At 34.7% G+C, this 144,179-nt stretch overlaps 1 protein-coding gene across 8 annotated transcripts; it reads right to left on the bottom strand.

Moving 5' to 3' along the window:
- Positions 1–48,918: 48,918 nt before the first annotated feature.
- RBM26 (RNA binding motif protein 26) lies at positions 48,919–135,849 on the bottom strand. 8 transcript variants are annotated; one of them, XM_081283111.1, is made up of 22 exons: positions 134,114–135,849; positions 112,135–112,253; positions 110,456–110,592; positions 107,119–107,207; positions 106,281–106,498; positions 104,198–104,458; positions 103,207–103,446; positions 102,625–102,795; positions 102,113–102,268; positions 97,667–97,778; positions 96,446–96,605; positions 93,549–93,713; positions 92,937–93,068; positions 91,813–91,884; positions 85,226–85,351; positions 84,705–84,779; positions 83,211–83,378; positions 81,706–81,810; positions 78,309–78,509; positions 75,450–75,536; positions 60,288–60,401; positions 48,919–52,833 (listed from the first exon to the last, which is right to left on the bottom strand). In XM_081283111.1, exons 1-22 carry the CDS (start codon positions 134,182–134,184, stop codon positions 52,810–52,812), a joined length of 3,003 nt encoding a protein of 1,000 aa, XP_081139237.1. In that variant the 5' UTR covers positions 134,185–135,849; the 3' UTR covers positions 48,919–52,809. The 8 variants fall into 8 exon arrangements, with proteins under 8 accessions (XP_081139237.1, XP_081139238.1, XP_081139233.1 ...); XM_081283112.1 differs by having other exon boundaries at positions 48,919–52,830; XM_081283107.1 differs by lacking the exon at positions 48,919–52,833 and adding an exon at positions 57,743–58,592 and having other exon boundaries at positions 134,114–135,848.
- Positions 135,850–144,179: the final 8,330 nt, after the last annotated feature.

Below are 144,179 nucleotides of genomic sequence, written 5' to 3'. Positions count from 1 at the left end.
GAATTGTATTTTCACCACTCTGGAGATGAGGATAAGAGATTCTGAGACGGTAAGGAACTTGCTCATCTCATAGCTTTTAAGCCACAAAACCAGAGCCAATCCTAGATGTCTCCTGTTCCCTTGGCCAAAGCTCTTTCCTCTGTGCTGAGACAAGACGGTGGAGCTGGTGAGAACTCAGGGATGACTGGAGATTTCCTTCTGGAGACTGTTCCAGGTATATGAGGATGGGGGGAAGACAGACAAAGGGAAAGAGAGCAAGGGAAGGAGAGGGAGAGAGAAGGGGAGAGGAGCAAAGGGAAGAGGAAGGAAGGAGAATTTAGCTTCCTAGTTTCCACCTCTCCAAGCAAATCTTATGATTTATCTGCACAAAATTCTGAGCTTATTTTATAAGTAGAATGTCTGGATTCATTCAAAGGAACTATAGTTTACAAATGTGTTGGAGACTCATCTTGTGATTTGAGAGTGACTTTGGCCAAACTAAGTGTTTCATGTATTGATTTCCCTCCTCCTCTGCCTTGAACATTGCCCCTTCTGATCTGGCGCCCATCAGTAACAGAGGCACTCAGGAAACTGCATGCCCGTGGAGTTACTAAGGCCTAGTGTGTTGTGCCCCGGTGCCCTTGTAGAAGTGATAAGGGGCAGGAGGTGGGGTAGGATGGCAAAGAAAAGAAACATTCAATCCACCTTTTGCTATCTATTTCCTACGTAACTCTCAGTTTGTTTTCCTAAATCCTTGGGTAGAGAAAAAAATCCACTATTCTTTTGTTATTTTCTCAGAACCCACACTGTGTCCAGAAATATTGTTTCAGGGACCATTTGACTGAGGACATACTTTGTGAAATACAGAGACTCAGACGAGCCTAACTGCTCCTTCCATAGGGAGCTTCGGAGGTCCCATCTTAGAAACATCAAAAGATAAATTGTCAACCTTTTGATTACTGAAGTATAATAATTAGATTATATAGAAATTTTCTTAACTGTGGGGATGAACAGAGCAAAATAGCTGGTAATTGGTTTCAGCCAGAGTAAGTAATGTCCTTCTTTTTATTTACATTTGGTTTTCCTATAAACTGCCTACTGGGTTGTGTGGAACTCAGAGGCTAGCAAAAAACTGAATCCCCATCCATCAGTATTAATCTCACACTTTACCTTGGCTCCATCCATTTATCTTTCCGACACAAATTAGAAATTCAAGAGTTTTAACAAATGAGCCTGCAAATGTAAACTTATTAGGCCATATATTTTTACTACACACTGTGCAGTGCCCTCCACAAAGCTGTCCCTTCAGAGAGCATTTTCCTATTTTGTGTTATTGATGGCAGCTAACTAATCACATTTTTAATGTTGTCTTTGGGGAGGGCTGTTTGAGTGAATGTGCAAGCTAAACTACCCAGAATAAATCTACCTTATTAAATGCTTGAAATTATGTGTCTTTTACGATAAAGAAACTCCCGAGCATTGTTACATTTGCTAACCTTCTTTTCGCAGGAATCAAAAGACTGGGATTAATTAAAATAATACATCAAAACTGGGGTGTTGTACAGAATGTGTCTATGTGTGAGGAAAGGCCAAGAAAAATTGGTTAATTGGTCTCTTCATCCCTATTCACTCCCCTCCATCTAAATAGCTTTAAGTGTTGTTTTCGGAAACAAAACTACAATAATAACATGGGCTGGGGAGGAAGATTCACGGGCCTGTTTGCTAGACAATGGCTCCCCCTCACCTCTACCCCACCCCCAGGATATTCCTTCTGGTTCATGTAGAGCCTCTCTGATTAATAAAGAACTCCAAAAAAAAATTGGCTCTTAGATGTAAATATCTAAAACACAGAAAGTATAAACATATAAAGTATATTGTGAGCCCAGCTTTATTTTTCATCTAAACAAAGATGTATGATTCAGATGCCTCTGAAAAATGTCATTTTTCACAAGTATCAAAAGAAAACATCTGGCAGGTAAATGCTTCCCTCCGAGCCCAGGTCCTCCTTTCCTTTAGCTGGAGTGGGCCTCCCTCAATACTGTGTGCAATCATTTCATTATTCTGATGTGGTTTAATTACTGGCAGGTCCTTTATTACTGAGCTCAAGTGCTAATCTGAGCCCTGAGTGCATCTGCTTTCTACTTCTTTGTAAGTTTTGCACTCTCAGAAGCAAATGCAAACATAGCCACAATTCTGGCTTGTCACATAAATTTCAAGGATGAGGAATGATGCCTAAGCTTGAACAGAGGGAATGTGGATCATTTGGGAGCCAGTACTCCCAATGGCACAAGTAATGCAGAATTTGGAATCTGCATTAATCTGTACCCTTAAGGATACAAGTGGATATAATAGAAATTTATCTTTAAAAAAATGCATACAAAGTGGGAAGATATAGGAAGAATCTAATTTTTTGCAAATTATTTTCTTACTCAATTGTCCTGGTTGGGATGTCTGGCTTTTATAAAAATGGGCATTTAAATACAATAAGCACGAAGGGAGTGCATCACCCCAGTGCGCCGCGTCACTGTGCGGGAGAAAGACGAGGTGAAACAGCTGAAGGCTATCTTGTCGGGAATTTCCAGTGAAATTGAGGTACTCCAGAATCTAGTGGACGGATTTCCATCGCGCGAGGTTCGGCTGCGGGGGCTCGGTCGCGGGTGATTTCTCCGCACGGAGGGTCGCATTGCCTGATCTGCGGACCACCCCGCAGCTGGAGTCTGCGGCGCGCACTGGGAAGCGGCGAGGTGCCGGAGCGGGAGTGCAGCGATGCGGATTCTGGGGGCTTCTGCCAGTGGTGCAATGGCCGTGCTTAGTGCTGAGTTCCGGCTTTGAGACAGAGGAGAGAAGCGGTCCAGTTCGGTTCTCGACACCGGTCGGACCACGGAGGAGGACAGCAGCTGCCATCTTGGAGAGCTGATGTAATCATCCCTGTTTTCTACTGATCTCAGCTCATTCAGCTACGGAACAGGTGATTTCAGGCTGGTATTTGCCTGCGTCTCGCAGACAGATCGCTCAGGCTCAGAGCTGGAGAAACTGTGGAGAATACTCCTTGGGGCTCGCTCCTGGCAAGGCGTGCGCCGGGCTCTGAGCGGCCGGATTCTGGTTCCCCGGGCTGCTTTGGCCCAGGGCTGGGGAACCTGCGGAGACTGTGTGTTGAGGCCAGCTCCAAGTGGAGCATGCGCTGAGCTCGGGGCGGCTGGGTTCTGACCCCCGGAACAGTTTTGGCCCGGGGCTGGGGAGCCCGCGGGGACTGCGTCTTCGAGCCTGCCCCCAGCGGAGCGTGCACCAAGCTCAGAGAGCTTGGAGCGGCCGGGCTCTGGCTCCCAGGGCAGCTTTAGCCTGGGGCTGGGGAACCCGCGGGGGTCGCTCCTTGGAGCCTACTCCTAGCGGAGCGTGGCCGGGATCGGAGAGGCCGGGTTCTGGCTCCCGAAGCTGCTTTGGCCCAGGGCTGGGGAACCTGCGGTGACAGCTTCTCGGTCCAGGTCCTGCTGGGTGCTGTGGGGGCCAGGGGGGCAGAGTGGAGCTGCTGCCTGCGCCCAGAGCAGGCCAAGTGACCCGCCGGCGTGGTATCACGACACCCCAACTGCAGCTGGGGCCGAAGAGAGTAGCCGCCCACACCTAGAACAGGACCAGCGACCCGACGGCGCGGTAGCCAAGTCACCCTATTTGGAGTAGGGGCTGTGCAGAGCCGCCGTCTGAGCCTGCAAGGTAGGCAGACCTGCGACCCACTAGCAGGACAAGCCCGGTAGCCTGCCAGCATGGTGGACAAGTAGCACCGAGGCTGTCACGTCACACTGGTTGGAGTGGGGGTGGAGCAGAGCCGTCGCCCATGTCCGGAAAAGGCCCAGGGACCCGTTGGAGAGGCAGTCAGGTACCCCCACTGGGAGTGGGGCCTGAGCAGAACTGCCGCCCGAGCCCGCAAGGTAGGCAGACCGGCGACCCACCTGCGGAACAGGCCTAGAGGCCTGCCAGCATGGTAGTTACGTCACCACAATTGGAGTGGGGGCAGAGCAGAGCCGCCACCCACGCCCGCAGGGTGGGCAGACCTGCGACCAACCAGCGTGATAGACAGATCACCCTAATTAGAGGAGGAGCACAGCCACTACCCACCCTGCAAGGGAGATTTCCCAACTATACAAGAGCAATATAAATAAATAGGGGGAAAATTTCAAAAACACAACAGTTTCACCAAGCAGAAAGAAACGCGAGCAGTATGAAAAGACAAGGAAAGAAAGGACCACAAGCAATGCAGGTCAACTCAACTTTAGAAGAGGTAATAGCTGCAACAGATGGAATGTCAGATAAAGAGTTCAGGATATACATGCTTCAGATGATCTGGAGTCTCAAGGAAGACATGAGACAGCAAAATCAGACAATGAAAGATCACTTTGACAAGGAACTACAGAAACAAATCCAGGAAGTAAAAGATCAATTTCACAGGGAGATAGAGGTAATAAAAAACAAACAAATAGAAATCCTAGAAATGCAGGAAGCAATAAACCAACTTAAAAACTCAATTGAGAATACTACCAGCAGAGTAGATCACTTAGAAGATAGAACATCAAACAATGAAGACAAAGTATTTCAACTTGAAAAGAACATAGACAGCTCAGCAAGTCTGCTAAGAAACCATGAACAGAACATCCAAGAAATATGGGATAACATTAAAAGACCAAACTTAAGAGTCATTGGGATACAGGAAGGCACAGAGCTCCAAACCAAAGGAATAAACAATCTATTCAATGAAATAATACAAGAAAACTTCCCAGACTTGAAGAATGAAACAAATCCCAAATCCTAGAAGCCTACAGGACGCTGAATGTGCAAAATCATAAGAGATCCACACCTAGACACATTATAATGAAGATGTCCAACATACAGAATAAGGAGAGAATTTTAAAAGCTACAAGAGAAAGGAAGCAGATTACATTTAGGGGTAAACCAATCAGGATAACAGCTGATCTCTCAACACAGACTCTGAAAGCTAGAAGATCCTGGAATAACATATTTCAAACATTGAAAGAAAATGGGTTCCAACCAAGAATCGTGTACCCGGTGAAATTAAGCTTCAGGATGGAAGATGAAATTAAAACCTTCCACGATAAACAAAAGTTAAAAGAATTCACAGCTAGAAAACCATCTCTTCAAAAAATCCTTGGCAAATCATTACAGGAAGAGGAAATGGAAAATAACATTGAAAACCAACAGTGGGAGGTAGGACAGTAAAGGGGGGAAAGTAATCAAAGAGGAAAACAAATCAGGTTTAGTAACATTAATAAACAAATATGGCTGGAAGAACAAACCATATCTCAATAATAACCCTAAATGTTAATGGCTTAAACTCACCAATTAAGAGACACAGGCTAGTAGAATGGATCACAAAACAAGATCCAACAATATGCTGCCTACAGGAGACGCATTTGATAGGAAAAGATATACATAGACTGAAGGAGAAAGGTTGGGAAAAATCATACCACTCATATGGACTGCGGAAACAAGCAGGAGTGTCCATACTCATATCTAATAAAATAGATTTCAAGCCAAAGTTAATCAAAAGGGATAAAGAGGGACTACATACTGCTCAAGGGAACCATACACCAACAAGACATAACAATCATAAATATATATGCCCCAAACAATGGTGCAGCTATATTCATCAAGCAAACTCTTCTCAAGTTCAAGAGTCTAATAGACCACCATACAATAATCATGGGAGACTTCAACACACCTCTCTCATGACTGGATAGATCTTCCAAACAAAAGTTAAATAAGGAAACTATAGAACTCAATAACACAATTAACAACCTAGACTTAATTGACATATATAGAATATACCACCCAACATCAAGTAGTTACACTTTTTTCTCAGCAGCACATGGATCCTTCTCAAAAATAGATCATATATTATGTCACAAGGCAACTCTTAGACAATATAAAGGAGTAGAGATAATACCATGCATCTTATCTGATCATAATGGAATGAAACTGAAAATCAACGATAAAAGAAGGAAGGAAAAATCATGCATCACTTGGAGAATGAACAATAGGTTACTGAATGATCAATGGGTTTTAGAAGACATCAAGGAGGAAATTAAAAACTTCTTAGAGATAAATGAAAACACAGACACAACATATCGGAATCTATGGGACACATTGAAAGCAGTTCTAAGAGGAAAATTCATTGCTTGGAGTTGATTCCTTAAAAAAAGAAAAAAACAACAAATAAATGATCTCATACTTCATCTCAAAATCCTAGAAAAAGAAGAGAACAACAACAGCAAAAGAAGTAGAAGGCGAGAAATAATTAAAATCAGAGCTGAAATTAATGAAATTGAAACAAAAGAAACAATTGAAAAATTTGACAAAACTAAAAGTTGGTTCTTTGAAAAAATAAATAAAATCGACAGACCCTTAGCCATGCTAACAAAGAGAAGAAGAGAGAGAACCCAAATTACTAGCATTCGGTATGAAAAAGGCAATATCACAACAGACACTTCAGAAATACAGAAGATAATCAGAAATTATTTTGAATCCTTATACTCCAATAAAATAGAAGATAGTGAAGGCATAGATAAATTTCTTAAGTCATATGATCTGCCCAGATTGAGTCAGGAGGATATAGACAACCTAAACAGACCAATAACAATAGAGGAAATAGAAGAAACGATCAAAAGACTACCAACTAAGAAAAGCCCAGGACCGGATGGGTATACAGCAGAGTTTTACAAAACCTTTAAAGAGGAACTAATACCAATACTTTTCAAGCTATTTCAGGAAATAGAAAAAGAGGGAGAACTTCCAAATACATTCTACGAGGCCAACATCACCCTGATGCCTAAACCAGACAGAGACAATTCAAAGAAAGAAAACTATAGACCAATATCTCTAATGAACCTAGATGCAAAAATCCTCAATAAAATTCTGGCGAATCGAATTCAAAAACATATCAAAAAAATTATACACCATGATCAAGTAGGATTCATCCCTGGGATGCAAGGATGGTTCAATATACGGAAATCAATAAATGTTATTCACCACATCAATAGACTTAAAAATAAGAACCATATGATCATCTCGATAGATGCAGAAAAAGCATTCGACAAAGTACAGCATCCCTTTATGTTCAAAACTCTAGAAAAATTAGGGATAACAGGATCATACCTCAACATTGTAAAAGCAATCTATGATAAGCCACAGGCCAGCATCATTCTGAATGGAGAAAAATTGAAGGCATTCCCTCTAAGATCTTGTACAAGACAGGGATGCCCTCTCTCACCACTTCTGTTCAACATAGTCCTCGAAACACTGGCCAGAGCAATTAGACAGATGAAAGAAATTAAAGGCATAAAAATAGGAAAAGAAGAACTTAAATTATCACTATTTGCAGATGACATGATTCTATACCTAGCAGACCCAAAAGGGTCTACAAAGAAACTATTAGAGCTAATAAATGAATTCAGCAAAGTGGCAGGATATAAAATCAACACGCATAAATCAAAAGCATTCCTGTATATCACTGTCAAAGCCTCTGAAACGGAAATGAGGAAAAACACTCCATTCACAATATCCCCCCAAAAAATAAAATACTTGGGAATCAACCTAACAAAATAGGTGAAAGACTTATACAATGAAAACTACAGAACCCTAAAGAGAGATATAGAAGAAGACCTCAGAAGATGGAAAAATATACCCTGTTCATGGATAGGCAGAACTAACATCATCAAAATGGCGATATTACCAAAAGTTCTCTATAAGTTCAATGCAATGCCAATCAAAATCCCAACAGCATTTCTTGTAGAAATAGATAAAACAATCAGGAAATTCATATGGAATAATAAAAGACCCAGAATAGCAAAAACAGTGCTAAGCAGGAAGTGTGAATCAGGCGGTATAGCGATACCAGACTTCAAACTATACTACAGAGCAATAGTAACAAAAACAGCATGGTACTGGTACCAAAACAGGTGGGTGGACCAATGGTACAGAATAGAGGACACAGTAACCAATCCACAAAACTACAACTATCTTATATTTGATAAAGGGGCTAAAAGCATGCAATGGAGGAAGGATAGCATCTTCAACAAATGGTGCTGGGAAAACTGGAAATCCATTTGCATCAAAATGAAACTGAATCCCTTTCTCTCGCCATGCACAAAAGTTAACTCAAAATGGATCAAGGAGCTCGATATTAAATCAGAGACACGGCGTCTGATAGAAGAAAAAGTCGGCTATGATCTACATACTGTGGGGTTGGGCTCCAAATTCCTTAATAGGACACCCATAGCACAAGAGTTAATAACTAGAATCAACAAATGGGACTCACTCAAACTAAAAAGTTTTTTCTCAGCAAGAGAAACAATAAGAGAGGTAAATAGGGAGCCTACATCCTGGGAACAAATCTTTACTCCACACACTTCAGATAGAGCCCTAATATCCAGAGTATACAAAGAACTCAAAAAATTAGACAATAAGATAACAAATAACCCAATCAACACATGGACCAAGGAGCTGAACAGACACTTCTCAGAGGAGGACATACAATCAATCAACAAGTACATGAAAAAATGCTCACCATCGCTAGCAGTCAGAGAAATGCAAATCAAAACCACCCTAAGATACCATCTCACTCCAGTAAGATTGGCAGCCATTATGAAGTCAAACAACAACAAGTGCTGGAGAGGATGCGGGGAAAAGGGTACACTTGTTCATTGTTGGTGGGACTGCAAATTGGTGCAGCCAATTTGGAAAGCAGTATGGAGATTTCTTGGAAAGCTGGGAATGGAACCACCATTTGACCCAGATATTCCCCTTCTCGGTCTATTCCCTAAAGACCTAATAAGAGCATGCTACAGGGACACTGCTACATCGATGTTCATAGCAGCACAATTCACGATAGCAAGATTGTGGAACCAACCTAGATGCCCTTCAATAGATGAATGGATAAAAAAAAATGTGGCATTTATACACAATGGAGTAGTACTCTGCATTAAAAAATGACAAAATCATAGAATTTGGAGGGAAATGGATGGCATTAAAGCAGATTATGCTAAGTGAAGCTAGCCAATCCTTAAAAAACAAACGCCAAATGACTTCTTTGATATAAGGGGAGTAACCAAGGACAGGGTAGGGACGAAGAGCTTGAGAAGAAGATTAACATTAAACAGGGATGAGAGGTGGGAGGGAAAGGGAGTGAGAAGGGAAATCGCATGGAAATGGAAGGTGATCCTCAGGGTTATACAAAATTACATATAAGAGGAAAAGAGGGGTAAGAGAAGAATAATACAAGTGGAAGAAATGATTTACAGTAGAGGGGGTAGAGAGAGAAAAGGGGAGGGGAGGGGAGGGGAGGGGAAGGGGGATAATAGAGAATAGGATAGACAGCAGAATACATCAGACACTAGAATGGCAATATGTAAATCAATGGAAGTGTAACTGATGTGATACAGCAATCCGTATACGGGGTAAAAATGGGAGTTCATAACCCACTTGAATCAAACCGTGAAATATGATATATTAAGAACTATGCAATGTTTTGAACGACCAACAATTAAAAAAAAAGAAAAAAAATGGAAAAAAATAAATAAATAAATACAATAAGCACGTGCTTTTTATAGAAATTAAAGTCTGAAGCATTTCAAGATCATTTAATAGATGATTTTTGCCACCAGAGTTCTTCTCTTCTACTTACCATGGAAGAGAAGCAAAACTTGATTAGTACCTAACTAAAGTGTAATGGCTGATAAATTGTTCTTAATGTTTCAAAACTAGACAACTATGGTAAGGTTGCCTAGAATTTATTTCTTGACTGCACAGATATACTCATTTTTCTCACTGAGTCACAGGAATCAACAATTTAAGAATGTATTGGCTCTCTTTAAGTGTATTTCTTATTTATCTAAGATTAACTGTTAGATCTAGCAAAGATTCAACAAAAGAGGAGCGATGAATTAAGAAAGTCCTGGGTGATAGAGGCAGAATTCACCTTTTGCATCAGAATTTGGTATGAAAACTGTAAGAATGTGTTTATTTAGTCACTCGGCAAACATTGATTGAGCATCTACTAAGAGCCAGGCCCCGTGTCAAATTCTACAAACACAAAGATAACAAGCCTCGCCCTCTAGGAGTTACAGGAGAAAACATTTTGACAAGCAGGTAATAGAACATGGTAGGCACTGATATGGAAACAAACCAAGAATTTGGGAACTTAAATAATCACTGTAAGAAGTGTCCTTCTCTCTCAAAATTTTACCTATTAACAATGCTTAAAATATAATTATATTTGCTTTCATTGCATTCTTTGGGAAAAAAGAAAATCCATCTGCTGTTAATGTTAATGAGATCAATATTCACATTTTAAATAGAATCTTGCATTCAATTTAAAACAAGCAAAATTCAAAATCATAGAGCACTTTCTAAAAAGTTCAGTATAAACAAAATTAAATAAATATTAATTTCAAATAGCCCATCCTAGGAGATATTTACTCTTAAGAATACTACATTCAACCCTCTATTTAAATAAAGAAACTTGTAGTCAATACAATATCCATATTTACTTATAGCGTATTCCTGGATTTTCATATATTAGATTTGAATAGCAAAACCTTAGTGATAGGTCCCTAAGCAACATGAATTGTCTTTGTAGGCCCTGATTGCATGTGCTAGCATGATTAGAACAAAAGCCATTAAAAGCACTAATCCCTCTTGCCCTTGGGATCTGGTGCAACCTTTCATGGATCTGATCCCTGCTTAATCTGTCATCCTGGCTCCTGAGTAACTACATGGAACAGAAATACTGAGCATACACAGCCCCCTCTAGTTGTGTGGAACATATAATGTGAGCCTATAAGTCAATAATTTTCTTAAGTCCCTAGATTTGGGCTTCTTGTTACAGCAGCATAGCTTAACCTTCCATCAGCCTCAGTACAATGTTGTCTAGAGCAATATTTCCTTGCTCTAGACACACTTGAGCATTCAAATATCATCTTCACAATCTAATTTTAATGCATTTAATTTATTTAAAATAAGTGTATTGATTTTGAAGAAACTACACAACACATTTCCAATAAGTAGAAAATAACTGCAAAGCTATAACTCTTAGCACAAGGTGTTTCTTTATATACACATTCTTTACTATACCACCAGTATTGATCTAATGCAATTTTAGAAATACAAGTACAAAAAAGAAAGGCCTGGGCTTTGAAGTCCAATAAAATTCAGTTTGAGTTTCAGCTGTATCACCTAATCTATGTCCTTATGTAAGTTACCTAAACTCTTTGAGCCTCAAATATCTGTTTTATATAATGGAAAACTATTACATAAAAAGAATTTGATTATTAAATGATAAATGGATATGAAATGCCTGGCACATATTTTTAAGTGCATAATTCTGTGGATTTTAGTATCCTGACACACTTTTAATGTTCAGATATTAGATGTTGTTATTATTGATGCCAAAGTATCACTAGATTGTGAGCTCCCTAAGGTATTGTGTGTATTCATCTGTGAATATCTGTATCTTCCATTGTGGTCCTTTGTACAACAGAAGTGAAGTAGATGCTCATTTAAATGTTCTGCATTATCAAAAGTTTCTTACCTTATCTGTAGAGTTTATTTCCATCCCCAATTGCATATAATCAACCAGTTTGTTGGTTGTCGTGGTTCTGCTATAAATCCGCTGTGACTAGACTTTGGTCTGCTTCCAACTCATAGGCTAATCTTTACAAACTGCTGTCTTTCTTCAAAACAAAAGGAATACATATCTTTTCTTTTAGCTTGAAAATTTACTAATGATTAGCTGAATCTCAAATTTGAAGGTTTGATGAATGTAATTAGAAGAAAACTCTAGGTTTTGTTCTCAGAAACCACAAGATCATACAGTGTGAATTATAGCTCACTTTTTGTGAATACATTAGGAAACTATTTTGAGGTGTTTAAGCACTGAAAAATCTAAAATCAAGCCAACATGGTTTCAACCTTGAATCCGCAATGGACAAGTTACTAAACCTCTTTAGTCCTTTGTTTGCTCATCTGTAACATGACCTTGTTAATGGCAGTCTCTGCTTAGGGTTGTCACAAGGCTAAATGAGAGAATGAACAGAGCTTAGGTGGGTTTAGAAGAGGCCCTGGCATACAAGAAGAACTTAATATAATAAGTAGAAATGTTAGCTATTATTTCTACTTTGTACATCTAATAATTGTGATTATAAACATGTACATTCTAAGTATAAAGATTCATACTTTGAATTACTATAAACATTCAAAAAACTAAAGAGAAATCTTTAGGCATTCTATAAGTACCTCTTTTTACATTTTATTATTTCAATTCAATTTTTTGACTACCCAGGATAAGCAAAATTTTGCTGTGGTTAAAAAAAAAAAAGAAAAAAAAGAAAGTCCAACAAAAGTTTTGTAATAGGACTTACATGCTGCTTTTGTTAAAAACACTGACCCTTCACTTGATTCTGCAGACATCCAATGGGTAACTAAAAGCAGGTGGAAAAACTCTACCTCTGATTTTTATTTTATATCTGTCACCTTTTTACTTTAAACTTTGGGGCAGATTCCTGCTCAGCTCTGTACATAGACATCTAAAGCTGATAATTTTTTCCCTTCAAGCTAAAGGCATGAACATAAGAGTAATTAAGATGCTTTCATGATTGACAGGGACATCTTAATCAACAGATTGTCAACTACCAGCACTTACATGTCCTGTCACAGACCACGGGAACCTAGAAGTCTCCTGTCATTTCCCTAAACCTAAAGGAACTTGAACTTAGATTTCCATTTTTTCCTCTTCTTCTGAGTCTTTCTCCCCTGCAGTTAACTGAGGTTCTAGGGACAGTGAGCCTTGCTGGCAGATTGTTCCATGATGAAACTGCCACCCAACCCAAAATAGGACCAGTTTGCACTACAACAGTAAATGAGGTTGCTCTGCAGATGAAGAACAATCATCTCATGATGGGGAATCAAATTGCCCCTCAAGCAATAGCAACTTTCCCAGAGCCAGCAGAAGTGACAAGAACCAGATCTGAGATAATGATCAACCAGACCAGGGCCTGACCAAGATGCCCACCTTGCCAGCTATTCAGAGCCCCAGGCATCCTGGCCTTTGTTCCCCTTTCTATAAAACAACAAAGTTCTTGTCAAACCCTAGAAGAGAGATCTTAGGTCACTAAACCTCTCTAATTTTTCTGGTAGATCTTTTCCTACTTTGGCCACTCTTCATACCTTCCATTGGCTATTGGAGCAAGTAGTCATAGTTGGTCCATTGGGACCCCCAGACCCAGGGCTTTTGCCCTAACTTTAGTAACAATTTCTCACTCTCCCAGGTCTGTTGTGGGTCCAGATAACAGACAGCAGGGCAGCTGATCTCCACATGCTGGCTTCTCCCTCACCTGCTTCAGTTTCAGGGAACCTCCAGGTGACATGTCCATAGTCAATTACCATGGGAAGAAGAAGATAGAGTATTGAATCATCACTACTATGTAGTATTTCACTCAGTCACCATGGCCAAAGCATATTGCAAAGCATGCCCCCCTTAGGGCCCACAAGTGGGGAAAGCAGCCCACTCATCTGCTAGAAGAGGAGGGATATAGACATTGAGGAGAAAAAGCAATGTCTGACCCAATAGTAAATTATCATAATAATCACTCATGCAGGGTCTTTCAAGTTATAATTTTTCAAAACTCTTAATAAGAAGCTTTCATCAGGGAACTAGAAATGTAGCTCAATGGTGAAGCACTTGCCTTAGCATGCAAGAGGCCTTGGATTTGATCCTCAGAACCACACAAAAAAAAAAAAATGCAAAAAAAGCTGTCATTGCATTACAAATCAATAGAGCACACATACAAAAACCCTTAGTGGGTGCTAAATGTCTTAAAAGAAGAATCCTACAAAAATATTTTTTTTTAAATTTAGTTGTACAAGATCATGGCATTTGCAGGGAAATGGATGGCATTAGAGCAGATTATGCTAAGTTAGCCAATCCCTAAAAAACAAATGCCGAATGTCTTCTCTGATATAAGGGGGGTGACTCAAAATAGAGTAGGGAGGAAGAGCATGAGAGGAAGATTACCACTAAATAGGGAAGAGAGGTGGGAGGGAATGGGAGAGAGAAGGGGAATTGCACTGAAGATAGAAGGAGACCCTCGTCGTTATACAAAATACATGTATGATGATGTGAGGTGGAGAAAAAAAAAGAGAAATGTGTCACATTAGATTGGGTAGCAGAGGTGATGGGAGGGGAGGGGAGGTGAAGGGAGGATAGGAAGGGCAGTAGAATAAAATAGACACTAGTATTGATGTATGTATATACGTGACTGTATAACCAATGTGATTCTGCAACCTGTACACTTGGAAAAATTAGAAATTATACCCCATTTGATTCAAATGTATGATATGTCAAGATCATTGTATTGTCATGAGCAAATAATAATTTTAAAAAGATGAATGTAGAAACAAAAAAAATTAGTTGTAGATGGACAGAATGCCTTTATTTTATTTGCTTATTTATATGTGGTGCTAAGGATCAAACCCAGTGCTTCACACCTGCTAGGCAAGTGCTCTGTCACTTGTCTAAAGCCCCAGACTCAAAAACATTTTTAATTTACCCACAATTTCAGGAATTTATTTATGGTGGTTTCTTCCCCTCATCTCTACAGCTCTCTTCCTTCCATCCTAAATCTCTGTTCCCAGAAAAATTTTTTAAAAAGAAACTAATCAATGTGGGATTTAAACTCTAATTGATATGATCATATGGCTTGTTTTAGGCAGTGGAACAACCCAATAGGAAATCGCCTTCCCCACAGGAAATAGGTGTCTCTATTTTACTGATTCCTTCCAACTTTCCTCCCTTTTCTTGAAAAATAAAAACTCTCCTTAATTTTCCTACTGCTTAAGCTACTTTATAGCTTGTTTCTTCTTTCGCCATCAAACTATTGGAATGAATTCCAACCCCTGAGTCTTTTTGATCATTTTCTAATTCCTCCTTCCATGTGACTTTCATATCTCATCTCTAAATCTGTACCTCCCATCTCACTGACCCCTGCTACAGACACATTGAATTATTTGAATTTCTTACTTCACAAATCAAAACTGCATATTATTTTCACATATTATAATCCCCCCAAGCCAATTATGTTCCATAGCTTAGTTAATATTTTGCCCACATTTAAAACACCAATGAACTTTGACATCTTCTTTTCTCCTAGGCTCAAATTTTATCTGACTTCAAGTTCTTTTAATTATTTTTATGAAATGTTCCTTTTGTGTGTTCTTTTTTTTCAAATTTTCATCACTATCATGTTTGGTGTTATGTTTAGAACCTCACACCTGGACCACTGACACTATCTTCTAACTGGACTCCCTTTCTCTAGGTTTTTCTGCATCTTACAGTTTCAGCATGCCACCCGTATAATCATCCTAAAATACAACTTTTATTGTGTTAGTCTGTTACAGCTTGCCACTAGGACCATACAGCATCAACACAAATTCCTTTTACTCATTAGAACTTTTATATTTTGCATGAACTTCCTCCTAGATAAAACCAGGTTTTAGTCATTGATTTTAAGAAAAATCATCTGCTTTCTCTTTCTTTCCCCATCCATTGCCTCTACCTCGTACATGGCCTCTGGTTTTATTTTAGATAAATCCCATCTGCCATTTGCAGCCTCTTATCAGTACCTCCAAAATCCTCAGAACCATGCCTGGCTCTGTAAATGCAATAATATTTGTGTGTAAGTACTCACAAAACAGGGTTCCACAAAAATGACATTCATGTTTGGGTTATTTTTTATGGTTGTTTTGTTTGGATGCTTGTTGTTGTTTTTGTGGTACTAGGGATTGAACCCTGGGGTACCCTACTACTGAACTACATTCCCAGATCTTTTATTATTTTGAAATTGGGTCTTGCTAAGTTACTGATGCTGGCCTTGATCTTGCAATCCTCCTGTCTCAGCCTCCCAAGTCATTGAGAGTACAGGAATGTGCCACTGAACCTGGCCCAGATGTATTTTTACAGTCAATATCATGGTACTTTTGAACTGTTGAAACTAAATTTCAGAGCTTTTAAGGGCCACGTATACTCTTTACTTCCTTTAGCACTTGAGCTTGAAAACCCCACTCTGTGACATAGCTTGCTGATAACATAGTTTGTCTCATAATCGTTACCTATAATTTTTAACAAATATGTTTTGTTTATTTTTTCAACTAACTTGTAAATTTCCTAAGGTCAGCAAAATGTTACATACAATTAAAAATTTAAATAGGGAAGGAAGAGTGGAAAACACTTTGTAAGTATAATTAGCCACAGAATTTTGAAAGTCATGTGTCTTTTCCCCCAAGTCCTGCCAGCACCAAGAGCAGGAAGATATCTTAAAGCAACTCAGGTACAGAAATGGTTTTATTCACTGGAGAAAATTTATAAACATTTTTTGTCCTCTTTTTCCCCCACTTCCACCAAATGGACAGCTTTTATTTTCATATTAATTGATGGATTCCTTCGGTTTTTTACCTCGACTTAATTTGAATAGTCAAACAAAAAAATTCTATATGCAAAAGCATGCATTTGAAAGATCTTCAAATCCTAAATAAAAGAAGTAGTTGAGGGCTGGGGATGTGGCTCAAGCGGTAGCGCGCTCGCCTGGCATGCATGCGGCCCGGGTTCGATCCTCAGCACCACATACAAACAAAGATGTTGTGTCCGCCGAAAACTAAAAAATAAATATTAAAAAAAAACTCTCTCTCTTAAAGGAAAAAAAAAAGTAGTTGAAATAGGTAGGTTCAATAGAGAAAAATGAGGAATGATGGTTTTAAAGAAAAAAATACCAAACTCAGTAGAGGACACAAAAAAGAATTTCAGTTGTTTATAATGGTTTGGAGATGGGAGAGGAAAAATGCCAGTATATTTTGAGAAAATAGAAGGAATAGGAACATAGAAGTGATTGATTGAATGAATAAATGAAATACTATTATTGGGTGCTGACTGCCAGCCAAAATTTTATGCACCTTACATCACAGGAACTATGTGAGGCTGGTACAGTTGTTCTTATCTGAAAGATAGGAATCAAAGTTCATGGAATGTACCTGAGGTTACACAGCTTGTAAACAATAGCATCAGGATTCAAACTCCCATCTGAGTGTAAAATCTATATCCTTGGAACTAGCCTAACTAAGCTTAACAGAATACAATAAAAATAGTATTCTTGGTAGATGACAATTGGTATCATGCTTTAATTAATAAAGACTTGTAATTTTGAGAAATAGAACAATTCTAACAATGTCACGAGACAAACAGAGTGGAATTATTCTAATGTGAAATGAACAAGAAGAGGGATGAGTGTCGGGCTGAGAACTGCAAGACCGTGGTAGAATTTTCAACCTGAGTCCTGACTTGAGATGATACCACAAAGGCAGGAAATGCTAGCTAGCATGAGCAACACTGGAGAGGGCCGTGGCCACAGTTGACGTTGTAGGGCAGCTCAGTCTTTTGGGATGATGATTCTACAATATAATTTAAAATCCATACAGTGTCTAGGCCATGTAACACAGGAACCTCGCCTCCAAAACCTAACTCAGAGGACTACAAAGGGTAGGGGTAGCTAGGAAGGAAGCTTGAATGAACAAAATAAAGATAAGTGCATTTACTTATAAAAGAATAAAAGGAAGGACTGGGAAATGTTGCTCAGTGGTAGAGCTTTTGCCTAGCATGCCTAAGCACTGCCTAAGGGGAGGAAAACTTTGGAAAAGAATCAAAAACTAGTAATAATATAAATGGTTGGGGAAATACTAGGTAAACTATGGAACAGTATATAATACCATTAAAATGTAAATATGATTGCTTAGAAAAGGATTTAAAAATTGGTCAAATGCAAAAGTAATACATTATATGATAATTGTTTGAAGGGATAGCTATGCTTAACCTGATTTGAACATTACACTATGCATACATGGATCAAAACATCACATAGTACACTATAAATAAGCACAATTTTATGTATTAATTAAAAATTAAGAAAATCTTTAAAATTTTCAAAGTAATACATTAATCCTGAAAACACAATAGTAATACTACTAGTTTTGAGCAAATTCTCATCTAAAAAACATGTGCTAACTAATTTAGAGCTACTCTGTGAGGTATCCTTATCATCGTCTTTATGTATAAGAGAAATTTGATGGAGCTCACAGCACAGATGCCAAGGTCACACAGCTACTACTACAGACATTAGGCAGGACTTGAACCCATAGACTCCTGCTCAAAAACCCAAATTATTAGCTTCAGTGGTGATGCTACAGCCATGATTATAAAATCCATACATAACCAATACAACAATGAAATGTATGTGAATAAGAATAAGAAATCTTCCCGAAGAGGAATTACCACAATTTGTAAGTGTAATGAAAGTAGACTAGAATATTAATTAATTTTGTTCTTACTCTATATAAGGCTCTGAACTAAGAGTTTTATTAAGTAATTCTCTGATAATGGTTTCATTCAATCCTTGGAGTGGGTTGTGAGGTTTTTTTTTCTAGATTTTTGGTTAGAGACACAAAGATAATTAATATTTACCCAACCACTATTATTCACATGTAAAAATTGAAATTTGTACCATAGGCTCATAGAGACCATCATTCACAAACTAAGAAATTTAAATGACATAAAAGTAGTGAAGCATAAACACCATATAGTGGTAGTAAAATTATTCCCCTGGATGTTGAAAAACAAAAAAATTCAACTCTTAAATTCATCACATATGTTTTAAAGTAGTAAGCAATTCATTCCATAATCTAACCTCTGTGGACTAAAATGGGATTAAACATTTTAAGAGACTTGTGGACACTCAAATTTTCAAGTTAGATTTAGTTCCTCAGCATCTTAGTGGGTTGTGACAAAAAGACACATTGTTTTCTTTAGGATATGAACGTAGAAAATGAAACTTAAGTATATACTTGCTACATATTTGCGTGTATACACATTCACATATTTTCCCATTAATCCACTTCATATGACCTACTAAAAACAAATCCCAAAGGAATAAGGCAATAAATGATGCCACTTCCAACTTTTGCAAACCACAGACTGTCACTGTAATGTCACATTTCATTTTAACCCAATTTCAAGATTATCACCCTCAATTCTCAAAGGTGATTTAAGCCATATTCATCCTTAAAAGGTTTCAACTTCAGTTAATGCCAACTTGGTTGATGCTTGAACATCACATACCTAAAATATTAGAAATGAATTAATGCAGCAGAGCAGCCAAAGTTATTGTTTTAAACAAAAGACATTTTCTTGTGTGACTTCTAAAAACTGACTTTTGTCTATAGACATGCTATATTATTGCAGTAATGGGCATCAAGAAAGTACCAAGCTAATGCCTTTAAAAATAAAATAGTTTAGGTGTCTTTATAACAAACACTGGCCTGGGTTGTGCATATTACACATACAAATTTTCAAAACATTCATATTACATACTATTTAAACAGAGCTTCTGTGATGGAGTATTGTAAGCAACAAAATTATATCCATTGTTTCTAATACTATTTCAAATGAAATCATTTGAAACCTTGATTAAAAATGTATACCAGTATGTCAGGTCAGGTATTAAGGAATAGGAATATGCGTTTTATGACCCATTATGCAATTTTTGTTATTTAAGAAAGAGAAGGTAAGAAAACAAAATAGCTCATAGGTTTTAATATGACATAAAGCTTGCCACAATACCCATCCTTAAATTTCTTCTACCAAAAGGTTATATAAAGAAATAAAATTATGAAAAAAAAATGCAAGAGCACATGGAGGCATACACCAGCATTATGAAAATCAATTTAAGAAGTGCAACTACAGTTGTCTTTCCTGGGTTTTTAATTATGTGTTTGTTTGCCATGGTGGCCTAATTTAGTCCAGAAGATGAGCCAACATTAAAAGCTGGTAGGAGAGGTAAGTAATCCCCAGGGTGGGCTGCTTGTGCTCAAGAGTTTAAAAGCTACATAGACAGAGGCAGGAGCCAAGGCACATTTGAGAAGGGGGTCCACATGACAAACAGTGAAGGGCGAGCAAATCAAATTTTTCACAATTAGTTGAACAACAACTGTGACAGGTTTAGCGCTTAGCATTTTCATTTGTGTGCTCAAATTTGGTTATCTGTCCTCTTTTATGCAAATGCGATGTGACAGGAGAAGCTGGGAGCACTGGAGCAGGCCAATCACTCACAACAGGAGCTAGGGCTGCTCGGCTGAGAGGCTGGGATTAAATGGACTGAATGCTGATGGATAAATGACAGGAGCCGCGCTGAAAGCCTCATGAACTGATTTAAAACTTCTAAGGGAGGATGCTAAGAATATAATTATGCTTTATGCTCCAGCCTAAACTGTCAAAAATAAAAAGATAAAAGAAGAATATAAATTGTACCAAATGAATATTATCAGCATTCATAATTTAGCCAAACCCAATATGTTTATCCTACATTGGAAAATAGATAAGATTGCAAAGCCATGTCCTCACACCACAGGCCTTAGAACCGAAGGAAAGTTTAAACATTTACAAGCAAGCACAATAGAAAGGAATTCAAGTCACCACAGGCCTCTTTTTAAAGGGTGCCATCTCCAATAAGACAGACATCCCCTCTGCAAAGTTGGCACAGTCAGTTCATTGTCAAAAATATCTTTACTCCACTGTATTAAGAAGCCTCTATAACAAGAAACAGGTACAAAGGAGTGGCTCCTTTGATCACAGAGTCTTGAAACACAATCACCAGTACCTAAGAGACCAGAGGGACCATTTCTATGAATTTGCCCCCTGTTTCACCCACCTCTAACATTCTGTAATTGAATCAAATGCAAAGTTGTCAAAACATTCTGGACCCTGTTACCTTGTTTGCTTCACCTAGGTCTTATGATTCTATTATTGCAACAATTTCTTAATAGAATGCTTTACAGTGCTAGATTTCTTACTGGAGTCTCCTTCTGAAAACAGATATCTAAACTATTCTCAGTTCTTTTCAATATGACTTTACAATTTCTTTGTTATCACTATGTATGCACATATGCATGTGGCTTTCTGAGAAAACATCAGTGATATTAGACAAAAAGAAAAGGCCCATATATAAATATAAATATATATACATATATATACACAACACACACACACATATAAATTCATATACATAAAAGAGAGAATATAATCTTAAATCCGTTTTAGTAAAGGCAGGATACCAAACAGTACAATACAATAGGAGGAGAGGCAGAAAACAAAGGTGGTAGCAAAGGCAAACCATGCATTTTGAATTATTGTGTTGTACCCACATTCAATAAAATAAAGACATTAATGTTAAGATAATTTTCCCAGTAGCTGATGCTATTAGTTAATAGAATTTGTTTTCATTCTATAAGATCTTTGACAGGATTTGCTACTGTAGACCATCTCTTAAAATTCATAATTGTTTACCACAATATTAACCACTATAGAGACTGTCATAAAATTCACAAAACACTTATTAGTGTAAATATGTATATAAAGAAAAAGAAAAATATGAATTCCTAATGAAAGATATTTGACCTTAATGTGCTATGTAAGAAATAACCAAACTCATCCTTACCAGACTAGAATATTATAAATAAAATGTCTACTACTAAACCATTCTTGTTTTATAGAAATATACATGTATGTGTGTGCGCGTGTGTGTTATATACACCCATTTTATACAAAAAAGTGCACAAACCATAAGTGTGAACACTGTTGAAAGTTTGTAATGTAAACCAACCTGTGTAACCATTATCCTTATGAAGAAATGGAGTGTGACCAACACCACACAAGTCTGTGACAGGCCCCTTCCCAGGAACTGCGCCCTCCAATTGTAAGCATCGTTCCAAGTTTCATCACAGCAGTATGGCTCTGCCTGATTTTTTAAGATTCATACCAGTTGACTCACAAAATCTATATTCTATTGTCTGAATTGTTTTGGAGAGACGTGTCTGATTTCTTTACTCAATAATACTGAGCCTTTATTTATATTGTTGCATAAGTAGTAGTTTCTTCTTTTTCATTGCATGATAGTTCATAGTGTATACAGAATGTTCTACCATTGATGTACACTTGGGTTTCTTTCAGTTTGGGACAATTACAAATGCTGTTACAAATATTCTTGTACATTTCCTTTGCTGTAAATATATTTTCATATCTATGGAATATTTATATACCTATGAGTGGCATTTCTGAGTCTTTGGATATATATATATATTTTAATGCAAATTTTAATGAACATGATCAGTAGATCCTCCTTAACAGTCTTCTAAAGTGAACAAATTGCTTTTTATATAGTAAAGGAGTTTCACTATTCCCTATAAATTTACCTTTTAGGATACAAAAGAAAGAAAGAAAAGAAACCAGCAAGGAAAAAAATGGCCAAAATTAAATATATATACTACACACATAACTGTAAGCAAAAAAAACCAAAAACTGTGGTTAAATTGAAAATTTATGTATCCTAGCCCTGCCCCATTGTATATGAAAAGAAAGAAGTGGAGGTTTTAACTGTGGACTCTGATGCAACCTGCTGAAGGAGTTCATTAATTGTACTGGAAAATAATCACTTCTTAAAAAAGTGTGTCAGACTAAAACTAGATACATCCACCCACAAATCCTAACCTTATTTGGCAGACACAGCACTCATGCTATATCACTCAGAATATGAGATACATTTTTATTCAGGATATGAGTCATGTTTTTATTCCTCTAACATATCTGGGGTGTTTGTTTGTTTTTGTGTGTGTGAGTGTGTGTGTCTGTGTTTAGGACAGAAGACTGATTGAGCTTCTAGTTTGTAACTGTGATTTTCCAGTGAAATAAATGGACAGATACTTCACTGCTTAGCCAAAAGATGGTCCAGGCTGTTCTATAAGCTAATCATTGCTCTCTGACTCATCTGCTGCCAAATAGATATACACAGTTTTAGAAAAAAAAAATCAGCTGCAACTCTTTATCTATAGACATGCCAACACATAGAACTCAAAGTATGAGCAATAAAACTCTCTGAGCGATGTCCAGGTCTATGCCAAAGACATTTGCAATTAAGTCCATCCCACTCCTTCCTTCCATTCCTTTTCCTTCCTCCCTCCTTCCATTCCATTCCATTCCATTCCATTCCCTTCCCTTCCCTCCCTCCCTCCCTCCCTTCCTTCCTTCCTTCCTTCCTTCCTTCCTTCCCTCTCTTTCTTTCTTTTTTGAAAATTTACCAGTTTTATTATCCTGAATTTGAGAAAAGCAAAAATAAAAACAGTTGTTAGAGCAAACAATATCTGTCATACCTATCTAAACACACACATACACACACACACACAAAAGACACAGCGTTGCCAAATAGCACAGCATTGAAACAACATTTTTTAAAAAGGACTCTTTTCAAAAATTATCTAAGAATATATCCAAAAGCACTGAAGTTAACAGATTATTAGAGCGACAAAAGGAAACATACACTAATCTGGGAAGAGAATAATCTAGTCATTTTACAGAAAAAGGACCTAAATTCTAATTATATTCCTTTTTTTACATTATTCATATAATAATTTGGAGTTATAGAATTTATTAATATTTTTATATGTATATATTTAGTCATATGTGGAAATACAAAGGTACAGTACATAATAACTATAAAGTTTGGGGATATTGTTTCAGAGCACAATTAATATGTCAAACAAAACAATTTATGTATTATTATAGTATTACTTTCTTAATAGGCTATGATAACTTTTTAATAAGCAAATTAGGATTATATCCATTATCATGTGTCCATATTCATATTGGTAGTTTAATTTAATATAATTAACCACTTAATATCAGTCAGTACAAATAAAAGCTGTATACATCCATTTTTATGAAATGCTAGAATAGATGAAACTAACACGTGGAGACAAAATCAGAGCAGTGACTGCTCCTGGTCCCCAATATCTTTTAAGAGCTCATGGGAAAAGGGGGTTAGCTGTGGATCTCTTCCCTCCAAAAAGGTCCCAGTTCTGAGAATTTTCCTACTTCTCTCCAGAAATCCACGTGCTATACACAGGAAGGGTTTTTTGTTTTCTCATTTTTTTTCCTTTCATTATTTCATCACACACATTAATTAGCAGTGTTTCAAATGACTAGCACACAGTCGCCTTGTCACTCAGTGGCTTCCATATGACCTTTCTTCTGGTGACAGGCTCCTCATGCTACTTTGACTCTCGCAGGCCCCTCTCATGGCACCTTCCTGTCATTCTCCAGCATAAATTTTATTTTTTTTTAAATTTTTTTATTTGTACTTTTTAGTCATACACGACAGTAGAATATATTTTGACATACATACATGGAGTATAACTTCTCATTTTTGTGGTTGTACATGATATGGAGTTTTGATGGTCATGTATTCATGTATAAACTTAGGAAAGTTATGTCTGATTCATTCTGTCTTTCCTATTCCCATCCTCCCTCCCTTCCCTTCATTCCCCTTTGTCTAATCCACTGAGCTTCTATTCTTCCCTCCCCAATCCCTTGTTGTGGGTTAGCATCCACATATCAGAGAAAATATTTGGTTTAGTTTTTTGGGAATGGCTTATTTCACTTAGCATGATAATCTCCAGTTCCATCCATTTACAGCAAATGCCATAATTTCATTCTTCTTTATGTCTGAGTAATATTCCTTTGTGTATATATACTACATTTTCTTTATCCATTTATCTGTTGAAGGGTACCTAGCTGGTTCCATAGTTTAGCTGTTGTGAGTTGAGCTGCAATAAACATTGATGTGGTCAAGTCACTATAGTATGCTGATCTTAAGTCCTTTGGGTACATCCAGCATGAGATTTTTGTTTCAATCTCTATATCCCTAGAGAAGCTAGGTCCTCTCCTGAAAGACTCCTGACTCCTGGACCCCTTTCCAAAGCCTCACATGAATTCCAAAATGGCCCTCTAGCACCCCTGTCTCAGTACACCCTCCTTCTCTCCCTCTGATATTCCACTTTTGGTCAGCATAGTTCAGCCACTTTCCTTCAAAACTCTCCCCTGAGGACAATATCCTGGGACATATAAGTTTCCATTTGAAATGTCTCATCTCCTGTCCCAGGCAGTCAACTCACATTTCCAGACTCACATCATGTGACCACAGTTTCTCAAACAAATATCAGAATAATCATTAACACTGATACTTTCATTTTCTAGGCTCCAACTTAACCAAAATAACCATCCAAAATATAAATAAACTGTAGGTAGACATTCTGTTTTCAATAGTGTCAAAATGTTTAAATTATCTCTCAAGAACACATTTTTATTCATTATTGAACCCTCAGCTCTGCCGAAGTCCGGCTGCAGCAAAATAAACGGGGGGGGGGGGGGGGGGGGGTGGTGACGAGCAACTTGTGTACATTGATACAGCAGGAGTGGAAGCCGTTTATTGTAGGACAGGAGTGGTATATATACATTCCACACAGCTTATCTTAATTAGCATAAACTAGATACAGCGGTCAACCAATAAGAAATCTCCACACTTAATGGCTCGCTGGCATTACTTCACAAACCACTCCCTCTGGCATTTTGCCAGGTGCCATCCAGACTTGTTTACAGACTCTAACACAGCTCAGCTGTCACCTCCTCTGAGGAATCTGCAGCAAACTCCTTGAGACAAGTTAGTCATTTCATTTTCTGGGTTTCACAAAGCATAGTAGCATTTAACAGGTTGTATTATAATTACCTGCCCACACGTCTTCCTTCCCCACTGGCCGTGAACTCCACAAGAGCAAGGACTATAACTTACTCACCTTTCAATCCCCTATTTCAATTCAATTCAGCAAATATTCAACACTCAGCACTGTGTTAATTTTAAAGTTACCACTTAGTAAATATTTCATGTAGAATGAAAGTACCAAAGAAGATAAATTTACATTATCTGAAGATACTTCCAGGGACACCGAGCTCTGGGGCCCCTTCTATTCAGTGAAGTCTGTCTCTGTTCTACTCATTGAAATAAAACTTGCTTTCTATGCTTGCTTCAGCATTTCTCGGATGTTCAATTTTCACATAGAGATATGGGACTTGGCTCTGATTCTTATCCCAGATATCATATTTGGATGTCCCACCAAGACTGTTGCTGAGGCAAGCTCCTTCATAAAACACACCCCACATCTTTCTGAGGTGCATCTTTCTCTTTCTTTCTGAAGGACAATAATGGGTACCTGTCAGCTAATTAAATGCAATTAGTACAAGCCACTATTTACAAGACACTGGTGAGAGGATTCGCAGCCTAGGCAGTTCCAAATCACCTGTCTTGGTGGGTCAGACATGTTGAGTTCCGCCAACACTGTTTCTCACTGTCTTATCCAGGCTCGGAGTACATTTGGTGTGAGAACATAGTGTCTCTAAACCAGGTCTGCCTTTGGATTCATGGAGACTTATAGATCAATGAGCAACCATAAATTAAAATTTAAATTAGACATGGATACAAATACCTTTTAGTTAATGTGACTTTTAAAAATGGGTTCAATTAGATAACAGATGAAAATAAAGATGCCTTTAAAATTACTAACTCACAAGTTTTTCTCTGTGGTCAGATAATTTAATAGAGTGTTGGCTTCTATAAACTGTCTTGAATATAATATCCATTGTTTCCAGGATTTTTCTTCAACAAGGAAAAGATGGCTAGTACTGTTAACTACACTTGTCTGATATCTTGTTTTTTATAGTTAAAAATGAGTAAATTAGATTTAACATCAACGGAATTATGTATGTGTTAGAGACATCTGATTAATTTACAAAGTTAAAATGCTAAAACATCAACTACTAAGCATAAAATCAAGTATCTTAACTTCTTAAATTCCACAAGATAATATATTTAAACATTAAATGTGTTTTCATAAATTGGTAAATGGAAAAAGATTTGAGATTGTTTTGTGTCTGCATCTTCACTAAAACAAGGTTACTGAGAGTTAAGATTCTATCAGGTATAATTTATATACAAAGAGTATAAGAGGTTTCAGTTGGGATTCAATTAAAGTACTGCAAAAACAAAGTATTCTATAATATTAAAGTGGAGTAATTTGTCTAAATTTAGACATTTCATAAGGATTGTTTCAGAATGTGATTTTAAAAAGGGTCAACAGCTAGGAAAGAGACACAAGAAGGTTCTAAGTAAGGAAATATATTTTAATATGAAAAGTAGAAGAAAAAATAAATGTTTCTGGATGAGAAAGTCTTTTATGTGATAAAGTAAAAAGTTGTAGAAAATCTAAGCAAGTTACAGAAGGTTTGTGAAGGGAAAATTTCAATAAGTGTGTGTGACTAAATTGGTTATTTATAATTAGCATAATTGGTTAAAGTTATTCAAGATTTTTCCCTAATGTTGAATATTAATGTACTGATAAAAAAAATCTTACTTCTCTATGGGTTAAAGTAACAAAGATTTCTTAAAATATTAACCTGCTCTTATCTATCAAGATAATCTCTTAAGTCTGTTAAGTTTTATTCTTTAGAGAAACTAGTCTTGAAGGAATTAGGGTTTGTACAACTCTGGTTAAACAACAACTTTTATTTTAGAGTGTTACACTACATTACTGAGTCTGAATTTTTCTTTAAAAGCTAAACTTGGTAAATATAAAAACATCAGTGTAATTGTAGTATTACTACTGGCTTCTTGGTATAATAAATGTATTCATATCTTCAAAGTATACAAGTCTTTAAACTATAAGATTTAGAAGAACATTTTACCAAGCTAGTGTTCTATAAACTAAGGTTTAAAGTAAAGGTTTGGGATTATATTTCTTGGTTCATAGCTATTATAAAAACTCAATATGTTTTTATTCTTGTTAATTTAATTTTGTATTTTCCTTGTAAACTTTACCTGCTGTATTACAGAAGTACAACTTCTAATATAACAGCTGAGTTAATTTAAGATAATAGGCCATCATCTGTAGGACAGAGAAGATGTAAGGCTAAATGCCAGTACTAATACAGAAGCAATTAAATAGAGGGGGTAAGTAAATGTAATGTTGTAGACATTGAAGTTAAAACCCAGTACTCTTACTTTAAGACTGGTGAAACTGGCTTGCTGGATGTTTAAGACGAAAGCTTAGAGACTAAAGTTAAGGAAGTAAAGGGCCAAGAAGAAAATAGCCAATATTTGGTTCTTTCTTTCTGAGTCAGCTTGAACCCAGGGAACAAGGGAACTTTTCTAAGGGTTCTGTGACTCTGGGGCACATGACCTTCCAATCAGAGGGGTCACTGAGACCCTGTACTGCAGAAAGCCAACCAATGAATATGTTGCAAAAAAGGAGGAGATATTGGATATTGGAGAAGGGAGATATCTCTGATGCTTCCAAGGGAAGCCACATGGTCAAGGAGATGCTGGCTCACGCTGGCAGATGACACTAAAGGAGCTAAGAGACTGCTCTCAAGTTCCCAAAAGTGACCACCCTGAAGGAACTCAGCAACTCTTAACAATAGATAGGTACAAGGTCAATTGTTATAAAAGCAATATATATATATATATATATATATATATATATATTCAAAGTACAGCCATATCTGGACTTTTAAAAGAAAAAGAGAAAAAGACAATAATTCTTTTAATGTAACTTAAGATACATACTTGTGTTAGGCCCACCAAGATAAGTAAGATTGGAGGCTACAAAAGGAGATTTCTAGATGAGAGTGCCAGATAACTGTCAAAAGAGACTATCAGAGTCAGAGGGTTTTGTTTTTGTTTTTGTTTTTTATTTTAGTCAATTTAAGGCCTACAAATCTTCCTAACCTCCTACACATATAGACTTGATCTTTGCTTGCTAATATGATCTAGTCCCATGTGACAAAAATAAAGAGATCTTTACTAAACATAGAGGTTATGCCAATAAAAAGATATTTTACAAAAATCAGATGACATTAGATATCTTAACTACATCTTATGGGGACATCTGTGACATTATAAAAACTAAATGATAGGTTTACATTTCTGATAACTCTGGCAATGTAACTAATAGCCTTAAAGGTTTACAGTCCCAAATCCAGGCCACATCCTCCTGACCTTATTATGGATACAACTTCTTAGCTCTTGCATTTCCTGGTGAGAGATTACTGATATTCATTGATATGTTTTGTTATGCTCGAATTCAGGACCCCCAAAGACCACCAGAGACCCAAGATCGATGTAAGCAGCAAAGAGGTGTTTATTGCGAGCTAGCTCGGTCCTCCGCGTGCACACACAGCAACTGGTGACGCTGAGAGGCCCCGAGCCCAGGGTTTGCAGCATTTTTATACATTTTTGGAGAGGGCAAGGACTTCACATACATCATAGCAAATCATCACACACCGCGGGAAAATCAAATAACAGCTCTAAAACATGATTAGCACATTCACTGGCGGGAACAAGTTGGGTAGGGGTGATTGGTCAGAACAAAAGGGGTATTGGTTTGAACTGATTGGTTTGAGCCAAGAGGGGTGTACGTGCTGAACTACATGGTTTCCCAATATGTTATCAACCACCATAAACTACTGGGAGGGTCATCTGGCATCCCAGGTATTTCCCTGTCTCATGCTGATTGGTGGCTGCTAGGAGGTTGCTATGGATCTCCACCTAGCCTGACTGAGTCAGGGACACCTGGGGCAGCAGATCTCTCCTGTTATTTGTAGATAAACAACTTAGCAGGGTGGGGATGTGCCTAGGAGTGCTCTGTGGGTTTTTCCAAGGACAAAGGTCATGTCCCTTTCTTGGACAGGCTTTGCTCTGAGGTAGAGGCTGGTTTTTCATTCCCCCCTTTGTCTGGAAACTTGGGAACCAATCATGGTTCCCTCAGTTGTGGGCCTATTTGGGCAGGCTCTACATCTTGGTAAACAGTAATCCTCAGGGGACAGTCTTTAACTTCCCAAACTTACTTAAAATTGGACTCCTAGATCCAACCTGACTTGATTTACCTATCTACACTGCCTAACCATTTCTGGCTTTATTTCCCCTAATTTTAGAAACTTTATTTCTGTAAGGAGAAGGGGTGAGAAGGGGCGATGGCTCGTTCTGGCTACTTCAGGCTGAAAAGGGGTGTCGAACATGAGGGGGCTCAATGACAGGGGGGACGACGACATGGGGGACATGAGTTCCCTTTTAGAAGTCAGTTCCATTTGAGGTCTGGTTGGGGAAAAACAGGTTGTCATCTGGGGATGGGTACTTCTATGAGAGAAACAAAAACCATGAGTACTGAATAAGTGTTGCAGCAGCTGGAACATGTCATTGTACATAAGTTCCCTCACCAGGCTTTAACATCCCCAGTTACCAGGATTGTAAACATAACATTTAACTTTTAGGGTTACAGATGTCCTTCCCCTTAAGACACAGTTTAATAATTTAATGTCATCTGATCTTGCAAAATTCTTTTACTAGTATTACCTCTGTGTCTGATAGAGAAATCTTTAATTCTGTTACTTAGGGATGGATAACCATATTAGCAAACAGTAAGCCTATCTGTGTTGGTTAGAAATAAAGGCCTTAAGCTAAAACTACTCTGGCAGTTCCTTTTGATAGTTATCAGGCATTCCTGTCTGAGAATCTCTTTTGTAACCTCCAGTTTACTTATTTTTGGAAGTTACATTTAACTATTATCATCATTTAAAATGTCCAGGAACAGCTATGTTTTGGCTTTAACTGTCTTTGCTAAGTGTTTAAGATGAAGCAAGTCAAACTGACTTCTGTTTCTATCTATTGTTAACAGCCAGCTGAGTCTCCTTGGGAGTCCTTGGGGAACTCACAGCAGCTTCTCAGTTCTGCTAGTGCCATTTGCGCTAGGATGGGTCAAGGCCTTGCTTGATCATATGGCTTCCCTTGGAAGCATCAGGGACGTTTCCCTTCTCTGATAACCCTCCTCTTCACAGCAAATGCACTGACTGGCTTCCTGTCCTCCACTGGTCTCATTAATCTCCCTGATCAGGAGGTTATGTGGCCTAGAGTTGCAGAGCCCTTTGAAGAAGTCCCCTATTCCCTGACTCAGACTGACTCAGAGAGCAAGAGCCAAATTTTTAATTTTAAAACTTAATCTTAAACATCTAGCAAATAAGTTAACAGCCTTATATTAAGAGCACTGAGCTTTAATGTCTATCTCTCTATCCTATAGGTGGTAACTCCTTATCTTAAGTTAACCCAGGTTGTGAGTTCTTAAAGCAGTACCTCTTTAAAACATTAACAGGCAATCCTTAGACCATCTAAAAGCAAACTACAAAACAAAACTAACTAGGGTAAAAACATATTTAGTTTATGTAATAGCTACCTTGAATTCTGGCAGAGTTATACATTATAATCCCCTGTTTGAGATCCTGGCAATAGTGACAAAAACCTACTTTTTGGACACAACTTTAAATGTACTGAAATCTGGCCTACTTCTTTCATAGTCACTTTCACATGCAGTGAGATGGGACATAGAGCCTTATCTCAAGTAAGGTGGGGCTCTTCATAAATCTTAAATACTATAGTTCTGAAGCTGATCTTTGCTTTTTAGACATCATTTTACAAAGTCTACATAAATTGTTGCTCAAGTTTACATGAACATTAGCTAACACAACATAATATCACATCAAAAACATGAATTAAAGAAAGGCTGAAAGCTTTTAACCTTTTGTAGAAAAGTAGCAAAGTACTTTTGTGTTTTGCAATAAAACCTTTACATAGATTAGGCTCTCATTAACTTAAAAATACATTTAAATTGTATCTCAGTGTAAAAAGTAACATGGAACTTTACATAACTTATTGATAATAAGTACAGTTATGGAACACAAATGATATAAATAAATTTTCAACATGTTTTTCTTTTAAGCCTAAAATTACCATACAATTTTAGAACACCAGCTTGATATAATGCTCTTTCTAAAGCTTCTACCTTACAGAATTGTATACCTGGAAGATATGAACACATTAATGGCACCAATTACATTGATGTTTTTATATTAACCAAGTTTAGCTTTTAAAGAAATAACATAGCACAATTCTCTAAAACAACAGCACTTGTTTAACCAGCTGTTTAATTTCTTTAAGATTACTTGCTCAAAAACTTACACTTATAACCAACTTACACAGACCTTCTTTATATCACTTACTTAAACCCTCTTGATTACTTAGTCACATAGACTCTCTTATCCAGAAACACATTTTCCCTCTATTAAATCCATACCTAGAACCTTCTAGTTTCTCTTTTTATCTGTTAACTTCCTTTTGTTCACATTTTGAAACAAAACTTGTGAATTTTTGAATTTAAGCAGATTATTTCATAGACATCAACATTTTATTAGGTTTTATTTTTGAACACCGAGAAAAACTTATAAGCTTAATTTTAAAGACATCTTTACTTTTATCTGTTTACCCAATTTAAATTGAACCATTTGAATCACGTGAATCAAAGATATTTGGATCCATTTTTAAATTTTTCATGAGCGCTCCTCATCTGTCAATTGTCATATCACTGCAGGATATATGGACATACACACAGACATACCTACCGACATACAACACTTAACACAAGTGTAACACATAACACAAAAGGCCTTGCAGTTTTCTCAGGTGAAATCTCATTGCAATGTTTAAAAAAACTCCAGTTGATCAAAAATAGAACCTATCAGAAAAACATTAGCTTGTCTGTAGGATAAAAATCATGAGCTCAAAAAAAAAAAAAAAAAAAAAAAAAAAAAACATAGAATCTAAGAAAAGGCAAAAGTCCTAGAAAAAAATTGACCGGCCAGTAATTAGTAAATGCCATACAATTTACTCTTTGGTTTAATCTAGTTTGAGTTCAGGTAAAAGACACCTTTACTTTTTTTTCCTTGGGCCTCAGATCTGTCTCCTACTGAGTGCTCCAGGCTTCTTCTATTTGCATATCAATTTAAGTCCTGGCTGAGGTCCAGAAGGAACTGGGAAAACTGGAATTCTGAGCAGAAACCTCATGCCTAAGGCATTTTAACCATAAGTCACAATTTTTAGGTTTGGATGTTGGAAATTATGATAAAAGTTTAAGATACAATTTACAAAATTTCATCTTTATATCTTCCTACACTAGAAAAACTTGCTCACACAAAACTGAAAATAGGATCTTAATAATATAAAAGCTACCACAGAAGAAATTTTTTCAGGATCATTAAGCCACTTTCTTTGTTCTGAAGTTCCTAAAGTAGTATTAAGTTACATTAAATTGCCTGAAAAATTTTTAAGAGAACTACACACTACCATGTATATCCAAAATTAAGCTTTAAAAAAATTTCTAAGACTGTTGCTATGTCATTTCAATAAGCCAGACCAACCAAAGTCCCAATCCAACACTTTCTTTTCCTGAATCTTTACACAGAGGGGAACAGATACCATATCATAATTTACTATCCTTGTCCAAGTTAATGCACTGGAATACCTAGTGAAATCTTTTCAGGCTACCCAATTCAAAAATTGATGAGAAAAAATAAAGCTAAATGATTGGGAGTTACTTGCCAACTTGGAAGTAGAGTTCTTTAATTTTCTGTCCTAAGTATTTAAGTTTTCTAGCATGAACTATCTGAAATCTCAAACAATTACTTAAACCCAACTTTTAACTGTAAGATTGTGCAATGCTTTAGAAACCCATTCAGATACCAGATTGTTACAATAAAAAAAAAAAAACACATTTAGCCAAGATCATCCCCAAGAAACAATCTATAATAACCTTTAAAACAGACCGGATAAGAGAAAAATCTCCAGGTTTTTAACTTCATTTAATTATGACTCTTATCAGTGGCACCTTAGATTTCCCATGAGTGGACCAGATGTTTTCTTGAAGGGGGAGGGGGTTTGTACTTTGATCAGCCCAAATTTTTTTCTTGATTTTTTTTTCCTCTAAAAATGTCTCTCTTAGCAGCTTAAGGAACACAGCACATTTTAAACATTGGGGCGGTAAAACAGACTATTGAAAGTTATCTATGCTCCTTAGAGAACCTGGGCAGATTTTACTAATTATCTTATGTCTTTTTCAGTCCTACAACTTGAATTGCTAACATTTCTAACTTGAGAAAGAAGGGGAGCATCCAGGAGGAATGGATGTGGGGTTGGGAGTGTTGCATAGTGCTAGGAGCCATAACCAAATAATATGATGCATGGCACTTTTAGGTTGTAAGGTGACGCCAGCTAGCCATTGAGATGATATGATTATGTTAAGATTTACATTCATATGGAAATTGGACTCCTGCTGTTCACCTTGGCCTGCTACGAGACTCATGTTCCGGGACTCCTGGAGAGTTCCCATTGGTTGGGGAAGGATAGTAGGAGGGAATTCCGGGGGAGGTCCTGGGCTCCGGTTCCGGTAGACGGGGCGCGTGGGTGGACCGGTTTGCTTGCCGGGCGAGTGCGGAGTATTAGCGGCATTTTCAAAAATAAAGTTTTGTTCCTGCTTGAGTGACTCGTGATTCTGTGCCCAGCTAGACTTCGGCAGCGTAGCCCATATGGAGGCAAATGTGATTGGGGCTTTCCCTCAGTGCCATTCATCTACCGATCACCCTAGATACCCCTGAGGGCTGTCGGGAGGAGGCTCAAGAGAAAGGACCTTAGGAATACGTCTGAGGGTAGCCCAGACCAGAATTCCACAGTTGTTCCAAACTCTTTCCTCCACCTCCACGCATCCGAGGCAGACCGGGATTCAGGACACTGTGTACTCATGCCAATTGCTCTCCGGGCCCAGACAGAAAAGTTGGAAGCGGCTTTGACAGAACCCAACATGCCTGCTCTGTATTGAACAGGTGATTGAGAGCTGCCTAGGCTGGGAAACCTCTCACCCGAGTCTTGAAGAGTGGCGGCTGCAATAATTGCGTTTAAGTAGCCGTCAGGTGCCCACCTTACCTCCAGAAAGAAAGAGAGAGAAAGATGCACCTCAAACAGACATGGGGTGCGTGCACTTACCTCGGTGTAGAATCTCGGTCTGGGACAGAATTTATGACTGAAAGTTTGGCTCCCATCCCCAAAGCCAATTAATGCCAATTTAATAATGAGGACAGGGTTTTGAGAAAAGTTAAAGCGAGATATCAAAGTTCTTAGATCCCCAGCAGGCATTTCTGAACCGCAACGGGTGCACTCAGGCCAACTATGGGAAGGAAAGAAAACACTGCTTCCCTAATCTCGCTTACAATTTAGGTTAAAATCTAGCTAAAGTTATCTCCACACATCTAAGGCAGATTGGAATTTGGGACTCTGCATCGGTCCAAAGTAAAACAATGCCATCACACTTAACAGAGACACAGACAAAAACACACACACAGACACACACAAAGACATAGATTTCCTTTTCAGATTGTCAAAAAATGAGAGTGGGTGCTGGCCCCAAGCCAACTGGGGCCTTCCCTTCAGACAAAGGGATTGGGAGAGCATCCCCCTCAGATTGGGTCTGACAACTCCAGATTGGGAGATTAGTTCTCTTGCCAGGGTGTTGAGATGGAGACAGACAGGACAACAGAAACAAAAACATATAACACAAAATTCGCAGCGCGGCCACAGAATTCGCAGCGCATCGTGGATTGCTACCCAGAAACTAAAGGCTCAGGCGGACCGCGGATCCATCAGCTACAAAATACTTTACTAAATACTTCACAAAATACTTTACTACAGGCAATTCACTCAGAACCCAGAAAGGGGCACTAAGGCCAAATGTAGGGGCCAACTGAGGTGAGGCAAAGAACCTCACCCCCCCACCGGCACCAAGGCCAAATTTGGGGGCCAACAGAGGTGAGGCAAAGAACCTCACCCCCCCACTGGTGCATAGGCCTATCCACAGGTATGGCTATATACTGGACCGGTAGTCAGTGACGGGTTTGATTCAGTTGCAGTGATATCAACTTAAGACAGGAGGCTGACGCCTAGAGGTCAGTTTTCCGATGACGGGTAAGAACCATATGTTGAATTGGACATACCTAACAGGCACGGTCCCTAGCCACATTGCCTGTTGCTTAATTAAACAGAAGGGGGCAGATGCTAGGAGCCACAGCCAAATAATATGATGCATGGCACTTTTTGGTTGTAAGGTGACGCTAATCAATGTTAAGAGTTGTTGTTTGATTTTCCCCTGGTATGGAATGATTTGCTGTGTGACGTTGTGATGCATAGAGTATCCCCCCAAAACCTATAAAATCTCACTGAACAAAGGACCGAGGCTCACTCCCTGGGACCGCTGCGACGACGGGAACAGTTGTGAGTCCAGGCTCGAGCTTGCAATAAAAACTCTTGTGTGATTGCCTCAGATTCGGCTCCTGGAGGTCTATTGGGGTCCCACAAATCAGGCATTACAAGATCACCTAAGATTCCTTCCACCAGAAAACACTTTAATTTTACAGCTGGCTAATAGGAATGAATACTTTAGGGAAAACACTAGTTTTGTTCATTATATATATTTATGTTTTTTGTTCATTATATGAATTTATACATAATTGAATATGTTGTTATTATATGTAAACATAATTTACTATATTTATATTGTAAATATATTTATATAAACATACATATAATAAAAATCATACTTTATATGAAATATTCATTCCTTTTAACCAGCTATAGGTTATTATAGATATATCCCTGTGTAATATATTTTGCTATATCACTCAGAATATGAGATACATTTTTATTCAGGATATGAGTCATGTTTTTATTCCTCTAACACATCTGTGTTTGTTTGTTTTTGTGTGTGTGAGTGTGTGTGTCTGTGTTTAGGACAGAAGACTGATTGAGCTTCTAGTTTGTAACTGTGATTATATAATATATACATATGTATTTTTAAGTCAAAGTGACATACTTCTGAAAGTGTGTCATAAAAAATAGTAAATTATAGAAAAAAAACAGCCTGAAAATAGACAAAAGAAGACAAGCAAAGACCTTGGACATGGAATCACACAAAGTTTAGCCATTTGAGGATAAGAAATAAAATGAACTATTAGCAAATAACAATGACAGACTTGAGAAAAGATGTCTGATTTCTGTGGACCAAATAAAAACAGTTGCCATTGTGGACCAAATAAAAACAGTTGCCACTGACTTCTGGTTTCTATTTGGGCTAGTTGTGTTCATTTATATCATTGCGTGGTTTACAAGGGTTTACATGGTTTACAAAAATATGAAAACTAAGCACTGGCTCTTGTAACTTATATCTTTCATTTAGCTTCTTAGCATAACCAAGTCATGTCTAAAAAAAATAAGTCATGGTAATTAGAATATAAGCAAGACTCGTTTTCTATATTATTTTTGTAACTTGGCTATTGACTAATTTTTATAAATTTTCACTGTATAGGTTAAAATCATATTCCTCCACTGAAGCAGCACTGCCACCACACCAGTACAAAAGAAACAGCCAGGGAGGATTTCAGAATATAATGGTGGAATTTTTTAGACTGCTCAAATGCTATAGATAGTTATCTCTATCATTCACAATGTTGATGTATAAAAGAATATCTGTAAAAGAAAACAAGAGTTATATTAAGAAGTAAGTGTAAGCTACTGTTTTCCTTTTCAGACCATGAGCTTAAAATTCTCCAAAGAGATGGACTTGTTTCTTCCAGCTGGGGTATGAGAAAGAAACAGAGAAAGTTGAAATAAATTAAAGTCTCAGATTCCTTAGCCTCCTTTTCTTTGAGAAGAGAAACTGAAAGATATTCTCAAAGAATCAACACCCAGGATACCTCATTACCAGAAATAGACAGGCAAATGAGAAAAAGAGTAAAGAGAAAGCAGCCCCACAGTCTGAAAATAGATAAAAGAAGACAAGCAAAGGCCTTGGACATGGAATCACACAAAGTTTAGCCATTTGAGGATAAAAAATAAAATGAACTATTAGCAAATAACAATAACAGACTTTGAGAAAAGATGTCTGATTTCTGTGGACCAAGAAAAAATAGTTGCCACTGACCTCTGGTTTATATTTGGGCTACTTGTGTTCATTTGTATCACTGCATGATTTACAAAGGTAGTAGACTCACAACAGCGGCACTGTAGATGGAGACAGGGGTACCAGAGCAAGGCATCAACAATCCTCTTTTGGCAACAATCCCTGAGAGAAATGATGATGGCAGCCAAAGCAGTTATTTATCTAGTATCTCTCACACCCAGTAGGTGTCTGCAAACTATATTTCCCAGACTAACTTGACAGCTAGCTTCCAATTAACTTCTGCCAATGGAAAGCACTATTGGGAGATCTTAAGGTGGGACAGGGAAGAAAGGGAGGAAAGATGCTCCTACTTCCAGCTCTTGTGTGTATCCTTCCAGCATCTTTTATCACTTTCAGAACAACCATGTTTTGTCCCCTTAGAAGTCCAGGTACCAGTTGTGAATAAGTCCCTTTTCTATGACAGCTGTCTTCTATTCTTAGATTTTGAGAAAGCAGCAACCTCCCTCAATTACTTCTAAGCTGTTGTAAGTAACACTTATTATCCATTTAGGTAAAATGTTACATGAATTTATCACTGGGAGACAAGAAAGTAACACATCTACATGCTTTGTTGTATGTGCATAAACTGAATAAAACATGTACAACAACCAATCACTGACAGACTGAAAGAAGAAATGAAATTGTTCACAGATGCTGATGCACATCTCTTATTTACACAGTGGTTTTTCGACTAAAGAGCTACAGAGAAGTGTGGTCTTTACACAATTAATCACAATTGATTTATGTGGCAACTAATTTTTGAACCATGGTATTGGAGTGCCGGTGTTAAGTAAGGAAACCATGGTAACTAAAATTCACAAAATGACAACAGTGTAATGCAAGGACTGCCCATATTTACTTCTATTGACTCAACTATTTGGGGGTTCAAAATTTCCTTTTGAATCATAATTCATTTCTTTCAACAAATGCATCTCCAGATAGACCTGATGAATCTTTTCCTTTTTCAAACAAACTCATAATAAAGATTTTCAAGGGCTGGGGCTGTGGCTCAGTTGTAGAGTGCTTGCCTAGCATGTGTGAGGCACTGGGTTTGATTCTCAGCATCACAAAAAATAAATTAATTAATTAAATAAAGGTATTGAGTCCATCTACAACCAAAAAAATTTTTTAAAAAGATTTTCAAATAAGAAGAGAAATATGTTCCCCTTTGTTTCTCTCTTTCCTTAAACTGTTTACACCTTTGTTGGCACTCACTAAGTAAGTCATGACCATTGACCCATTTGTTTTTTAATTGTGGGCTACTCTACTCAACTGCCTTTGTTCAAGGATATACAGCCAAAGAATAGAGGTGAGTTGAGGGATCTGTAGATTGCAGTTGGTCTGGAACAAAGTTTGGATGATTATTTGCAATTCTTAACCACATCCTCCTCCAGCCCTTGTAAATATGAGAATTCATCTGGATTCCATCCTTGGCTTTTGCTCTTTGCAAGCTACATGTGCTTAGTGTGGAATCTCATCTATACATATAGTTCCCAGATCTGTATCTGCAGCCTAGACATCTCCCCGGACTTCAGAAAGCACACATCTACCTGAAGGATATTTCCACTTTGATATCCCAAAAGGCCATGAAGATCAACATTTTAGAAATAAATTCAACTCATCCTCTTATTCTACAAATCCTTTCCTAACCCTGATTTCAGGATATCTATTACATGTTCATCAACTTGATTGTTCATCACAAAGACCTAGCATTTTTAAAATACCCAATGTCCTCCCTGCTACCAATTCATACTCTTTATCATCACAATGATTGTTAAAACCTGAAAATATAATCACTCCTTACTTCCTCACTCTTATTCCTATCCTTCTGCAATTCCATTCCCTTTCTCCTTCTAAACTTTCAATAATTTCCCAATACTTCAAGATAAAGTTCAAACATTTAGCCATGCTCTGAACCTTCTTTCCAGACTCCTAGTTTCTTCTGTTTTTTAAAACACTTTACGTTCTGATCTCTTCATGCTCCTTTGCCACTCCTCTGAATAATTATTTGCATAAATTAGTATTCATGAGAAATGTTTTTTCCTAAATAAGATAGTAGAAAAGAGAATGGAATAGAGCAGAAAAGGAAAATTATGGAAGAGAAGGCAAGATGTTTGTCTACCCATGAGCTTCAGAAGTTTAGGCAGAAAAATAGAGTTGTGTTCAAAAGACAGATTCTGAACAGATGCTATCAATTGGACCCCAGAAACAAGAAACAAAGATTCACAGAGCTGGGGATAGGTCATTAACTTCTCAGATTACAGTACAGCTTTGGTGAACAGAAAATGTAGGCTAGGAAGGAATGTAGGCACCAGAAGGACTGGGTGTACCCAGTAAAGCAGTGTTCATACTAAGGCCACTATGATTGGCCAGAAAGGCCAAAAGAAGGATCCTGATGAGATTGGAAAGAAGAATGTTAGGGGCATCCTTGAAACTAGATATTCTAGGGAATTCCCAAGTAAAACTTGGAAAAATGGTAAAAGGTAGGTGATATTCAGGACTTATGCAGATGAAGATTATGCAGCAAATTATATTCTCACTAGTTGAATAGAAAACTGAAACACTCTGATGAAAACTGTCTTGCTTCAATTGTCAAAATTAAAAATAGAAGGAAATGTTTTTCCTTGTCTTGCCTCTAGTTACAATGGAGGATTTGTCTTCAGTCCTATCTAAGGGCAATCCCACTAATTGTACTTTGAGTCTTTTCTCATTCATCTTTTTGGGTACTTTAAACTATAAATATTTTCCACTCTTCATACTGGCACACATTTCAGATGGGAGACACAAACATGATTAAGGCTGGTCTCTCTTTACCCTACCTGACTTGCAAACTACTACCCTCTCTCTCTACTTCCCTTAAAAACCTTCTCAAACACAGGAAATAAAAGGGATAAAAATAGGAAAGGAAGAAGTCAAATTATCACTGTTTTCAGGTAATATGATCCTATATCTAAAAGATTAAAAAAACTCCATCAAAAGACTGCTAAAGCCAATAAACAAATTTGTCAAAGTAGCAAGTTACAAAATCAACATACAAAAATCAAACAATAACTTTCCTATATATCAACAATGAATCTGCTGAAATAGAAATCAGGAAAATAATCCCATTCACAACAGCCTCAATAAATACATACATACATATATACATACATACCTAAGAACAGATCTAACCTAGGAAGTGAAAGACCTCTACCATAAAAACTATAGAACATTAAAGAAATAAACTGAAGAATACCTCAGATGATGAAAACACTTCCCATGTTCATGGATAGGCAGAATTAATATTGTTAAAATGGCTATACTACAAAAAGCAATATACAAATTCAATGCAATCCCCATCAAAATACCAATGACATTCTTCACAGAATGAGAAAATATAGTCCTAAAATTCATTTGAAAGAATAAGAGACCTAGAATAGCCAAAGCAATTTTAAGCCAAAAAAGCAATTCTGGAGGCATCACAATCTGACTTCATATTATACTACAGAGCTATAGTAACAAAAACTGCATGGTACTGGCATAAAAACAAACATATAGACCAATGGTACAGAAAATAAGATACAGAGACAAACCCAAACAAATACAGTAATCTGATCCTTGACAAAGGTGCCAAAAACATACATTGGAGGAAAGACAGTCTTTTGAACAAATGTGCTGGGACAACTGGTTATGTATATGTAGAAGAATGAGACTAGACCCTTAGTTTCTCTCATCTGGCATGCGTGCGTGCACACACACACACACACACACACACACAAAATCAACTCAAAATGGATCAAAGAACTAGGAATTAGATCAGAAACTATGCAACTCCTAGAAGGATCAACACTCCAGCTTTTAGGCGCGGCAATGACTTTCTTAATAGGACCCCTAAAGCTCAGGAAATAATGCCAAGAATTAATAAGTGAGACAGCATCAAATTAAAAAGCTTCCACACAGCAAAGGAAACAATTAGTAATGTAAAGAAAGAACACACAGAATGGGAGAAAATCTTTGCTACCATCTCTTCCAGGATAGGATTAATATCCCAGAAGATTAGTAGCTAAAATATGTAAAGAGCTCAAAAACTTTACACCAATAAATAGATAAATAAATAAATAGGCAAATTAACTAAAGATATTTCTTAAAAGAAGAAATACAAATGGTCAACAAATACATCAAAAAGTGTTCAACATCATTAGCAATCAGGGAAATGCAAATCAAAACTACACTGAGATTTCGTCTCACACCAATCAGAATGGCAGTCATCAAAAATGCTGAAGAGAATGTGGAGAAAAAGAAACAGTTTTACACCGTTGGTGGAACTGTAAATTAGTATAACTGACATGGAACCACCATAGACCCAGCTATACTACTTCTCCATATTTACCCTAAAGAATTAAGGGTAGGGCTGTGGTTGTAGCTCAGCGGTGAGCACTTGCCTAGCATGTACAAGGCCCTGGGTTTGATCCTCAGCACCACATAAAAATAAAGATAAAAATAGATATTAAAAAAAGAATTAAGGGTAATTAATTCTTTAGGGTAGCTGGGGCTGAGGTTGTAGCTCAGTGGAAGAATGCCTGCTTAGCACATGTGAGGCGGTGGGTTCAATCCTCAGCACCACATAAAAATAAATAAATTAAATAAAAGTATTGTGTCTATCTTCAACTAAAAAACTTTTTAACAAAAGAATTAAAGGCATCTTACTATAGTGACAATATGCCCATGTTTATAGCAGAACAATTCTCAATAGCCAACTATGGAACCAGCCTAGGTGTCCACCAACAGGAGAATGGATAAAGAAAATGTGGCATATATACACAATGGAGTTTTATTCAATCATAAATAAAAATGAAATTATGTCATTTGCAGGAAAATGGATGAAATTAAATACCACCATGTTAAGCAAAATAAGTCAAACTCAGAAGGTAAGGTCATATGTTTTCTCTCATAAGCGAAAGCTCGAAAGAAAATGGAAAACAAATCTAGGGGAAATCAGTAAAAAAAAAAGAGACCAAGGGGAGGGGAAAGGGTGGGTAAAATGCTAAAGAGTAATATTGGCCAAATTGTATTGTTATATTGTGTGCAAGTACAAATATGCAACAACAAATCCCATCTATATTACAACTATAATGCACCAATAAAAAAAAAATGAGGGGAAAAGATCCCCCCAAAATAAAACACCTTGCCTATATTCTGTCTCTATAACCTTAACTTCTTTTGGCCCCCATAGCCATCATTTTAAAAACAAATAAGCGAGAGCTAGGGATGTGGCTCAAGCATTAGCGTGCTCGCCTGGCATGCATGCAGCCCGGGTTCGATCCTCAGCATCACAAACAAACAAAGATGTGTCCACCAAAAACTAAAAAAAATAAATATTAAAAAAAAGCAAAACATAAATAATAACTAAAATCAATTTCTTATCCTAAAATCTAGAGGATATTTTTGACATTTCATCTTATCTTACCTACCTTGCAACAGTTGACACTGTTTATCATTCTCATTCCAAAATCTTTTTTTGTTGTTGTTGTTGACTTTGTCCTGTAAACTCCCCTTTCCTGCTCTTCCTCCTACTTCTTTGGCTGCCCCTTCTAATTTTCCTGTGCAAAATAGGCTTACACTAGATTAAACAGAGTTTCAAACTCTATTCTTGATCTCCAGAGACTCTCATCCTTACCCATAGATTAAGATTTCCATACGAATACATCTCAAGCTTTATGTCTCCACACTACAGCCATACTGGCCTTCTTTCAGTGCTCCAAACACATCACATTTGATCCCTCTTTACTTTTGCACAAATTATCCATCAAGAATACACTTCCCTCATACTAAACTCTAGCTCAACTTTCATATCTCAACTGAACTTGTTATGAAAAGTCTTTCCTTACATCATTTTAGGTCATGTTAATTTGCTTTACACCCCCATTTGCCATTTTCCAGTCTGAGGTCTTTTTTAGGCAGCAGGTTTGTGGGACTGTTTCACTTACTAACCATAGTTATAGTGTAACCAGTGGAATAAATGAGTCTGCGGTAACTTCAGAAATTCTCAGGTATGCAAACTCAGTTTATTCCTTGTATATATTTGAAATTCTTACTCTCAAGACCACATTCTTTTCAGGGAGTACACTTCCTTCCAAAGCAATACTCTAGATTCTATATCTCCTTTGTAGCTACTTAGGTGGCTTTGTGTACCTTTTGATTTTTGTTTTTCTAAATTAAACTAATTTTGAGATCATTTTAAATTCACATGTGGTTTTAAGATACAATAGATATCCCATGTTCCCTTTACCAAGTTCCCTCTGATGGTATTATCTTGCAAAACTGTAGTACCATTACCACATCCAGAATATTGTCAGTGGTAACAGTCAAGACACAGAATACCTCCATCCTCATAAAAATCTCAGTACTCTTTCATAATCATGCCTTCTTCCCTCCATTTTCTATCACCTCCATAACCCCCTAAATTATCACTTCTATAATTTTGGCATTTCAAGGATGTTATATGAATGCAATTGCACAAGAACCATTTGAGATAGGTTTTTTTCATTATTTCTGGAGTTTCTTCCAGAGTATCAGTGGTTTGTTTATTTTTACTGAAGAGTATTATTTCATGAATGGATAAACTGGTTTAAACATTCACCCACTAAAAGATTATCTTCAGTGTTTTACTACTATAAATAAAGCTCCAATGAACAATTGTGTATAGAAATAAGTAAATGCCCAGGAGTGCAAGTTCTGATTCATACGCCAGTTGCATGTTTAGTTTAAGAACTAGGCATACTGTTTTCCAGAATAGATGTATATAACGTTTTCACAAGCAATCTAGTTTCCCTGCATCCTTGTCAGCATTTGGTATTGTCACTATTTTTCCTTTAGCCGTTATGATGAGTGTGTAGAAGCTCTTATTGTGGTCTCAACTTCTATTTCCTTAATACTAATGATGTCGAACATCTTTTTACTTATTTTCCATTTGTATATATTCTTTAGCATGTTCTACTTAGATCGGTTGCGCTGTTTTATTTATATATTCTAGATACTAGTATTTTAACATATACTAGATATGTGGCTTGAAAATATAATCTCCAATTCTGTAACTACTTTTTAAACAGTTTAATTGAACAAAGGTTTTTCCCTAATTTTGATTAAATTCATTTTATCATGCTTTTATGAATCATGCTTTTGTCTCAAGTCTTAAGAATTTGTTGCTTATCTCTAGATACCAAAGAGTTTTCTTTTTCCCTAATAGTTTTACAGTTTTAAATGATTCATTTTAATTGTTGAATAAGGTGAGACTTTGGTCTATTTTGTTTTTCGCTTAGGATGCCCAATTACTCCAGCACCATTTGTTGAAGAGTTTCTTCTTTTGGTTATTTTGTATCCTCATCAAGTCAGCTGGAGAATGAGAAGTTATACTCCATTTGTGATGTGTCAAAATGCATTGTACTGTCATGTATAACTAATTATTACAAATTTTAAAAAACTGAATAAAAGTCAGCTAGGAATTTATATGTTCATTTCTGGGCTCTGTGTTGTTGTATACCTGTGCATCTATTCCTCCATCAACAAAGAACACACTCTGGATTATAATCTGTTTTGAAATTTAATGTATTGATCCCTCCTACTTTCTTTTGTTTTAGCTGCTATTCTAATTCTTTTGCCTTTCCACTTGTGTCTACAGAAACCCATGTGGAGTTTCCATTAGGTATTTTGTTAGACTTGTACATTTGGGGGACAAAATGTTGGGTCTTCAATCCATAATAACACATCTTTCCATTTATTTCTTTTTTCTTTCATCAGCAATTTGTAGTTTCTACAAGTCATACATGGCTCATTATATTTATACCTATATCAATTTTTTTATTGTAATTTTGTCTTGTTTACTGCTAGTACAGAAAAACACAATTGATTTTAGTATGTTTATTTTTTACCTTGGAATCTTACTAAACTCATTTGCTATCTAGGATTTTGTAAACAGATGATGGTAGCTCTAAACAGGGAAAGTTTTAATTCTTCCTTTCCAATCTCTGTGGTTTTTCCTTTCCTTATTGCATTACCTAGAATTTTTAGCACTATGCTAAATTAACCAGCTGAGAGCAGACATCTTTCCTTTGTTTTTAGTCTTGGGGTAAATAGTCATTCATCATTAAGTAGAATATTAGCTGCAGTTTTGTGTGTTCTTTTTGAAGTTAAAGGATTTATCCGCTATTCCCATTTTTTTTTCAAATCAGGGATACTAAATTTTGTCCAACATTTTTTCTTTGATTGGAATGATTCTTCTTCTTTAGCCTGTTAATATGGTGGTTGATTAAATATTAAACCAGCTTTGCACCTTTTACTGTCTCGTTTTGATTTCAGTATAAGATTCATATAATGAACTGTGTAGTATTCATTCATCTTCTATTTTTTTTTCTGAGATTGTATAGAATTGTTAATTTTTCTTCAAGTCTTTGGTAGAATTCTCCAGTTAAACAATCTGGATATAAACTTTTTTGCGGGGAGGGGAGTTTTTAAATTACAAATTCAATTTCCTTAATGATGCCGAGACTAACCATCTCTTACTTTTTAAAAATAACAATCAAGTATAGTCTGAGGGTGAACAGAGGAGCCCAATAACAAAATATAATAAAAACAGCTGTGTATCTCTTCTATTGAATGCAACCTGAAAGAGAACACTAGTGCATACCAGCTGCTCTGGTTAACTGCTCAACCCCTTGTTCAGCACAGAATCTGGAAGGATGTTGTGGTAGGCCATTGCTCACAAGGCAGCCCAAAGTGTACAAATTTGGAAAGTTCCCAGGTCCAACTGGCAAAAGCAGTGACAAGAAAGTTATGTTTAAGCATAAGCAAAATTTTTAGAGGACACTGAACCTTGACAATATGGTTTATACCTTTGTGCGACAAAATAACTTGTGTTGAAGTGCTCTTGTAGCTGGGAAGATAAAAAGGCAACTTGGAGCTGGGCAGTGGTGCTTGCCTGTAGTTCTAGTTTCTGAGGCAAGAAAATCACTTTAGCTCACCATTTGAGAGAGCAACAAATGAGACCCTGTCTCAAAACAAACAATAGTATCTTGGAACTCAGATTGCTGATCACCTCTCCCTTGAGTGCTTCCCCATGAACAGGAGATCCTAAAGATAAGCTCTTGAATGCACCTTCTTCTATGAAGTTTTCATGTCTCCTACTGGTCAATAAAGTTTATCAGTTGGGGAAAAAAAAAATTGTGCTGCTTACATCCAGCTAGCCTTCAATCTAAATAGAACCTTCACAATCTAAATAGAACCTACACAATCAATCCCTTCCTCTCATCCTTGGCACCTTAGAAAGCTGTTCTTTTGTAAGCACTTTATAAAGTTGGAGGTTCTCTCCAGTGAACATCTTGACAAAAAGACCTCTTTAGGTTAACAAAAAATGGGTAAGTTTCTATAAAATGTTTAGTATATGTAGTTTTAATTCATTTAGATGCTATGAATATGGTTTGAGGACTGCCACAATGAATAAGCAAATAAACAAATCCCTGAAATCAGAAGTATCAGTTGATCTCATTAACTCCATGTCCTAAAACAAAAAAAAAAAAATCCTCAAACACACTGTATACTGTAAGAATCATGGTTCTCAGAGCACTGAATATAAAATATAATACTGTGTGACACTTTAATATCAGGTTAGACTTATAAAAAGTAAATCAAACTGTGAATTGAAGAAAATGCTGTCATCACTGTATACAATACCTCAAATACTGGAATTCATTTTATATATTGTATATTATATCCAAAATGTGCCCATTCCCATTTAAATAAAAGCATTACTATCACAAGGACAGCTTGAAAAATATAGTTTGCTGGATATAATTTTCCTATCCTTGAATTTGAATACACTATCAGGTTAATTCCGCATCACGTATGACCACAAGAATAGGATTCTAATTAGTATGTTATGCTCCATATATGTATCATATACCAAAATGCACTCTACTGTCATGTATATCTAAAAAGAAGTTATAAAAAAAAAAGAAAAATATGGTTTGCAAGAAATTTTTCTTTCCAATAGGGTGGATTTTCTTTTCAAAACCTTTTTTAATGAAAGGAAAGAAAAAAAAAAACAAAAAAGGAAAACTAGGTGGAACAATTATCTTCCCATTATCTGATTGTCTTTTATACTCCATTTCATATTTATGTGCACCAGTATGAAGAAAACACAAATATTTTTCAGGAAAAAAAAAAGCAGTTCGAGGATTAAAGTGTAGAGATTTCCTGGTTATGAATTCTTAATTGGTGACCAAATTCTTATAATATGGTATTAGAAATGGGAATTACAATCCTGATACTCCCACTATTTTATCGATTAAGATATGCCATACCTTCAACATAGACTACTCCAAAAACATTTTCTTAAAAATAAAAATGTCATAAAAAATTATTTTAAAATATGTAGTTCCAAGAAAGGACTGCTGTGGTTCACAAAATCCTGGAGACTGTATGTTGTGGAAAACATCAGTAACAGTTTCAATACTATATCACAGCTTAATTATTTTACTAATAAGCATAATATGATTTGCCATAATATAAACATGGAATAAATTCAATTGAGTTCTAAAATGTGCAAACAAACTCAACTTATGCTATTTTCAAAGTTAAATTATGATAAGTACCTACCTAGATATTTGCATGTATTATCAGCTTTGTAAATGATAAAATGCAAAATTTATCAAAAGTTTTAAAAATCAGTATGCTCTGACTAAGCAATTCTGAGGATGTATCACAAATAATCAAAGGTACAGATTTTCAAGTATATACTCATACATTCAAGAAATGGAAAGGCCTATCTACCCAAACTAAGAATTGATTCATTACATGATTCATCTACAAATGATGGACTCTTAAAGATGGTATTAACTCTGCAATAGGCTACAAAATAAACTGTATAGTCACATTTTAAAAACATCTAGTGATCATTTATAGATGAAAAGCTATTATACTACATCTTGGCCTTTTAACATTTCTAGCTTCTCTACAATGACACATACTACATATGATCTTTAAAAAGAACTAAAAAGGACAAGTTTGTTCTTTGTGGAAAAAAATATATTTGGGTTTAAATGAAGGCTAACACAATCTTCAAATACTCTAAAGGCATGAATATATACACATACATCTGCAAATATATGTGTACATATAAAATGACTATACTGTTAAAATAATTTTACCAAGATTAACAAAAGTTCTCCATTTCACAACCGTTATCTCTTTAGATTTTTTTATTGAAACAGTGAGATGAAAATGCATTTTTGCAGAGTTTTTATAATTTCCACTTGATAAAATTAAATATTAAATGAACATGCTAAACGCTGGGAAAGTAGGCCAAATCAGATCAGAAGGGAAAAAACTTCAGGTGAAAATTCAGTTAGAGAAATTTGAAAGCTTTCAATGGCCTTGGGGATTGATACTTCACTTTTAGAAATCCATGGAATTCCTCCTTTGACATCATAATAGTATTTCTATATTTATCACTCCTAAATTGTTGGCCACAAATGAATAGAGAAAACTTCCACCAGTGAAGAGGCAGAAACTAGAGAGGAAAAGGGTAATGAAAATTTATGTATGCATATGTGAGAGGAGTTATTAAGCTATCAACACATCAGAACCAAAATTAAATTAAAAAAACAAGAATGAGGGGTGAAGAGGCAAGAGAAAATGTGGAGCCATTTCTTTGTACAGACAATTTTCAGAATTCTCAACTGTTAATGCCCATTGGGTACATATCTTTCTAGATCATAATAATATAGCTGATGCAAGATGTAGGACAATTCTAAACGTTAACAACTGTTTTTAGTAAGACTATTTTATTTTAAAATTTTTGAAATATAAAAATAATAAACATTATGGATATTTAACAAACAAAACATAATTCAACTATAAATAATAAAAATGTTGACAACCCCACATAAACCATGTAATACTATAAACATTCTAAGCATACAAGAGTAGTTTCTAGTTCAAGTTTTGCCTTTTTAAGTTCAAGTTTTATTATCACTTTAAAAATAAACAAAAAGCTGCTACAGCTTAACCAATTACTTTCGCTCCACTCAAAGAGCAGGGAATATTTTTCCCCATGCCAACACACATTCATGAAATGAGATACTTATGGGCACAGGTATTAAACACTGGAACAATCCAGTCTTCAGACAAGAAAAAACTCCTTTGGTGTTTTTAGATTCAGCAGTCCACAGAAACTAAGTTAAAACAAACCACTTGTTAAAGGAAATCTTGTGCCAGACAATATGTTCTGAAGTAGTACCACTCAAAACAAGTTCAGGATTCTGAGAATCAAAAGTAAACATATATGAATGCTTTGCTGATACTTAACAATAGTATCTTAAGAACATTCACTAAGGTGCTGGAATAAAATTTGGGGACAAAACAAAAACTCTACACATCAATGCAAAACTTGTACAATGTAATAATACATCTCTTAATAACTCATCAAGTATTCTGCAAATAGTCAAGAATTACTCTGCCTACTGTTGAGTGAAAGAAGGCAACTTGAAGCAGAGTAAGATTACATAATATTTTAGTACTAGAGAAGTTTTCCAATTGACGTATGAGAAAACAGCCATGCTGAATACATTTTTTAAAATTTTAGTCAAATTAATAACCTTCTTATCAAAATAATCTTTTAGGGGAAGCTGGGCACAAATAAGTGTACAGTCATTCTGTACCATTTCCTTAAATTATGAGGTGTTTCAAATAGGCTGGGCTCTTTACTTGACTCAGCGTGAACCACTTTTATAATTATGCTGCTAGATTAGAATAAATCACAAGCAATCATAGATTAAAGCCTAGCAAAGTCTAGACAACAGGTTCAAAATGATTAATGAAAGGTTTTGTAGCACCAACGACTTTTTCCTAAGACACTTGAGGGGCCTGTATCACTTTAAAGTATTATCTTGTAAACAAGACCAAAAATATTCAGTTGATCTGTACTTTGAGCATAAATATTTATAAACTCTATTAAAAAAACAAATATAGCATGACTAGAGTGGCTAATAGTGTAAAATCTAAGTATATTGAAAAATATAAAGATATATAAAAGGCTTCCATAATGCAATCATGCAGAGGTAAACCACTTCATTCATTACATAAAAGTGATTCTGTACAGTTATCTACACATAGCTCCATGAGAATCCTATTTAAGAAAATTTAAAAAATGAGAACCTATCTTTAATCAACATATGAGGATTTAAATACATAACTGACCAACTGGATCTCACAGCAATTTTCAAAAAACACAATGATCTTAATGAGAATCAAACCATCTTGACTTTTAATTCCCACTGGCATATTCAATTTGCTTTAATTTAAAAGCAAAGGGAAAAACCATGACAAAGTTGAAGGTGGTAGTAGATGGTCCACATCCATTAAAAAAAAAAAAACAAAACTTAAGAGCAAGTAGGGTCTCTTCAGAAGATGTTCTTTGGGTTCTAATCTAGCAGCTGAACTACTACTTTAGGGGCAGAGAGTCCTTCCTTGAAAATCAAAAGTACCAAACTAATCTGGGAAAATGTTTTTGAATTCCCGGTAGCTAGCTACCTGCTAGTTTGTAAATGCGAATGCCCCCGGCCCCCTCAAAAAAGTCAAGTTTAAGAAAACAAATGCCTTGTTAATAACTATCAGAAGACTTTTCACAATATGACATTTCCCTTAACCATGCCTGTGTAACCAATGTGGATCAAAACAGATAATATTATGTATTTATTACATTCTTTTCATTTTCTATGAAGACAATCACGATGCATATTCAAGGGGAAAATAATGTAGAATAGTCAGCTTTGCACACAAAAAAAGTATGTCTGGATGAACTTAAAAAAAAATGGTGAATAGAATCAGTGTAACTTGACTTTTCTAATAAAGACTTGAGTGCTCAAATGCCTAAGAATCTATGAAGGAATACTGAGAAAAATTTTTAAAAAGAATATTGAGTGTACATGAGATTTAATCATAGTCTTGGTAATTCTAAGCCATTGTTTATAAATAATTTGTACACACATTTTTAAAAATATGGAATGCTTCACGAATTTGTGTTATCCTTGAGTATGGGCCATGCTGATCTTCTCTGTATCATTCCAATTTTAGTATATGTGCTACTGAACCAAGCACTATACACTTTTTAAAGCAGCTGAAACTATATAGTCTTTAACAATGTTAGACACATTATACTATTTCCCCTTGCTCATCTTTGATCATCTTTTGATGTTTGATTACAAGTGAAGAAAACAGGAAAAGCTGTGTAAATTGGACATTTAATAGATCTCTTTCAATATTTATAATCTACAGATCATCATTTATTACTCAAAAAGAAAATTATTCTCCTTGTTGATTTTGAAGAGCTAAGAATTAAAAAAAAATATTTGGGTAAGTGGTGCTGGCAATGAAGTATATTCATTAAGAAATGGGCAAGCATTACAGTGTGTAAAAATATCTCATTTGTTCAAAATTATTTTAAGTGACTATTGTAATCTCAGAAATATATCTTAAAACCAAGAAAAAATTAAAACCAAACTATGCTTAACTTTTTAATTCATTTTCTTCATTATAAATTGTTCATGCTAATGAACACACACAGTATCATGGCTTTATAGATTTCCCAGACACAATTCTCAATTTGGCTGAGGTTGATGTACTCATATTAGGAAACTAAGAAGCCTTGTTCCTTCTTTAAGGTGTTTAAAAAAATAGTGGCTATAATGTAAGGGGAAAAAACCTTTATGAATAAGGTCACACAGAACACACATTCAGATACTTCTGGACTCGGGTGTACTGTAAAGATAAAATGCTAATTATAGTACATGTAAACATCTATTCAGTTGATAAAGGGCAACAAAATGATAGGATGATATTATCATTAACAGTCGTCTCCGGACAGGAACAGGTCTTGCTCTTGTAGTCACAAAACTAAATTCAGGCAATGATGATCTCTCTCTGCTGAAAAAAGAGAAGACTATTAAAAAAAAACTTTGCAAGAAGCAAATAATTCTAAAAATTGAGTCACACCATAATTGATCTCCAACTTTTCTAAACATTAATCTTTTTGAGAAAGTAATCATAATCAAAGTTGCAGACAAATTACACAAAGGACTAGCTTTGGACTAAAGTGATTTTAACAAAACTTCTCTGCATCATGCTTCTTTGAAACATCAAGCTTCCAAAACTCACAGCACTATAACATGGTTCTGACTGAAATTTTCAGTTAGGAAATCTAGATCCTTATCAGGTTATATATTCATAGAGGTGTGGGTAGGCAGAGAAAAATTTTAAAAATATGAACTCCAAGGTATTTTAAATAAAAATAAAAATTTTCTTAAAAGTAATTGCAAGGTATAACTAATTTCCTTAAATTCCATTCAATTACCATTTCATTCTTTAAACACTCTGTATGGTATAAAATTCTATACTAAGTACTAAGGTCAAAAAGAAATGCATCAAAATGAGACAGTGTCTGGTATACCAAGAAAGACTAACTTTGGATGATGAGAAGAAAAGTGAATGCATGAAATAAAGAAACAGGAAGGGAGAGACTTAGGAAGGAGTAAATATAAAAATGGGATGTGAAATTAAAAGTGCTTTCAATTAATTAAGTAATGAGCACAAAATACTAACAAAGTGCAAGATATTAGGTGTTTTTCTACTAAAGAAGTATGATGTTTTCATTTGAAATTATTGACAATGGGAGTAATGTTCACCAAAATTTCTTTCTTCCTAGGACTTTTAGGTAGCTATCTTAGAAGACTGTTTCATTTGATAAGTATATAATGTCAAAGAGAAAAAAATAGAACTATTCTTTTCTAAAAATCGTATACATACCTTAGAACTAGCCAGTTCAAGATGTTAACAAAAATAAGTTTCTAATACATGGGAAAAAGAAATTTTCCTTCTGCCTTACAAATATTTTACAGTGGTGATTTAATTCTACATTAAATTTCCATTTTTAATTTATAGGATTTTATAAGTTCTGAAAGAAAGCTCAAAAAAGTGAACTAATTTAACAATCATACAGGACATCTGTTTTAAAAGGCTAGCAAACTTTTTATAAAAGGGGGAGAGGCTCATAAATACTTAGGTAAATTCTAGGAGAACTAAATCTAATTTTCTATAATTAGTCTGTTTTATGTGTAAGGGGAAAAAGAAAATATGGATGGATTAAATCTGTATGATACTCTGATACAATCATTAATATTTCAACATACCAAACAAGCAACTGCTTTTTTTTTTTTTAAAGACCTTTATGCCCAATAGTTAGTGTTCCAAATAAGACTGGAAATACAGTGCCCCAAAACCAGTTTTAGTAACAAGATGTTTTCTTCTATTAAGTTCAGCTATACTTGTTATAAGTAATCAGCTAAAACAGTGAAGCCTTGTCTTTACACTACTGGTTGTTACATTGGATTATATGACGATAAAACAAAAGTTATGGAATATTCTCCATTCCTGCATCATAGTTTCATTAAATGTATGGGCATCAATTAAATACTTAATTTTTAAAATGTTACAATTATCCAATAACACTTAAAACAACAACTGCTTAGAGACATAAAATACTGAAATATGTAAAATGACAACTCAACCATCCCTTGAGGTAATCCTAATCAATCTTTTAACCAGTAATATATAATTTTCCTGTTTTTTCTTATAAGCAGATAACCTACGTTGCCCTTAATCCTTTCCCATCCCCAACTCTGCCTGCAACAGCTCATATATGTAAAGCAAAAAACTTGTTAGTTGAATTATAGAATTTAAAAATGTTTCTACTTTTAGGTAGCATATTGTAAAAAAAAGAAAGTAAACTGAAATGAATAGAGGATTTAAATCCATATTTGCATATGAAGAGACTTTTTGCATTACAGGCAGATATTTTTATTTTTAAACCTTGAGTTTAGAAACAAAAGGAAAAGTTATAATAGGGAAATGGAAGTTGCTAGTGAATAGAGAAGTTAATTTTTACTTATTAGTAGGCTGAATGGAATTTGGGAAGTCTACATATAAAACTGTATCAAGAGATATTATATGTATTATCAAAATGACATCTAAGTTGTTTCCACTGATAAGATGATAGAAACAACAGCAACAACAGACATAAAGAATTGATTTATGTATATTAAATTGTTTTGGAACGCTAAAATAGCACCAAAGAAACTACACGTTTGAAAGGGATCTTAGAGATCATCTAGTCCAACCCCTTTCATTTTACAGACAAGGAAACAACTCTGGATAAGGTAAGAGACTTGTCTAAGGCCACAGTTAGTTGCAGAGCTGAGACCAAAAACTGTTATCTCTTAACACTTGTCCAATTTTCTATACTAGGTCACCTTTGGATATAAAAAAATTAGTGGGATGGACTAGATTGGTGATTCTCAGTATTTACAATCACATTCTCTAATAGAAACTCAAAGGCTATATTACCTCTGAAATTATAACAAATTTAACACTCCCAAATATTAATGCCTTACTAATTATTGTGGAAATTTCACTAAGACTGTAAGTATAAACCCTCTAAAGAGAAGTTTAACTGTATCCACTGTTCAGCAAAATGGTCTCAGTGACTGAAAAGACCATCAAAAGAAATTTTTGTAAAATTGATAAGAATTAACAAGGGAGGTAATTGTCACCCCATTACTGGAGATTTAAATATGCATTCATTCACTATATTATCCAACAAACATTTGAGTGCCCACATGAGCCAGGCTTTATGATAAGCAGTAGAGATAAAAAGATGAATAAGACATGGTCCCCTTCCTAGAGGAGCTTGTAACATATAAACCAGATAAATTATATTACAACATAAGTATTGTAACAGATATGAACAAAGTGCTGCATTAAAAGGGAGGGTAAAAGTATGAACTTCCTGATGACAAATAAATATATTAATTTTGTGCAGTATCTCTGAGACAAGAACTACCACATTTACTATAAACACAATCTCATGACTTATCAATAATTAGGAAAGAAGTAGTAATGTAGTTTAAATTTTTGGGGGGCTGGCACAGGTGGGGACGCCTGTAATCCCAGTTACTCGTGAGGTTGAAGCAGAAGGATCCCAAGTTTAAGGCCAGTTTCAGCAACTTAGTTTGGCCTTCAGCAACTTAGAGCTAGTCTCAAAAACAAAACAAAACAACAACAACAAAAAAAGGTAGGGGGTGGGGGTTGGGAGGAATCTGGGGATGTAGCTCAGTGGTGAAGCACTCCTGGGTTCAATCCCCAGTACTAAAAACAAAACACAAAAAGTTGGCACTGAATCAGAATGCTTATATTCAAATCTAGTCCTTCCACTCATGAGCCATGACTTTGGGCAAATCACTCCATTTCTATTAGCCTAAGTTTCCTTATCTGTAAAATGGGAATTAATGGCTACTTAAAATTAATGAATACTTTAAATAAAAGAACATGTAAAAAGTACAACACAGAGAATGAGTATTTAGAAACATACCCATAAAAATCCATAAGTAATATTTATAATTAAAACCATACTAAATGTCTATAAAAGTATAATTTCTGAACCTAATGAATGTTGGTAATATTTAATCCTCATACTGTCAGATCAAACTGAAACACACTTGTCTTCTGATTCATTTAAAGCAACATGGTTAAAACATTTAAAATTCTAGGTTACTAGGAAATTTAGGCTAGGTGTTTCTGGTTAGCTGTTTATGGGCTGAAATAAACAAAGCAGGTAATTTCAGGTACATTATAAGGGAATTTTACAGTAATTTTTGAAACATTGGGCAAAAATTTACTAATCAAATTATAAAGCCAAAAATCAGCATGGAGATTTAACTGGCCTTCGAAAGATTTACTTTCTTTATAATACCTGTTTGGTGTAAAGAGAAGAAACGTGAGCCTCTGCCAATTTGGCACCTTTCACGACTACTAAAAAGAAAAGAAAAGAAACTTACCTAATGAATCAAAATAGCACATAGTCAACATACAAAAGACTACATAAAAGTATATCATAGATATAAGTAAAGTTTTTGGTAAAGTAAGTATTTTTGACAACTGAAATCTGAGTGTGTAATTTTAAATATAAGCAACTGCAAGTCAAAACATTCCTACAAAATAGTATTACCATCAAGAAAGTACAACTTCAACCCAAAGTGTATGGGGAAGTTAAAAAAAAAAAAAAAAAAAAAAAACAGCATCCATAAGTAACTTCACTGGCAGCAGACTATGGTAGTGGTGGAATTAGTTTTTGATTATAAGGTCTCCAATATGAAAGAAAGTGATTTTTTTAAATGTGATTTTTAATATTATCTCTATAATCTCAAGAGAGGCAGAAACACTTGTAATTGAAATGATGGATTTTAAAAATAAATATAATAATCTCCTACCCCCTCATTCTACAAAGAATATATTTATTTCCTGAAAACTGCTATATCAACTTTCAAAAATCATGTTCACTTGCCAGAGAAATCCACTTAAAAATCACAATATTGTTGCAAATTTCAAAGATTTTTATACAAGTATAGGAAATGCACACTTAAAGTATCAGACTGGAACACTTACCAAACAGTGTTTTCCTAAAGTAGTATCTATAGTACATTTCTTTATTCATACATCTTCAAATGGTCAAGTTTTCTTTCATACATCCAAAATGTAAAATGATGCTTTCTTATTCACCAAATGTTAGCTCTACTTGAAGTCTGGCTCCAAACTAATCAGCCTGCTTTTAAATTTTAAGACATCTGTTGAAAATTTATAGGATGAAACCAAACTGAAGTGGTAGAATTTTAAACATTGGATTGTACATTATTGTAAAGGTATCATTAATCATTAAGAATAAGTGATTATAGCTTCTTTTGTGATAATTGGGGGGAAGGGTAGATCACCATCTGGAATGGTCTATTTTAATTTTTTATTTTCTTTTTTTTTCCTTTGTTCTTTTTCTTTCTTTTCTTTTTTCTTTCTTTTTTTTCTTTTTTTTTTAAATCAAGGAACATTGTCTTGGACTTTTTTTTTCTTTTTGTCACTTTTTCTTTTCTTTTTAAGAGACCATTCCACTTTATTTTTAACATCCAGATGCATAAGGACTCATATGTAAAGCAGTCATACACCATTATCATTAAAACCCATGTGATAAAATACATACACAAGTCCAACAAAAGGCTAATACATAGTAAAGCCTAAGCATACTACTATGTAATATTATGAATACATAACTTGGAGACTTTAGTTAGAGTACTATGTTATCTATTCATTTTGAAAACATTCATTAAGATTTTAAATGCAAATTCATTCCTTATTTGGAGTAAAACAAAATCCTCTAAATTATAACAAGTATTGGGTCATATTTTTTCAGACCTATTCATTAAATTACAAAGAACCCAAAGAATTCTGTAATGTTCAGTAGAAGTATGTAATAAAAACATTGCATATGTTCTAGTGTGATGTCTTTAGCAATTGTTTACTGAAATAAAATGCAAACATCAATCTTTCAAAATACAGGATCAGAAGGTAGTTTTCTTCTCTTTTGTCTATTTGTGAAATCCATCTTCATCACATTTTACCAAAAAATTGTTTTTACAAATATGTAAAAGTACATTAGATAATACTAATGAAACACAGGTAGAGTTCTAGCATATGCCGATCAATGATCAGTCAAATCATCTTCTCCAAGAACGAGATTCATTGTCCTCTTCTTCTTCATCATCATCTTGAAGTAATGAGTCATCCACCAAAGACTCTTCCTGAAACTTTAGGTTAAAATGTATTTAGGAATTTACCCAACAAAAAAAAAGAAAAGAAAAAAAAAAAAAGGTGACACTTTTAAACACTGATCTCTCTGAGTCGAATACAATAGGTATTTTTAAAGCTAGAACATTAAAGAAACAAAAGTAACCGTTATCCACTCAATTATTTCTATTCTGTTGCTTGCAAGAAACAAGCATCAAAGCAATACCAAATTAAGACTTTGTATATGCCATTTCTCCTGCATCTAACAAATTAAACCACCATCTGTACCTTCAAAATACTACTACTTAATACTTCTTTAAAAAAAGAAAACATTAGGCTTTTGATTCTAACTCTGAACACTAAATTAACTAATGGTTTGTAAAAATTTGACTAAATTATCTATTTCTTTTCTGCTATATGTAACAAACATTTTATAGCATTCTTTTCTTTTCCCCAATCCCTTCATAAAAGTTTCTCAGACTGCTGTTCCAGACTTTTCAAAATACCTAATACCAGGAGCTCTCCTGCTTTTCTCCCCATTCAATTCAAACTCATGGAAGGACAAAGGTATAATCTAAAACATAAAATGACAAATCATGTATATGAGTTTCAAAGTATACATTTTATTCTTTCATTTGACTATGGATATGTATAACAGCCTTGAAATGCTCTTCTAACAAAATGAAGTGCCATTATGAAAATCTAACAAAGGTAAAAAAAAGAATCATTTAGTCTCCTCACCTTACCTTTATTTCTTAACCTCTTACTTTTCCCTAAAGTTTCCTTTATGACTAGGCAAAACAGAGTTGTTTACTTTTAAAATTTTTGGTTTCAAAGTGTTCTCTCACTTCACTGTTTAAGATGCCCACACCTTTCAGTCATCATATTAATCACTATTACCCAAGAAAAATGCACTTTTCCATACCTATTCTGAAGTTTGTGGTTCTGCCTAAAATACGTTTCTCACTATATTTCCAGCTCCAGAATCTGGTTATGGAAAGCTATGTTATCACTCAGGGTCCAGCTCCACTGTCAATACCACCCTTGTATATTCTTTTGGACAGAAACAATCTCTCCTCCCTCAGGGTTTTCACAGCACGTTGTTCAAATCTTTATTCAGCATAATAAACTGCCTATTATTGTAATTAGTTTCTCATGTATCTGCCATCACCCCCCTTTCCAGATTATAAGCTCCTTGATAGGGACCGTGTCTTATTCATTCTTGTGCCTATCACAGAATCTAGCATATAGTAGGCATTCACTAATGAACTAAAACGATATGAATTACAAGAAAGCTGAAACGTTAATACAGCAATTGAATAGAATAGATATCCTAAAACTTAAAATATCACAAATTTCCTGTGGATAAAAACTAATGAATAATTATTGTCTTCTAAGAGTAAATGAAAACTAAGTGTATGTGTGTGTGCACACACAGATATTTAAATATATGTGTGCACACATACACATAAATTTAAAATATGACTTTCATATATTCTCACTTTGGATTAGTAATCAATAATCCTTGTCATGAATCCAGAAAATTTAAAGTCATCTGCATTTTTCTGATATCCCCTGTCTGGAATATGGCTCAAGAACAAAAGCTTTATGAGGAGATCACGGCCATTAAAAAAAAAAAAAAAATCACACTTTATATATATATATATATACTACGAACAATAAAGGGCAAAAATAAGTGGAAAAGAAAAACATACTTCCTCTTCATCAGGTTCAACATCTTCTGTTTCCACAGCTGAAATATTAGTTATTGGTTTATTCCATGCCAGTTTTAGATCCTGCCCTTTAAAACGAGCTCCATGAACTGCAGCCTAAAAAATTAAGAACATTGGTTTATAGAACATTAATAATTTCTGAAAAAGATAAATTTTGTAGTGCCTAATATTTAAATCAAAATAGCCAAATTCAACTGTAGATGACTATCTACTCATTTGCTTTTTTGGTTTTACTATTTATTATTATAATTTGCAATTTACTTTTTATGGTTATTTATTTCTAAAAATCACCAGACTTGTGATTCAATAAACTTTACAAAAGAATACAAGAATAATTTTTCATAACTGAGTAAAGCTATTTTACTACTGACCAATATTTGACCAGAAGAAATATATTTACAATACAATAATAGCTACTATATAAAAACAATTCCAAGGCACTTCAATTTCAAATTCTTGGCTGTAGTTTCTAAATCAATGTCTAAATTAGAATTAATAGGCTAAGTGAATTTTATTGCATTTCAATTGTTAATTTAAAAATGACATGTATAGTAACTACAAATACAAGAAAAAGTTTGCATGTATATTATCATCAAATTACATTAAATAATCACAACTACCATAAAAATGTTTGATGTATAACTGATATAAATATAAACATCTCAATAAATGAAGTGAAAACCCTGAGCTGTTCTACTGGAAAGAACAGTATTTCCTACAAAGCTTTTAGAACTCAATATTATAAAATTTGAACTAAGGAAATAGTCAAGACTAAGTACTTGCTACATAAAGTGACTGGTTTGGAAACAGGACATTCAAATTAAAGTAACATGAATGAACATAAATCAATGTTAGCAGCATATTGAAATAACTCATAGTCACAAGATTTATAGTACAATCTCAAAAGTACAGCATAATGTGAAATGTAGAAACAATTACATGTTCTGTGACTTGTGAACAGAGTTGTGTAATATTAAAGTCCCCAGGTATAAATTTTAAATCTGCACATATAAATTTATGATAAATTTAAAAGATTTTGTGCCTATTAAAATCCAGCTGCAAGTTTTTTAGTTCATGGCCTCATAAAAATGTTACAGAATTAGAATTTTTTAAAAAGTTACACAGTGCAAATAACTTCTGATTTAAGATAAAATTACATTTCCTCATCCCAATGCAAATACAATCTATATAAACATGACATTTCTTTGAAATAAACTACCAAAGTACCAAGCTAAAGTCAGAAAAGATATTTTAAAAATTTAAAGCAATTATTTCTTTTCTTTTTGGTGGTGCTAGGGATTGAACCCAGGGCCTTCTGTATGTGAGGCAAGCATTCTACCAACTGAGCTATATCCCCAGCCCCCTAAAGCAATCATTTCTACAGACTTTTAAAAAGATATGCTATAAAGTTTTCTAGGTCCTAAGTTTCACAGATGAATTCTAATAAACTTTTAAGAAACATCTACCTAAATCTCAGAGCACAAAAAAAGATGGAAACTTTCCAATTACTTTTATAAAGACCGGTAATACAGATTCCTGACAAAAATAATGCTTCTCCTAAAATTTGCAATCCAATCCTACTTTTAAAACTTGATTTAAAAAGGGAAGAGCAACAGCCAGGCGCGGTGGCACACACCTGTAATCCCAGAGTATGAGGCAGGAAGATCACTAGTTTAAAGCCAGACTCAGCAAAAGTGAAGTGCTAAGCAACTCAGTGAGACCCTGTTTCTAAATAAAATACAAAACAGGGCTGGGATGTGGCTAGTGGCTGAGGTCCCCTGAGTATAATCCTTAATACCTCCCTAAGAAAACGGGGGAAAGAGGTAGGAGGAGGAGGAGGAGAAAGGAAGAGAGAAGAGCAGATTTCAATGATTTAGCAAAGAAAAATAAAAATGAGATTTATACCAGAAATGGTTAGTTCAATGTTAGGGAGCAATACAAATGGAAGGGAGGGGGACCTTCATAGCTTAATAAATAAAAAAAGGCATGGTAAAAATCCATTTCTGATCAAAAACCTCTACAGCTTTTAATGAAACATGCAAAGTTTATATTCTATCCTAAGATAAATATCCAGCATCATTGGGCTAGGGACGTGGCTCAAGCAGTAGCACACTCGCCTGGCATGCACGTGGCACTGGGTTCAATCCTCAGCACCACATACAAATAAAGATGTTGTGTCTGCCGAAAACTAAAAAATAAATATTAAAAAATTCTCTCTCAGAACAGGTAATTTCAGGCTGCCATTCACCTGCGTCTCGCAGACAAATTACTCAGGCTTAGTGCTAAAGAACCCGCGGAAGCTGCTTCTTGGAGCCTGCTCCTATCAGAACATAAAACGAGCCCAGAGCGGCTGAATTCTGGCTCCCTGAACTGCTCTGGCCCAGGGCTAAAGAACCCGCGGAAACTGCTTCTCCATCCAGATTCTGCGGAATACTGTGGAGGCCAGAGGGGCAGAGCAGAGCCGCCGCCCGCGCCCGGAACAGCCCCAGCGACCTGCTGGCGTGGTATCACTTCACCCCAACTGCAGTAGGGGCAGAGCAGAGCCGCTGCCCGCGCCCGGAACAGGCCCAACCACCCGCGGGCATGGTAGTCACATCACCCCAATTGGAGTAGGGGCAGAGCAGAGCCACCACCCGCGCCCAGAACAGGCCTAGCGACCTGCCAGCATGGTATCACTTCACCCCAACTGCAGTAGGGGCTAAGCAGAGCCACCGCCCAAGCCCGAAAGGTAGGCAGACCTGGGACCCACCGGCGGAACAGGCCCAGTGGCCTGCGGGCGTGGTAGACACGTCACACCAATTGGAGTAGGGGCAGAGCAGAGCCGCCGCCCACATCCGGAACAGTCCCAACGACCCACGGGCATGGTAGTCACGTCACCCCAATTGGAGTAGGGGCAGAGCAGAGCTGCCACCCGCACCCGCAAGGTAGGCAGACCTGCGACCGACCAGCAGAACAGGCCCAGCAGTCCGCGGGCGTGGTAGACACGTCACCCCAATTGGAGTAGGGGCAGAGCAGAGCCGCCTCCCGCACCTGGAACAGGCCCAGCGACCCGCCGGCGTGGTAGACACGTCACCCCAATTGGAGTAAGGGCAGAGCAGAGGCGCCACCCGTGCCTGCAAGGTAGGCAGATCTGCGACCGACCAGCAGAACAGGCGCAGGGGTCCGCGGGCGTGGTAGACACGTCACACCAACTGGAGGAGGGGCAGAGCAGAGCCGCCGCCCGCGCCTACAAGGTAGGCAGACCTGCGACTGACCGGCAGAACAGACCCAGCGGCCCGCCAGCGTGGTAGACAGATCACCCCAATTGGAGCAGGAGCACAGCCGCTGCCCGCCCTGCAAGGGAGACTTTTCAACTATACAAGAGCAATATAAATATATAGGGGGAAAATTTCAAAAACACAACAGTTTCACCAAGCATAAAGAAACACGAGCAGTATGAAACGACAAGGAAAGAAAGGACCACAAGCAATGCAGGTCAACTCAACTTTAGAAGAGGTAATAGCTGCAGCAGATGGAATGTCAGATAAAGAATTCAGGATATACATGCTTCAGATGATCTGGAGTCTCAAGGAAGACATTAGACAACAAAATCAGACAATGAAAGATCACTTCGACAATGAACTACATAAACAAATCCAAGAAGCAAAAGACCAACTATACAGGGAGATAGAGGTAATAAAAACAAACAAACAGAAATCCTAGAAATGCAGGAAGCAATAAACCAACTTAAAAACTCAATTGAGAATACTACCAGCAGAGTAGAACACTTAGAAGATAGAACATCAGACAATGAAGACAAAGTATTTCAACTTGAAAAGAACATAGACAGCTCAGCAAGACTGTTAAGGAACCATGAGCAGAACATCCAAGAAATATGGGATAACATAAAGAGACCAAACTTAAGATTCATTGGGATACAGGAAGGTATAGAGCTCCAAACCAAAGGAATGAGCAATCTATTCAACGAAATAATATGAGAAAACTTCCCAGACTTGAAGAATGAGACAGAATCCCAAATCATAAGAGATCCACACCTAGACACATTATAATGAAGATGCCCAGCATACAGAATAAGGAGAGAATTTTAAAAGCTACAAGAGAAAGGAAGCAGATTACATTTAGGGGTAAACCAATCAGGATAACAGCTGATCTCTCAACACAGACTCTGAAAGCTAGAAGATCCTGGAATAACATATTCCCAACTCTGAAAGAAAATGGGTTCCAACCAAGAATCGTGTATCCAGCGAAATTAAGCTTCAGAATGGAAGATGAAATTAAAACCTTCCACGATAAACAAAAGTTAAAAGAATTTGCAGCTAGAAAACCATCTCTTCAAAACATCCTTGGCAAAACATTACAGGAAGAGAAAATGGAAAATAACAATGAAAACCAACAATGGGAGGTAGGACAGTAAAGGGGGGAAAATAATCAAAGAGGAAAACAAACCATGTTTACTAACACAAATAAACAAATATGGCTGGAAGAACAAACCATATCTCAATAACCCTAAATGTTAATGCCTTAAACTCACCAATTAAGAGACACTGGCTCGTAGAATGGATCACAAAACAAGACCCAACAATATGCTGCCTACAGGAGACGCATTTGATAGGAAAAGATATACATAGACTGAAGGTGAAAGGTTGGGAAAAATCATACCACTCATATGGACTGCGGAAACAAGCAGGAGTGTCCATACTCATATCAAATAAAATAGATTTCAAGCCAAAGTTAATCAAAAGGGATAAAGAGGGACACTACATACTGCTCAAGGGAACCATACACCAACAAGACATAACAATCATAAATATGTATGCCCCAAACAATGGTGCAGCTATGTTCATCAAGCAAACTCTTCTCAAGTTCAAGAGTCTAATAGACCACCATACAATAATCATGGGAGACTTCAACACACCTCTCTCACCACTGGACAGATCTTCCAAACAAAAGTTGAATAAGGAAACTATAGAACTCAATAACACAATTAACAACCTAGACTTAATTGACATATATAGAATATACCACCCAACATCAAGTAGTTACACTTTTTTCTCAGCAGCACATGGATCCTTCTCAAAAATAGATCATATATTATGTCACAGGGCAACTCTTAGACAATATAAAGGAGTAGAGATAATACCATGCATCTTATCTGATCATAATGGAATGAAACTGAAAATCAACGATAAAAGAAGGAAGGAAAAATCATGCATCACTTGGAGAATGAACAATAGGTTACTGAATGATCAATGGGTTTTAGAAGACATCAAGGAGGAAATTAAAAAATTCTTAGAGATAAATGAAAACACAGACACAACATATCGGAATCTATGGGACACATTGAAAGTAGTTCTAAGAGGAAAATTCATTGCTTGGAGTTCATTCCTTAAAAAAAGAAAAAACCAACAAATAAATGATCTCATACTTCATCTCAAAATCCTAGAAAAAGAAGAGAACAACAACAGCAAAAGAAGTAGAAGGCAAGAAATAATTAAAATCAGAGCTGAAATTAATGAAATTGAAACAAAAGAAACAATTGAAAAAATTGACAAAACTAAAAGTTGGTTCTTTGAAAAAATAAATAAAATTGACAGACCCTTAGCCATGCTAACAAAGAGAAGAAGAGAGAGAACTCAAGTTACTAGCATACAGGATGAAAAAGGCAACATCACAACAGACATTTCAGAAATACAGAAGATAATCAGAAATTATTTTGAATCCTTATACTCCAATAAAATAGAAGATAGTGAAGACATCGATAAATTTCTTAAGTCTTATGATCTGCCCAGATTGAGTCAGGAGGATATAGACAACCTAAACAGACCAATATCAATTGAGGAAATAGAAGAAACGATCAAAAGACTACCAACTAAGAAAAGCCCAGGACCAGATGGGTATACAGCAGAGTTTTACAAAACCTTTAAAGAGGAACTAATACCAATACTTTTCAAGCTATTTCAGGAAATAGAAAAAGAGGGAGAACTTCCAAATTCATTCTGCGAGGCCAACATCACCCTGATTCCTAAACCAGACAGAGACACTTCAAAGAAAGAAAACTACAGACCAATATCTCTAATGAACCTAGATGCAAAAATCCTCAATAAAATCCTGGCGAATCGGATTCAAAAACATATCAAAAGAATTGTGCACCATGATCAAGTAGGATTCATCCCTGGGATGCAAGGCTGGTTCAATATACGGAAATCAATAAATGTTATTCACCACATCAATAGACTTAAAAATAAGAACCATATGATCATCTCGATAGATGCAGAAAAAGCATTCAACAAAGTACAGAATCCCTTTATGTTCAAAACACTAGAAAAACTAGGGATAACAGGAACATACCTCAACATTTTAAAAGCAATCTATGCTAAGCCTCAGGCTAGCATCATTCTGAATGGAGGAAAATTGAAGGCATTCCCTCTAAAATCTGGAACAAGACAGGGATGCCCTCTCTCACCACTTCTGTTCAACATAGTTCTCAAAACACTGGCCAGAGCAATTAGACGAAAGAAATTAAAGGCATAAAAATAGGAAAAGAAGAACTTAAATTATCACTATTTGCAGACGACATGATTCTATACCTAGCAGACCCAAAAGGGTCTACAAAGAAACTATTAGAGCTAATAAATGAATTTAGCAAAGTGGCAGGATATAAAATCAACACGCATAAATCAAAGGCATTCCTGTATATCAGGGACAAATCCTCTGAAATGGAAATGAGGAAAAACACTCCATTCACAATATCCTCAAAAAAAATAAAATACTTGGTAATCAACCTAACAAAAGAGGTGAAAGACTTATACAATGAAAACTATAGAACCCTAAAGAGAGAAATAGAAGAAGATCTTAGAAGATGGAAAAATATATCCTGTTCATGGATAGGCAGAACTAACATCATCAAAATGGCGATATTACCAAAAGTTCTCTACAGGTTTAATGTGATGCCAATCAAAACCCCAACGGCATTTCTTGTAGAAATAGATAAAGCATTCATGAAATTCATATGGAAAAACAAAAGACCCAGAATAGGAAAAACAATGTTAAGCAGGAAGTGTGAATCAGGCGGTATACCAATACCAGACTTCAAACTATACTACAGAGGAATAGTAACAAAAATAGCATGGTACTGGTACCAAAACAGACGGGTGGACCAATGGTACAGAATAGAGGACACAGAAACCAATCCACAAAACTACAACTATCTCATATTTGATAAAGGGGCTAAAAGCATGCAATGGAGGAAGGATAGCATCTTCAACAAATGGTGCTGGGAAAACTGGAAATCCATATGCTTCAAAATGAAACTGAATCCTTTTCTCTCGCCATGCACAAAAGTTAACTCAAAATGGATCAAGGAGCTTGATATCAAATCAGAGATACGGCGTCTGATAGAAGAAAAAGTTGGCTACGATCTACATACTGTGGGGTTGGGCTCCAAATTCCTCAATAGGACACCCATAGCACAAGAGTTAATAACTAGAATCAACAAATGAGACTTACTCAAACTAAAAAGCTTTTTCTCAGCAAAAGAAACAATAAGAGAGGTAAATAGGGAGCCTACATCCTGGGAACAAATCTTTACTCCTCACACTTCAGATAGAGCCCTAATATCCAGAGTATACAAAGAACTCAAAAAATTAGACAATAAGATAACAAATAACCCAATCAACAAATGGGCCAAGGACCTGAACAGACACTTCTCAGAGGAGGACATACAATCAATCAACAAGTACATGAAAAAATGCTCACCATCGCTAGCAGTCAGAGAAATGCAAATCAAAACCACCCTAAGATACCATCTCACTCCAGTAAGATTGGCAGCCATTAGGAAGTCAAACAACAAGTGCTGGCGAGGATGTGGGGAAAAGGGTACACTTGTTCATTTTTGGTGGGACTGCAAATTGGTGCAGCCAATTTGGAAAGCAGTATGGAGATTTCTTGGAAAGCTGGGAATGGAACCACCATTTGACCCAGCTATTCCCCTTCTTGGTCTTTTCCCTAAAGACCTAAAAAGAGCATGCTACAAGGACACTGCTACATCGATGTTCATAGCAGCACAATTCACAATAGCAAGACTGTGGAACCAACCTAGATGCCCTTCAATAGATGAATGGATAAAAAAAAATGTGGCATTTATACACAATGGAGTATTACTCTGCATTAAAAAATAACAAAATCATAGAATTTGGAGGGAAATGGATGGCATTAAAGCAGATTACGCTAAGTGAAGCCAGCCAATCCCTAAAAAACAAATGCCAAATGTCTTCTTTGATATAAGGAGAGTAACTAAGAACAGAGTAGGGACGAAGAGCATGAGAAGAAGATTAACATTAAACAGGGATGAGAGGTGGGAGGGAAAGCGAGAGAGAAGGGAAACTGCATGGAAATGGAAGGAGACCCTCAGGGTTATACAAAATTACATACAATAGGAAGTGAGGGGATAGGGAAAAATAATACAAGGGGGAGAAATGAATTACAGTAGAGGGGGTAGAGAGAGAAGAGGGGAGGGGAGAGAAGGGGAGGGGAGGGGGGATAGTAGAGGATAGGAAAGGCAGCAGAATACAACAGACACTAGTATGGCAATATGTAAATCAATGGAAGTGTAACTGATGTGATTCTGCAATCTGTATACGGGGTAAAAATGGGAGTTCATAACCCACTTGAATCAAAGTGTGAAATATGATATGTCAAGAACTATGTAATGTTTTGAACAACCAACAATTAAAAAAAATTTATATATAACAAAAAAAATTCTCTCTCTTAAAAAAAAAATCCAGCCTCACACATAGTATTGAAAAAACAAAAATATCAAAAGATAATTTATTAAGATGGTATTTATATAGCTAATGAGAGATGACCAGTCTTCCCACATACAAAACAGCAATAAAAAGATGCATTAATGATAGAAAATTTTAAAAATAATATGCAGTATACACTGTCTCTCCCCTCCCATATATATACATAGAAAAATCTAACTTACGGGATGGTGGTATAGCTCAGTGGTAGTACATTTGCCTAGAATGTGTCTGGCCCTGAATTTGCTCTCTAAGCACCATTATAGTAATTTATGAGCTGATTTCCTAACACAATCCCACCTTACGGTGGTTTTACTTTCCAAAGTTACAGTCAAACTTGATCCAAAAATATTAATGGAAAATTCCTGATAATAAACAATTCATTGCCATTCAGAGTACTATGATGAAATCTCAATTTTACATGGAAAGTGAATTATACCTTTGTCAACAAAGCATCCACACTATATATACTACTTGCTCCAAGAAAAATCACATTTACATAACTTGTATTATTTCTAATTACTATTGTAAATCTCCTACAGTAGCTATCTCATGTTTGGGGGGCAGAGTACAGTATAAATAAGGTTTGGCACTGTCTGAAGTCTCAGGCATCTACTAGGGAAGGAAGACATTGAGAGGTATGCTTTGATAAGAGAGGGACAAACACATAAAGAATACACAAAAATCAATTATGAGAAATCAGTAGACCACTCAGCAAAAGAATAGGCAAATGGCATTAAGTTAACAGAAATAGAAATAAATAGCATTTAAGCATGTGAAAACAGCTCAACTTCAATCATAGGAGGAAAGTGAATCAAAACTGAAATGAAAACTGAGCATGGTATCATAACCCTGTAGTCTCAGGTTCTCAAGAGGAAGAAGCAGGACAATCCAACATTTGAGGCCAGCCAATACAACACAGTGAGATACTGTCTTTATTCAAAACAAAACAAAAAACAAACTGAATGAGTTCACATTTTACAAGATAAAACTGTTTGATACCTCGCTGTATCAATAATGAAGACAAAACTACATAACCATGATTTTCTATTTTGTTTTGTCTTTGACAAGTGATAAAATCATTATGTAATATACACACTATGGCAAGAGCATTAAAAGTTAATGTATGCATATATGTATGTACACACGTGTATGTATAATATGTATTTTTTTTATTCCCAGTTTTGATCACTGAAAAGGATTAGTGACTATAATATACTTAGCATCCCTAGTACTCAGACTGTGGTTTCTTTGTTTAATTAAAAAAAGAAAAGTTGCTTAGAAAAATAATAAATTCCATGCTTGAAGAGAAAAAGTATAAAGTGAGCCAAGAATATCTTTTTAAAATTAGAAAACAAGGACACTATTTAGACCACTAGAATCCTGTCAAAAAGATTCAAGAACCAATTTATACAGTTTATTGGGCAAAAATGGGACAATTTGAACATTAATAACTGAGAACAATGGATCAATAACCATGAAATGCTTAAAAATTATTATTAAAATATCAAGGAAAGTTAAGTTCTCACTGGATATTTGATATTTAAGAAATAACATATTTAAGCATTATATTGTTCTATTTTTTTTTTTTACAGTTCTATTATTGAGATGTACACATTGAAATATGAACAGATGAAATGACATAGCTCCAATATAGGGAGGGAAATGTTGTAGTGAATGAGATGTAAGATTGGCTGTAGTGGATAACTGCTGAAGCTCAATGATGAGCCTGTGGGAACTCATTTTACAATTCTAATTTCTATACTATGACCTACTTAAAAAAGTGTCTTCAAGCCAAAGCATTTTATTCATAGGCTTACCTCCAGTCCTTTGACCATTTATTCATACACACATTCATTTGAGACTTATTGCAATGTAGAAAGGAAAGCAAGCATACACACAACAGAAAGAAAAAAGGCTGAACATCTGACAAAGGAGAAAGAAATAACTATGAAAAGTAGTTATGAGTTCCAAGTCTTACATGGAAAAAGTTTCTGGAAAACAATTTTTTGAATGAAATTTTTAAAAAAGGTAGATTATGCAAAATTAGACAAGTTTGTTTACCTTCTCAATTCTCAAGTCCTTTAGATTGTGGTTCCATATGGATTATACAAAATGAGCCTTTCTCAAGCTTATCTGACAAGAAAATTCTTTGTTATGGGAGACTGTGCCAAAGCAGAGTTCTATGGAAACTGGCAAAAACTGTTCTAAGGTATAGGTACTTAGGGGCAGGAGTTACTTTAAATGACCTTGATGAATTCCATTCCTTCAACTCTGGAACTCAAGGCACATAGCTACTTTCTCCCAAGCTTCAAACCTTATGTTAATTAATTCTGCAAGCACAGTGCCCTTCATATACCATTCATAATTGTTAAGACAATAAAAGCACACATGAAAAATATATAATTTCATTTCTTATCTGCTAACATTGTTCTTGCTATAAATTTACCATTTACTTAATAAATTTCATCAACTTCTGACTACAAATCCAATTCTGTACTTCTAATTTTAGAAGTTCTACAGAATAAGAGTTTTGATAACATTTACTCCATCTTGCCTTTATCCTGTTCCACTAATTTGCCAATCACTCCTCATATTAAAAAAAAAAAAAAAGCACAATAATACAATAATGGCTAATAGAGACTTTACTATATATCAGATCCTAACTTACAGGTTCTGAATCATTAAAATCTTACAACTATTGCAAGTTGAGGGATGGGTGTCAAAATGTGTGCGTAGAACAAGGTTCTTTCTTTTTGATATGAAAAACTATACTTCTAAGTTTCATGGGCTTCATCTTTGGGACTAATTCTTCTAAGACAGTAACTTAACCATCCCTTCACCATCTCATTTTGAAAACAAGAACCTAGTGTCCTAAAAAACATACTGGTAAAATTGAGAGTATGAAAAATAACATTCTATCTAATCAGTCATGTGATGAGTCTACTTTTTTCTAAATTCTATTTGGGTACTTACTCATCTTGAATACACTGGCACAGTGATAAGTAGAAAGTAAAATAAAAAATAATAGTAATCACTTTCTTACTAACCAGAATCGAAGCATAATAACTACCTACACTTAAAATTGAAAGTATTCTGCTTATATTCTTTAAAATACTTCAATTTTTTTCCTGGGGAAAATTTTTCTCTTCAGGTATGCCTGAATGACTCAATTATATTATACCTGTACTTTCACCTAGAACTATTATGTACCTATTGGCTTATTGAAAATCAAAGAAAAATTCATTTGCTCATCAACAACAATGGTCCAGAAAATAAGAAAAGAATATCAGTTAGAAATAAACACTAGCAAAAGCTGACAATTTTCTTTTCTTGGAAAGGCTTATCTTTCATATTGAATTTACATCCACTTATATTTTTGGTATTAGAATTTCTTACATATATAATGGCAATAGTACATAACAATCTTTTTTAATTTTTTAAGCATTCTTCTCTGGCACAAGAAAAAAAAAATGGCACCCCCTAACTCAAAAGCACCAATTTTCAAATTCCTAACCACTTTTGTTCCCTAATATCAAGAAATTTCAAAATTACTTTTCTCATCTGTATTTTGCTTATATCTGATCAGCTTCAACCTTTTTATTCTTTTCAAAGAGTGTTATAAATTTTTAAGAAACTTTTTGGCTTAAGAAATGTTTATGGTTTCACAACTTTTATAACTTAATACCAAATATTTATCATAGCAGTGGGAGTTATTTCTTCCAGCCTATTAAAAAAATCCAACTAAAATGGTATTTACACTGAACAGGTAACACTCTCTAGACATATGTAACTCCTTAAGTCTTTCTTATATATTAATTCTTGGCTTTTAAATTGTTATTCAGTTTGGAAAATAAAAATACCCCAATGATTCAAATGTATGAATTGCCAAGATCATTGTAATGTCATGTGTAGCTAATAAAAAAAAAAATAAATTAAATTTTAAAAAATAAACATCTAAGGTAGAAAAGGCGATATCCAAGAAAGGAGTATGTCAATAGGGCTTACCAAGAGCAAAACTTCCAGAAATTATTTTAAAAGGTTTTTAGTTTTTTTCTTATCCATGCAAATATTTAGTGATTAGTACATATATATATATTTATTTGTGCATTCTAATTATACATAATAATAGGATTCATTATGTCATATTCACACACACACACATAACAACTTTTTCATGTTTCATTCCATAATACCTTCCCTTTCTTTACCCCCTTCCCTTCCTCTGATTTACTTGCTCTCCTTTACTGATCTCCCTTTTAAATTATTATTTTTTTATTTATTTTTTTTGTGATTTTATTTTTATTTTTTTTTTATTGATTATTTAAAGCATTACATAGCTCATGATATAACATCTTTCATACATTTGACTCAAATTGTGTTTTGAACTCCCATTTTCACCCCAAATACAGATTGCAGAATCACATCTGTTACATATTCACATAATGCCATATTAGTGACTGTTGTATTCTGCTACCTTTCCTATCCCCTACTATCCCCCCCTCCCCTCCCCTCCCCTCCCATCTTCCCTCTCTACCTCCCCTGCTGTTGTTCAATTCTCTTTTTTTCACTCCCCCTTGCCTTTTAAATTATTATTATTTGTTCTACTCTACTGATCTCCCTTTATCATCATCATCATCATCATCATCATCATTATTTTGACTATCAGGATTCATTGTGGTATTTTTATACAGGTTCTTACTAAATCTACAAACTTGGTAATATCATTTTTAACCTCTTGTCCAATAACAATTATCATTGTTTTATAATATCGATATTTCCTAGAAAATAAGAAAAACATAAAGAAATGTTACTCAAACAACCTATCAATGGACTTAAAATTGTCACCAAAACTGACTTTGAAAGGGAAGCTTATTACATGGCTTGTACATACCAATATCTTTTAGAGAAAACTTGATTAAAGTTCTACATTTTTCACCAAAACATAAATTTGAAAGAAAATTTTAAACTCTCACAATTATAAATGACTTTTTACTTGGACAAAAGGTCTTTACATGATATAAGACTCAAAACTAGATTTTTAAGTGTTAGGTGTAACTTAGTGGTAGAGTGTGTGCTTAGCATAGACGACAGACAGGTCAATCTGCAGTACCACAAAACCAAAAACAAAACCTACCTGAGAGTTCCCTAGATTTTAAAGGATAAAAACTCAAGGATCAGGGATTCCTATTCTATGAAATAATGCCCTAACTTAACCACCCCTACACACCCCACCAGAAACTAGATTATTCTAGGGTTCCAATAAATGCATTTCTAAGACTTAGCAGACTCACAATCTTAACACTTGCTATAATGCCCAGAGAGTAACTCCTACCAGGTTAACCCTCAGTGATGTTCCATTGTGCTGACAGGGGATACAAACAGAATAAAACAAGTTAGAAGGTTTTTCAAAACTGATTATTTAGATCACCATCAACCTAAAACTTTTAAAAGGCACCTTACAGTTAACTGTCTGGAAAACTATCTTGTGTTTTCAGTAATGCCAAAGACAAGTTACATTGTCTTCCACATAAAGAATATACAGGGCTAAAAAGGCTATTATGAATGTCCCACAGGTGAAGATAACTTCTGGTCAGTCTCTGAAAAGACCACTCAACATTAACAACTATACTAAGAGTACTCTAAAAACTAGAGCTACATATCATATCTTGAGCAAGAAGAAGTACTTGTCTATTTGGGGATATGCTAAGCTAGAGGCACTTTAGAATTCAGCCTGCTGGAAACTAGGAAGCAACAGATGAGAGATAAGTACGAAGGGAAGACATGGACTGGGCTTGTGGTTCAGTGATAGAGCACTTGCCTAGCACACACAAGGCACTGGGTTAGACAAACAAAGGTATTGTGTCCATCTATAACTAAAATAAAAAAAAAAAAGGGAAGACATCAGGATTATATTCTCTGGGCTTCTATCTTAACCCTTACAACTCATTCTGTCAAAGCAGACTTTGTTCTGGGAGAGTTAAGAAAGAATAATAATGGAAAGTAGGGTAGGATCTATATCCTTAAAAAATATTTGAAAAGATTTCATGATGTCTAAAAAAATATAACTTAACATTCAATTTGGTGACTATCACACACTCTTTCACTCTCTCTACATATATGTATGCATGTACGTGTATGTATATATCTTCTAATTGTATAACGCTACAGGCAGACTTGCCTAACTGCTTTAGGACATTTCTTACAGCATGAGTTCCACTTCAAATATTCTACCTATTGTCAAACATATTTATTCATTAAATTTAAACATTCATTATATTAAACCTTAAAAATTATTAATCATTTAAATCTAAATTTTTGATAAATTACTTTTAATACTTACTGCTTCTGCTTCTGCTCTTGTCTTGAATGTAATTACTGCATGAAGTGAAGAGTCATCAATCTGACAATCTTCAATTTCACCATATTGCTTTAAATTAAAAAGAAAAAAGTATTTTCACCAAATAAATATTCTGGAGCATCCACAATCCCAATGACATTAAAAACATATATATCACCCAGAATACATAACAATTCATACTGGTTAATAGAAAAGAATGGTGAATAATTTATTTTAGTACTTGGTATTATAAGATAAAGGGTAGCCCTATCTTCCAATCTCACTTCCAATTCCATACTTTCCAGAATTTGTGAACAGACTTGAGGGATATTATTCTTTAAATGAAGTAACAATGGTCAAAGTCTGAGTTCCCTAACTGACCTTCCTCTTATACTTACTACTCCAAGCCCAGAACATGCTATATTTGTTCTTAAAACAGCATACTGGATAATCAAAATACTATGAATTTTTTGTATCAATCCCAATAAATGGGGGTAAAAAAGATTCAGAGAATTTAAGTAATCTTCTGAAAGCAATTAAGTCAAATACTAAGATGTGAATCCTGGTCTTTTGATTAGAAAATTTAATACTCCAACTAACCATGTTTTCACTTACTATACATTCTGTTATCCCACACCCTCTTACAAGACATTTAAAAATTAAGCACACTATATTCTGCCTATTTTTGGTTTGTGGAATTTTTTTTACCATATATAGGAGTAACTTTTATCATATAAAATTTAGGTCCCTTATATATTAAATTCTCACCCCTAACTAAAACTATAATCATAATTTCATTAATCATACACGTGTGTGTGCGCGCGTGCACACATATACACACACACACAAATTCTGTAGAGCATAAGAGAATGGACAGTAGAGCTACTCAGAAACCAGTTCTGCTAGTTACTGTGTAAACCTGAACAAGTTACTTCATCTCTTCTTGTTTCACCTTCTTCATCTCAAAAATGAGCATAACAAAGGGTGATTCAAACAACTCCTAATATAATGAATTGTTTTTTAAAGCATACAGAATAATACATGCTATAAAATAAATGCTCTAAGTTTTAGCAATGATTTTTATCTCCATTATTACTGGTCTCAGCAGATAAATTAAAGAAAGTAGTCTGTTAGTCAAAATCAGAATGTGCAATAGCCAGTGGTCCTTTGATTAATGTTGGCTTTTCTTTCTCTTCTGATATATCTCATGTGTTTCAGTTACACAAGTTATGATGAAAAAGTTCAACTTTAGACCTGTATTTCTATGTAAGATTGGTAATTTGTAATGTGAAATATCACTAACTTTTGAGTAGAATTCAAGTCTCCAAGGATATGAAAAAATTTCCATTTAGGGATTTTGAATATTTCTCAAAGCAAAATCATCTTAGTCTCAGCAAAACACAATCATAATAAACTGAACTTGCTTGTTTGGATTATTTTAGCATATTCATTGCTAGTTTCCTAATTAGCTATATAACAATATGCAAGACACTTAAGTTATCTGGATCTCATTTCCCTTGTGGAAGGTATGAAAGTGATGTACATAGCCAGAAAAAATTGGGTTATATTATCTCCAAATTCCTTTCTAGTTCTCTGATTCCTTTCCTTATCCCTTTGACTCCATCAAGCACAGGACTTTCCAGACTCCTCATCCTTAAATATTAATCATCCCAGTTATTTCTTAAACATACACCATTTCTTTTATGTCCTGACAAAATATGTTAGTTGCTTCAAAGCAGGAACATGACTATCAATACTTAAATCTAAATTTTCAAAAGGTTAAAAAAAAATCATAGTATAACTATATGTAAGTTGACCTATCCTTCAATATCTAAGCTTCAGTTCTACTACCCTGATTGGTTTTTTTTTCAATATTTTTTTAAAATTTATCTTTATGTGGTGCTCAGGATCGAACCCAGTGCCTTGTTGTGCTAGTCAAGTGTTCTACCACTGAGCCACAACCCCAACCCCCTGATTAACTTTACATTATTTTCCATCATATGCCAGTGACAAAGATACTTCGCTAAGTTACTAAAGTACTTACAGTGTTTAATAAATTGCCTGAATCTATATTATGTTCACACTTTAAGTGGTTTATATTAATCAATACATATAAAATCCTTGAGGATAAGCACTGGTTACCCTATAATGCTTAGTAAAACTGATGTTTAGTAAATAATTATTGGGATACCACTAAGAATCACAATATTTAAGATTAAGCAGCACAAAGGTGGGTAAATCTCCATTCTACACGAGACTAATGAATTCCAGAAAGTTTAAGTTAAATAAAGGATTAGCAGGGACTAGAATCTCCTTTTCCTTTCTTTTAATTTATCTATTACCATTGTATAAAACTCTTTAAGTAACTAAGGAAATTTAAGATCATATCAAAATTTTGCCTCTTTCAATTCTTACTAGTTTGATCAAGAATACAATATTAACAAAGAAAATTCCATTCAGAAAAAAATTTGCTATGGCCCATGTAACATGTTAAATTTTCCTTGTAAGTAAATATCAAAACTAAATTACAGGGCCTGGTGCGGCAGAACATGAAGAATAATTGAACAAACAAAACAAACTATAGGATGTTTTTGTCTCAAACAACAAAGTTTACATCATTCATTTCATAACACCTGAAGTCCTCCTAATGTAAGAATTTTAACATTCCTTCAAGATAATTTAAAAATACTAGAGTTCCCATTTTATAAATAATTAACAAAAGTATTATGGATTTAATCAAATCCTTGTTCAGATCAACTAGTTTAAATTAGTCGTGTCATTTTCATAATTTTTTATTTAATTTTATCGATTATCTACAATGATGATTATCAGTAACTGTTCTCTTGGGTAGTAAAATAGTACCGCAAAATGAGGAAGAAGATCTTCTCTATCACTCTCTGTAAATGCTGAAATCTCCAATGCTCTTGGACGATGATCCACCACAGCATGACCAGGCACACCTCGTCCACGACCTCGACCCCTGCCTCGGCCATGAGTGGCACCTCGACCTCTTGAATGAATTCCTCTACCCCGACCAGATGAAAGAATCCCTCGTTTCGCAGCCTACAAGAGATCAGACGCTCAGGTTAAACAATGCAGTCGGAACACATTGAATATGTTTTATCTAAAATGTCTGGGATCGAAAACATTTCAGATTTCAGAGTTTATCAAATTTTGAAATATTTGCATAGACTAACACAAATCCAAAACTTTCCATTTTGGAGCATTTGGGGTTTCAGATTAGAAACACTCAACCTATCTTAACATAAGCCAAGTATTATACTCTGGCAGATGAACCAAACTTTTATGTAACTTGACATCATATTCAAATAATGTCCTATAAAAGGATCACATAATTTAAATTAGGGTTTTAAATTGAAACTTTTAGGGTAGTAAGTGAATTTAGATAACAAAATAATATTAAAGGTTCTGAAATTACTAAATGTGCCTCTTTTTACTAAATTCTTGCTAAACTGTCACAATATGGTACAAAAAGATCAGCAATTTGGGATTTCTTAAATGGCATACAGTGTTGAAGATTACTTCAAAAGTCAGGTTAATACACAGACACATAATATCCACATACACAATAAATACATTTTCAATATAACATTCTATTTCTTAACCTGTTGTCTCAATGGGTCAATTACTAACGGATCAGTTAGGTATAGTTATCTCAAAATCATAATTTTGATCACTTATTACTGACATCATTATAGGGCCAAGGTATTATACTAATTAATATTCTACCATAACACTCTATATGAGTAGTGTATTATTTCTTCATTCCAGAAATATTTACCAACCACTTGCACTATGCAAGTCCTTATCCTCAACAAGCTCAAAACTTAAGAGGGATAAAGAGACATCAAACAACTATGTTATCTAGTTATATTAATGAAAAGTGACTTAAAAAGTGATGAAGTACTTTAAATATTTGAACAGAACTTTAAAGATCTGCAGTGAGCAACCACCTATGATGAAGTTTCTTGAAGGTGATTTTTAATTCCCTGCTTTATCCTCAGCACCTTCAACAGTAGCTGGCAGATTGTACTTAATATTTGTTCAATGAATCAAAAAAAAAAAAAATGCAAGTGCGACACAGGAGTTTCAATATAAGAAAAGGCACCAAAGCTGAAAGGAACACTGTTTTCCAAATAGATAAAATTCAGTGCAGCTGCATCTAGGGATCAGGATCAGGTAAATTAGGGATCAGGTTAAGGAGTTTTATTTTTATCTCAGACCATAAAAATCTATTAAGAATTTAAGCAGTAAAATAGAGTAATGTAATCAATTCAGCATTAAAAATGAAATTATAGCTAGATTTTTAGGAATACAGTAGAAGAAAGAATGAGCTGGGAAATCAGTATGTCACTATAGTAGTATCAGCAAGGAAGAGAGAGAAGAATAAATATTTAAATATGGAAGTAAAACTGGATAATTAAATGGATATGGACATTGAAGGAAAGGGAGGAATCAATCAAGACTCCTATACTTCTAATTTGGGTAACTGTATAAATGGGGTTTAGGAGCAAGAGAAGCACAATTCTAAATTTACTGATGAGGATATTAGACATCCAAATGGAAATGACAAGCAGGCACAACTGTCAAACCTCTATTAGTGTAAATATTTTAGTTTCTTCATCTCAAGGCAGTTAATCTTAACATTAGCCAAAATAATCATCTAAAATTCAAATAATGTTAAGTGATGTAAGTAAGTCATGCATAGAAAGACAAATATAGTATAATTTCATTTATATATAGCATCTAAAAAACCCCCCCAAACTCATAAAAGCAGAACCATGGTTAACCAAAGCCTATAGTGGCATGGAGAATGGGGAGATGTTGATCAAAGGGTACAAAGTTTCAGTTAGACAGGAAGAAGTTGTTTTGAGTATCTTGCACAGCATGGTGACTATAATTGATGATAATGTATTATATACTTCTAAGAACAGATTTTAAATGTTCTATTTTCCTAAAAAAAGTATGCGAGGTGATAGATGTTACAGCAATATCCTAAAGTATGCTCCAAGGAATACATCTCAAGATGCTCCTTGAAAAATAAATTTGAGTAAACATGAATTTTTAATTGTATTTCAAGATTCACAAATTAAAAGCCTCTAAGAAACCATATAGTCAGGTTAATACATTCATGCCACCAACACTAGCATGAAAGGGGACAACACAATTTCTATAACATATAATATTTTTAACATACAACTTATTTAAAATTATCCTGGGTAGGACATGATCAAGTCCCTAGAGAATGCAAATGTCTGCATGTTTAAAACAATCCTATAGTTTCCTCCAACTCTTGACAAAATATGGCTTTTAAGACAACTCTGGTAGCTGCTGTAAGTCTTTAATACCTACACAGTAGTACTCAATAGATTTCTACTACACTGAAACAAATATAAAAACAAAACAAAAGTGACGACATTGCCAAGAAACTGAAAACATCATTATACTCAGATTAATCAAAATAATCTAAAACAAGAAAAATTTAAACTGTCAAATGATGAAAATAAACCTGTAAATAACATATTAATGACTCTTTCCATACATTAGAATGTAATTCTAGTTTTTAAACATTTCTGGGGAAAACATTAAAACTTATTATGTCATATAATTGCGATCAATTTTGCTAGGGGTTTTTCAAAACAAACCATATAATTGGGCTGAGGATGTAGCTCAGTGGTAGAGTGCTTGCCCAGCATGTGCAAGGCCCTGGGTTTAATCCCCAGTAGCCCCCACTCCAAAAAATAACCCTATGTAACTTTATTACAAGAAAGTGTAACTTTATTACAAGAAAGTGTAAAACATCTTTAAAAACATCCACAGCACCATCTATAGGCAAAACTTAAGCAAGCATGTTTTTCAGTACAATTCTACCACTAAAAGTAGGACCTTTAGAGCAAGTTAATATGCCTATATATAAAAGAATATCTCCACAAGAATGTCTGAAAAGCCTTTAATAGTTCTTAGTCCTAGGGAAAAAGAAAGACCAAAAAGAAATACAATTCACTAGAAATGAAGAAATCTGAGCATATAGGTAGAACCACTGCCTCACCTCGTTAAATAACATTTTTCTATAATACTTTTGAAAAAACCTGTTGTCCTCTTTCCTCTCCATTTTAATATACCAACACATATGGCAGTCAATAATTGTTGACTAGATGAAGGACATATTATTTTCAGTTAACCACTACAACTACATCTGCTTATTTTAAGTACACTGTGTAGCTGTGATAAAACATACTTCCAGCTGTAATTCTGTATACTTTCTCCTAAGTTCAGTGACTTCTTCCCCAGCTTGCATCTTCTTATATAAATCCAATTCTGTGTCAAGTAATTCTTTCTGCATCTAAAAAAATAAATATTTTTAGTTAATAACTAATATCCTGCATGTATACTAAACTTTAAAAAAAACAAACAAACAATGAACTTCTACATATTTTCCATTTAATCCATACATTTCTTTCCTGTCTCTATCACTAATACTCCAGTCCAAGCCATGGACCACCTCTGGTTAAAAATACTGCAAGGGTTTCCTCACTTGTTGCTAATTCTACAAATTTCCCTACAATTAACTTTCTGTACTACAGCCAGAGTGAGATTTCTATGGATTGATATGTAGTATTTTCAGAAAGTAACTGTAAAACAAACAAACAAAAAAAAGTCAAGGTGCTAATAAACAATATATAGTATGCTTTTATGTAGGTAAGAATACACACACACACACACGTTTGGGTGTTTTAGACACAAACACATACATGTAGGGGTAGAGGTGTGTGTGTATTTTATGTGTTAGAAGAATAAACCAGAAATGAATGATATTGCTAGGAATGGGTCTTCTATGTGTACCTTTCTATGCAGTTTGGCTTCTGAACAATGTCACTCGTTTACTTGTTAAAAAATAATACTAAATCAAAAAGAATAGGGCCAGGGAGAGGGGATCCAAAACTAAATAAAATCAGAAATAAACCTGTCAAATTCACAACACAGTATATACAAGGAAGAAAAGTAAACTAGACCATACTTCTAATGCTACCCTGAGTAGAATACATAGATTTTGCAAAGAAAGCAAACATATTCAAAATTTTATATTAATTAAGTTAGTTGTTGGAAGTATTATTGTTGTAACAATTTTGGAACTGTTTTGAATGTATTACAGATTCAGAACTGTCAATGAACATTAAATTAGTATAATAACACCAAGTCATCACTATAAAAATAGGGGATAAAATATAGAAAATGAAAAAGGGAACCATGTGGTGTTGGATTAGAAATACCAGTATGATGATTGTAGACATATATATACTACACACATACCAAATATAAATACTTTAATCAAATCTTGCTCACTGAATTTTCCCCTTTCCAATCAATCCATTCTGTATGGTATTGATAGAATGTTACTTCTCTGTCATTAACCTTTTATATCACCAACTACTTATAATATAAAACTCAAACTCCTTAGTCAATCAATCAAGTAAATATATTATTTTGTCCTCAAGCTAACTTTTCCATAATTATTTTCCTAATTACTGACTTTCCAACTAAAATGCTAAAGGATTCAAAAGATCAGTTGAGTTTACTTATTTGTATTTATTTACTTATTATTGGTGGAGTGGGAGAGAATGTTACATATAATGATCAGATAGATTCTGAACAACGGATAGTACCTAAAAATAAAACAGAATCTTGATATGTTTAATGTTTTTTAATAAACAGTAATATGAATAGTACATACAAATTAAATACCTGAGTCTTGGTTTTTATACTTTTTGGAAGACAACGTCCAGGAGAAGTAGCTTTCACCTCATCTTTCAACTTGGTAATATTTTTTGTCAAAACCTCTAAAGTCTTCATTATTTCTGCTTTATCTTCAGATTTCATTGCTTTATTTTTCTCTAACTTTGAAATTAACATCTGCCAAATTTTTAAACAGAAAAATCTTAGAATATTTGCTCCTACTACTATTTGTAAACAAATACAGCAAAGTAAATATAAAAATAAATACTAATATTCTTAATTTAGTATTCATGACTAAGCTAACAACTACCAAGTATCTAAAGAATGATTTGGTGATGCTAACTGTATCTCCATTCAAGTCTTACTACTGGTTTACCTTGTAAAGAAATTTATTACTGTTTGGCTCTCTTAAAACATATGTTCAAAGCATACAACCAAAAAAAAAAAAAAAAATTTAATTCAAATCCCGGAAAAGTTTTCAACTTGAAATAGATAGTATAAATTTCATTTTCTCATTCATTTGTTATTATGCTTCTTCAAATATTCTCACTCTAAATATAGTCGGCGAGCTGGGGGGGGGAGGCAGAAAATGTATAATATGGCCCCTTTCATATATAGAAAAACTAGGTACAACGTACAATTACTTTTCTTTGCCATAGGGAACAATAATCAGTTACCCTGAGAATGATATCCTTAATATGGAAAGGAAATAAGACGACAAGCAAAATAATATGGGGTGAAAGAAACCGCACAGTATTGCAAGTTCTATGAGTTAAGATGGCTTTAGTTTTTAATGTAAAGCACTGTGATTTCTCTTTATAAGGTATACCCAAACTTAAATTAATAAAGACATACATTTCTAATTAAAATGTGGTTTCTATATTTTCAAATGTCCTATAGCAACCTACACATAATCAAGAACTGACACTAAATAAATGTTACAAATCAGAGAAAAACTGCCCCCCAAAATGAGCAAAATGAATTCAATAACATTTAATCTAATACATCCAAAATGGTAAATTTCGGTAAAAATTTAGAGACATCATCAAATTTTTTTCTTCTACATCTTTGAAATTTGATGTGTATTCTACACTTAGATTACACTCAATTGTTAGATGTGGCTACTGCACAACACAACACAGGACTAAGAGATCCCAAGCCAGTAAAAAGGGGTACAAATCAACACTGAAATAAAGCTTTCATTTCATTAACTTTTGATCAACCTACTGTGCAGTAACACAGATGAATGAATACTATATTGTTTTAACTTCATGTTGATAACCATAGTTCTGTTTAACCCACACCCATCTTTCAATGTCTACTCTTCATCCTCAACAAACTATTAATAATATTGATGGGACAAAATCATTACAGCTATTTCATTTTTATCATTAACAATTATAATCTGTTTCTCAGGACTAGTTAAATAGTATTAAGATAAAATTCACAAAAAAACATAACATTTGTAAATACATTTTACCAAATCTAACTTTAGCATTTTACCTTCTGTGTTTCAATGTGCTTTTCTAAAATTTCTTGTTTCCTTTTCCTGACGTCCTGCTGCAGTTTCAGTGCCTCCTAGAGTCAGGTATCAAAGATATCATTAGAATATTATTAATGTGATAAAATAATTCAAGAGGAGAAAAGTGTTTATAATTGTAAAAGATTGGCAACAAAAATTATATGCAAAATTTGGCTATGTAAAACTTCTATGTGCAAATTTCAAAGATTGTAGCTTAGCGGTAGAGTGCTCGCCTAGCATGTGCAGGGCCCTGTGTTTGATCCTCAGCACCACATATAAATAAATGAATGGAATGAAGGTATTGTGTCCAACTATGACTAAAAAAAATAAATAAATATATTAAAAAAGATCAATTAGGAACCTTCTATTAAGAGACAATTTAATATTCACTGCTACACTATAGAACACAGAAGTTCAGCCACAGACAACATACATCTTTTAATATTATTTTGTGACACTTTTCTTATATGCAAATTTTGTTCACTATACTAGATGTACTTACCTGTTTTTTTTTCTGTGCTTCATTATTATCAACTGCAGGGGTGGAAACAAGTAAGGCTTTTTGTGCAGCCTTCAAAGCAGCTGGATTATACACCGTTTTTGTTAGGCCAGTAGATGTAGACAATACCTACCAATACAAATTCAATTTCTTAAAAAAAAAAAAGTGTAAATCCTTAATAATTTCCTAGGTTCTACCCTCTATGAAACTCAGCTTTAATTTCTAATAAAATGTAGCAAAATTAAACTAGATGCATTATATACTTATAATAACTAAGTCACATTTGATGATCTGAAAGGAAGAGTATGAATGAAGAATAAGCCCTAAATAAAAATATTTTCAAATTACCAAATACTTCTAGGGCAAGACAAACATACAAAAATATCAAATCAAGAACAACCACTGCCATTACCATATTGCTCAGAAAATACTAATTGTAGAATACATTAACTACTATCTATAGTGACTAAAGCAAAAATAACACAAAAGCATGGCACAGGAAAAAAACCTTATGTTGTTCATCAATAATTTAACACAATCATTTGCAATTTGCAGCTCTGAAATAAATGTATTCATTCTCCATTTCTTTGCTAGCAATATTCTCACTGCTTAAACTTATTTTCTTTAAACACAATTTAGGTTCAGCACAACACAATCAAGATGTTCAAAAAGTCCTGATCATTTCTCTTTATATGAAATTTTATACCTCCAGCTATCAGGTAAAAATACTACAAGGTACTTTTACCTAGCATTGGACTCAGTAAAAATGACTTGATAATATGTTGATGTGTCTTTCTTCTAGTCTATACTGTAAAGGCCTTGAAACAAATATCATGTCTTTCTCCTCTTTGTCCCTGTAGTACCTAAGTCTTAGTCATCAACTCATGAATGGTGAGGCCGACCATGGCTAAGATGAGACACCTTTTGGGGCCTTAGGGCACTCATTTATAAAATGAAAAGGTTCAATTTGATCGTATCTAAAGTCTTTACAAATCTCAAAATTTTCTCCTTGAAGAAGAATTTTTTTCTTCGTATATTGCTATATCTTCTAGATACAGACATTATCACAACAGTGCCAGGGCACATGGTAAATACTCAAAACATTTTTGCACCCAACTAAACTGACATAGGTCAAAGAGCACAACCTTTTCCACAACAGGGTTAATTCAAAATAATAACAGTGTTTAGGCTACATTTTTCTTTCTTTCAAAAGCAAAACAGTTAAAAGTTCCCTGGAGTGGTTCTAAGGAAAGAGCCTAGGGATCCCCTCAGGTAGATCTACAACTGCTACAAAAAATAAACATAAAATCAAGTGTATGAACACTGTAAGTTTCCAGAGGAAAAAATATTGCTTATTTTAAAGTCTTAAAGGAATTCATGACCTAAAAAAGATTAAGCCATATACTCAAAGGGAAGAGTATCACTGAGAAAAATCATCCTACTTTTTAGCTACCAAAACATTAACATGTGGGTATATCAGAGAAGTAGCAGCAAACTGGAGACCATTTTCTAATCTATTATCATAAAGATTAGAAACTCATCACTATTCTAAGTGTATAAGAAAGTCTAATAAGCCTCTCAAATAAAAATGAAATATAATTACTCTAACTCTATATAGCATAATTTTTGTCAATTAAAGTTCTTAATGTTTAATATACCAAAATCTGATTGGTAATTTTCTTCAATCATTAAAACTAATACTCAGATGTTACAAAAGAACATAAAACAGAGTTAACCTCTTTAGTTTGTAGTCTAACTTTGATGACCATTCTCTATAACTTTGGAGAAAAATTTCTTCCCTGCTATCTTACCACACCAAACAATGCCAAACTCCCTGATTATACAAAGGAGAGACAATAACTTGGTAAGGGGAGAAACATAAGATAATATGCTGAAAACAGAGTCTAATCAAGTATATCTTTCTTTCTTTATGAAGAATACATAACAAGTTGAAAAGTTGTGACCAAAGATTTCTAAGTAAATTGGAAACATTAAATATCATAACCTCATTTTCTAGGGTCAAATGTTCACCTCATGCCAAAACCAGTGAGAAACCTCAAAGCAAGGAAATCCATGTAATAAATTTTATCTAGCATTTCTTTAACTTCAGTGAACAGGAAATACTTCTTTTCAAAGTGTCCTTAGCATATGATATCAGACTAAAGAGTGTTGCTTCAAAGTGAATAAAAGTATCTGACAAGAACCAGAAGACTACTAATAAAGGAATCTTCTTATTTACCTAGAAGCAGTCCTAATTGCTTTGTTTCATCCAGTAACTTCCTTCTCTAAAAATATGATATCTGAAAATGTATTTCAATGAGCACAAGACTCAAGCACTCTAAGATATATGAGGTAAAGTGCTTTCTACTGTCATATATCACTAAAAAACTGTAAAGTGCAACCCAATAGCAGAGGTATTAAAAGGTAAAAAATGTGGCATAGAAATAATGAATTATGATTTAAACACGGTTCCCTAACTGAATCTATTTGAATCTAGAGTTTAGATAGTAAGATATCTATATTTTCAAAAGATAAAATCATAAATAATGGCCTTTCCAAACAACCACACTGTAATGGTTTAGATATAAAGTATTAAGTATGCCCTAAAAGCTCATGTGTGAGACATATAGAAGTGAAATAATTGGGTTACAAGACCCTTAACTCAATCAGTGTGTTAATCCCAATACCTATTAACTGGGTGGTAACTGCAAGCAAGTAGGCTGGATCATTGGGGGTGTCCTTTGGAGTATATATTTTGTCCTTGGAGAGTGGAGCTCTCTCTGCTTCCTGGATGCCATGTTCCCAGATGCTTTCCTCAAATACTCTTCTTTAATATTTTTAAAGTTATTTTTAATTGACAGACACTGAATACATATATTGTGTACATTTTTTAAAATATGTATCTTGTAAAGTGGCTCAACTGAGCTAATTGCATTGCTTACATATTTTGCAATAAGAACACTTAAAATCTAATTCTCAGCAATTTGAATATAATACAGTTAACTACAATCACTATGTTATACTTATCTTTTGAACTTACTCATCCTATCTGACATTTTATATCCTTTGACCAACATCTCCTCAACTCCCAACTCCAAGGTAAATCACCACCCTTTTTGAGTTCAACTATTTTATATCCCATATATCAAAAGGATTAAAAGAAGCAAAAGGCTTAACAATTTTACAAGGAAGTACTTTAATAAATATCAAAGAAAAATATATATATAGTCAATAGTCGATTTTTGCTACAATAGCTTATTTCCCAGAAAGTTCAAATATTTCCAAATAAATCATATTTTCCTGTAAGAAAAAATAATCCAGGTAATTATCCTAAAAAGGATGATGCACTAAAAAATTAAAATTAAAAATTGCCAGTAATGGTTATGAAAGGAAAAAAACCCAACAAAACATAAATCTCCCTAATCTTTTCACTTAAAGTAGGAAAACTATATTAAAAATAATCAAATTTAAAAATCAAAGGGTCACCAGGCACAGTGGCGCACACCTGTAATCCCAGAGGCTCAGGAGGCTGAGGCAGGAGGATTGCAAATTCAAAGACAGCCTCAGCAATTTAGCAAGGCACTTAGCAACTCAGCAAGACCCTGTCTCTAAAAAAAACACATTTAAAAAGGGATGGGGATGTGGCTCCATAGTTAGGCACACCTGGGTTCAATCCCCAGCACAAAAAATAAATGAACGAATGAATGAATGAATAAATAAATAAATAAATAAATCGAAGGGTCATGAAAACAACTGAATTTTATAGTTAGGCATACAGAATAAAACTTTTTCACCATCACATATAATGCCAGTTACTACATCAAAAGCTGAACTCTTGCAATGTTCTTTCAATTATACTAGACAATTTTCCTTGATACTAATGTTAATGTATCACAATACAAAGGGATCAAGACTTATTTTTTGACTAAAAAATATACTACTAAACTTGGTATCATAAATTTAATATCTAAAACTTTAATTTGAACACTTTTAAGTTAAAAAAAAAACTAACAAGGATGGTATAAACACCCACCAACCTTTATTCTTCATAAGTCTCTGTAGACTAAGCAGAAATACTCAAACATCACTTCAATGATCAAATCTACTCAAATAATACTTAATACCATTTGCAATATCTTTATCAATTAGGTTTAAGTTTCCTCTCTCCCAGCCTTCTCACAAAAATGTAATCTTAGAATAAATAACAATTACTAAAGGATTAATGGTTATCATTTACAAGAAAGTTGTAAAAGTTTCATTTATATATTCATTCACTTTAACAATGACAGAGGATATTGTACAGATACTAGCTTTGAACTTTCTCCTGATTTCAATTTAGGAAAAAGAAATTAAAACCTTTTAAATAATATTCGATGATGGGAAACATTCTTCATCTTCCTAAGATTCTCTGGATCTTTGCCCTCTAAGGATTCTGAACCAAAACCCTCTATTGGGTAGAACAGAAACAACCAAGAATACGTAAAAATAAAATGTTATTCTGTAAATACATTCACTGAAGATGACTATATATGTTACATTCTTTTAAGTAACTGTTTTCCTTAAGATTTTTGTTATTAATAATTTTTTCCACAAATAGCCTATTCTCAATAGTGTTTTTTTTTTTTTTACAAATTCAATTAGTGGTTACTATATTAGTATAATATATATTAATATATACTCTCAAACCCAAACTTTATTCTACTGCTAAATGAAAGACCTTAAAAACTAAAGAAAACCACATCAAAGCACAATACTAAAATTTTGTGAAAGCTTAGTATAAACTTCAATTCCAGAGTCTAAATCTTGATATAAACAGATCCTGAATACAACTGGGCATTTAAATATCTCCAGAATTGCTCATCAATAAACAAGTATAGCAGATCTTACAGTGTGTTCTTTTCAATTCCTAATATACTTATTATCAAGCAGGATAAATCTAATCAAAGTAAACATTAATAGCATAGACCAAAATACACAAAAATGGAGAGGAGATACACCACATGGTGGTTTCATGGAAAATATTAGAAGAGATTTTTAATCTCTAAAGAACGAATAGAACTTAATTAGAAAGGGGGAAATGTAATCCAGAAAAATTACCACCAAAAAGGGGACGGGGGAGCAGGGAGGCAGAAAAGGGCAAGGTAAGTAGAAAAGTATTGCCCAGTGTAGAAAGGAAACCCTAGAACAAAATAGAACCACAATAACTGAAATATGGATGAGCTGTAAATCAAGTAAAGTAATTTTGCTGAGAAATTCAAAGTTTCTATAATGAATTAACATTCAGTCTGACAACAAAATGGTGACACATGTAAATAAAGAAGGGAAATTTCAAGATGCCAGCTCAGACACTACCATTAGAGGTCAGGGACTCTGTAGAGAAGAGAAAAAGAAATGAACTACAAATATGATTACATGAGTTTTGAGGAGTTTAGACTACACAGTTTAGAAAATGGAAGTATCACCTAGTAGGGAGTAGGAGAAGTTAATTTATATGGGAAATAGTTCATTTTAGGCATGTTATACCTGAAATAACAGTGAGATGCCCAAGAGGAAGGTCTGATGTATAGAATGATAATCAGATTTAAGTTTAACAAAGTAAATGAGGGAAATAGTATACTTAAGAATAAGTGATGACAGGTTAGCTATCTCACTGGATGTTTTGTTTACCTTACTGGATGTTTTTATTTACCTTTGATGTGAATTTCCTTTGTAATCTTCAGAATGGAAAGAGCCATGGACTAGAAATAGGAGACACAAATTCTAGTCTGGCTCAGCAACTAGATCAAACTATACAACCATTGTGCCTTGGTCTACTGGGGACTTAGGACTATTCAATTCTAATATTATGAGATTTCACATACCTCAAATAAAATAAAGACCAGGGCATTCACTCATACCTAAACAGAAAAAAATATATATCTACAGCAGACAGATCCATAAATGGTCTTAACATAATCTGGATTTAACTCCTCATTCAAAAAAAAAAAAAAAAAAAAAAAAAAAAGAACTAATGTATTGCAAGGCTATATCAATAGCTGTTCGTAATAAACTTTAAAAAATTACAATTATGCCATCCCTCATCCCTTCCTGTTTACAAAATAGTTTTAAAATAAATGATTTTATTTAATCCTCAGAAAACCCAGTGAGCAAGACGAATATTACCATCACCATTTTACCAATGAGTAAAAAGATTGAGAAAGGTTAAGAGCACTGCCCAACATCATGCAGTTAGTAAGTAAAGAGCCAGGGTTCAAACTCAGGTAAAATTCCTAGTTCATAGCTCTTACTATAAGGCTGCCAGAGTTTAACTAAAATGTATCGTGTCTCTAAAGAAAATAAATATAAAGAAAAAACTAACAAAAAGAATGGAGCAGATGGAAATAGAGAGGCAAGTATTAAAATGCTGATGCAAAAAGTAAAAAAACAGTAGGCTAATTTTTCATTTTCAGCAAATGGAAAGCAAAAAGGTAGGAATAAAAGATACAGATACTATTAAGAAGCAGTTTGGAACTATGAAAAAATTAAAAATTAAGATGCCACCTGAAAACATTTACAAAGCCAAGACAAACACATCATGCTATTCTTCTTACCTTTTCAGTTGCTGAAACAGATGGCTTTGATACAAAACCCAACCTGTCCTTCACAGATAACTTAGTTACATTCTAAAAAAATTAAAATGGACATATTCAGTGTTTCCCCAAACATATATAAGTCTGTTGGGATCTTGAACATTCTGGTTCTAATACATACTGAGTCTATGAGTATAGATACTAATCATAGAAACTGAGGCCTATTTAAAGGGGGGGGGTGGAGGGAAAAATATGTGTAGAAAAACAAAAGTAAACAGTATACAATATTAATCATGAAAAATTATGATGTAAAATAATGAAGTCTGAACCAGGTGGTTACTGAAGTCCCTTCCACTGACAGGGTTCCCTACGTTAACAAGTAGAAAGCACATTTTAAATTAGATTTGGATAATGAAAACGTATGCCTGCTTCTAAAGCTTAAAAATGTGTGTCCCATACTTAGCTAAAAGATGTCATCTATTAGCTAAGTAGGATACCACATCCTAACTCTATTTATATAGCAAATCCTGAAACATGGAGAAAAAGGAAAGCTAAGTTTCATAGACTGAGAATACAGAAACAAGAAAATTCCACTTAAGGAAGTGGCAAGGAAATGATATACGGAGAAGAGTATCCCAAAGTCAGGATTAAGTGATGCAAAGTTTTGAATGACCTGCTTTAGTATGTCAAACAGTATATCAAGCATACTTAACCTGAGGTATTAAAGCCTTCCCTTCCCAAAAGTTTTCAGTTCAATACAATTATCTCTGGAACAGGATTCTAATTAAGTAAAAAGATGATGGAAAAAATAAGATTAAGTGTACTAAATTTCACTCTTCAGGCAGTTTTGCAGTAATATATCCTTCACAAAGTGAAAAAGAAATCTTTCTAATCAACAAGTGTTAAATAAAGAGAAGAATTTAAGATACAAATACCAAATAGAAAAATAAAGACAGTGAAAATGTTATGGTAAAAACTTATAGGTGGGATTCTAATCTGTAAAGATCACATTTCTGTGTAAAACATATATAGCAACTATAATGCAAGTCACCGAGGGAAACTAATACTAGTTAATCTAATATTATAATAGATAATTTATTAGTAAATAATAGATTTATATTTGATAGATAAGACCTTCCATTTACCTGAGGAAGGTCTGAACTAGCACTCTGGGCTTCTGCTGGTTCAACAGTAGTTGAAGGTACCGGACCCAGTCGCTCTTTAACTGACTGTTTCACAACAGGCAAAATGGGCTGCTGGACTAAAGGTGGCATTACCTCAGAAGGAGAAAAAAAATTTAAACAAGCTGATTAGTTCAGGAGCTTGGAAAGTAAAACTTTGTTATAAAACTGTACTAGATTATCCATGCATAATAAGTTTTAAAAATGTAGCTTATAATCAAAACTCAAATGCCTTTCAATTTTCTTTATGCATGCACATTTTTTTTTCCATGAAATGACTTATAAACTACAGAAAGAAAATTTATGGAATACATATATAGCTACAATTTACTTAGTGCCACCTATCTGCCAGGACTGTTCCATCTTGTTCTCTAAACTAGGAATTAACTTCACAATTAAATGAAAGAATAGGCTAGAGTGATTAAGTAACTTTCTTTAGTCTATATAGTTAACAGTAGTAAAGTCAGGATCTCAACTCAAGTCCCTCCTGATTCATATATATACCTCTGTTCTTAGACAATATGTTAAGAACTCTTGGAAAAAAGCATTCAATTTCACACAAATCTCTCTCGTTACCTTTGGAGAAGTAGTTTGTAACTGCTGGGTGCTTCCTTCTCTGTGCCAATAAACCTTAATAAAGCGATTATTTAAAACTGCTTCTGTACTCGATATTGCTTTCTTTGCTTCTTCATATGTTGCAAATTGGATAAGGGCACCTTCAGGATCACCATTATATGCAACCTATGATTTAAAATGTTAAGAAAAGTGAATTTCTAAAGGAATCTGTTTCTTCATACAGCAAAATTCCTCAAGATGTCATACACTCTTCCTTCCAAGTAAGATGCCCATCTTTGTTTACCTTATATTTAAAGTATGACCATAGTCTACTTTTATTTCAGGAGAAATAGTAAATAGCCAAGGATTGTTAGTGCATTAAAAGAGACTCCTGTTTACCAGCAAAGCTGACTGCACAAATATTATATACAGATATACAGACCTTTAAACTATTTCTTTTTACCTCAAATTTTAATACAGACCAAGAGAAAAAATTTCTGTACATCAATGAATGTGATGGCAAAGACTACTTTGGAAGGGGTGATTTCCAACTAAATATCATAGAAAAAAACATCTGTACAATATTTCAAATCTGTAATTTTCACAATATTTCTAAGATCAGAAGAAAATAAAAAGACCTATATAACAGCACCATCAATCACATTTGACACATAGGAAACAGATTCAAAGAATGTTTCTAGAGATAGACTCATACAACTAATAAAAAAAAAAAAATCCAAGATTTTCACTCTCAATTTCCTATTCTTGCGTAATAGCAGTGTTTTCGAAAGTGTGGTATATAAGCCACAGGCAACAGCAGTAAAGGATCGAGATTAACAGCATGGTCTGAATCTCATTGCCTGGCTCGAATCCTGACTTGACTCTCACATAAGAGCAAGGAAGTCACTTAATCTTTCTGTGCCTCAGTGTCCTCTTCTATAAATAAGAATAACAATACCCACTTATTAGTGTTGTTTTAAGAATACAGCAATAACACATAAAAACAGAATACATATTCAATAAATATTAGCTAAAACTATAAAAATAATATTTTTATAATGTTATTTATTAGAATAACATCAATTTTTATTATGATAACAAGGGTACTTTTAATGATTTTGCAAAACATGTATTTTGTGAATCATAATAATGCAAGTACTATGAAGACACAGGAAAGGACCAACAAAAATAAGATATTAACCTCATTAGTAATTACATAAATACAAACAGAAACAATAGGGAGATACCATGTTTTGCTTTGAAACAATTTTTAAATTAATATTACCAGTGTAGTTAATTTTGTATATCTCAAAATTATCTGTTAAATGCATTCAACCACAGAAGTTTGTATGAAAAAAGGAATATTCTGAAAACTTTTTTATGTCTAGATATAAATGTGGTAGAGTAAACTGAACTGCCATAAAAAGATACTGAGATATTCCACAGTAAGTAAATAACTATAAATAACTACAGGGTAATATACATGCTATGGACCCATAAACATTTTTAAAATGTTTGCATGTACACAGCAATAAGTATATAAAAACAATCTAGAACAGCAAATGATAAATTATAACAATTATATTATTTTATATGGGTAGAGAAATGTGTGGAAAACATCAAGTTGAAAAGAAAACATTTCCTTAAAATTCTCCATTCATTTCTATTGCTCTACTCTAAACATTCATTTTTCCCCTCCATTACTTTTATACCTGTGCTTTATAAAAAAAGTTTCTAAAGATCAACTCAGAATGAGCTATATCCTCTAAAATTTATTTTATTAGATTATAAAACAATTAATTTAGTTGAAAAGTAGGCATAAGGGGGAAAACAACACTTTCAACATGTCACATAATTTAAATAATACTTAAAAATCTCCCAAGTTTTATATACCCAAGGACAAATTTTAAGTGACATCAAACATAACTTATATTGTTGTTTTTCTTAAAGAATGTTCAAAAGTTGTAGAGAAAAGTAGATGTTTAAATTAGTTACAAATTATGAGACATTGGTTCCCAAAATTAACTGTTAAGTGCATCCAATCACAGAAATTACAGAAATATATTTGACTGCTCAAATGATTTTACTGAAATGATTCTGACAATATGATCTTGAAAAACTCAGGAACTGAAAACTACTATATTATATTTTACTAGAGTGATTATTTAACTTTGTGTCATCCTTTATTAGGTAAAATATTTATACTAATATTATCAATCAAAACTCTTGCCCTCCAGCAACGAAGGAGACTGAGGAACTTAACTCAGTGAGGCCATATCTCAAAATAAAAAGTCCAAAAGGGCAGGAGATATAACTCAGTGTATAAATCAACAACTTATCAATCAATCAATCTTTTTTTTTTTTCCCCTAAAAGGTAGTTTCATTTCATGTCTGCTATGGTATGGATATGGGATGAGTGTGTCCCTTTAAGCATTCATGTGTTAGAAGCCTATATTCTTAGTGTAATGATGTTGGGACATAGTATAAACCTTTAAGAATTGGGGCCTTATGGGAGTTCTTTAGGTTATCAGGGGAACAGCACTTAGAAGGGTTAAGGAATTTGTTTAGATCTCTGAGCTCTCACAATAACAAGCACGACTGCATCACTTCATGTTTTGAGATGTAATCACTTCTCACATGTATTCCCATTTCGTAATACCATCCACCCTTAGGCCCTCATTAGAGGACAAGCCAATGGCACTACCTGATCTTTCGGCCCCCAAAACTAAGAGCTAAATATGCTTCTTTTGTTAGCCTGCATCAGGTATTTCACTACAGTAACTGAAAACAGACTATTATAATGCCCCAACTTTAGAATATTAACAAATTTCCATAATATTGCTTTATAAAAGTGGTTTTTCTTATTAAGGTTCCCAAATAATTAAGCAGGGACGAGAGAATCATTTTACAGCTCTTACCTGTAAGTTAACCAATGTTCCAAATCGACTAAAATGTTCATTAAGTTTGCTGATATTATTTAATTCTGGAGGAACTTTTCTAAGTTCAAGTTTGGTATTTTCATTTCCAAACTGAACCTTCTTCTGGAAGCCTGGGCTGTTTGTTCTATTAAAATTTGGCCTATAAACAAAAATCAAGTTGATCAACACATTTATAAATCCCAAGCCCTATCAAGTACAAAAGAATAAAGTTTTAAATATAAAACAAAAGTCCAAATTTTCCCCCAAACTGAAAATTAATAAAAACTGAAATAATTATCTTCCAAACAGCTTCTAAATTAATAGTGTTATCATCTTTCATGGTTCTGCTATTATAACACTGGTTACTTTTTCAAACTTCTGATCTGCTCTTATTTAACATGCTCTTATTTAACATTTAACTCATACCCCAATTTAGTCAGTTTTCACAGATAACTTTTGTTCCATTTCTGCCAAAGCTAGTTTACTGAAATGTATCCTATTTAAAAACTTCAGTTAAATTTTAAATTTGGTTATTATTGGTTATTGGTACAAATAATGATCACCTCAACCTCTTTCCAGGTTTGTTTTTTTAATGTACACACAATACACTTGACATTTGAAAAGGGGACAAAAGTGTGACCCAGAGTGTACTGTTGGCCTTAAATCACAGAAATAATCACAAAGCCAGAACTAGAAACTATGTATTTTTAAATATTAAAGCTCAAAAGCATGGTCCTCATCTCAGTTCATAAATGAAAATTTATAAATGACTCATGACACCCTCCCCAACATTCTGATTCCTGATACCTTTCTCTTAACCTTTCCTACCTCTTCAATCCTTTCTAGCTCTTAAAGAGAAATGGCCTATATGCTAAGATCTTTCCAGATTTAATCCATACCTTTTTTTCCTAATGATATGGTATTATGACCACCCTTCATATAGCTAGTATTAAAATACATGTCAAGTAAAGAGTAATCTCTCTTGGAGGAAGGGGAAGTAGACAGAAGAAAAAGCAATGTGGTTCTTAGCCACTATACTGCTTTTACAAGAAAATGCCTTTCTAGTACCAAACAATGAACTTTAAAATTTCTAGAAAAAAACTTTAAATTTTATTTGGGGATTTGCTTATAGGACAGAAAAAAATGTAACATATTGTGATACAGTAATAATCCCAAAAATCTGTGTACAATACAATTCTCCAATTTTTCCTGTCAGCTTACTTATCAAACCAAGTCTTCTTTGTAGGAACTCCAGGCTCTCCAGAACCTATGGTTCTTTTCCTTGATTCTGAATCCACTACTATCCTCATACTGCTTTTATTAGGAGGCTTTTCTGTGTTAAAAGAAAAGGAAAGAAAGTATAGATTAATATTTCATTTTTTTATAGCTACTTCCTTAAATTTATATTTAAAAAGTTCTGGCTTTTTGTCTGTGTGTGTGTGTGTGTGTGTGTGTGTGTGTGTGTGTGCGCGCGCGCACGTACAGGCACGAGAACATACTCAATAAAAAAGCCAAATAAAAATGTGATTTGTAAGCTACTTTTTTCCCTAAATGTTTTTATTACTGCCGTATAGTATACATAATAGTGGGGTGGGGTTCATTTTGGCATAATTATGTATGTATGTAATATACTTTGCTCCATTTCAGTCCCTAGTGCTTCCTCTTTCCCTCCTCTCACCTTCCTCTATTCCCCTTCTCTACTCTACTAATCTGTAGGCCACTTCATTAACAGTAAAACCCATGTCACCACTCCCATCTGCCTTCACTTTCACCACAATTCCATATAAAAATATACAAATAAATCACCTTGAAGCAGAAATTCAGTTTTAAAGTCAAATGCACAATCTAAGATTTTAATTTACCACTGACTGAATGACCTTTAGCAGAGCTGTGAATGAACTGAGCTGCCTATCTAAAGAGGAACATTAATATAATGAAAGTTGTCCCCACTTAAAAAGGAAAATATTTGAGACTGAAATATAGTGCAAAAGAGCTATAAATATCACCTATTTTCAATATTTTACACATTTCCTGCTAAAAGAGCCTTAGAACAAAACTGCCTTACTTTCTTCTAGTCTGTTCTAAGTGGACTTTTGGCTTCTAGATTTTTCTGGCTGTCAACTAATCTATACAGAAGGAGGCCCAAAATCAATACTCTAGAGCCCGATTGTTTTTCTTTTTATCTTCTACCTTTCTCCTGGCACTTCTCATCAACAGATAAACACTTAACACCACACCTCAAATTATTCCATTTTTACAAACAAAATCCTATAAAACAAATTTCCCCTTCAGCTACTTTCTCTTCTCTCTCTGTTAGTCCCTCCATATCTCATTCCCAGCCATTTCCTAAGAGAATTCTACTCTTGGCTAACTTCCTTACTACCTACTTTTCTCACTCACTAATCCTCTGAATGTTGACAGTTGCTTCCATTATTGCACTTAACTTGCTCATACTAAGATCAATGATGTCATAACTTGTTGCTTGGTCTATGAATACTTCTCAGTCTTCCTCTTACTTGACTTTTAAGGAGCACTTGCTGTTGTTGATCACCTTCCTCTCCTTAGATATTATCCTCACTGTATTTTCAGAAATTCCTACCCACTGCTTTTATCTTGTACCCTTTGGGCTTCATTTTCTTCAGTCCCTTATGTATCTTCCCCTATTTATTTGGTCTTTCTCCTCTCACTCTATGCAGTCTCTAGGACATCTTGTATCCATTACCATGGCTTCATTCATCTTTTTCAATGATTCTTGGGAGTAGGCTGTGTATGTGCGGCTGGCATGGGGATAGTTATCAGAAGCACAAAAAAGGGTTTTAGAACTTATATTCAGCCAAACTTGCAAACTTTGTTACAGCTTCTTTGATCTTCCCTTACCTTCACACTGTTACTAATATGACAGAAGAAAAGATTAAAAGCCAATGTACTACATATTTGTGACTTCAAACATCTTTATCTTCTAGTGAGCTATCTCTCATGGACCTCATACTTCTAAATCCTACCTCCTACTGGATATTTCTACTCAAATAACTGATGGGCACAATAATTAAAAACTTCCAAAACTAAATTTATCTTCCTACCAAATCCATTTTTCTCAGTGAATGATATTATCATTTGCCTAATTATCCAGGGCAGAAATCTGGTACCTAATTTTATCCTTTCCATTTGTTCTATGTTATACCCCCCACACAAGTCAGCAAGTTGTAAATGTCAATTCTATTAAACCTATTTTAGCAATTCTCACTGTTATTACCCTAACCCAGATACTATCACCTCTACTACAGAATTCTTTAAATGCCTCAACTGGCCTCTTGACTCCCTCCATATCTCTTTCTTCCTATTCCAAAAACAAATTCTTTCAGTTTCTCAAAAATATCATATAAACAGTGCACATTCTTTATCTATTTCTTTACTCTAGTTGATTTATCTTCCATCTCCACAGAAGATCAGGTGGAAATCTCTGACTTGCATTAATGATGGTCATAGTGCAAGCAGCAGTTTCTGCACCCACTAGAACATTGCCATGACCAATTCTGCAGTGAGATTTTTAGTATTATTCCTGTTTCCTATCTCCGGCTCACTGGCCCTTTTGGACAATCTTTGAGCTCTCCAATATTTGTTTTTTCACTTGAATTTGTTCTATATCTGAAAACTCACTAAAGGAGATGGTAGTGTTTTCCTTCCAGTAACTGAGATGGGTTTGTGCCAATTCACCTTTATTCTCACTCAGATTCCCTTTCATTAATATTTACTTAAAAGAAGGGTGTTAAAAACAAAGATGCAAGTTCCTCTTGGTACACAGTCAGTAATATGTGTATAATCCAGAACAGTACATTTGAAACCTAAATAGGAGAAAGATGAGAACATATGGATGAAAGAGAATACTGAAAAAAGACATGAAAACAGAAGTACAGGAAATCCTCAATTTAAATGGGCTACAAAGTCAGTTGTTTGGTACATTAATATCAATGTTATTAATGTAGAATATATCCATAAATTAGCTCACAAAAATAGTGCACAATGTAAAGAAGAGTACTACAATAATCACTATGAATTACAATGTTTCTATGAGAAAAGGCATTCAAGTTTCAAAGTAATGATGCCAGACTGCAAGACATTTACGTCTCCATCACTTCCTGTAACTTATAATTATATGCATTAAGAGTTGAAATTAACAAGAAAGAAATAGTTGAAATTACCATTAACTCCAAATTCTACATAGTAAAAATTATATGCAAGTGTTCTAGTGGCTCTTCCTTCTTTCAATCACAATTAGAAATCAGTCTGTCATTGGAATGGGTCTAATATATATCAGTCTATAGAGGCATATATTTATGCCATTCCAAATCAACAAGGTAAGAAAGACATGACTTGAAGTATCAAGATGGCAAGGAATATTAGTATGAAGAAAAGAAAGTAAGTGTTAAATAGTGACCTAAGGAAGGAAAGGGGATTTCTATAAACTAGTCAGACAGGATAGGCATGCAGAGGATGGGTAAATATGACAAATAGCTACGATTTTAAATGTCTACTTTTCAATTATAACAATTTACATATTACTACACAGAAACTATCTTTAAAATCTTTTTTCTACTGTTGTTTTTTTTTTTCCTACTGTTGTTAATGGTAATGGTAATTATTGTAATGCCTTGAGGTGAATTTTAAAGACAGATGTGAGAATATAGGCATATATATTAAATATTCTCTAATCTCAAAGAGAATATAAACTTGAATTAAAATATTCCTCACACTCCCATCACAAGAGGTTCTTCAAATTTAAGAAAGATGCTCAGAATCTGATTGATAGCTGCCAATGAACAAATAAAAAGCACAAAGTGTAAGTAACCACAGTTTATTAAACCACATTAGGCAATGATTGTTACTTAGGTTGAACTTTTATTCACAACCAATGAGCTTTGATTTTGTTTAGTCTGGCTAAGTAAGACAGAAGAAAAGCCTGGAATACACTTGAGGTTTTAAAGTTAATTCCAGGTAAACAGTCTCTATTACTTCTGGTAATTCCTTGGTTTTCCTGTATCGAATGTTATCGGTAGCAAATGTTTTTCTTTCAAATTAGTGTGAGCTCTGTCCTTCCTCTAAACTTACTTAACAATTTATACCTCTAGTTTAGCACTTTTCTTGGTGCCCTGGCCTGTGATGGTATCAGTCTAATTTTTAGAAATTTTATCTACACGTTTTTAAAAATGAGTCACTTCCTAACACAATTCCTGCTGCTTAAAAATACCATAAGCAAACCTATACAGGATTTTAACATTTCAAAAGTGAACAAAAATAAAAATATATATCAGCCCAAGTTTGTAAAGATAATTTCATTATCCAAGCAAGGACAGAATTAAGGAATTAAAGCATTACTGTCAGGAATTTAAATGAACCAATTAAGACTACAAATTGAATAAAATATAAGAAACTCCCCCCCCAAAAAAGCTACCTGAGAAAAACATACTTTTGGGAAATTTCCCTCTTTAACAGAATAAAGGCCCCTATGATACAGATATAAAAGTACACATTACCTTTTTTCTCACGTGAGACCAAAGGATTCAGGCAACAAAATCACCATCCCTAACTCAACCCAAATAAGTGCAGGAGTAATTGTTCTTTATAAATGATTTCCCACTTTGATATCATAAAAATAAGAAGATTCAGTACCTCTTGGTGGTAAATCCATATCCCCTGATGTTAGTCCTATCAAGTTAGGCCTTTGTGCATGCACTCTGTGTCTATACATAGGTCTGGAAGTGTTTGTTATGCTTGGGGCTTCAGGATTGTAGCCATCTGTGTCATATGTATCTGGTAATACAAAAACTGTAATTAAAAAACAATTATAAAACTCCATGTGGTAATTTTTAAAATACTGATAATAGAAAAAGTAACTCAGATAACATTACTAACATAAAACTTAACTAACATGTTTTATATTATTAAAATGAAAAGTTTTATAGAAAGTGCTACTAAGAAGAAAACTGACAATTTTCTTAATAATTATAACTGAGGGATTATTTGATATATATTCACGAAGACTACATTGTATCCTATTTTATTTTAGTATGAAAAACTGTCCTGAGACAGCATTGAACTTTCTAGAGATTTTTAAATTCCTCATCTAAAAACTCTGCTTTAAAACTATATTACACTATGAAAATAGAGGGCCAAAACTGCACCTGCAGTAAAAAGAGAGGGTGGAGCAGGAGGAGGTTGGTGATGAATGCCAGTTGTTACTACAGTAGGAACAGAACTGGTTGCAGAGTTTGGGGGAGCATCCATGCCAGATGGCTGCAAAGGAGGAAGTGGAGGTGGTGGTCCTGTCAAAACCAAAGAATAAGAAATATCATCTGGAAGCAAACAAATAAAATAAATTATTATATATCCAAACATGATATTCTCATTTATCAAACTGTAATCTTCTACAAACACCAAAATCTTACAACTAGTTTTCTATGGCACATCATCCTTTTAATGTATTCCAAAAGAGGTTTGCTTTAAACTATGAAGGACTAAAGGCAGATGGGATATATCAGTGACATACATAATTCACAAGGTCATTCCAAACCACACAAAAGTGTTTGGCATAGGATGCAACATGTAGGTATATTACAAATAAGAATATATTGCTTAGTTTCTATTAGGCATCTATGGACATTCTTTAGATGCTTTTACCAAAAGCAAGTATCAAACTATTGACTTTATAAAAAGAGTATAAACAAACAGATAATAAACACAGACAAACAAACATATCTTCTGACCTGTTACAGGTGGGAGACTGGGTGGTAATGGACCTGGAGGTGGCACTGGGGGTCTGAGATTCACCGGCGGGGGTGTAAGAATTGGTGGAGGTGGGGGGAGTCCAGGAGGAGGTGGTCCTTCAACAACAGGAGGCTGTGCTGGGAAAGGCAACATGCCAGGAAGATTGACATCTTCTACAACTACTGGGTCACTTCCATGATCAAAAGGGCACATGTCTCCTCTCATACAAAAACCCTTTTCTGTGAGGAAAGTTAAAAAGAAATGTGAAAAACACTGGAAATATATATTGTCTCTAAATTAAGAAAACTAAAATACTTACAAGGTGACTGTTTTAAATATTGGGCAAAATGTAATTAATTAACCACTTCACATGAATAATCTGCACTTTTCCAGTAATATAATCAAGTGAAAATACATCTAACATACACCAGAATTAAAATAAGTATACCCAGTTAGCAAATAACATAAAACTGATATATAATTTCTAGTGTGTTTTTCTTATTAAAAACATATTCTTTATTTAAATCTCTTGTTTAAAACTAAAAGAATAGTGTGACTACGGTTTTAGCCCTACTCATAAAATTTTTACACCAAATCCTTATAAATCTTCAATTCTCATAAAAGTCTCACATGTCAAGATCTTTTTCACATTCCAACAATCACTCATATGTAAAGAAGTCCGTTTTGCCAAAAATGTTTTAGTAGCCAATCTCTTTAAAAATAACCCAGTAGATATTTATTCTTATTTGGTAAACTTGAACAATATATTAAGACTTACATACAAATAAATACTATTTTTAAGCTGATACAAAGTTATCAGAGGTGACTATCATAGTACAATAATATTAGGGAACTTAAGAGATGATAAAAACTGATTTCTGACTATTTCTACTACCAGAAATTAAGTGTCTGAATAACTATACAACTGAAAGAAGTTAGGAAGCTGAAGTATTAATTTAATACTTTATGAAACAGTTGAAAAACACTTACCATCATAGTCTCTACACCTTTTCTTTGGCATTGGTGGTCTTACAAAAGAGTTATGGTCCACCTGGTCTTCATGAAATTCAGACCAACTTTCAGTAGTGTTATTACCATGATGAGTGGGTGCAATTACGGTAATGGTGCTGCTCAAAGTAGGTACAGGATAGTGGCCAGAAGAGATATTGGGTACCGAAGACACTGGAGTATAATTATTTTCTAATGGATCTGCTCTATCCAGGTCGTATTTAGGTTTTACTAGATCCCTTTCTGCAAACAAAATATAAATGACTTATAAAACTACACCCTATTAAAAAAAAACTGTACAAGATATAATAAATATTTTTGCTAAACATAGAGAAAGTTTAAATTTTGCACAATCCTTGTTTTATTTTAAAAACTATTCAATTAATACACACTGTTCCAAGGTAAGTTATTTCAGTATGAACTAAACTATAAAACTACATGAAGATGCTGTATTTAATGAGTTTTTCCTATGCATTTTGTTTATAGAAAAAAACAAATTTGTTATTTTCTTCATTGCAATCCTAATATGTATAATTGCAGCCTACAAAACAAAGTATTTAATAAAAAGTATGGCTATTTTTCCTGTGATAAATATTTTCTTATTATCCACCTAAAGATATGGCTTTTTTATAGTGAACACAATATTTTATAAACTAATAGAGCCAGAGATGATAGTATACACCTATAATCCCAATGAGTCTGGAGGCTGAGACAGGAGGATCACAAGTTAAAGACTAGCATCAGCAACTTACAGAGACTATGAGCAACTTAGTGAGACCCTGTCTCAAAATAAAAAGGAAAATGGGCTGGGAATGTGGCTCAATGTTAAGTACCCCTGGGTTAAATTCCTGGTAGCAAAAGAGGGAAAACAAAGGAGTTCATATTAAATATAAAGAAAACTAGGCTGTATATGATTCCAAGCAAGAGAATATACATTAAAGAGGTTAAATGGCAAAATGTGTGAAGAACCTAGTATACCTACTCACAGAAGAAAAGGCTATAAGAAAAGAATAAACAAGTTCTGGGGTCAAAAAAAGCACATTAACAGTATTAAAAGTAACAAAAATCTAAGTTTGAGTTAAGTATTTTATTCAAAGATGTTTTACTCAGATATCTCTTTCAATAGTATATACTGGGGGCAGGGAGGGGGATCACAAGTTGGAAATGACAGGTTCTTGCAAATATACACATCTGAAATAAAACTTTTAAACTATTATAGTTCTGAGGTATAACTGATAAATAAAAATCTAAATGTAAAGTATACAATGTAAAAAGTTGTGATTCATGTATATACCTCTGAAACCACCACCATAATCAAACTAAATATACACATTACCTCCAAAATACACTCATATTCCCTGGTAATCTGTAATCCATTCTTCCCTACTTCATCTTAGGCAATAATTGATTTGCTTTTTGTCATCAAAGCTTGTATTTTCTAAAATATATATACACATGCACACACCATATATGTATATATACTTACCTGTATGCTTTCACTCAACATAACTACTTTGAGATTGATCTACTTTGTTAAATGTATCAATATTTTTCCCCCCTTTTTATCCATGTTATGGTACAACTATGTTTTTATCCAACTACTCATAGACACTGGGGTTGTTTCTAGTTTTGGCTACTACAAATGAAGCTGCCATGAACATCTATATGCAAATCTGTGTGAACATATGCTTTCATTTCTTTTAGGTAAATATCTAAGAGTGGAATGGGTGGGTCCTTTATTAGATGCACATTTAACATTTTAAGACTCTGCCAAAATGTTTTCCAAATAGCCACTTAAGTAGTCTACATTCAAAGAATGAATACAGTCTTTTGCTGTAGATATCCTGCTAAATGTACAGTGATAATTATGGTTTTAACTTTCATGGAATAAACTTTTAAAGTAATCTGTTTTAAAATATACACTTAGACCACAGAATACATCATAACAGACAAAAATAAAGATAAAATTGGCAAAATGTTGAACAATTTTTAAAAACCCATAATGTGAATTTTTTTCACAGTAAAAAAATGCTAACCAAAAAATATATAAACTTGTATTATTTACCCCGGCTTCGTGTTCTGCTTCTGCTTCTAGTCCTGCTTCTATCTCTATCTCTGTCGCGAAGCCTTTCTTTACTCCAACTCCGACTTCGACTCCTGCTGTAACTGCGACTTCGCCCCCGTCTTCTATTGTACCGGTCTCTGTATGAATCTCTTCGAGGAGGGTTTCGATCATAATCTCTTTTGCGAGAACGATCATCTTTTTTCCTCTCATCACGACTTCTAGAGATATATGATCACTTTTATGTAAATAAAGCTAAAGTGGACAGGGTAGAAATCTCTAAATGCAAAAAGTTGCATTTAATTCTTGTAACATCATTATTTTTTATCTCACCATCAGAATACAAGTATGGGAACTACCAGAAAACTTTTAAGTACTCTAAAAATGTTTTAAAAGGAAAAACTTTTTTAACAGCATAACCTTAATCTTATACACATCTACATCTACACAATTAGTCATCTGTACATAAAGGCCTCTATACCTGTCTTTACATTACATACAGTACAAATAGTCTTATACATATAATCAGGCATGTACTACATGTATATACTAACACTGCTGAAACCATAAGGGAAAAATTAATTTAATTACATTAAAGCAAAAAGTAGTTGGATTCCCCTGCAATCTGAAGTTAGAAATAAAAATAAACAACAACTAATAAATGTCAAATATTATTCTCAATCTTTCCAAGCTATACAAATATGATCTAGATTTTCTTGGTAGAGAAGGACCTAGTTATACTTTCCAGGATAGCCCTTATGTAAAAGATAATCAAAGACTATACATTCTTATAAAAGACAATCTCAAAGTCTAAACATTGAGTATGATTTAATGAAATCACCTATTTTCTCTGTATCGGGAACTTGACTGGGGAGGACTGTGATTTAGCCTTCTGGAAAACTTCTTCTCTCGCTCTTCTTCTTTTGTAATCTGATGTTTTTTAAAAAGTACAAATTTAGCAACAATTATTCACTGCGATATTACTATTTCAATAATTTATGATATTTAAATTAATTTATATAATATAGGAGCAATATTTTCCTCTCATCATGACTTCTACAGAGATATATGGTCACTTTTATGTTAAAAAAAAGCTAAAATGGATAGATATGTAAACAAAATAAATTTCACTATTAAATATAATCATTTAACCATAATGGAGTCTGCTCAAATTTAAAGTATAGAGTAAAAAAAAATCATGTTTCTCTTAAATAATAGTGGTAAGAAAACAAATATTTAATTGTCCTCATTTTAATATAATTAACAGAAAAACACTTTACAATTTCTTTCAAAAATCTAACATACATGCTATGTTTTGGTTTCATAGATTTAGTCTTATACCAAACACATCAAAGAATATAACAGAATGCATAAAAACTAACCAAGTATTAAAAAAGAAAATATTTGAGGACTGGGAATGGGTGCAAGGCCCTGGTTCATCCCTAACACAGGAAAAATAAAAGGAGGGGAATGGTGAAGAGAATATTTGAGAAAAATATGTATAGAGCTAAATAGTTTCTCACTGCATCCTGTCAACTATATAAGGAAACATTCCCTTGATCAGTGCTACTTTTTCCAGATTGTACAGCCCAGAACACTAGTTTCACAGGATATTAATGTATAATAAGAAAAAAGGAATTAATACTGAACAGTTTCTACAAATGTGTCAGGGCTTAAAATTACTCATTTGCATGAAGAACCCTATTCTGATTCAAGTAATCTATAGGCAGGGTATCCCAGTTAATACCACCTTTTTCAGAATTCCTTTGGATAAAAACGTCTATCAAAAGTGTACCACTTGAATAAATTAAATGGAAATTCTACCAATAGACTAAACTAGGTGAATATTTTATAATGCTTTCAACAATTTACTTCTTCATCAAGTACTTTTCTCTTCCCACCTACTCCAACTCCCCTCTCAACCCAGACAAAAAAACTTCGAACTAATACAACCGTCCTGGTGCACTTTTCCTTTCTATTTGCCTCAATTGTCCTCTTGCAAGTAATTTAAGTTGGCAGCCATATTCCACAGAACATGCTCAATTGAAAATTTTTAATACACCACAGCATTTTAAACCCAAATTGCCACCTGAATTATGACAGTTCTAAAAGATCAGGGATAAATATTCTCCACAACTGGCCAAGTAAAAAGTATTACTGCATCAATAGACTTAAGACTAAGCTTTATTGCTAACTTGCTTTGGAAAAAGACTATTTCTTAAACCAAGGGCCCATTATTTACTCGTTTTTTTATAGACAGCAAAAATCTGAAACCAACCCAAACTTGTATCAATGAAAAAAGCTTAAAAATTATTATATATATACTTATGTGGCACAAGAAATTGCCAACAAAATATGTAGGTCTTTTCCTAATATATCCCACACAATGGTAGGTATGAAAATGCTCAGTTACAAAATTACAATTCTTGTCTTCCCCTGCACATAGAATTGACTGGGATGTTTGTGTATAGGTGTAACTACATATAAAACTATACATACATGTAAATAGCTTCTGTATGTACACATGTATATAAATATACTCAGAAAGACAAAAATACACTTGAGAATTATTACACAATATATGTACATATTATTACATAATAAACTATATTGCTTATATCATCTAGGAAAAGAATAGGAAAAAATACTAAAAATCACAACCATAATTCCCTTGTGTTTGACTACCTTAAAAATAGTTCCATACTGGGCTGAGTTGTGGCTCAGTGGCAGAGCACTCACCCACACATGTGAGGAACTGGGTTGAATCCTCAGCATCACATATAAATGCATAACTAAAATAAAAGGTACTGTGTTCATCTACACTAAAAAAAAAAAAAAAAAATTAAATAGTTCCTTACTAATAAACAAATGAAGGATAGAAACAAACAAGTCTATTGTCATTCTAATTGTTTTCATAGGACACAAATGATGAGACTCCATGTTTTTAAGATATTGTGCACAAAAGAGTTAAAAGCAGGTTTAGACTGCTATTTTCAGGAGGGCATGCTTATAAGACTGGTCCTTGGCTGGTGTTATGCTTTGGATCTGCAATGTTCCTCAAAAGTTCATGAGTTGAAGGCCTGGTTCCCAATGTAGCAAACATTCAGAGGTTAAGACTTTCAGAAAGTGATGGGATCATAAGAGCTCTAACCTCTTCAGTGGATTAATCCACTGTTGGCCTCATGATTTCAACTGGACTGTTAAGAGATGGTAAAAACTATAGGAGATGGGAACTAACTGAAGGAAGTAGATCCTTGGGACCATATTTTGCCCCCAATCCCTTCCTCCAGTTGTCTCTTCTTTGGTCAGTATCTTTCCTTTGCCACATCCTCCCACCATTATGTTCTGCCTTGCCTCAGACCCAAAGCAATGGAGCCAAATTAATAATGGATTGACACCTCTTAAACTGTTAGCCAAAATAAATCTTTCGTCCTCTCAGTTGTTGTTCTCAAATATTTTGATCCAGAAATGAAAAGCTGACTAATATAACTGGCTTCTGCAACCCTTGATTTTGTTAGGGTTTCCACTATTCACTGATTAAGAATGACTCACTGGCCAGGTACATGTAATCCCAATGGCTCAGGAGGTTGAGGCAGGAGAATCACAAGTTCAAAGCCAGACTCACTCAGCAAGTTAGCAAGACCCTGTCTCCAAAATAAGCAGCTTAGCAAGACCCTGTCTCCAAAATTAAATGGTTCCTGGAATTAGTGGTCAATTAGTGGTTTAAAAAAAAAAGGCTAAGTCTATTTGTGGTAACAATATGATTTACGCCCAGTACCTACTTTCCTTTTGGGAGTATAGAATCTTGGTACATATTAGGTAGAGGGCGCCTACCACAAATAAAAACCCTGGGAACAGAGTCTCTAACCAGCTTCCCTGATTCACTTGCATCATCACAACTCATTTTGGGAAATTAACATATCCCATGTCACTTTAAGGACTTTGGAAACTTTAGTCTATATTCCACCAGATTTCACCTAATACACCTTTTCCTTTTACAGATTTTTGATTTGTATTCTGTTAAGTCACAGCCAAAAGTATGACTGCATGCTGAGTCCTATGGGTGCTCCTGGTAATATCACCAAACAGAGGTGGATCTTGAGGACTAGTGACACAAAGATACAGAAAAGAAAACTATTGTGCTTAAAGGACCTGTAAGGGATAACACAAATTCTTACCTCTTCTTTTTTTATATCTTTTTCTTGGTGCTGAAAAAACTCTACCTTCAGGCTTCCTGATGATGGCTGCTCTGGAGGAGGTAGATAACTTTTTGTATTCACAGCATCAAAAAGTTTCTCCACAAATATCTGTGTCTCTAAAAATAAATAAATAGATTAAAAGACATGACAAAAATTTTGCACTCTTACACATCAGACCTCCAATATGATAAAATATATCTTGACTTATATAAATCTAGAAATTATACTAAAACCAACAGTTTCCCAATCATTATATAATAGCCATGGTAATAATGATTTGTTTAATCTGTTTTCAAGGTAGCAGATACTGGAATGGCTAGAGCTTCTGGGCCAATCACTTCCCAGTCATGAATAGTCTATTTGATATAGCCCACCCACTATGTAACACAAACACTATTATTATCTAGATATTGACAAAGTATAAAAGTTGAAAAGCAACATAGCTAGAAAAGAATCAAAGTGGTTTCCTAAGTAATACTAGTTTTGAATAAACATTTAGTCATTTTCTTAATCTTTTAACCTATGTCAGAAAAAAACATCAGCATGCATGAGCATATTCCTGTAACCCCAGAAGCTCAGGAGGCTGAGGCAAGAGGATCACAAGCTCAAAGCAAGTTTCAGCAAATAACAAGATCCTGTCTCTAAATAAAATATAAAAAAGGATTGAGGAGAAAACTTGGAATGGAACCACCATTTGACCCCAATATCCCACTCCTCAGCATATACCCAAAGTTAGCATACTATAGTGACAAGGCCACATCAATGTTAATAGCAGCTCAATTCACAACAGCTAAGCTATGGAACCAACCTAGGTGTCCTTCAACAGATGAATGGATAAATAAAATGTGGTACATATACACAATGGAATATTACTCAGCCATAAAGAAAAATGAAATTATGGCATTTGCCGGTAAATGGGTGGAAATGGAGAATATCATGCTAACTGAAATAAACCAGTTCCAAAAAACCAAAGGCCGAATGTTCTCTGTGATATGTGGATGATGACTCACAATTGGGCAGAGTAGGGTGGAAGTTCACTGGATTGGGGGAAATGGGAACAGGAAAGATAACCCAATGAATCATACATAACTTTACTACATTCATTTATGAATAAACAACCAGCATTAACTCCACATCATGCACAATCACAAGAACGGGAATTATATTCCATGTATGTTGATGTCAAAATACATTCTGCTGTCATGTATAACTCAAAGAATTAAAAATTGTTCTATTTATTTTTTTAATTCATTTTTTAGTTGTAGTTGGACACAATACTTTTATTTTATTTATTGTATGTGGTGCTGAGGATCGAACCCAGGGCCTCACACGCGCTAGGCGAGCACTCCACCACTGAGCCACAACCCCAGCCCCCAAAATTGTTCTATATTTAAAAGGGGTGGATAAGGATAGGTCTCAGTGGTTAATTGCTCCTGGGTTCAATCCCTAGTACCAGAAAAAAAAAAAAAGAAAGAAAGAGCATATTAATGAGGAAGTTTCCATTTTAAAGCTATGGATATAATCAGAAACAACACTGTTTAACTGTTACAATTACAACCTATCTCATACTAAATTCCTTTAATGCTCTATGAATAATCTTACTATAAATAATTTATTAAAACAATAACAAAATACTAATTTTAAAACCAATGTCTTACCTTTTTGAAGAAATACATCCAGCTGATCAATACATAATGCCTTTAACTCTTTTTCACTTTTGTCTTTCTTTACCAAAGCCAGAACATATTTTGCTAGGGCTGATGGATCTGCATCACAGCTAAAAAAAAAAAAAAAAAGGAATGTTAAGGGTCTGGGGTTTGTGTCTCAGTGGTAGAGTGCTTATCTAGCATGTGTGAGTCACTGGGTTCAATCCTCAACACCACATGAAAAAAATAAAGGTACTGTGTCCATCTACAACTAAGAAAAAAAATTTCTAAAAAAAAAGAATGTTGAAGAAAATTTAGCTATAAATAACAGCACATCCTATAAATTTTAGGTACAAACTGACTTATAAGATATTACAGTTGTAAATATATATGTGTAAAAATACTGCCTCATACAAGGCACTGAAGAAATATGTTCTTATGTTAAAACACCTTACATATCATAAATTCTATTATTCATACAAGAAATGATACACATAAAAAATGACAAAGTTTTCATCTTAGAGAAATCAGTTTGTTAAAAGGGTAGAGAAGAACTTTATACAGTTTGTTACCATTTGTTGGGGAGGAGGAGAAATCAGGTATTCAGATTGCTTACGTTTGAATAATATATATGATTCAAAGGATAGAAGGATTAAAAAAAACAACTAATAACTATGGTTATTTGTGTCAGGGGGGTGATGGTGAAATCCAAGAGCAGAAAAGACAGGAAGGAAAGTTTCTGATGAGTGAATCATGTTCAAGATTTAACCCTAAATTTCACTGTCCAAAGTCTACACTTACAACCACTACACTAGACTGCTTCTTACAAAAAGTTGCCCAGAAACCAGACCTCCAATTTTCACATCTAGTTGGTTTATTTCAGTTAGCATGATATTTTCCATTTCCACCCATTTACAGGCAAATACCATAATTTCATTTTTCTTTATGGCTGAGTAATATTCTATTGTATATATGTACCACATTTTATTTATCCATTCATCTGTTGAAGGACACCTACCTCCTCCTTTTATTCTCCCCTTTTCAGTTTAATTTTCAAAGCCCATTATTTAAAACAGTCTCTAACCAATTTCTCAATCTCCATATCTTTCCTTTTACCATCCTTCTAACTCATGGGCTTGGTGAAATCCCAACCTAGAACTGCCACCATGCCCAGCTGGCTAACTACTTTTTAAAATTTGTTAAGAATTCAAAATATAAACTAGAATCAATGTTTATAATTCCATATCTAAAACCAAAACAACTTGCACTTGGGAGGCAATTTTTTTCACGTTATATATGTCATTCCATCATTATTTTTGTATTCTGAAAACAAAGAAAAGGTATGTACTTGGCAAATTTGAGCAGAAAATAAACTGAGCCATAAAAATTTTAATGATATACCAAAATGTTTTGATTAGGAATAGAAAGGCTAAAGATGTCCTACTTTTGTCTTAATTAGAAGTACCAATACTACATTATCTGAACACCTAGTAATGATAATCTGCTATGAAAAGCTAATGAAAGCATTTAAATTTACCTAATCAAAAGAAAATCATACTCAGATAGTAAGGGGTTATTAAAAAAAATAGTCTCCATGGCAAGCAAGACTGTTAAGGAGATATTTTGCTATACTAGTTGCCACTGCTACTAACAGGTTTGTGATGTGAATGACACAAAATGTATCAGAGCTAGATTATTTCCTCCACTGAAAGTGGGACTAAAATCTTCTTACAAACCATAAGAAAGAGGGCAGGGAAAATCAATTTTTGAAAATGTGACATACTTCCTTCCTATTTAGGAAACCGGTTCTATTTTCCCTGTGTACTTTTTAACCACCCCTGCAAAACAATCATAAAATCTGCCATTAAAGAATGATTCTGACCAAACTGCTTTAACTCTCATCACCTGTTGGGGGTACAGGTGGGAGAAGAAGAGTAAAGAAAACAAAAATTTAAAAAAAGAAAATCAGAAACTACAAAATAAGAAGGCAGGACACCTTACTTACCAACCACATTGGTAGAAAGCAGGCAAAGGGGGAATACCTTAACTATTTAGTGAAAAATATATTAAAATAAGATTAAAGTGTGAAACGGTAAGGGATTCATAATGATGCAATAAAACAGAGAGAGAGAGAATAGTGCGGCTCTCCAATGTAGAAGAGTGCTATGGCTTGAAGTTCTAGGTGCCACCTTTTATATTTTTTTAAAAAACAGATTCTTAGAAAATGCTCAAGATGGTAAATAGATGTCATTATTAGATGGCTTATGAGGGATTCTCAGCCTAGAGAATAGAAATGTCAGAGAGAACTCAGTAATCCTGCAAATAACTGACGGGCTATCACAAGGAAGAAGAATTACATTTATTCAAATGTCCTCCATGGGATATAATTACAAAGAGTAAATAAAAACAGATTTTTGTCTTAAAATAGATGTACTTAAAAAAAAAAAAAAAGGCCTCCCCAAAGCAAAATAAACTGCCTAAAAGTACAATAAACTACCTGAAAGAGAATTCTTCATTATTAGAATGATTTCAAGTATAGACTGAAAAATCCCTGGCAGATAAGCACTGGACTAGATAGTAAATGCCCCACAAACCTGAAAGAGCATAATCATTAGATTTAATTTTGTTCACAAGATATCATGCAAACATATGAAACATCCCTTCTCATTACCAATCTACCTAGCTATATGTATGTGAAAAATAAAAAAAATCTTTAAAAACTTACACTATAAATCACATACCATAAAAGATGTTTTACTGAAAAAATGAAAATTCAAAAACTAATTTTTTTAACTCTTAGAATCTGGGCCTATCATGGATCATTTTCATCTTCATAAAGTTTGAATAAAATAAAATAACTTATTATGTTTGGCTTGGTGGTTATCTTCCAATATTGCATTCAATACTCAAATACTTAATATATACTCAGTATGGCAGACATTATTCTAGATACTGAGGATATAACTTTGAAAAGAATAAAGTACCTGTCCCCACAGAATTTATATTGGGGTTGAGAGGACACATATATACATACACATATTTATGTAAATAATATGTACTGTCATATAGATAAGTGCTCTATAGAAAACTAATTGAGGGCAAGATAATGCATAGAGGAGGAGGAAAAACTAGAGAGAAGAAAGGAGAGAGGGAAGCAGGGAGGGAGGAAATGAGTGAAGAATTACAATCTTAGATGAGATCATCCAGGACTGACTCTTGACAAATTGTTTTAAATAGAGATCTGAATCTAGGCAGGGATTGCAATGAAGTACAACAAGATGTTTTATGGGAACAGTCCAGACCCAGTGAACCCAAGAGAAAGAGAGTCCGAGCAAAAGCCTATTTGACATAATACAAGGAAAGAGATTTCAGTGAAATGGAGCAAAATGAGCATTCACCAACATTTAAATTTCGAATCTTTCATCTCTTCAAGGATTTCAAATTAATTGCTTCAGTGAACTTTGACAAATTAAACATCCAGATCACCTTAAAACCATTCACATAATGATTTAAAGGCATAAAAATAAAACTTTATCAATCTTTGAATGTGCCATGTGAAGAATACAACAGATAAGAATGCCATTTTTATTTTGGAGGTTCACCTTCTTGCGTAATTTTAATAAGCATAGGGGTGACTATCTAAGAGGGTTATTTTTCTTCCAGCTATATATGAGGAAGTATACAAACTAAATAAATTGATAAGTCAAAGTAATACAGAATATCAAATGCTATAATAAATTCTCCCCCAAAGAACTGGATTTTCTTTTTTTTTTTAGAGAGCGAAAGAGATAGAGAGAGAGAGATAATTTTTTTTTTAATATTTTATTTTTTAGTTATCGGCGGACACAACATCCTTGTTTGTATGTGGTGCTGAGGATCGAACCCGGGCCGCACGCATGCCAGGCGAGCGCGCTACCGCTTGAGCCACATCCCCAGCCCCTGGATTTTCTTAATATTGTTTAAATAACATGAATCAAAGTGCCCCTAGAAATAAGGGTTGCAATTTTTCCTAATATACTCATCATATAATTGTTTTAGTTTATGATTTAGGATTTTTCAAAACAGTAATGAAACAAAGAAAACTATAACACTCCACAATAATATTTCAGGAGTTTGTTTTGCTCAAGTTTCTTGGAGGCTTTAGAAATTCAGTGGAAGATAACTGATAGAATTTAACCCCAGCTTCCATTTTCAGTAATCTTGAAAAGAAGGAGCTGGAGGTGGTAGTGGGAATTAAAAATTAAATTTAAATATGTTAACTCAGTAACTGAAGAACACGGATATACACCCACATCTGTTCCTACCAATTTTTCATTTTATATTCGTGAAGAATACCTAATTTGCATCAGTCATAATTCTTTATTCTGTACTTATGATTACTTTTAAAAACCCAAATTTCAAGCAACAAATATGATACACACACTGAAATTTTTAATTGCTGTAGTTTATTGTGCAGTTTCATATAATCCAAGTAAGGCAAAACAGATTGATTGTGGTTAACTATTAAAGTACATGTTATTCATTAAGAATTATTATATGCTCAGTTCATTCTACAAAATAAAATTACCACCAAAACATATTGAAACATGATCTGAACATAAGAATCACACAATCCACTTAATTTCCTCCCACCTTTCTTTACAAGAGGGGATCTCCAATGTTTTCTCAGATTCCCTTTATGTAAAAATTAGAACTCCAAAGAGTTTTTAGGGCTATAGCTATCAATATTTATTATATTAATAATGAAAGTGAGAAAGTTTTTAATTCCTTTAAACTAACAACCAATTACAACTTGGCATGAATATTATTTTCTTGAAGTCATCAAAGAAGTATTGCTACAAATAAATGAAAAATCCAAAAGCATCACCAGCTTTAGGCATAGCTGTAAATAGGAGTTCAAGAGATATTACCAGGATACTACTTTGTTTTCCCTTTAGAGCATCTCATTTTTAGACCACAGAGAAGCAACAATAGACCCACAGCTATGTTATTCTCATAGCCAGAGAAAGGAACCTATCATTCTCTCCCTCAGGGTCTGTACTGGCCCATACTGAAAATGACTCAACCTCCCAGTCTGGGTCATATCCCCTCCGCAAGGTCAGGGATAAATAGAATTCCAAGACTGACCACCTCACTTAAACTAGATACTGTACTTTTTACAGGGGTTGAGGGAAATCCTATATTTTATAAAACAAAAGATTTTTTACAAGAATTATAATATTTCACGTTTTGTTCAAATACCTTTAAATGTCCTGTTAATAGAAGGCAGATCAATACTTCTGCATTCCATCTGTTGTGACACGGTTTGGAAGTACATGAAGAAAATCTGGTCCTACACAGATTTATAGTTAAAAAAAAAAAAAAAAAGAAAAGAAAGAAAAATGGGAACCTCACGGATGACGTGAAAGTGTTTTAGGGAAACCCTAGGAGTCCTCACACCACACATGAGAATCACTGCTTTAAAAGTTATTAAGACATTTGTCTAATTCCAAGACAAATTAATATCTTCACAATCTCAAAGACCCAATAATCAGATCACAAAATCAAAGTAAAAGTTTGTACTGTTCAGTGCAAACAGCAGTAACCCAAATAGCAAATTAAGCACACATACTCGTGGGCATAACATCATACCTCTCTTAGCTCTCTTTTTTGGGGGGACTAAACCTAGGGGCATTTAACCACTGAGTCACAGCCCCAGCCTTTTTTTTTTTTTTAATATATTTTATTTAGAGACAGGGTCTCGCTGAGTTGCTGAGGCTAGCTTTGAACTGGTGATCCTCCTGCCTAAGCATCCTGAGCTGCTGGGATTACAGGCATGTGCCATGATGCCCAGCAAAAAAAAAAAAAAAACTCTTAAGAGAAAATTGGAATGGCAATATGGAAACACACAACAAAATTCCACATTTAGATATTTGTTGGTATTTTTTATTCTAATTCATAGGTGAAGAAGTATTTGAGTTTTCTGGGAAAAGTATGGTTTCCAATAGTCATCATTTTATTTACATTCTACCTAGTTACAAAATAGATCTCAGGTAATCCATCCCTTCTGTTATTAAAAGATGACATAAAAGGCTAGTAATATTTTCTTTCATGACCAAGCAAAGGCAGAATTTTCCAAGAGAAAGAGTACCAAGGACTACAAATATAAACTATCAATCTATTGTACAAACTAGGCCAAGTCAGTTAAACCATTAACATCTATTTCTTAAATATTTAAAAATAAAACAACATACTGGCTAAAGTTGTGTGGTAGGCTACACCTAATACATTTTCACTTCTAAGTCTTTTTTAATATTGCCAACAAAATTTTCTAATACTGATAATGATGCTGAATATTTTCCTTTAAAAAGTGTAATTATACACCTTTTTTGATTCAGAAATCTCAGGACTAAGAAATTAATCTTTAGTTTCTTCATCTGAGGAAACAGCCATTTTGTCAAATTAGAAATAATTGTAAATGTGTTCAAGGAAGGCTTATTTTTTTTTTCTTTCTTTATACTGGGGAATGAACCTGGGGGCACTTTACCACTGAGCTACATACCCAGTCCTATCTTTTATTTTGAGACCGGGTCTAGCTAAGTTGCTCAGGGCCTCACTAAAGTTGCTGAGGCTAGCCTTCAACTTGAGATCCTCCAGCCTCAACCTTCCAAAAGTCTCTGTGATTACAAGTATGCACCGCCATGCCCAGCAAGAAGACATTAACCTGGTAAACATCATAACACAGGTTCAAGAATTACTGAAGAATAAATTACAATAAAAATTTGAAAGTTATAAAATGTCTATACTTACTTCTAAGAATATGCTTTATTTTAAATTCTGGCTGCATTTTAGGTAATATATTTGCTTTTGAGCTCACCCACTTAGTCCTAAGCCATATTGTTGGACTTTCTTTGAAGAAGTCTGGTATTGTTTAAGAAGAAAAGAAAAGCATGGACTGAATCCCAAAATACCTGGGGTTTTTAAATTTCTAATCTGGCATTAATTCTACTTATTCACTAAGTATATAATCCTGGGTTAGCATTTTACTTCTCCAGGCTTCAGTTTACATATTTTTAAAATAAAAACACTAAACTACAGCATTTGAAAAAGTGGGTCATTTCAAGGAGTAAAATGTTAAGCTTTCCCCATCAATGCACCTTTTCTGTTTTCTGCTCTTCCCATCCCTAATAACTTTTAGCTAATTGAACTTTAAAATTCAGTATACTGTTAGAATCTTTAGGGGCAAAAGAAATTTTTCCCTTTATGTCTTTTTTCAAGAAACATGGGATGCCATTTTCTCAGCATATGCAAGCAAATTTTAAAGCTCTGGGAGGGATACATAACAACTAAATTCTACTAAATAGAAACATTTTGTATATTTCCCCTAAGTTGAAGACCTAAAGATCTATACACATTTCTACCACTGCTAAATTGTAACTGTTTTATGTTTGTCTGTTTCCCCTCAAGGGGATTCTAGGTAACTATGTCTGCCTTTTTTCCTAGAACCAACCACAATGTATTGAGAAGTATCTACTAATTACCAACATTACACAAAAGGTCATATAGAAGTAGAGGCATAGCAACCAAAACTCAGAAAAAAGCATGTCTTAATTGATGTCACAATTAGGACAAATGTATAAGTGTACTAATGAATTCATAAATCTGTCACAGACACAAAAATGTAAATAAAAATGCCTCTAACATTTTGACAAGTTCCTCTTCCTTTGACAAGTTGTCTTTTCTTCCTATATCCTGACTGCTCAGACTTAACCTCCTGTGCACATTTAGCACACATTTTCCAAGATTACCACCTTCTCTCTTGCTAAGTACCTAGACTAAGTACCACCTACAAAGTCCAAGTTTAGTTATTTCACAATTCACTCCTAAACTAGAATGATCAACTGCTTGCTAAAATTGTCTCCACAATACAAGTTAAAATTAAATTATCTACACACCATAAGCAACATTCTTGAAAAAATATCTAATCAAGTTGCTCCTACTTTAATCTTCTCCAATTTTCCAAAATATCCAAATTCCAGCATGGCAGTAAAACCTCCTCTTAATCTGAAATCAATAAAGGCTATGTGGATTCAGAAGCCTCTTCTTAGTCCTAATGAATACAGGTGGTTCCTCAAAACCTCATGTATCCTCACAGAACTTAACTTTTATTTCAATTTGACCTATTTAATCTCATCAGAGGCACCCAAAAGTTAACAAAATTCAATCTGAAAAATATCACACACACACACACACACACACACCACTCTTTACTGGTAATATATAAAGCAGTTTTGAAAATCAGATCTACTTCTTCCAATCAATATTCTATTATGGAATTAAACTATTTAAAATGGTAACTTAAGTACTTGAGATCATGAAAGAACATAATATAAGCATTAAAAGGTCAGTTTTCCACTGCTAAATCAAATACCTGAGATAATCAACTACAAACAGTTTTGTTTTAGCTTAATTTTAGAGGTTTGGGCCTATGGCAGCACATCATGTTGGAAGTTGGAAGCAGAACAAAAGTATTCATTTCATGGCTAGGAAGTGAACAAGAGTGAGGAAGTGGACGGGGTTCCACTATCTCCTTCAAGAAAACACAGCACCTTCAATGACCTAAAAATCTACCAGGAGGACCTCCCAATAACACTAAGTCTGAGGACCACAGCTTTAACACACAGCCTTTTGGGGAACATTCTAGATTCAAAGTATAGCAGTCATGCTGACAATTTTAAATATTCCCCAAAAAGTCATAAGTGATAGCAGGCCATGAAGTACCTGTTATCTTTTAAACTCATACAAGGAACAACAAATAAATGATCTCCTGAACTGCATATTAATGTTTATGTGAAATTTATAGTCACACAAAATTTTATTTACAACAACTGACTTCATTTAAATTTCATAATTTTTATATCAACTTTTAAACTTCCAACAAGCAATGGAAAATAAATAACTGAAGAATGTATGTATAGCAATAGAGAGTATAGGATATCAGAATTCAAAAAACTCAAAAATAGTCTAGAATTTATAATGACATTCATTACATTATGTCCAGTCACTTCTTTAAAACCATGGGGAGGGGTTAAAAATGCAATACAGGACATAATTAAGCAAGTTTATCTGGACTAATAGGTTTAAAGAAACAAGAAAATACCTGGCCAAGCTTCCAAACATCCATTTCCCCCTCTTTTTGTGGTGCTTAGGGTTGAGCCCAGGGCACTCTACCACTGTGTTACACATCCCCAGTCTTTCTTATTTTTTATTTTGAGACAGGTCTAGTTAAGTTGCCCAGGTTGGGTTGAACTTGTGATCCTCCTGTCTCAGCCTCCCAAAAAGCTGGAATTATAGGCCTGAGCCACCTCACCCAGCCAAACATCCAGTTCTTAATCCTAAAAAAACCTCCAACAATAACATTAGATGATTTCTGGCAATCAATTCCTACTAATGAGAACAAAGTGTATATACACATGGAAAAATACACAGAGGAAGATGTATATTTATAGAGTCAAAAAATAGGAAAACAACCTAAATGACAGGAACAAAATAGTTATACAAAGTGTAGTATGTCCACATATGACACTAAATTTCAGGCATTCTAAACATAAAAACTACATGTTATACTAAAAGTCCAAAAGAAAAGACATTTCAAACCCTTCTGCTATATTTACTATCTTTTCACACTGTGAAAATTAATTTAAGAGGCTAGCATCTGCTATAACTTGGATGTCACCACCATAACTCACGTTAAAATTGTATCCCCATCATGAGGTAGAACCAGGCGAGGTCTTCAAGAAGTAATCAGAATTAGATGAATTCATGAGAGTAGAGCTCTCATGATTGCATTAATGAGCCTATTCGGACTTGCTATGTGCTGCTCCATACCAACTGCCTTGAGACTTTAGACAATACTCATCAGAAAGAAGAAGAAAGAAGGCTCTCACCGGATATGGTCCCTCAACCTGAGACTTTCCAGTTTCTGGAACTGTGAGAAATAAGTTTATTTTCTTTATAAATTACCCAATTTGTGTTACTGAGTTGCAGCAACAGAAATGGACTAAGACTGGTCACACAGGTCATACTGTAAATACAACACTATTCAAACAAATTGCATTATGTTCACTAAATGTAACACTATGGAGACACTGGAAAGAATAGGATTCTACTTAATAATATACCCTTATGGCAGGATATGCAGTGTTACCTGGAATATTAGTTGCAGTAGCATGGGCATAATATGAGCTAATAAATTTTTTAAAATTATCTACTTACATAAATATGTAATAAGTGTGTGTTAAGTTTTACATGTTTATAAGTATATGTGAGAATAAGAAAGGGGACATAAGACTCACTTTTAGTTTATATTTTTATACTATTTTAATTAAAGTAAGCATGTATTATTATCAAATAAAATGAAACAAAGTATTTGCAACAGTATAAACCTTTTAAACATTATTTTTATAAGAAGTCTTACACAAAAGAATACATACTCAATGATTCCATATGTAAGAAGTTCTAAAACAGGCAATACTAATATATAGCGGCAAAAAAATCAGAATAGTGTTTTCAGGCAATACTAATATATATAATGGCAAAAAAAAAAAATCAGAATAGTGCTTTCTTCTAGTGACAGGTGTGGTCACAAGAAGGAGAATGATGAAAACTTTTCAGGGTGATGTCAATGTTCTTTACCTTGATGGGAGACTGGGTTACAACAATGGATGCATTTGTTGAATTCATTTAATGGTACACTTAATATCTATCTGTATATTTGATTGTACATAAACTCTAAAATTTAAAAAGAAAACTAAACCAATACTGAACTGTAATGATATACATCTTTGGGGTAAAGTGCACTGATGTCTACAATTTACTTTTAAATGAATCATAGAGGACACAGTGACATGTACACTAAAATGTTAATGGCAGAATCTAAGCAATAGGTGTATCACTGTAAGATTCAAAACATGTTTCTTATATATTTGACTTCTCATATACTATAATCCTGTGGGGGAGAGGGTTAAGCAAAAATAGGCAGAAAATTCTGAAAATGAGTATTATTAACAGGGAACTAATCTTACAGGTAATTATAAATCCCCCCAAAATAAAAGTGTGGTATAATAGACATAGATCGATAACACATATAGAAAGTTAGAAAAAACCCAAATGTACATAAAAATTTATTATAGAATTAAGGTAGTCTCCCAAATCATTAGGAAAACACATATATTATGCAGTTAATTGTATAAGGATAAATTTGTACACATGTGAATATAATAAATCAAGAGCACTGGATCCAAATATATTTCAGGTGGGTAGAAGACTGAGGTATTCAAAATAAGAGCACTGTCAGGGGTGATGGTGCATGACTGTAATCCCAGCACCTTGGGAGGCTGAGGCAGGAGAATGACAAGTTCAAAGCCAGCCTCAGCAACTCAACTAGGCCCAATACAATTTATCAAGATTGCAAAACAAAAAATAAAAAAGGGTTGGGAATGTGGCTCAGTGGTTAAGCACTCCTGTGTTCAATTCTCAGTATCAAAAAAATTTAAAGACTATAAAAAAGCACATGGATGATACCACTAGGACTCTCTGAAAGACTGTATTTAATCTCTGGCTCAGTATGTGTGTAGTATGCCTATCATTTATTAAAGTTCATTCACTGTGATAAATCAATCGGTACATGGGCAACCTGGTAAGCACTATTAATGATAGCTATCAATACATTACCACCATCATCAATATCCTCATCTCAGAATAAGAAAGATTTTGTGTAGCTTATAAACAAATCCAGACTCCATGATATAACTCCACTCTCTATATTAAAACAATTTCCAAGCCAGGCATGGTAGTACATACTTTTAGTCCCAGCTACTTGAGAGACAAGAACAGAAAAGCTGCCTCAGCCCAGGAGTTTGAGGCCAGCCTGGGCAACAGAGTGAGACTTCATCTCCAAAAGGAAAGAAAGAAAAATTACTGTAAGCAGAATCAACATAAATGTCAATATGGGGAAGAGAAGTGGCAATCCATATAGTAATTTCTCTAATATATGAAAATCCCTACAAATAAAAATTTTAGGAAAGCAACAATGTAACAAAAAAAAATAGAGTATGAGGAACTGACATGAAAAAAACACACAGATAGATGAAGCAATTAAAAATGTCTCCCAACATAATTCATAAAACAAATTCACATTAAAACTACAGTAGACTTTCCACTTCTGGATAGAGGCAGAAAAATCAAAAGATACCATTCCTCTCACCCTAACTACAAAAACAAGTCATTTAAGATGGGAAACTACAATATTTTTTAAAGCCTCAAGAGCTGAGAGGACACACACATACACCTAACAAATGAACTAAACTCTAGAAAGCGACAAACCTTGCATCAGAGAAAAGAAAACCCCAAACCACATTTTTTTTCATTCCTGATAAAAAGTCAAGAAAAATCTGCCACACATGGAGGTATCAACCAAACTTTAAATTATTTTTAAGTCACATACATATTGGCTATTAAGATAGACCAAAATCCCCACATCCCTAAGTCACAATCACTACATCTACAACCACTCATCAGCACTTACCAACTAAAACTTCTGCAGTAGTTCTAGGAGTAGTAAAGAAGAACCAAAAGAGATCACCTAAGAACATAGTTTTGAGATCTATAGGACAATATCAAAGAATCTACCACACAAGTAACTGAAATCTCAGAAAAAGAGGAAAGAAAAATGAGGCAGAAAAAAAGTTTGAAGACATATGACCAAGAACTGATGAAAACTGATTAAGGACACCAAAACAGATCCAAATTAGCAAACCCAGAAAGAAAACACACACACACACACACACACACACACACACACACACACACTCCTGAGCCACCACAGTCAAACTGCTGACAAATAAAATGAACTAAATCTTAAAAGCAGCCAAAGGGGGAAAAATAGACACATTACACAGATGAACAAGGTTTAAATGACAAGTCTGCTTCTCACCAAAAACAACAGAAGACAGAGGCAATGAACAATGTTATAAAACAGCTGAGAAGTGAAAAACTGGTGACCAAGGTTCCCCCGTAAGAGGGAAATAAGACAATAAACTAAACATATAATAGATTAAAAAAGAAACATAAATAAAAATGTGAAAGAGAAAAAGGAAACAATAAAAAACCTAACATTCTTTAGAATGAAGAAAATTGACAAACTATTAGAAAAATTGAACAAGAAAATAAAAGAACAAAATTATCAACAAAAAAAGTAAAACACAGTAAATCCTATAGTCATTAAATGAATGACTACAATGTAAGCAACTTTGTTAATAGTTTTAACTGCTAAACAGGAAAATTCTTGAAAATGACACATAAAGACACAGAATACCTATTAAAGACTGATTTTGTGTAATCAACCAACCTTCCCCAAACCAAAACTTCAGTCTTAGATGGCTTCACTGGTGAAGAACACAAATAACTAAGAAAAAAATAATAATAATTGTAAAATTTTTCAGAAAAATAGGACAGAATGATTCTCCACTTTTTTTTAGTATTAGCAAATCAAATCCAGCAATTGTTTTTTTTTTAAAAATAATACACCATGATCAGAGGATTTATCACAGTAAACGCAAGGCTAGATTAACATCTAAAAGTCAACCCATGTAAATATACCACTCTAACAGATAAAAGGGAAAAAACACAATATGCTCATTTTAACAGATGCAAAAAAAATAATAATAATTTAACAAATCCAATACCCTTACATTACAAAAACAGCAGTTAAAAGAGAATTTCCTCAATCTGGTAATATACCACTAGCAGAATATGTGCCAGGGAGGAAAAAAAAAAAAAAAACAGAAGATTTGTAAGACCTCGACACAGAAAAGAATAAAATTTGCCCGTATATTGGTAAAATTTCTCAGAAAGAATCATAAGTAACAGATCTCAAACACCCCACTACTTACACAAACCAAAGACACTAAATATAATCCTAAATTAAAAATAAGCTTCTAGCCGGGCGCAGTGACACATGCCTGTAATCCCAGCAGTTTGGGAGGCTGAGGCTGGAGGTTCACAAGTTCAAAGTGAAGTGCTAAGCAACTCAGTGAGACCCTGTCTCTAAATAAAATACAAAATAGGGCTGGGGGCAGGCATTGTAGCTCAGTGGTAGAGCGCTTGCCTAGCAAGTGTGAGGCACTAGGTTTGATCCTAAACACCACATAAAAATAAATGAATAAAATAAAGGTCCATGCATCTAAAAAAATAAACATAAATAAATAAATAAATAGTTTCGTACCTATCTGCAACTAAAAAAAGAAAAAGAAAGAAAAATACATCTGGGGATGTGGTTCAGTGGTCAAGTGCCCCTGAGTTCAATCCCCAGTACCCCCCCCAAAAAAGGCATTTAACAGTTTGTAAAGTGAAAGGCATTTTCTTACATAAATAAGGTAGTAAGAGAGTAATAAACCTAGTAGGAAGGGTTTACTGTATCTTGTTTCTTTTATTCATTCCCTTTTCTTGGGGACAAAGAAAGTATTATGAAAAAAAAATATTCCTGGAAGTCATTTTGCTCAAGCTTGAGTTATGTCATTCTCAATATGTTCACATCACACATGAGAATATCTTACTTTCCACTTTACTGATAATACTATCACTGTCTCTTGATTTATACATATAAAATGATTTTGAGAAGTACTATAAAAATGCTGAAACAAAAAAAATGCTAAATTTAAATTTAATTAGTCAGGAACTCACAGTGAAAAATCAAATAAGAATGTAGCAGTAAAATGTGGTCATAAGATTCAACTTGTCAAAAGTTAAGGGAATGAAAGGGTAATAAAAAGCATTTTGGCCAATAATTAATTGCAAAAATATTAACTCTTCTACAAACTATAAAATTTATCAGATTAACATTACTGAAAGCAACTCTTTTTTGTGCAGCTCTATGAAAGCAGCAATCCTGAACACTGTACCATGTAATAATACTTTACTGAGTAGATATTAATATTCTTCAATGTCTTCCCCCCCACAAAAACTAAGTTACCTGAATAACTTTAAGCTTAAACATTTTCTCCTCTTGAAGGTACTATGAAGTAAAAATAGAGAAATAGGTCCACAGATTATTTAATCTGCAAACTGCTCATATAAGTATTTCTCTGAAGCAAAATTCAACGTGACAGAGAATGGAAGTTGAGTTCCATCAAGAGTAAAAATGATTACATGAGAAGAAAAACAAAAGTAGGAATATAAGTAGAAAGATAATTTAAGCAGATCATTAGATTCTGTAAGCCAAGCTAAAAAGAATGCAATTTATTATCTAGAAATGCTGAAAATCTGGATTAAACAAAAGGATATTAAAAAGGTTGGAGCCAGATGCTGTGATATATGCCCAAAATCCAAGCAACTTGGGAAGCTGAGATAGGAGGATCACAAGTTCTAGGCCAGCCTCAGCAACCTGGCGAGGCTGTCTCAAAAAAAAAAAAAAAAAAAAAAAGAACTGTGGAATGTAGTTCAATGATAAAACATCCCTGGGTTAAACCCTTCTACCAAAATAAATAAAATAAAAAAGGTTGGGTATCCACGTCAAAAGAACTGGAAGGGAGAAAGACCAAAGACAGGAAGATTTTGTTAGGAAACAAATTGTGCTGGTAGAGATATAAGGAATATGAGCTTCCTATTAAGCAATGTCACTAAGAATTGTTAAAAGAATGAGATAGGACCTGATGATTAAGTAGGGGGACAAGAAATGGAGGGAAGAGATGCCAAAATGTAAAATTTCAAGCCTGGATAATCTGCAGAAATGAAATTAAATGAAGTGAACCTAGAGAATGTTTCTTTTCAGAAATGTAACTGAATGTTCAGGTGACAGATGCAGGCAATTGGAAATAAGAGCTTAAAGTTTTGAGAAGTAGTTTAGTAAACATTTATGTGAAAAATAAATGTCCACAGTAGAAGTTCTCACGTGGAGTCCATTAACAAGCTCTGAAATTTGAAGAAAATGTTTTAAGTATATTTATGCTCAGGAAGGGAGTCTTTAATCATTCTTTGGATCTTAAGCACCAATGGCAGATTATTAAACAGAAACCATCTATAGCAATTATCTTAGTCCATCTGGCTGCAATAATAAAATATTCCAGACACGGTTATGTTTAATGAACACAGACTTTTTAGCTCCCTGTTCTGGATGCTGTGAAGTCAAAAATAAGGGCATTAGAAGGCTTGGCAATTCTGATCCCAAGGCAGAGCCTAGAAGAAAGGAACACACTGTTCCTCACAGAATGGCAAAGAAGCAAAAGGGGGTTAAAAAGGCATTAATCCTACCCATGAAGACAGTCTTTATGGCCTAATCACCTCTTAAAAGGTCCTAATTTAGCTGGGCAGGGTGGCACACACCTGTAATCCCAGCAGCTTGGGAGGCTGAGGCAGGAGGATCACAAGTTCAAAGCTAGCCTCAGCAGCTTAGCAAGGCCCTAAGAAACTCAGTGAGACCATGTCTCTAAATAAAATATAAAAAAAGGCTGGGGATGTGGCTCAATGAAACACCTCTGGGTTTAATTTCTGACACCCCCCCCCAAAAAAAAGTCCCACATGTTTATGTGTTATATGAACCATTAAAATTTGAACATGAGTTTTGGAGGGGACAAAACACTCAAACCACAGCAGAAATGAGTAAGACATCAAGAGTAAAAATGATTACATGAGAAGAAAAAAAAAATCAATGTAATGACTTTGAAAAATACAATTCAGAGTCAAGAAAAGGAATTAAAGTCCATAAGACTAATTTAAAAGAAAGAGAGCCAAAGTATCAGGGATCCAAGCAAATAGGAAGTTAAATACGAAGTTAAAAAGGCACCAAAAGGCTGCAGGTATACCTCAGACACAAAACCCTACATTCAATACTCAGTACCTCAAATCATCATTAACATTGTCTGATGTTACACACACAGGTCAAAGAATATAAAAACTTCAGTCTTTTTTTTTGTAGTTGTAGATAGATGGCATGCCTTTTTGTTTATTTTTATGTGGAACTGAGGATTAAACCCAGTGCCTCACATGTGTAAGGCAAGCACTCTGCCACTGAGCTACCACCCTAACCCCTAAAACTTTAGTCTTTACATTTGGTAAACATAAATTCATTGATAACACTGAGGTAAGCAGTTTTGGCTGAATATGCATGGTAAGAAATTATATTACAAGGGATTAAGAAATAGGGCAAATAAGCAAAAAGTGTTGGATTTCACAATTTAACAGTGAAAGGAAAATGAAGCCAGCAAAAAAGTGACTAGAAGAAAAATACAATTTTATTTTTGCTACTACTCTTGTTGAGTCTTTCTTCCTTATGGAATAGAAAACTGACTCACTTTGCCAAAAGGAGCCAGTAGAAAGGGAAAGATACAAAGAGGTCAACATGATCAAAATTTCAGAAAGAAAAAGATCATTTTGCAAACTCCAAAGAACACTTATTCCTCTAGGTTAGGAACAAAATAAACTTTAATGTGGTGAGAAAGGTAAAGGTATACTTGATAGTAACAATTGTGGATAATGGGGAAAACACCACAAAAACTCCAAGGAAGTTTCATGATTAATCTCTGCTAAGGATCAATAACCACTATGCTAGAATTTTGTCTTTTTCAATAAAGTTACTAGGAAAATATAAAAGTAAAAAAGTACATATAGAAATTGAAAAAAAAAACCACTATTGTGTAGTAGTAAATTAAGAATAGTCATGGCTCTAGAGTTAAAAAGCTTGAGTTCAAACCACTGTGAAGAAGTATCAACTGTGCTTCAGTGCCTCAGTGTCATCTTCTGCAAAACACAGGTAACAATGTCTAATAAAACCTGGAATACAAAACATTTAAAAATGCATGCAAATGTCAAGATGGTAGTGGCAGCAGTATTAGGAGAGACAATACAAACAATAAAAATAGTAGTGAAACCTATTAGTGCTTAATCAACCAGTATGTAAGAAAGAGGGAAAAGCTAGGTTCTTTAATATGTGTCTTACTAAATCCTTGCAATTACAGACAGAAACCAGTATATTTCTCCCTATTATATTCAAAAAGAAAGGACAAGTTAATTTGCCTAGCACTCAGCTAATAAATGGCAAAAGTGAAATCTGAATATTGATCTATGTAGACAAAAGGCTTCTTCTCTTTCCACTACACAATACTACCTCCACAGCATCTCACAAAAGCAAAAGAGGAGGTATTCTATTCTTCCCAACTAAACTCCAGAATCTGAGCAAACATTAAATCTATCCTGCTGTTTTCTGAAAAACTGAAGAATCTGATTACTACATCTTGAGGTGTATTTAAAAAAAAAGTCTATAATATTATTAAAATGTGGACATTTAGTGATTGTAAGCCTATGAAAAAAACTTTTAAAATAGAGCAGAAAACTTTTTATATTTAAAAAACAAACAAAAAAGAACAAAAGAGTTTAATTTTTTGTCCAAGGACTTCACATGAATGTTAGAGGACAGACTAGCATTGAAGTTTACATTATTATTAACAAGTATGACTAAGCAAATGCTTGAGACAACAAATGACATTTTAATATCTACATTTTCAATAATTTAAAAAACAAACTTAAAACACTGATCCAACTACAGAACTCATAACCAAATAAAATACAGACTTACAAACTTTTATTTCATGCTAAAAATGCAACCAGGCATTCACCCAACCTCATCTCCGTCAATCTGAAAACTCATCTGCCCTAAAACCTTTCATTGGCTTCCCTCTATCCTTCAATAACATCCTAAATTCTTAACATGACTCAACAAAGTACTATGTGATCTAGCTCCTCTCTCTGGAACTCTGTACTACTATTCTTATTTCGCTCTTTTTTCGATTTCTTTGAATCCCTCCAAGACACCTTTTTTCTCTTTTTAGGACTTCTGTACAATCTGTTCTCCTAAACCTTGAGAATGGCATGCTTTCATGGATCTCTGTTTCCATTCTTTTACCCTAGCAAACTGCTCTTCATCCTTCCAAGTTGAGATCAAATGTTAGCATGCTAGCAAGGCCTTTCCTTACCTCCCCATGTATTTTCACATAATTTATATATTTTGACTTTTAAAAAAACCCCACAATTTTGTAATTTCTTGTTCAACATCTGTCTTCCCTTCCAAATGGTAAATGATATGAAGACAGTCATTTTGTGTCTTGTTTCCTAATATTTCCCCAATATCTGGCACACCGATGAACACTTGAGTAATAGGTCAAGTGCTCAAATAAAATTTGCAGAATTAATCATTTAAAATTTGTGATAAATCCAAAACCATAAAATACTAACATAAGTCGCTTAAAAGTTCTATATAAATCTCAAGTTGTATCTTATCCTTGGTTTTTCCTATGCTCCTCTCTCAAACAGGTGTAGTTTTTCAATTACAATGTTAAACTGAAGCCAAAAAAAAAAACCCATTGGATAACAAACTAAAGTTAGAAACCACTTGTCTTAAAAAGAATTATGATAAGTTAAGTCATCATCTAAAAGAAATGGAACTAAAGAGAGAGCAACACAAGTAGTTGCAAATAATCTCTTTCAGGTTAATGAAAAAAAGGGGAACTGACGGTACAGCTGATTTGAAACTGAATACTCAGTTGTTCAAATTTAAAAACTGAATGTTTACAAAAAAATGGAAGTTATGTCAACCCAAAACATTTTCCCAAATTTTCTTTTAACTTCTTATCAAGTGCTAAGCACGTATCAGGCAGTGTTCTATGATTTTCTTTATATATATTATTCTCCCCATTCTACAGGTGAGGAAACACGGGCATTAACTTATTGAATATGATACAGCTGCTAGTTAAGTGGCAGAGATACAAGCCATTAGGCCCTAGAGTTCTTCCCTCTCAACTCCTATGCTGTGCTCTTTTCATCCCACTGCAATAGAACTACTTTTTTTTTTTTATCTTTGTTGATTTGGGGTTTTCTTGGGGTCCTAGGGATTAAACCTAGGGCCTTGAACACATTAAGAACATGGTCTATCACTAGGCTGTATATTCCAGCCCCCTGAAATAAAACTTCCGTCTGCACTATTCCACTCAAATGAAACTACTTTGCCAGGATTACCAATGACCTCCACCTTGCCAGATCTAAGGGCCACTTATCTGCCTCTATCTTTTTTCATCCATTCTGCAGTTTTCTATCAAGTTAATGATTCTCTTCTGTCACACATTTGTTCTTTCTTTAGTTAACATACAGCCCAGTTTTTCTACTTCAGTTCTAGGCCTTCCCTCTTCCCTAAGCACGCTTCCCAGGACATCTCCCACAATACTATGACTTTATATATCACCTGCATGACTACAAATTTCTCTAGTGCTGACCTGAGTTCTAGAATCATATATCCAACTTCCTAATTGACATCTCATTTAGGTGTATAATACCTCATACTTAATAATCAAAGCCAATCACTTTTCCCTCCTCCCCCAACCTGTTCTCTTTCAGCCTACTATCACCCATCCAGTTGCTTAGACTAACTTCTTTGGCATCATCCTTGATTTCCCTTTCCCTCATCTCCCATAGCCAATCTATCAGCACATTCTATTAGATCTACTTAAGAAATATATTTGGTTACTTCTGTCTCCACTATCTAATGCAAACAACCACATCTCCATCAGAATAGGTTCCTTCATCTCATTCTTTCCCCCTTAATCTCCTTTAAACAAAGCAGGCAGAGTTAAATCAGTCCTTGCCTGCTTTATATCTTCTAATATCTTTGTATTACACTTTAAATAAAATCTTGATTCCTCATCACGGACTAAAAAATTCTATATGACTTGGCCCTGCTATTTCTCCAACTTCATGTCTTTCCACTTCCCCATCACAAGATACCTTACAGCCACAATGGCCTTTCTCTTCCTTGGAACACAACAGGATCATGTCTGCTACTGGGCCTTTGCATCTGCTCTCCATTCTGCAAAGAATGGTCCTTGCTCAGACTTTCACACAGATGGTTCCTTCCCCTCTTTAAATGTTGCTAAAATGTGACCTATTCAAAGGCCTTCTGTCTGACCATCCTATGTGAAGTAGCCCCAATTCTAATCACTCTTTTACATGATCCTCTATTATTACAATGATCATAACACTATTGATACTATCAATATCTGAAATGGACCTATTCACTTGTTTATTACATCCTGTAGCTTTGAAACTTAAAAGCTCTGTTCCCAAAGCCTCTCACAGTTCATAACAGGAGCTTAATAAATGTCTTAAATAAATGAATTTCCCCTTTGTATTTCAATTTGCTGACTGTAAACCAACCAAATCCGATAAAGCACTCAGTCCATGATTTATTTTGTATTAACAGGTAAGTGTTTGAAACACTCCTTAAAATTTCCAACAGAAGACATTTCGGAACTCTAAACTCACCCGTAAGCCCAGGCCACTTACAGCATTCCACTTAACTAATATTCCAGATGGATGGAGACTGAATTTTCTCCCACCTCTCCAAGTGAACAAACGTGTAGGCGGGAAAAGGGAATTTTACTGGGAACCCTAGCACCTGTTACATCTTCAATCAGTTAAGAGAAGTGGTGCAGATGAGCCAGACAGCACATGGGAGACGTGGCCTTTCTTTTAGTGATTGTATTTAGGTGAAACATGAGATATTTAACTAGAACTGTCCTAATGTCTAATAGAGGCCATCCATTTCATTTTTTAAAAAGTGAAATAGTCTTAGGGCAGGAAATTATGCTCGAATTCACTAAAAGAAAAAGAAACGGATTTTGAGGCCCTCAGAAAACGTGTGTGCGAGGAGGTTGAGGTCGGTCTACACATAACGGGAAAACGAGAGACACACCGGTTCAAAATTCAGCTCCCTAATAAAATAAAGCTCAGCTCAGGCTATCGCCGTTATACTTGGACCTGGACGCGAGAGTGGCGGAGGAGAAAACAGCCCTGGGACCTCTGATCACCGTTTCGGCCTCCACCGCAGGCACTTTGGGGAAACACCACAGATCTAAGTGTCTGCCTATCCACCACAGCTATCTCTGCAAGGAGATATCCCCCGGATACTCACATGGGTTCGAGAGTCTTGCTGAGCCAGGACTTGAGTGCCTCGAAGTTTTCAATGATCATTTTAGAAACCATCCACGGGGCCCCGAGGCCCGTCACACTCCTCCGCCCGCCCAGGTCGCGGCCGCTACGGCCGCCGCTGCCCCCGCCCCCTCCTCCGCGCGCCGCCCGCGCGGGCCGCGGTGGGAGGCGCCGGTGGCAGGTTCCCGCGAGCCCCGATCGGCGAACAGCTCCGCGGAGGATCGCCGCAGGCCGCGAGTCCTCGGGGTGCTAGGAGCTCCCCGTTCCCGGACCCCGGCTTGGGCTGAGGCAGCAACGGTTTGCCCGGGCCCTCCCCCTTCCCTACTCCCCAGCGAGTCTTCCCGAACCGGGAGCGCGAAACGCGCTTAGACCCGGGCTTCCTCTGAGCTTCGGGACTAGGTGCTTGTTGGCAACGCAAGAGGCAAAAGTTAAAAAAGCGAAGACGAAGGGCAGCTCAATGGAAACGATTCGGGGGGTCTTCCCGGCTCCCAGCACCCCCAAGAAGATGGCTGCCGATAAATCTCGCGAGAATTAATGAAGTCTCGCGGTGACTCCCGGAGGCTGTCGGGAAGAGACGTAAATTCGGCGGAGTGCGCCCTGGACAAGTAGGATGGTTTGGTTTGTGCGTGTCTGCGTGGTTTGCGTGCCTGGTTCCGTTTTACCTTGTGGCTCTCTTAAAGGCTAAAGACGAAACCTGATTACGAGATCCGAAAGGCAGAATCTGCGAGAGCTTCAGCTCACCCTCAGTATGAGGGCTGTCGCGTGTCAACTGGCAAGAATAAGCGGGGTGGAGAGCCCCTTGAGAGCGGTCTGCTGCGCATGTTTACCTTAGTATCCTACCAAAACCTTATACTGCGTGATGTGGACGAGATTGGAAAACACGGGCTAGCCTAAGCTAAACCACTAACTCTCCAAAGGATTAGTGTCCTCTCCAAAATTACTCGACTTATAGACAAAACCCTAATGACCTAGGGATGCCCCCAAGACAAAACTTGAAGTAACTTTTCCTGAAGTAACTTTACCTGAAAGATAAGCGGTGGGGTGTTCCTTTTAAAGTAGAGCGGATTTCTCTATCTCAAGAGAAATTACCTTGTATCAAAAAAGAGAGCTTTCATATCACATCCTCAGAAAGTAAACTTCCCTTCAAGTTTGATTCCTGAGTTCTATTTATTTTATGCTCCCGTTAAGACTAAATGGAACTTTGCAAAGGGTCTAAAATTCATGAACTATAATTGAAATGAAAATATTCACAAACTGAAGACAGTTAATAGACCAATAAAGTTCTGTATGGGAGACCCAGTAGTAGACTAAATTGTCCTTATGAACTCTGAGTTTATAATTTCCTAGAATGAAATGCCCTTAAGCATTAAGTGGAAAAAAAAATCAAGTACAAAGCTAGACATTTATTCTAAAATATAGAATCTAGAGTAGAATGAAAATTAGAATCCAGCTACTGAATAACCAAGTGTTAAGTGATTTAGATAAATGAAATAAGCCAGAAACAGAAGTACAAACATTCATGATTTTACTTACTTGAGGTTTCTAGAGTTATTGTAGTGAGAGAAAAATGGAAAGGTGGTTCCCAAGAATGAGACATGAAAAAGGAGGCAGGGAGAAAAGGACATCAGTTATTTTTCATTGGAGATAGCATTTCAGTTTGGAATGATAAGAGTTATTATAAAGAGGAATGGTGTTGCTGTTTGCACAACATTTTGAATATATTAAATGCCATTGGATTGTATAATTAAAATGATAAGTGTTATGTTGCATATGTTATAATAAAATTTATAATTTTAATGTTGTTGAGAGAATGAAATCTTATTTTGTTTTATAGCCTTTCCACTGTCTGACTTCACCAATATTTTCAAACTAGTCACTAACTGTTCCATAACTCTGGTTCTCCACACAAGCCTTTCAAACGTCTATCAAATACCAGAGAGTCCAAGTAAATTGATTGCTCATGTTATTTCCCACAAAGAATGCCTCCACTTCTTTTTCTAACTGCTCAAACTTTTCCCATCCTTCTCTAAGACCAATGCTACTGTCATGTTTTAAGGTCTTTTCTGGCTCTTCCTAAACAATAGCAATAGTTTATTAATCTCTGTGTTTTAAGCTGCCCTCATATCAGTTCATCTTCAATTGCCTTCATCGTCATTGCCTTTAACAGCAATAATTCTAAAACTTGGCTCTAATCATGTCAAAAAAGAGAGCTTAAAATTTTCATCATCTTCCACATTGTATTCAGGATAAACAGAATTTTTAACATCCTGTATAAAGCCTTTCCTGTATCAAACTCCTTCCTAGTTGCCTAGAAACTTCTATCAAAACCTTTCAGCCTTTTTTTTCCTAGTCATCCTGAACTAGTTTAAGTTCCTTGAAAGAACTGTTCTCTCACTAAACTGAGCCATTGCAAAATGTTCCTCTCTTTGTCATTTGAAAGATTCCTACTTACCTGTCAAAATTCAGTGCATATAGTCACCTTCAAAAATCCATCCCTGACCTTCCAGCTTTAAAGTGATAGTCCTTCTCACATCAGCCTGTGCTTGCTTCTATGAATAAAGCCCTCATTGTTTTAATAATTATCCTATTATCTGTTTCTTTTGACTATAACTTTAATCCTCTACTTCAACATCAGCCCCTGATATATAGAGTCAGTTCTTAATCACAGTAGTTGGGTTCCATAAACATCTGCAAATCCTCAATTAGCAAATATAGAACCATTTCTCCTAGGGGAAATGCAGGATTAGATTCCTGTGAGCCTCTAGTCACATTTTTGTCAATTGGTCAACAAATAATCGTGATTTCTGTGTTTCTGTTTAAAGCATCTTATTTAATATATATATATTGGTGATTCATTAACATTGAACTATAGCAGTATAACTCATGCCTAATCAAAGCTTATGTAATACATGTATTTTTCTCTATAAGAAACATCACAGCCTTCTTGCATATAATTAAACAGCACTCCAGAATTATACTTTCGGATCATTTCAAACAGTAAAATTATCAACAAAAAAGCACAAAATTTTGTTTTTAAATGGTAATAAAGAGACTGAGAAGGAACACTTGTCTCCAGTATGAGAGTTAAAAAAAATAAGGCAGAGGATCCCCTTGTTCAACCTCAGCGGGGAACATGAACATTGGGTGACTCAAATTTTTCACCAAATATTTCACAAATACAGAATCTGCAAATAATAAGGTTCAACTATATTTTTTGAACAACCAAGGGAAACCCTATCATTTCCATTAAATCTTTCCTGCCCACTATAGGTGACAGCAATCTCTTCAGCTAAATCCAAAGAACAGTGCTTGCTACCAGTCCCTCATTAGTCATTGTTGCTCTCTAGCATGCTGTTCCTCAAACATCAATTATTGATCCCACATTATGTCACTGGTTCATTTTCTTTGATATTTCAAAGATGGAAAAATAGCTAATGTGATAATTGGTACTACTCAAAGAAGACAAAACAACCACCGTAGACTACTTTCTCTATTCAGTAACATGAACATTTGAAATGTTCAGTATTTAGTTAACCAATTATCATTTCCAACACATCATGCTCTTTGAAAGGCCTGTGAGTTTGTTCATACTATTCCTTCTGTCTGGGATGACTTTCCTTGTTTCTCAAATGCCATTTCCTCACTGATAACCTATACCAAGGTATTTTCCCCCTTTGTTCCTGGCTGTATGAGTTAAAACATTTTATTTAGTTTTCTCATCTTTCTCAGCTCCTTAAGGACTCAGACTCAAGCTTATTCTTCTTTGTACTTCCTGCACTTAACACAATATCTGAAAAAGAAAAAAAGTTTATTGAAGGATATATGCTTCATTATAAATAGGAAGGAAACAGAGTCTGGAAAAAATATTTAGATTGGCAAGATAATGATGTATTATCTAGCATACCTGTATCTCTATGGTTTTTTTTTTTTTTTACCATGAGTTGTCTTCATCTTTTAACTTGATTCCAGGAGTATTTTCTATGGTATTTTACCTCCTTCTTATTTCTTCCAGTTTTCTGTTCTAAATGATAGATATAGTATTACTCTCTGTAATGCTGTTGGAATATTGTTTTAAAACTCAGCCACATGAAGCAAGATAGAGACAAGAACATTTCAGGCACATATAATAGTTTTGTGGGATGTTCCTGAGGTAAATAAGATCCACAATCTTAAAGAAGGCCCGAGAGGTGGGAGGTATCAAGGTTGGGGAGGGGGACAGCTGTAGGTCAAGTTAGAGGGGGAAAAAAGATCATGTTAAGATTTTTGTACTGAATTTTATTTAAAATAAAATAGCCCCTGAAGGATTTTCAGTGTGACAAAATCAATTAAAAACATGAGCACACCACACAGAGAACTTAATTAAATTTGAAATTTTTAAAATAAAAACATAAAGGCGGTAATTGTCCTTTAATATAATAACCCAGAATTTTTATTTCCCTAGAAATAATATCAAGGTTATGTTACAAAGGAAATATATTTTCTAATCTGAGAATGCAAAGAAGAATAATGCTTGCTGGGGTGAGGTATTGTTAAACCCCTACGCAAAGAAAAGAACACCAACTCCAATTTTAAAGCAAATTAAAGCAAGCTTGTATTGGTGTACACTGGAGCTGGCCAGGGCTATCTCTCCCAAAAACCCTGAGCTAGAGATCAGTACCCCAGCTCTCCAGGAACACAGTTTTATAGCACAAAAAGTTGCAAAATGGGGGAGTCTTGAGAACTTACAGATAACAGGATTTTAACAAGCATAATACAAAGGCAGATAGTAGGTTAATGATCTACATGGCTTAACATTTCAAGGAAGGGAATAAATTTAGATTTCAACACCAGAATTTATGATGCGCCACTGAGGTTTCAGGGAGGGTTGTTATCTGGTCAGGGGAAGCCAGGCATGGGTGAGTGCAAGGCACGGGCAGCAATTCCAAACAAGTTTAGAAATCATAGTAATTTATAGTAAAACAGAAATTAACTTTTCATGACTTTGTGACAAGATGGTTCCCAAACTTAAGATGGAATTAGGCTGGGTTCATCAGTATGTCATAGGTAGGAGATGCTTTAGCAATTGTCATTGATACATACTGGGATCAGAAGACCTACTGCCATTTTCCCCTCATAGAACCAGAGCACTTCTGGTATCAAAGAGTTTGGGGATAATCACCAACTCCTCATTGGGCGATCTATTCATATCCATAATTAATTATAATGATTCCATCCCCAGTGCAGAGTTGTTGTGGAAATATTGTATGTGGATATGGCCATGATGAATAGTAATCAAAACATAAAAAGGATAAAGATTCATATGTACATATATTGCATATTCATTACAAACACCCATTTATATATAAAATCTTGTACAAATTGCCACAAATAATGAAATATGATAGAGGTAAGTGTAAATCTTAATGTGAGAGAGGCAATATAAAAACTTTCAGTGACATGATGTGATACGTATGATCAAAGTAATTCAAAATGGAGTAAGGGGAGAGAGTATCAATGAAACAGGATTGACTACAAGTCCATTATTGGTGAAACCGGATAATGGGAGATTACACTTCTTTTAGCTTTTAAATGTGTTTGAAGTTTAAAAACTTATTTAAAAAACTTATTAAGGCAGGGAGACCTAGAAAAAACAAAAAGATCTGGGAATGCCTAACAGACTGGCTAGACCATGAGAAAAGAGACTTCGCCTATCTTGTTTACAGCTTTCTCTAATGACTAGAGAAATTTGTAGCACTTAGTATATTCTTAATAGACATGGAACTAATGAACACTGGAGAATAAAATGTGATCCTGGAGGAGAGTCTGACATCTCAGACTGAGGGGCAAGAACTCTGGGCTTTATTCATCTATCCTACAACATATGGTATTCTATTAGCTGTTGTAAGGATAAATACTTCAAGAAAGCCACCCCCAAGAGAAAGGCGATCACAAACTTTCATCTTGGGGTTCCCTAACAAGTAGGTATTAACATGCATATATATATATATATATATATATATATATATATATATATATATATATATATTGATCCCTACAGAGTTGTTCATAAGGTCTCTATCATATTTCATTCCTGTTTATTTCAACAAACATTTATTGTATAAAGTGCCTTCAATCTGTACACCAAAATCAGAAGAAAAAATAAAAAGCACAAAGTATATATCCTATCCTCTCATTCTCTAATTGGAGTGGGAGAAGGAATAAATATTCATTTGAGGAAGTTTCACCTCTGCATGCTTTTTTTGGCTCCTTAAGTAGCCTCAGGACAAAACTGTCTGTACAAAGGTAATGATGTAGAACCTGTATTAGGGCTTTTGAAATTTACATCCATTCTTTTGGGGACCAGAACCTGAACAGAGAAAAATATCCGATAAAATTGGAATAACAAATATCAGGCACAATTAAATGTCCTTATGATATACTCTCTTTGAGTTTTGTTTATTCATTGGGGGTAGCAGGGATTTACCCAGGGGCAATTTACCACTGAGCTACATCCCCAGCCCTTTTTAGTTTGTATTTTGAGATAGGGTCTTATTAAATTGCATAGGGTCCTGTTAAGTTACTGAGGCTGGCCTCAAACTGGCAATCCTCCTGTCAGCCTCCGGAGATGCTGGGGTTACAGGTATGCACCACCATTCCCGGCTGAGACACTATCTAAATTTTTAAAGCTGCACCAGCATTGTGTGAGTATGGAGCACTTTTAATGTTACTAGTTTGAATTGTAGTATGTATTAAGTGTAAAATATGCACCAGATTTCAAACACTTAGAAACAATAATGGCAACAATAAAGTAAAATATCTCAATTTTTATATCATTCACACAATAAAATGATAATACTTTGAATATGTTCAGTTAAATAAAATATACAATATTAATGAAATTAATTTTACCTATTTTTTGTTTGTGCCTTGGTTTTATTTTTTTAATGTGACCAATAGAAAATTTAAAACTATATGTGAGGTTCACATACATTTTTGTTAGTGTTTTTCTAAAATGTAAGAATTTTTTTCCTCTCCTTTGGAATAAAATAAAGAACTCAGTGTACAAATAGCACAATTCCTAGTTCTCTTGCTATGTACTGCTTTGGTATGTTTTAGACCCCTTCTATAAAAGTAGTGCTGAAAACACCATTGGCATTTGTTCAGTTTGGAAAGTTCAGGTATGACAAGACTCAAGTTGGGAAGAATATGTGCAAGACAACCAGCCAATACTGAGAACACCACTGTCTCCCTTTGGTGAAATACCAAATAAGGATGGATACTTACTAGCAGATGAATTATTGCATGGAGATGAACACTCACTTGTGAAGAAACCAAAGCATGAATATACAGAGAGAATTTATATTTTGAAGTATCAAACTAAACATGACAAAAATCAGACAGAAGGACTTTCCTACCTGTATTTTACAGTTGGTGTTATTTTTGTTTTCAATATCAAGTGGGAAAGCCATATAATATTTTGGTGTATAAGACCTGTAAAACCTTAATCTCTTCCTATAAACAGTCCATGATATCCTCCATTCTATTCTCTTTTTTTTTTGATTGATTGATTGATTGATTGATTGATTTTTAATGTGGTGCTGAAGATGGAACTTAGTGCCTCACACATGCTAGACAAGTGCTCCACCACTGAGCTACAATCTCAGCCCCTCCATTCCATTCTTTATACAAGTAACCCATATGTGTAGAACATTTACCATACCAACCACACCCTTCCCTTAACTCTTGATCCTTCAAGACTTATCTTCAAAATCACTTTCCCCAGGAAACCTTCTCCTAGGGGGCCCAAGTTGAGACTGTTTATCCCTATTATAATAATGTCATACCAGATTTTAATATTGGTCTGTCTACCACATTAACTTCCTTGAAAGGGGAGGTACTGAGGAATAAAATTGACTAAATTATTGTTGTGTTCATTATTAATATGTAATAACAAATCCCACTAATTATAATGTATCAGTAAAATTTTTAAACTTTAGAAAAGATTAGATTCCTTGAAGGGAAAAGCTTTTTTTCCATACACAATTTTATTTCCAGAATCCAACTTGTAATACATATGACGTTTTTAAAATTGTCATTTATCACTTCTTTTCTTCTGCAGTAGTAATGATGCTCATGTTATTTGACACTCGTCTGTCTTTGAAGATGCCACAAAGCGGAACATTAGTCCAGAAAAGAGATTTTTTTTTTAAATAGCCTTCCTTTGATATTTGTCATTTTCCAAAGAACAACAACAAAAAAAAAACTGGTTTTTAAAAAGAATTACAAATTTTTTGTTTGTTGTTGAATTGATTTATATTTTAAGGGGCTAGAAAGGTAAAGGAGTTTAAAGGTTATCTACATTCATATTTCTAAGGCCCTGGTAAATGACTATCATTAATGGTCCCCAAATCTGTTTATATTTCCCATATTCATGACTTTGAGATGTTTCCTCCCACACTGATTCTAGACTTAGCAAAGTGATATATTCTGGCTAATCAGATTAAAGTAAATATGATGTTATAAAAATAAATGTGATACAAGCAACATTTTAAAAAGTGATTGCACATTAGGGCTTGTCATCTCAGGAGCTCAATGGAGATCTACCATGTGAAGGAGTCCCAGCTAGAACCAATCTGCCAATCACCAGTCACGTGAATGAGACAAACCAAAACCCCAACTTGCCCAGCCAGCCTAAACCAAAAGAACTCCCCAGTAACTCACAGAATGGTGAGAGGTAATAAAATGTTTTTAAGTCACTAAGTCACATTAATTGATACATAGCCCAAAAAAACACAAACCAAAGCTTGCGACACAGCTTTTAATTTCACTCCATCATTAATTTAATAAATACTCAAGTTGATTTTGTTCCATAAAAAGATTCTTCTTTTGAACACGACTTAAGTAACTCATAATATTCAATGGAAATGTTGAACAAGACTTCAAGTCAACAGGAACCAACACACCCCTAAGGATCATAGCAACCAAAATTTATCTATTCATGGAACTTTTCTGTAGAATTCTCTTGCATTCAAATGATTCAGTGACAATCTCCCACCCAGGGAACCTCTGCTCAAGACTCAAATTTATGGGGATAGAGAATCTAATTGACTTTGCCTGTCTCTTTGACCAAGAAAGAGGAATTTATTACAAAATGAGTTAGAAGATTATTTGGCATGCTAAAAGATGTGACTTTAAAACAGTCAATATTTTAACAAGAATGAAATTGATTTTTTTCCTTTAATATATTAATCCATGTTTGCACATCATTTTTCAGACAGTAAATATTAGTTTAAGTTAGAGTGGGAGCTTCAAAAGACAAGTTTAAATCATAAAACACAAAAAGCACACAACAATACTCAAAACTAATGCAAGTTGCCATTGTATAAGATTTACTAGGAGCTGATGAAGAAATAATGAACTTACAAGGTTTGAGGGGTTTTTCATTAACATTCAGATTCTTTAGATTTATATTGTTTTATGTTTCCTTTGAGTTTCCATGACTTCTACAGTCTCCATTTACCTCTCCCTCCAAACATTTCTAATACTTAAATGACCTTGTACTTATAATAACATGAATTTTTTTTTGCAAAATAGATTTTAATCTGTTTTAGGGTAAGAATTAGGTTTCCTATTTCTTTATATCCTTGCATATAATTAGCAATTCACTCAATAAATATTTAAAATTTTATATAGTGCATCAGAGATTAGGGACAAACTAGATCATTATCTTCATATTTACAGAAGACAAAATTAACAGATGTCAAGTAGAATGACTTTTCCAAGGTCACTTCAAAAAGTGATAGAAGAAACAAGTTACTCACTATAAGATCCAGAGCTACAATCAATTCAGGATTTGTTAATTAATAGAATGCAACTGCTATTTAATTGAAAATAGGCTGAAATAAAATGTTAAAATAAAAACTAGCCTCACATTTAAAATATTAAAATAAAAACTAAGTGCATGCCTGAAATTCCAGCTACTACAGAGGCAAACACAGGAGAATTGCAAGTTTGAGACCAGCCTGAGCAATTTAGCTACATCCTGTCTCAAAATAAAAAATGAAAAGTGC

This window comes from Spermophilus citellus (genome assembly GCF_964194105.1).
Source record: "Spermophilus citellus genome assembly, chromosome: 1".
Lineage (NCBI taxonomy): Eukaryota > Metazoa > Chordata > Mammalia > Rodentia > Sciuridae > Spermophilus > Spermophilus citellus.
The sequence above is the reverse complement of the archived record's forward strand: the minus strand, read 5'-3'. Positions and strand labels throughout refer to the sequence as shown.

Bases quoted from the DNA above. Each gene is read 5' to 3' on its own strand.
- RBM26 (XM_081283107.1), bottom strand. From the start codon at position 134,184: ATGGTTTCTAAAATGATCATTGAAAACTTCGAGGCACTCAAGTCCTGG. The intron at 112,254-134,113 runs GTGAGTATCCGG...TTTTTTTTTTAG, and splicing joins AGCAAGACTCTCGAACCCAT to CTGTGATGCAGATCCATCAG. The intron at 102,796-103,206 runs GTCAGAAGATAT...GTTTGCTTCCAG, and splicing joins CAGTCTCCCACCTGTAACAG to ATGATATTTCTTATTCTTTG.